Source organism: Colossoma macropomum, unplaced genomic scaffold (assembly GCF_904425465.1).
Source record: "Colossoma macropomum unplaced genomic scaffold, Colossoma_macropomum, whole genome shotgun sequence".
Lineage (NCBI taxonomy): Eukaryota > Metazoa > Chordata > Actinopteri > Characiformes > Serrasalmidae > Colossoma > Colossoma macropomum.
In genome coordinates, this window is record NW_023494788.1 from 31920376 (window position 1) to 32032859 (window position 112484).

Below are 112484 nucleotides of genomic sequence, written 5' to 3' on the forward strand. Positions count from 1 at the left end.
CCTTATTTATGCCCTCCACGAAGCTTTGTTCTCCTTTTAGTGGCTGCGGTGCAAGATAAAGGAGATATTTAGAAAATTCGGCGGTTCGAGGGGTGAGATAAAGGGAGATTTATGCCGCGGCACAGAGTGCAAGAGTAATTGGCAAGGCCTTTGATGCATCTGGGACGCTGGGCGGGAGACTCCTCTCTCATATCCTCTTCTGCCTCTTAACAAGGGCCAGGCCTGATATACTGCACGTCGACCTGTTTTAAGTGGGAAGGGAAATATCAGGTATGAGACGAACAATGAAACGCTGATCCGGACCGTACGCGAGCACATCCTGCTTTATTATACGAGAAGCAGGAAATGTCTTGGAGTTAATGATAAATGGTTGTTATTGACTATTGTTAAATGTTAACTCTAATCAACTCAACAAGATGAGCTTGTAACTCATTCATTGATTAAATGAAGATGTGCTGACATGTAAGGGGCATTTTAAGTGCTCACTGCAAAAAGTAATGCATTAAATTTACTTGATTCATACTTGATTGATACATACACTGTATATCAATTTCACATTAATGAAATATGTTACATTCAAGCAATTTTCACATTCAGTTTACCTACTTTTAGTGATAAATGTGTTGATATACAGTACTGTGTAAAAATCAGAGACCACTCTTCAGATTATTTAATTTTCAATTCAAATGGCCATTAAGTACGTTAATTATTTTTCAGGAGGTTAAATATAATATAATCCACTTGCATAAGGAAAGTGAAAGTAAGGAAAAGAAATTAAGTAAAAAAACAAAACAAAAAAAACAGAGGTTTAGAGAAAATGGGACTCTTAACAACCATGCAAAACCACAAACCGGTCACCATCAGATAAATAGTACTTAATGTTTACATCTTCATAGTTCCTCTAAGACAAGACAACTCAGTGCTATGGATCAGACAGGGTGTGTAGTTGTCAAGAAGCTGTTAAAGAAAATTTGCAAATGAAACAAAGAAACTGCTAGTGATCTCAGAACAATGGACTTGCCACATCAGTGATGCACAGACTTCGACATCATCAAATGGGATTACTTGGACTGAATCGAAATAGGAGATGTGAAAAAATATCCCCACAGTTTTCTTTGAAAAACAGAAAGTGTTAATATTTACATATTTCTGTAAAATATGTTTTCTGTTTTTTCCTGATGCTGAAAAATTAATAACTTGTTTAATGTCCATTTTGACTGGAAATTAAGTAAATGTGGGTGGTCTTTTGCACAGTACTGTACTTATACTTTATTCACATGAAAATCATGTATACATTTGAATCAGTCAGCTCAAAGCATTACTGTTTTCAGTAGCAACATGGCAATGATTTTTATGTCACAAATGGCAATGCAAAACATAAACTCTGGGGCTGGTTTGCACATGAAAGACTGATGGACAGGCACACACATGCACACAAGATGTTAAATCATGTGATTACACAAATTTAGATTCTCTCTGAGATTTCCAAATGAGATTAGACTAAAGTGATGCACACAATGTGATCATTATCTCTACTAAATGACAAGACATTCAAGGCAAAAAGAATGGAGAGATCATGATTGCTAAACCTAATCATTGCCTTAATTCAGTGCGATCAGACACTCAATCCATCAGCGATATCACTGAATTTGTCTCCTGTCCAAAAACACCATCATGCTGAGTGCTCAGCTTTGCCATGATTATGCCTCTCATTGCGACTGTAAGATTATTCCAACCAAAGTAAACACTGATTCTTTTACTTTTCCTCTTCAACATAGCCAGGTTGATCCAGCTGACTTCCACTGGCTTTTTGTAATGATCTATGTAAACAGATTTAATAACACTTGCTGTCGTGGGTAAGCCCGTGCCGCTTTGTTCCCGGTCCGGGCGCGGTGTCATCCGAGAAGCAGCACAAACACTGTCAGCATCAGTGACACTTTAATCCTTCGGCTTAAGGGCTGGTAACTGAGACATGACAGGAGAGGGGCTGGGAGAAGTAAGGTCAGATAGCAGCGCTCAGCCTCACTCTCAGGCCTAATCAGAGCCACTTGCCTTCAGAGCAGCCATGACCTCCGGCCAGGGAGCCTCACATTTTTCACCAGCCTCATGACAGAGAAATTCTAACAACTCCTTCCCCTTTACATTCGTCCATCAAGCACATGATCCAGGAGTTACACACTCTAAACATCTCCGTTTGGATATCCGGTTCCAAGAAAAAACTTTAATTGGTATAGAAACTTCACATTACTTCAATCTTAAAAAAGTCGCATATCTGATTCACAAAAGTTTCCTCAAAGATCAATTTCAGGGAATCACAATTTTTGCATTTAAATAACTCTTTTTGGCACGTTAATTCTTAAGAGTATAGAAGCTAAAATGGGATGAAAATATGTAAATAAGAAAATATTGAGGCTTGATATAACCTTTAGATTCCAGACAGCTTTGCTTTCAGCCAGCAGATGTATCTGTAGATAGTCATTATTAATTCAGCAGATAAGTGTTACTTCAAACACAGTACATCCTTGCCACTGCTGGAAGAAGAATCTTCATTGGTTTTATTCAGATTCATGAGATTAGTATCAAGAGTACCTAAAGATACAGGCCTTTAAGAGTTCATGGTTCAAAGTACTAGTCTGCAGAAGTTAAAGTGCAAAGAGGATTGGCTCAAAATCAAATTTACACTTGTCCCAAATGTAGTCCATCTAGCCATACTCTTAAAAATAAATGGTTCTTTGTGCAATGCCATAGAAGAACCACATCTGTTTCCCTAAAGAACCTTTCAATGCATGATTCATTACAGAACCATTTTTGTAAATTAGATGTGTGAGTGTGAAGAACGTCTTATTTACAAAAATGTTTTTTTTAGGAAACCAAAAGTGGTTATTATACGGCAGCGGTTCCCAAACTTTTTCAAGCCAGGACCTACATGTAGAGGTACCGTTTGCCCTGCACCCCACCAAATATACTGTCAAGTGCTAAACTTTTATTCAACATTCTGTCTTTTCAGTCAACAAACACAGAGAATGAAACATGCATGAGCCAGTTGTAAGATAGAAACTTATTTGTTCTGTATTTAGATATAATGCACTGAGCTCTAACCTTTATTATAAACACATTAATATTTCCATCAATATTTAGTTGGACATTGCATGTCTTATTTAAGTTTGCTCTGATTCATGGTGTCAGCTAGTTTAGAAGGCGAGTCAGCTGTACTCTGATCACCATTGATTAGGCTAAAGCAAACTTGTTTTAGATATGGCATGACAGCAAAGCGGATTGAATTTAGAGTATTTTTGTATATTTTTCAGGTAGCTCACTGCTAGCAGACAAAAAAAAGTACTCAAAGCTTTGTGTGCAGCGACCTTGGGCATCCCTACCTTTGTCATTTATGTGACACTCCATAACTACTCTTCAAATGTGCATGACCATCAGTTAAAGGCCACACTGTTAACACAGGAACGCTTTCAGAGTGCCAGCAGTTAAAAACAGCATGCTTCAGAGCTAAAATACGCTTCATTAACTCAGCTCACAAAGAAAAATTATATAATTTTATGTATCATTTTCTCAGATGGCTGAGACTTTGCACAACATTATATTTTACAATATTATTGTTTATAATAAAAAGTGATTACAGACTTAAACTGTATGTGATACTAAATAGTCTACCTGATACCCATCAATGAAGTATGATAGTGCCATAATCGGCTCATTCACTTAAACACTCCAGTGTAAATAATGATCAATTGCATATGATAATTTAAATACCTTGACACGTGAATGTAAAGCTTAGTGATACCTTTAATTCAGATTGTAACAGTATTTTTGTGTATGTATGATGCAGTGTCTGTGTTCCATGTGTACTCTGTAATACCTCTAAAATCAGTTGCAAGATGAATAGACTAGGAAGCCGAATCTGGTCCATTTTTGTAAGCAAAAGCCTGTCTGGCTAAGCTAGCTCGCCAGCAAGTACTACTACACATCTCTAATTTAATAACGTTTATTGCACGTATACCGTGTATGTGCTTTAAGAAGACCAATCATGTGCAGAAGGGGGGGAGGTTTTTGTAAGTGATGTGGCTGCTTGGTGCTCTAGTTTAGTTCATCTTTTGCGCTACTGGTCTGGATGCTGGATGGTCCAACAGACAGGTACTCCCGATGGGCAGTCCGCCATCATGGGCCCAATAAAAAAAAATTGGAGGCTGGTTGCCACAGGTGTCCTTGCACCGCGGGCTCCGGCGCGACTGCTCACCCTGCCCCCCTCTAGTTATGCCACTGGGTAATATTATAAATACAAAAGGTTTGCATTTTCCGATTTTGTCCTAAAGTACTCCTGCACTATATATTTTATTGTTTTCCCTACTCATATGCACCATTTCTTTGCTCATATCAAACCCTTGAAAAGTCCTCAGATTAGGCTATTCAGCTAGCTAGCGAGATAGCTATTGTTATGATGTAAAGCTTGTAACAACAGAAGAACCCTTTTTGGTGCTATGTAGAACCCTTTTCAAAAAGGTTGTATATAGAACCATATACAACACATTCTCAATTAATCTGAAGAATCATTTCACCATGCAAAGAAACGTTTAATCATGCAAATGCTTTTGAAATGTTCATGGTTCTATATAGAACCATTGTCTTTACTAAAGAACCCTTGAAGAACCAATTTTTTTTTTTTTATGTAGGCATAAGAAGAAAACTAGTGAGCACTCTAGACTACATAAACAACTAGCTACACAAAATGAACTAGTTAGCCTACTACCAGACATTTAGGTGTAGGCACTAGTTGCAAGGAGAGACTATAGTCAATTCAGGGTTTTTGCATATATTTTCCATATTTTTTTCACACATGCAGGTATCCTTTAAAGTATGTTTTCTTCACAGACAGTCCACGCATCTTTTTCTCACACCTATAACTTAATAACGGTATGTTTTCCATGTACACCATTAGAAAAATGGGACCTTTCAGAGTACAAACTGTCATTGGGGTGGTACCTTCACAGACATGCCTACAGTACCTTTGGTTAGGGGACATAATTGTAGCATATCCCACTGCAATGATATTTTTAACTTAAATTGATCCATGCTCCAAATCTTGAGTACAGGCGTTTTTAGTCATGAAAAGGTATAGATATGAACTTTTCCGGAGAGAAGGTGAATATAGTGAACCTATAAAATTCTTACTTTGGGAAAATAAAATTTATCAGCTTTATCCCTTTTTTTCTGACAGTGTAGCTACTGAATAAGCTATAGAATGTGAACACACAAAGAAGCTTAAAGGGTTGAAAGTCTGGGTCATGTCTGCCCATTTGTAATGCTGAGGTTTCTAGTGAACTAAAAACTTCACTCACAGATAATACAGCTTAAATAAATAGCATAATTCTGTTTGAGTCATTGCAAACATATATGCAATGTAAGCATTAAAAACATTCTCACGAAGAAAATAGAGTTCTTTATTCATACTGAGGGGAGGAACCCAATTAAGCCTGAGAACCCAGTGCACCATTATAGGATTTTATTCAGTTCTGCTGCTCAGTGGGAGACACTTCCTGATTGTGGAAATGTCACTGTCTGGCTTTGGAAGCCTCTTTGTATGGCGCACGCAGAGGAATGCAAGGGTAAATTAGTGTATAAAATTAACGCCGCAATCTGTGCCAAACGCAGCGTGGTGGCATTCTCCACTAGATAAAAAGTATGATATAGGTGATAGCAGGCAGGACAGGGAGTCATTAGGACAACAGTGTGCCCATCATGTGATCATGTGAACCGGTAGCTATGCAAATAATACATTTTCCATTTTGAGCTAGAAATCAAACTTCTCTGAGCTGTCAGGTTGAATTTTTTCACAGCAAAGCTCATACCATCTGCATGCGTTAGACGCTGCATGATTATCGTCTTTGTCTGTCAAAGATGTGTGATTTTTAAAAGGGCTTCATAAAACAAAGGATTACATTGAACGTGGAGGGGCCTTGTGAAAGCAAATGAGGCAAGGCATGCTAAAGAAAGCAGTCACAAAGAATGCTGGGAGGTCCTCAGCCCTTCTCTATGAGAGGGGGAAAGAAATCTCAGAATGCAGGAGTAGAGCCATTTAGCTCTATGAGAACAGCAGGTTTGAAAACCTCTGGACCACTGAAGCAAGTGGTAATGGGATCCGGCATTATATTAAACGTTGGCTCTTCCGTGATAAACAACTTAACAGAACACAACCAGGCGCTCAACCGTTTTAGTGTGCCTTGCCACTTGAAACAATATTTACCAAGCTGAGCCTTGCAAATGAGTCACAATATGTCAGTGTAATGGTGTGACAATGGTCCATTCCTCAGTGTGAATTCAGTCATTGCCATTTAATGTGGGCATATGAATTTATCTCTCCCACATCCTAACCTCTGTGTGACGAAAAGCAGAAAAGGACAATAAAAAGGGCATTTAAAAACAACTCTCCCAGTGAAAACACCCAGAGGAAGCAAGTCATGAATCAGATGCTCTGGCCCAATTATATTACGAGACACATCTCTAATTTGAAGCCACCACGAAAGCCCACAAAAACCCAGCGGGGACGTGGTGAGGAACAAACAGGGGAGCGGAGGAGCCACATCAGAGTGCTTGGGGCGTCTCTTTCTCCTTCCATCCAGAAAGCCTTTCACGGGCAGCTTTGAAGTCTCCATTCACATCTTTTGTCTCTTCCAGCGAACGGCTGCAGACATCTAAAAGAAAAGAAAAAAAGTGTGGGGGGGTGCTCACATCTCTTCCCATCATTACGCCCCGGCTGGGGCAGAGCACTTATGCTGAAGTGTATATTTCATTAGCATTCACACAGAGAGAGCCACAGAGCCGATGAGAAAGGAGACACTTCTGCAGGTCCTGTCAATCACACATGAAACGAGCGCGCCTTAATTAAACTGGATTAAGCCACCGGCTTTTGTCATCGCCTAATCCCCTTTCTTTGGCCCGTTCTTTTTTACCCCGCACGGAGGAGGCTGGGCCCACTGCCCGCACAATCAGCCATTTTCGCTTGCCATCTCAAAGCAGTGTTTGACCTAATGTTTGACAGACAAGTTGCTCAGAAGAATGGGCACGGCTAACATATGCTTGTAATTCCATTAATATGGGCAGAAATCCTTATGCCCAGCACCCGACTAGGATACTCGTTCCATCTAACCGCATCAGACGAGTAAACAAGCTGAGCAGAATTTGCGTAAGCCTGAGCATACTTCACATGACTCAGTGTAAGTGATGGATCATCTGTGAGATGTTGCGATTTTCTCCCTGTTCAGTCTTTTATTTCATTTCAGAGCCTACTGGTAAGAACTAGAAGGAGGAAATGCAAAGAAGGATCATGTTAATATCTGAGCCCTCTCTTTTCATGTCGAGCAATGTAATTATAGTGATCACTGTTTCCTGTGGAGACAAATGCCACCCTCTGTGTGACTGTGGCCTACGTTAATGTAGAACATGTGAACGAGAATGGAGACATAGTGATTGATATACAAGAAGATAATGAGACACAAAGCAGTTTCATCTTCATACCAGCGCCTGGTATGATATTTAGAGGGAAATGGGGGTTGGGTTGTGTTGGATGGACTTTTTCCGTCAGGAAAATGTCCTGCAGCCCTCATGAATCAGGCCATGGCAGAGGAAGCGGTCTGGACAATAATGAAGCCAATTAAGCATGAGAATTTCAGCAAGCCCTTTTCGTCATTTTGTTGAGCTGTTTTTAAGGAACCTCCAGTCACCCAAGAACAGAGTTCTTTGCTTCTGCATTGAACACCATAACACTGCTTTTCAAATCAAGTGAAGGCCAACTGACCTTGTTCTTCAGCCAAAGGGTATCTCCTGTTTACACTGGCATTGTTTTCCAAACAGTTAATGAGTGAGAGACATTGATTCCTTTTAGAGTTACACATTACATATCTTTCACCCATGGGCTAATCCTCTTCTGTAGATAAGGCCGCCTAGGACCACTTGACCTCTGGAGTGTCTGACTGGTAACCAAGCATACCTTAGCTCAACTACTTTTCATCAACTCATAATGCAATTATTCTCATTAGGCAGAGCCCTTTCAGCAATAAAGTGTCTCATTGGACTGGTTTATGTCATTCTTTCCACCTACTTACCCATGTACAGTACTGAGCAAAAGTATGAGGCTACTCTTTCATTTGTGTAATTCAAGTCAGAATTATTTTGTTATTCAGTTTTCAGCATCATTTGACAGAAAATTACACAGAAGCCTCAATAACTAAATATCAAATTGTTCAGAATTTAGTGTGTCCACCCCTTGCCAAAGAAATCTGCAGGGATATTTTTCCACACCTCCACAGTTCAGTCTTAGAAGTTGGTTGCATTTTCTGAATGACCTAGTATTTTTTCAGATCTGAAGCGAGCGGGGAGCTTGATGCTGTAATGTAGAGTCAGTCTTATGCTAAGCTTCTGTCTGTAGCATGCATGCAGGTGATTTAAATGAACTGCCTTGTCTGGCAGAGTGTTTTCTTGCAAAGTGAATGGCTTTAGAAGTCAAAGTGCCACCATGACCTTTTGTAAAGCAAGGACTTCCATCTCAAGGACAGGGTTGCAGAGCACTATTAATAGATTTTTGAGTAGTGGTCTGCATTTAACTCACCAGAGATAATGGTTAGGACTGTACATTCATTAGACACAGTGTAGAATCATGGGCTGCTTTGCCTAGTTCTTCAGCAGGATCAGAAAGAAATCCCATTAAATTCTCTGTGAAATAAATAAAATGTAGAGCTGTTTAGCTGAAAACTTCATCCAAAATATTCATCTTAAACATGGCTAAAGATGAATGAAAATTAATCAAAACACTTAAAACAATCTCATTTATGTGAAGCTATTTAGCTTGTGCCAGATTTTAGTCATTATTAGCATTGTTGAGTGAAGCATTTCTAGAAACTACTTGCCATTATATGTCATATTTGTATAAGCTATAAGGTAGAAGACTGTGGTTTCAGGTTACTTTGTAGCCTATGACCTTTGATGCATTGCTTATACCAAATTAGGTACCCACCTAAGCCATAGAACAAACTGAATCCTGTGGCGTAATGAAAACTATTGTAATATACTTGAATGGTAGCATTTTCAGTTAAACATCAAATGATGATGAGGAGCTATGAGGAGTCCTCTTAAAAGAAGTTATTCTATGCAGAGATCACCAGTTTGACTGTTTTTAATCCCCTGGCTCCAAAGTGCTAAATTACAAAATATAAAATTGTAGCAGACATTAATAATTCAAGAAATGTATGTAAAAATGTTAAATCTAAATTTGTTGTGGTTAAACAGAATGCATCTTTTTATGCCTACACTGTAGCCCCATCCCTACTAGGGGAGTTGACAGTCCCCCACTGATTAGAACTGCTAATTGTGTCTGAGATATGCAGTGCTGTCTTTAAAGTGTAATTGTGTAAGTGTAAAGCTGTTTCATGAAATGTTTATAAATACATTGACTGATTCATACAACATTGCTTTGCAATAGTTTTGAAATAACATTTTGGCCTAAAATGCATTCATACCAGTCATGATAGAAAGGGACATGTAGGTTGACATAAGGTAAAACAGTCCCCAAAGAAAAACTTATTTTGTTCAGATTTACTATTATCAATATTACATATATGTTTGCATATAAATGTGATCATGTTTGTTGATTTTCTAGTAAAAAAAATCCTCTACAGGGAACAAACTTAAATATGCACAATAGCACACAATTTTGGTTATTTGCTGAGTCTAACATATTGGGAAAAATAAAAACATATAATGTAAAATGTGCCATAACTTTTGCACAGACCTAATTTCAAGTTTTATGTTTTCCCAGTATGTTAAACTGCATAAATAGTAATTGTACATTAAAATGTGCAGATGTGTTTTCTCTGTGTTCTTTTTTCAGTTAGAAAGGGGACACACAAACTTTTGCATATGACTGTAAAACTGAAGACACTTGTCGTTTCTGTGATGGTTTTAAAATAAAATAGAAATTTTAAATGTTTAGGTCCACAATTGTGAAGAGTCGATAAGTTTTTCTACAGCGCACGATTTCACAACAACTACTCTGATTTACTGTTTACCATCTAAACGAATGGCTGCTTGCATTTCAACGATTGAATTATGCAGGAGTTTTTCTAATCAGCAAAATTTCCCTTTAAGTGTAGACCTGGATGCAAAACAAACTTGTGGAGGTGAACCTTTCTGTAATGTGTAGCAAATCATGCCTAGCTTTTAAAATTCATATGCTCCTGAAGACCTTGACTAGCAGGATCAGCTATGTTAAATGAGGGTTGAAACCAAACTCTACAAGAAGGTAGATTTATTTTTAAAGAGCAGGGTTGACTCTAGATTGCACATTGAGCATCTACAGTGAAGACTCTCCCAAAGGTTGGAAGCCTTGGCTATTTGTGACAGGCATGTTCAATATTTACTGTGTGGCAAGGAATAGGAGTAACTTGTAAGAGGGTTTAAAAGACAAAGATTCAACACCAAAGGTGACATTTTCAAAATTGATTTCAGAAAGTTTCAGTCAAGGAATTCTTATGTTTTTATAGCACAGTGCGTGTTCAAAAAAAAAAGTGACTTGCTCCATCATGCATGAAAGTAATTCTTTGATTCAGGAGATTGAGCAGAAGATGGTACTGTTTAAGCTCATTGATTGTGTCAGTAAAGTCTGAGCAAACTCATGAATTTCTAAACCCGGCGTTTGAAGCAAACATATTTGCCGATTCACCTATGCAAAATTAACCTCTTGCAACTTCGAAGATGTTTGCGCTAAATTGCAAATGTGCCCGTGAGGGAAAGATGGCGGAAAACAGCTAATATTTGAATATGCTAATGCAGTGTTGCAATCTCCCCCTCAGTCATGGTTCTGTGCATTGATCTCAGCAACACCTCATATGCGAGAGGTGTGTTGCAAGGGAAAGGTGCCAGCTTCTTGTGCTGACACAGCAATGTTAGAGTCATCTCTGCACACCATATCTAGCTATAACCCCCGCCCCCATCTCCTATCACTTTCCATACGAATTACGTGTGTGCTAAATCAATCTGCCCCAGAGGATCTCTGCTGACTGGAAGGATACTTGAGGATCATTCTGCCCACTGGGATTAGCCAAAAACATTTATTCAGATATCTGCTCTGCACAGAGACAGGGGCCACCAGATTGCACTCTTCAAAAGTGTAGATGTAATGCACCTTATTTATGTGTCATGAGCTGTTGGGAGAGATGGGGAGGACCGCGTTAAGTGTTTTGGCAGCTTCGCTGCAGCATCTTTGACAAACTCAGTGCGATATGTCATGTGAAGTGCCCTTAGTTGTCTGCCGAGGCGGCTCCTCCAGGGGCGTTCTCGGAGAGACAGTAGTGATTCCTGTTCTATCACAGGGCGCATTGGCCCGGTAGGAGCAGAGCAGCTGTGAAACTAATCAGGGACTATGAGCCTCCTTCTGGCCCGCGGCGGATCAGGTATCGCTGTCACTGGTCTGCGGGGACACTGGCAACCCTCACTGCAGGCAATGTTTGTGGTCGCCATGGCAACGCCGCATGCTCCCCCGTTGTGAGGGGCCTGTTGATGCGGATTCTTGGCACTTGAAGCACTCAGTCATCTGTTGCCATTCTGACAATACCGAGCCTACAAAGGCCCAACCAGGAAAGCGCCTCAACAACAGCGTACTATGCCCTTCCCCGCTCATAAATCAACTAATTACAGCAAAGAATAACAATGTTATATATTGTTGTTATCTATAGTTATAATAATGTTATATAATGTTGGACAGAAAAAATGGTAAATCTGTTTCTAGCAAGAAGCTACAAAAGACTTAACCAAGCTGACCCTTACCATCTGCTCAAGTACATCTATGGCCTAATCCCATTTGGTGTAATGTTTGCACCTGAATGACTACAGACTTTTTAGTGTTAACAACAACATGTTTCATCCATCAGATGTCACTGGGACACAGTTACAGAGATACAGTCTCGTATTTGTCCATCTGATACTTTTTACAATATTTAAAGCCAACCAAAAATGACAAATGGTAAGTTTTAATGCCATCTTTTAGCCAGAACTAACAGACATTTTAAGGTGTTTATGACTGGCCTATTTATTTTGAAAGAAGTTTATATAGGTTTTGGAGTGGTCAGGGAAATGATAAGGGCACTGACTTCTTTGAGTGTTGTTCATCACTTTATACCCTTAGACCCTAAACTGAAAAAGAAAATTTAGTACTGTTTTATTGCTGTCACATTTAAGTAATAAATGACATAACAATTTAAGTGATGTGTTCTCTGTAGAGCATGTCTACTTATTTTCAGTTAGAAAATCAACAAAACTTGTTGACAAGGGGCGCCCAAACTTTTGCATATGACTGTAAAACTGAAGACCTGTGTAGTTTCAAATAAAAAAAGTAGAAATTTAAATATTTGGGTCATAGGCATTGTGCCTCTTGGATGCTATCACCACCACTATGAAGAAATTGGAGTCAATAAGTTTTTCTACTGTGCAGCATTTCACAATAACCACTCTGAATGACTGTTTGCATCTAAAAGAATGACTGTTTGCATCTGAATGATTGAATTATGCTGAATTTTTTTCAGTGGAATTTCCCTTGTGCAGACCAGGATGCAAAACAAACCTGTGGAGGTGAACTTTTCTGTAATGTTTAGCAAATAATGCCTAGCTTTTGAAAGTCATAGAAGCCTTGGTTATTTGTGATTCGTGTTCAGTATTTCCTATGTGGTGAGGAATAGGAGGAAATAGGTTTAGAGGTTGGAAGACAAAGAACATCAATTTTCATTTTCAAAAGTGCCATCAGAAAGTTTCAGTTGTCAATCGTTAAGGAATTCTTCTGCTTTTATAACACAGTGCGTGTTCAAAAAATGCTTTGAAACTGACTCGCTCCATCATGCATGAAAGTAATTCTTTGATTCAATAGATTGAGCAGAAGATGGTACTGTTAAGTAATGTTAATTTCTGTTACATTTATTTCTGATTTATTTTTATTAATGGTTATTTCTGATTTTTTTTGTTAGTACACGGTAATTAAATTTTGCTCTTTGATTTTAAAGGCCTGCAAGATTTATTTGAATAATGCAATGCATCAGTACAAAAAAGATTAATTCAATCTTAAAAAACATTCATCAACATGTAGTGATTTCAGAGGGTATCACATGATTATATATTTAATGCGTAAAAAAAACAAACAAAAAAAAAATCAAAAAACAAAACACAAACAAAAAAAACTTAGTTCATGTCCACAATCAAACTGCATTTCTGAAAGTTAGCAACTTTGGCCAACACTTTGCATAACCATGTCATGTCATATCTCACTGAAAAGCTAATTACCTGTAGAAATTAACTTGAAAGTCCAAATACATGTTTTCCTTTTGTACTAATGACAACTTTCACACAAACTGTGCATGTTCTGAGTTCTCACTCTCTATTGAAGTTTTGAGGCCCTCTCTAAAGCTTCTAGGATCCCTGCATGGATTAAGTACTACAAAACAACCTGATTTGTTTTCTTGATTGAACCATATATCAATGAGAGTCCAGCAATCTGTAAACAGCTCTTTGGAGTGTGCCTTCACAGTTAAAAAAACAATTCTAACATCATCCAAAAACTACATTTTTGTTGTTGAAAATATGTGAATGTATGCATTTTTTATTAGGGGACATCTCATTTGCATACCTATGTTTTGGGGGGGAGCTATAAACACAAAAAAAGAATATCAGTAATCATCTGGCAAAGATTCATTGTCATATCTACTGCTTAAAAAAGACTCTATTCAGCTGTACTGTCTTGCCTTAAATGCAGTGCACTGAACACAGGACACCAATGTCAGTACCTGCATGTTCATTTATCATGTTTTAGACCATGGAGTTTGCAGAATTTGCTAGATAAAGCAATGTTGTGTGATAATATGGATAAAATGCTGTCCTAATCTACATTTAAGCAACAGTCTGTCGCTATAGTTCAACTATTAATCATGTGCTGGGTAGACTGCATTGTTCTTTGGACAATGATAATCAATTACGCAATAAACTCTAGGGGGCGACATAACACATCAACTACAAGAAAGAGTCCAGAGTTAGTACTATGAGAGAATGCTTGTTATACATCTCATCACCTCAACAACTCAAACCCCACCACCAAATATGCTGATTTTCAGTTCATATAAACTGAGTTGCCAATTTACTGTGTGTCTACACATACTGGCCATTTTATCAGATAAATCATGTATTTTGTAGGCAGTGTTGGGTAGTAACAGACTTTGTCATCTGGATTACAAACATGTAATCTGATCAAGTACTTGTGATCAGAGTAGGTTACCTAAAAGAGGTGTAATCAGATTACAGTTACTTTTTATTGATTACTTTTTTAAGGATTATATTTTTGATTAGGCAATGTCAATAAATCAAGTGTCAATAAAAAGTGAATTAATTCTTGGTTTACTGAGTGTGCCCATAAACTACACAGTATTACTATGTCACTATGAATGACAACAGTAGTAATATGTGGTTTTGGTAGAAAAAAGAAGGGGGAGGGTATTTTAGGACTGTATAAATATGAAACCAAATAAAGCAGTAACATTAGATTGCACTTTGTTAGTAATCCATAAGATGACATTGTACGTCGTGAAATTTGTAATTGGTACCAGATGACATTTCTTGCCCAAAAAAACAGTTATTGATTGTAACTCACTAACATGCCAGTACCATATTTGTCATTGCTTGCTGAGAATGTTCTGCTACCCAAATAATATATGGTCAGTGGTAATCCTATGGTGGTCCATTTTCACTGATAAATGGGATAGAGGGTTACTAACAATTAGTGCATTGTACATATTATGGGTTTGTGCTAATTAACAATCTTAAACTAGCATTTTAAGTTGCCTGTTGACAAAAGGCTTGTAGACTGGATCTTGCATGTAATTACTGTATTTTGTAAAACTTGCACATGAAACAGATGCAAAATATGTTTAAACCTTTACACTAACCTTGAAGATACACTATGACTTGTACAGTTAAATTTAATGAGAAGATCATCAATAGTTGTAAACATTAAGCAAAAGGCTTTTTGACATTCTAATCTACATTGTAAAACATTAGGCTATGATGATTGAGTTGTGTCAAACACTTATAGACAAAAAGCTTATTTTCAGCACTATTGAAATCCTTTGCAAGACTTGAGCTATCTGCAAGATTTCAAAGTTTCATTTAAGCCAAATGATCACTATATGATGTCCATAAATCATTTGCAAGCATTAAATGAACATCATTAATCTATATGTATCACTGTAGCTCATCTAGTTGCTTCTGAATCAGCTTCTCAGAAGCTCCGCTTGCAGGTAAAAAGTCATTAGAAACTGAAAAAATGTGTTTCTTTATAATATAAAAACGAAAGAAAAGAAATGAGAAAAAGCACAGAGTTAGCATGTGTTCCACAACAGATAGCGTGTTTACTTAATCTTACACCAGTGCATCCCAACTTTAGTTCTACAAGCCCCGCCTGCCCTGTATGCTTTCATGCTTTCGCTGCATATCATCACCTGGAGCTGGGTGCTATTAATAAAATGTTAAAATCCTGAGTACCAGTACTTCATACTAAAAGAATGTCTTACAAACCTGACTTAGCTTGTTTGGACTAGACAATTTTGTTTTGTTCTGCTTCTCTTCTCTTAAAATTACTCTAAATGGAACATTACTCAATATAAAGGATCAAGAAAGCAAACTTACATACATTGTAATTAACTAAGTTTTAATTAACTTTAATTAAGGGTAATTATACCATTTTTTCAAAATTTCATAATTATTTGGATAGTATGTGAACAGCCATTCTGAGTTGTTTTAATATAATTTAATATATTATTTAATATAAAGGTTTGACTTAATATGTAATTTAAATGCCATTCATGGTGGACAGGTACATGCAGAGTGTTACAGGGAAAAAGTCCACAAAGGAAATGTTTGTTTTCCTTATTCTAGGTTTATGACTGTCTTACCGTTATTGATGTTATACATAAAAACTCAGAAGACATGTGTATGTTCATTGGTCATTTTGAATAGTAAATAAAATGCCTATATTTGCTACCAATGGTTCCTAACCCCACAATCATAAGAAGATCTGAGTCTGTAAGTTTCTTTACAATGCACAATTTCATATCATACCACTAAAAATCACCTTTAAACAGCTAAAGCTGTTGTTGTTTTGTTCTGTGACACCAAAACTAATAAGGTCATATTCACTTCTTACCTATCTTGTCAAAATCTACTAGTTTATCTTGTTAAAAACTTTGTTTCTTTGTGCAGTCAATAAATAAAATAAAGTAAAATAAAATAAACAAACAATTTAAACCAATAAATCCTGTCTTATCTTGTATCCCCAATACTGTCAATACTGTACAATTCTGTAAATTCCCACTACTTATGTGTGCTTTTTTTGTTTGTTCACATTTGTTCATACTGCCAGATCACCACAGGGCAAAAAACAGACGTTGTGTCCGGTTCCTATAAAAATCCTTTGCTTTGTAGGACTGTTGGAATAGTTCAGTTCTTACCCTGCTCTTTAATACAGGAGTGCGCTACTCCAGGCTTTGGGGACCCCAGTCAGTGTTGCACAATTTAGTGCTTTTCCCAGCTCTAACACACCTGATTCAACTCATCACCTAAACTGTCAAGGCCTCTACAATGCATGTCAGGGTGCCAGGATCAGATGACTCCCCTGCTGTATAGATCTTGGTCAGAATAACTGACCTTAAGCCAGCCCTTCTTCTCTGAGGTGATTTGTGTGTAGGGTTGCTGGTGTTTATTGAACCCACACAATTATACAGTGCAGTGGACACCCCTTACTGTTCTATGGACAGAATATGCATAATGCTAAATGCTTTACACTAGAAGAGAGCACACTTGAAGAGGCTCTGCATAGACTCTAGAAAAAGTTCTTCTTTTCAATGTATAAAATAGGTTACTAAATCTATTTTATTTAAATATTTGTATTCGTTTAACTAACTTTTGAGATATATTTGTTATATTTTTGCTTTATAAAAATATGACAATATTTACCTTATAAATGTTATAAAATATTTTTTCTACGCTGTGGCAAGTCAATTCTGGATCTACCGGTGGCTCGTCTGTATGTACTCAACGTGTTCGCAGCGCGAGGAGAACGCCGATGCTGTCCTGGCCTTTGATTGGCTGGAGTGAACTGAGGGGCGGGGCCACGCCGCTGGAGTGTCAGATTACTGTAGCAATTGTGTGCGGGGACTGGTGCAATCTGCCAGATCCCATCCCAGTAAACGCGAAGCTGACTGGGAACGCTAGCACCGCGGCTACGAAGGCGAGCCGTGTCGCCGCTACTCATTTTTTCGTCCCCTCCACCCCCTGCATTGCAAATGGAAGTTGCAGGCGTCCTCTCGTCAGCCTCTGAGTAAACGAACCTGCGGTTGCTGGCCGTTGTCAACACTCTGGAACCAGAGTTTTTCGAGCGGACCCTCACGCGTTGGTGTCAAGGGGGAGATGACCGTGAGGAAGCCGTACTACTGACAAAAACAAACATTTTTCTCCTGGAATTGGATTGCTGCGAGACGACAAGAGGAGAACGCCCCCCACCTTGATGAAGTACTTCGAGTTGCAGTACGTAAAATGAGTTGTTGCGGGGAGTTATTTGGACGGACGGACGAACGAGGCATCTGCCGTGCTCTGCAGCGACGGCTTGAAATCCCGTTTCTCTGACAAGGATTGTTTTAGTCTTTCTGTTGTTAGACCTGCAGTACCTGTTCCAAAACTAGCTGTCGAAAATTCGCCACAGGGCGAATTAAAAGGCGAAGTCGGAGAAACGTATTCAAATCTGAAGCTACAGGTCTGCTGAAATAAACACGGGCTGCGCTGTCGTTGGCTCGTTGTGGAACAAAACGCTAGGCTTCTGACATCGCACTCCTTTTTGAGGTTCAACCAAGGACACGTTCTTGAAAACAGGCTGTGAAAGTAGCTGCTATGTATCATACACGGGGCTGCTCATGCTCCTCTTTGGCGAAGCATCCACTTCTAAACTGAAATTGCTCGTTTGTCAAGCGCAGAATCCCTCAAGCTGATCATCGACTCGAACAGAAATGGCTACAGACGGCTGCTGGAGATACTACGTATGGATTTGTGTGGTCTTATGCAAGTTCACGCTGCCGTTAGCCAAGTCCCTGGACACCATCATTTGGAACTCCCAAAATCCCAAGTAGGTTAAGTAACTCTTCCTGGCCATGCTGCGGCTAGTGCAAGTTTTGACACGAGGTAGACTTGTAGATATGCTTTGCTCCAACATTGTGCAATCCCACTTCCAAACTGGGCATGTGTAGTAGACCTCAGGTGCAAAGATACAAAGGCACCTCAGCCTTATGTTCATGCACTCGTTTGATAAGTTGAAAAACTTTTTTTCCCTCATGTTAGTGGCGTGAAGGCACCGGTTTTCTTTACTGAAACAGTAATTCACGAAAGAAGTAGATTAATAGAATGGTTATAAGGCCTAGGCCCAGCTGACCTCGTCAGCTCGCATCCTGCCGTTTTATAATAGGCCTGTGCGAGACACTGCCTACGAGTTGGTACATGGGATACTTGGTGCGTAAGAAAGGCAGACATTATCTGCGTTTGGAGAAAATCCTAAAAGTAGAAAAGTATACTTAAACAGGAAAAAAATGCATTTATTAAGAATGTTGTTTTTATATCCCTCAAAGTATAGGCCAAAACCACGAAGAACAGGTGTGTTTTTGCCTACATAGCAATATAATGGAAGTTATAGTGAAGCTGGGTCAGTTTTATTTTATGTAGTGTTAACCACATTTTTGCTTCAATAGAGCATTTTTTGTTGTGTTCATTTTGCTTAATTTTACTGGTTTAAACTCATGAGGAATTTTACTCTATTAGTTTATCACTTCTATTCAAACATGTATTTGTAGCACTAGTCAGTGGTTCTACAACTTAATGTACAACTGTACAACTTAATGTAACAATGAAAACACCTATTAGTTTCATATAATTATTTTATCTATATATTTTACTTTATAAATATATTTTTTATGTACAAACCTAAATTCATATAGTGAGGTAAATCTGTGCAGTGTGTTTCTGCATTACAGCCACTTCATGGTTTTTGCATAGTCATAGCTGCTTTATTACTCAAACTAAATTAGTCAAAGCCGACATTTTTCAAGAGGTTTGCGGTTGTCGCTAAAAGCTCCCTAATGTGACTGCAAGCAAATGGGCCACTTGTGATTACTCACTGAGGTCAACAAAGTGCCTGTTGCCCAGCATTTTTTTATTTGTCAACTTGTTTGTCTCTTGTGGTTGTGTTACTCCACTTCAGAGCTTCCTTCTGTATGTTTTTCACAAGCTCTGTATTATGTATTGGAGTTTCATTTAAATCATATGCTCGCCTGCTCACTCTATGGGCGGAATAACTCAAGCAGCCCGTGAAATGTATTAACAATTGTGTGATGTGAATTGGGACATTGCCTAGTGTGCACAGCTTCTTGTGCTTCATTGTTGGCCTATATTATTTTCAGTAGGTGGAGAGGTGACTGAGCACGGCTATCTCAGAGTTCTCCAGGAACACTTACGGTTTTCCGATTGCCTGACCACATTGCTCTTTCATTTTGATGTAAGGCTTAGCCTGTGTGAACTAGTTCCAATTGATCCAAGACGAGCAAAGCAGAAGTATGAAAATATTTAAATAAATTTTAGATGGGAGGCCTGAGGTTAGGCTCATTGTTTGTAGAGAGGACTGTAACTAAAACACATGCAAGATACCGGGGCCATTAAGACGTACAGTGTATGATATGAAAAGCAACAAAGACTGGTAAATTAGTACTATTCTGATTTCTTGTAGCATTTAGGGTCAATTTATGTATGTTTGATTTTTATTACATCTATAGAATGCTATTGTTTGTCTCAGGGCTGAGTAATGTAGCACAGCTGCAAGCCCTTTCACAAGTACAGTGGTGATCTGTGGAGAAAAGCTGGCACACGCAAACAAAAGCTTAAGGATTCACAAATACGCCTGTTCCAAAACTACACAGCTGTCGGTGATATATCCTTTAAGATCTTGCACATATGAGACATTAGCTTGCCAGTACTCTTTTATATTAAATTGTTTTTTAATAATGTTTGATCAGTCCATCTCCTAGTCTAGACAGTGCCTACAAGCTTCTGTCATCATTTGATATTAGGTGTCTAGAACAATGTGTTGTTTGAAAAATAAAATGGAAGATATCGTTTTGTTTGATCTTTTAGACAGTGTACATGTTACCATGGTATCATATTCGTAGATAATATTCGTAGCCTGTAACCTTTGTTGAAATGATTGTCTGCGCCTACAAATTCATAAAAGAATTTTGGGGTTTCAGTTGATTTTATTCAAGATTATTTAGAGATGAGTGCTGTCATATCACGGATGGGAGGGAACGGTCGGGAACTGAAAAAAAATAGTCCTTGTAGCGCTTTTTTAAACAGAGTCATTAAATGTTAAAGTAATTAAAGAAATATCTAGATAAATAATAAAAATAAATTGCAATAGTAGAATGTTACACATGGCTGGGATCAGCAGTCAGATCATCTTTTTATCATTTGTATCGCTTTCTTTTATCATTTTTATCAAATGTTTGTCTAAAAAAAAAAACATGTTGAAAGACATGTTTTTAACAGTTTTCAGGCCTGACCCATTACTTATCTTCAAAACGTTCTGCAACATGATAAAAATGAATTTCATTTACAAATTACTGAACCTTTTGGACCCTAGCTTTGAAGTTCAATCTTTCAGGCACTGAGTTGCCCTTTGTGGCAGGAGGCTGATCCGTGGTCTTACTTTGGACAAAACTACACCAGAAACAAATAAATTCGCATGTGATGGGCCAGATTCTTACAAAGATGTTCCAAGTTTCAGTTTGTCATTTTTCAGAGTGCTGGCTTGTCTACTTTAACCAGTACTATAAACATTTTCTATGCCTCAATTATTAGTTTTCATGAAATACAGGCTAGCAGTTGTTCTGGTTGCACATGGACTGCCACCAGATATTTGATTAATTTATTATTGCTTTGCTATTCATTTTATATTGTAAGTCTCAGTTGAAAGTATTGCATTGAGAAAGAAACATAAATCAATTAATATGAATTTCCCTTTTCACTTATGTGCCAATGTGCCAATAAGTACAAGTATTCCATTACAGCCCACTAACTCATTAAAAATGCACGTAATGTATTCAGCCATGGTTCACACAGGCTCTTGAAGTAAATCAGCCAGCGCCACTGTTCAAGTTAAAGTTTGAGTATATTGAGAATATAGTCTCCATAAAGAATTCATTGTTTTTCTTCAGTTAGTTTTGGTGACAGTCATACTCACAGAGCTGCTGAGTATCTCCAGATAACATAAAGAAAAGTATCTGATGTCTTGTCTAGATTTACAGCGTGTTGGATCCTGTTGCCTACTTTGGAGACCACTGCTGCTCTAGCTAATAAATTAATCCTGCCATCCCCTTCCTTGCTGGGAACAATAACAATACAATCTTACACAGCACTCCCAAATAGGCTATGAATTATGAGTATGAGCATAGCGAGTAGGCTCAGACCAGTTGGGTTCCCCTGCGCTTGCAGTTTGTCTTTATGGATTTTTATTCAGATATCTCCCCGCCTCTCTATTCCCAAAAGCAGCAGTTCACTCAATTAATTTTAACCCTGCACTTTGAAATAAATGGAGATATTTCAAGGTCTCTGAATTGACAAGGGAGGGCAGAACTTTAAAATTAGCAAATGTTGAATCAACTGGCAAGCTGTAGATTTCTTATGATTTCTTCACAATCATTTTCATATAACATATAATCAATACTTTAAATAATAATATTTCTTTTGATATTTTACATGTAATGCCAGTTTAATTCATAGCCTGCTAATGTGCAACTCAACTTGGGAGTTGTAGTGTTTTCAATTTGGAATCGCTTTATGAGTTAAATCTGAAATCTGAGTTTTTGGTTCTTTTTTTTGGCTAACCCAAGACCATAAGTACCGGTTGTTGTTTATCCCTCATGACAAGAAGAGCAAGGAAAGGAAAAATACAAGACAGGCAGCACTTTCAGAATTGCAACTCTGAGCCTTCTTTTTGGAGCGCACATCACATCTGCAGCATGTTTGAGGACAGCTTGGCTTCCATGTATTTATCCAAGCAGAGCTGTAAACAACCCCAGCAAACAGAAGTAAAACAAGAACCCAGGGCACATGCTTCTTGCCATTTTTTAATTGCATGGCAGCAGCTGCTTCAGTTCTTGGGACCCTCATTTTTCTCTGCTCCCGAGGTGTCCCCATTAAGTTCACTTACTTTCTCTTGGTTTGGTTTCAGTGTCATGTGTGATTAGACGTGAGTTACTGAGTGGTCTGTAGTTAACATATTAAAGTCAGTCAGCGAGGGGAAGTCCTAACATTACCCGAGATGTTCCTGTGATCACAAGTGACAGGCTAGGGATGAGCTGGCTCAGCTCCAATCATTATAGCTTCCCGGGAAGCTGAGGGTTTACACTTTGCAGTGCGAAGTGTCTCAGAAACTGTTTTTTGTTCTGCTCTGGCCCGTCGCCCTCTGCCCCCTCTCCCCCTGTCCTAGGCTCTGATCACGTTTCCCACTGATACGGATCTCATTACAAAGAGCAGAGACTTAGAGCCTTCTCAGGACTACTTGAGCCAGGGAAAAATGCCCAAGTGAAACCAACCATTGTGTGAGCACCAGGCAAACTGCTACTCCACTTATAGGAAGCAACTGGTCCGCCTGGCTTTAAAGAGAGCCCCTGTCTGGGGCTATCTCAGACAGCTGCATCTGTTCTTGTGATAACGGCCGTTCATCTCAGGCACCTTGACACGCAGGAGTTGTCGTTAAGAGTGGAGGAACGTTCTCAAGGCAATGCAATTTCCATACATTTTCCTCAATGTCCTTATGTCCACTTGAAATCCCATTATTTCATGAGCCTTAAAAAAATAAATGTTCTTTAGGGCTGTTTGTCTGGTAACATCATTACCTGCCAATGTGGTGAAACTGCTTTTGTTACTGCTACTTGCGGTGTGAGCGGCCACAGCCTGAAACAAAATGGTTTTGAAAATAGACACTGAACACTACAGTTGTGAGGGCAAGCGTTACCATGTGTTGAGGCCAGCATTTCAAAGCAGAAGATGACTGTACTCCAGTTCACCTCGGCAAATAATTCCCATGCAGCATAGAAGTGGCAGCAGCATTAACTAGAGGCCTCAGATGTGCTTGGAGTGCCTTTTTGTTGTCCGGAACACAGTTTTTTTTTTTTTTTCCCTTGCAGCATTGGTTCCAAAAACCTCTGAGACAGTGGCAGCAATTTAAATGAGGCTAGCCCTGAGGCCATTTCCAAAAAAAAGACGAAGAAAAAGAAAGTTTGCTTGCAGGAAACAGCCTTCAACACTGAACGTGCAAATTAGAGGCTTGGTGGAGAGTAGAGCTGGTGTCAACGCTGAGCTGGGCCAGGGCTTTGGATAACGCAGCCCATCAGCTCACCCCTCCGCTCGCAGGCCAGAGATTATTTCCATGTGTTAGACGCAGGGGGAGAAAAGGAGAGCAAAAGAAGAAAGGGAGCAAGAGGAACAGCAGAGGAAAGAGGAAGTTTGTGTGTGCGATTTAAAAAGAGGGAGAGGGACCAGCATCATGAGATCATTGCACTGTGCCACGGCTCAGAGTGGAAAGGACCGTGGAACGGATGGATGTGACAGGCATTTCAAAACCCATTAGAACCCACTTCTGGGTGCAGATCTAATTGAATAGATGATACCGTTCCTGCTGGGCGGACTCCTCAGTAAGTGTGTCACTGCACCAGATGGACTCTCGCTTACAATCTTCAATATTAATTATAAAACAGTCCTAATCTATCCACGGGATAAAGACAGAAGAAATGGAAACCATTAGGCATGCTTGGAAATAACAGCACATGATCCTTGGATTTTATCACTGTTAGTGGTCCTGGGCAGATAGGAAAAACTACTCATTTTTCCATTAATCTGTTTTTAGGAATTTATCCTGTTAGACCCATATGTCAGATGGGAGCTGTAAGTTTGATTTACTGGAGAATTCTTGTCTCATCCTTTGCCCCCCTCCACTGCCCTCGTATCTGTGCTTCTCAGGCCAGACATCCAAAACCTAGTGTGTTTCGGTGCGTCTCTCAGACAAGGGGGAGGTTGGGGGTGGAGGTTTCTTTTGCCCCCTTTAACCCATTCTGCCAGGACTTGAAGGCTCCTGTTCAGTCATTTCAATGCAGACTTCTAGCATGAAATGGTGCTCAGGCCACAGCGGCGAGTTAAGAAAGGCCTGGATGAAAAGTCATGCTGTTAACGTCCCTGCTCAGCTCCCAGGATCAGCGGGCCCTCCAACTCCAAGCTGTGTGGCAGCTGTGACTGCCTGGTTCAATCGCTTCACTGTAGGAGGCCACAACTGATCCCTGCATATTTTCCCCTTCTTTCACACTAAAGATATCTGAAAAGCAAGTTATATCCAGAAAAGCTCACCCGCCCATCCCCCTTTGAATCCGATCACTGATATATGGGCATTTACATATATTTACACAGTTTTTGAGAAGCATACTTTGACAGTGTATTCTCCAAGTTCACTTCTCATATAATCTCACTTGCATTTCTGAACAACTTGGAATGCAATCAACTTTTTGAGTTGTGTCCTAAAAATGTTTTTTTGTTTGCAAAGCAGCATACATACTATGCGCAACTGCAATATATGCAAAGTAGACTTTATCATTATGTTCTATATATTGTCTTTCAATCTAATTTGTTGTTAAGTTGAGGGCCAGAGGTCCTAGGCCAGGGGGATTTGAGGCACCATAATTGAATAATTTTGATTGTTGCCTTGATTGATGGAGTCAAATGCTTGCAAATTTCCCAGCTTTTCTTCCCAATAGAGACACATCTATCAACACACAAATCGTACAATGGGGGCTTCCTATCAATCAAAAAATTGCACCCCAGACAGTGCACGTTTGTTTGGAAAATGTGCAAGCCCCAGGGTTAAACAGTAGTAGGCGTCATTGAATCCAAGTCTGACAATGGTGTCAGATATTAAAACCACTCCCAAGTTTAAGCTTTTTTAAATGCTGCATTAAACCCAGTGTAAATCCATTTTTTCATGTTGGCAACCCTTGAGCCCTGTCAGCGATGAATGATTCAAGCGAATTGTATGAAGATGTCACTGTCATGGGTTGGCTTAGAGCACACAGAGAGGTAGATGTTCCAGTGAGTCCATTTTGGCAATACATGCCTGCCCCCCTCCCTTCATCCATTTGAAATGGTCGGGGATCTGCTTTTCCCTAGTCTCCCTCAGTATCTTATTATAGTATATATGCGGCGGAGGCATTTTTAGTCATGGGGAGGAAGCTGTTTCATCTTTACTTCATATGTTTTCGGTTACCTCCCATGTTTATTTTTTATGTGTTTAGCTATCAAATCCTTATGTTACCATGATAACCAGCATAAGAAGGAAGATATGGGCTTGTAAAAAAGAGGAGTTTAAGATTTATTTTTTAAAGCACCTGAATGAACAAATCACTTACTGCCAAGCTGTTGGCTGTTGGAGAAAGGCATGGTTGAAGGGGTAATAAGGAGACAGGGAGACCGTGCCTTCCATCAAGAGTTTATTTCGCATCATCAGTAATCCATCTGCCACCCTTTTGAGACGCATCACACCGGCCACATCAAAGTTAAAGTGAAAAGGCTGTTGGAGCATGTGAGGATGGCATCCTCAGTGTGCATCTTGGCTGGCTGGCATGTTTGGGTTTTCCCCTGGCCTCACCCACTGTGCCTTGCTCTCAGGCTCTGAGCTTAATCTGCTCACTGGCAATCGCCATTGCTGTCACTCATGATTCTCTTCCACAAGCCCAATTGTGATTTTTCTCCAAATAGCCTCTGTGACTCAGGAAAATCAGACATTTCTTATAGCACTCTTGCCAAAATGTCTCCTGCTCCAAAACTTTGATTGTTTTGGATTCCTCCTCCCCTGATTTAGTTCTTGGTGCGTTGCTGGCCCAGACGTGTGCTCCTCCCCAATTTCTTTAGGCGTGCATTTTTCCTTTTTCGCACCTTTGCTTCTGCAATTGCAGTTATAAATATTTTATTGTACAATCTCCTGTGCATCTTGAGACATACAGCGTGCTCCTGAGTAGGAACTGTCTAATACATATTAAAAAGAAGGGACACCTGCTGCAAGTGCTTGATCCAAAACTCCTTTTGAAAAATGCCTCTGCAAGATGGACTCAATGGCGGTGTTGGCTTGGATTATACTACCAAATGCCATGTGCGTATTACTTTGCAATTCTCAGTGCTGTGGGAAGAGAAAAAAGGTGGAGAATTCATTTCCTCTAGCTGCAGAGGTCCACTTTACACACTTTCTGGCTGTTCAGAAACAATCAGCTGCCTTTAGATGCCCCCTGTATGAGAGATGAGGTGTGTGATGTGTATTTGAAGGTGCCAAATATAATGGCATTGGAACAGGGGTTCATGTCTCTCTGCTATGCTCTGGTCAGGTGGCTTAGAATAACGCACGTCCGGGTTCACATTGCGTGACATGAGCCCAGCTGCTTCTGCAAATGGGAAGGTAGAACGGCAAAGGTGTCAGCTCGGCCCAGCTCTACTAAAAATTAAAGCCAAGTGCATGTTACAGATGGCTTCAATGATAATGATACACCTTCTCTGATACCCTAACTCTCCTTGTTTTTTCGAAAGCCCCTCACACAGCTTCCTTAAAGCAGCAGTGGGATATAAGGCATCACTGGGCCCTTGTTGGGAAAAGGTGTTTGAGATTAAAAAAAGGAAAGAAAAAAGAAAACATGATAATGTATCAGAGGTTTGTGTAAATAATGCTGTTTGTTTTTTCACTTGTTTGCACCAACTTCGCAGTATGTTTTAAACGCAGTGGTTATGCATGATAATTCTATTTACACATCTTAAAAATCTCAGAGTAGATGCAAAGCCAACATATATTTTTAAATTCATAATTTAAAAATAATGGTGGCTTTAAGCTATTAGAGTCACAAAACATGTTTTCAGGTTGCTGATTGTTTGTTCTTGTGTATAGAAATCAATGTATGAATTTGCACTTTCAGTGCACTTTTGGTCAGTTTCTTAATCTTTGAAGCAAATCACTGTGTAGAAGCTAGGGATTTGCATGCATACTCAGTTAACCGTTCCATTCAGTTAATTGTTTCAGTGCCAGCATTCGAATACTGAAAACATTATTAGGGTACTTGTTGCATTTTATCACAGGAAGATGGAGAAAGTATACAGGCCAGCATTTCAGTCAAATGCTGATTTTATGGTTTAACAGAACTGCAAAACGTGAACGTTTTGCCAATATTTGTGAGTAAGTATGTTATGTTATAAAACAGAAGTGCCTTAATGTGGGTACATTGCCAAGGAGACATTGTTAGGGAGGTGACTGAGAAGGCAGCGATAGGTTAGGCTGATGTTAGACTGGTCCAGAACCAGTTAAAATGTATTCTTCTGAAACATCATCCAGTGAAGAGGAAAAAACACCTGTGGAAGATGACTAGTCTCTATCAGCATCCAGTTTTGTAGCAGTTAGCTGCAGTTTGAGCTCATTAGCTCATCTGAGGCAGTCTCCGTTATGGTACTCCGTTATGGTACTCTGTTATCTCCCTCAGCTATTGATGAATGACAAAACATATTTTTTAAAAATGTATTTCCCTGAGTGTTGCCAAGGTGATGCCAAATTTTGCAATTTGTACATCTGAGCTCTACATTAATGTCAACCCAAATCTGTGTTTTCTTTTTTGCCATTTTTTCTTTCTCTGCAGTTAACTGAATATCTGTTCATGAACTCTCATGGATACTGAAACATCAAAATGAGTTGGCATGCACATCCCATGTAGGGGCAACTTTTTGCTGTTATAAAAGCAAATACTGTACTTCTAGACATTGCCTCCACTAGTGTCACATGGCAGGTACCTATGTGCGCTGATATTCAATTGTTGTACTCTGGATGAATGTATCTTGAATAACACATATTGCTCTTTCCAAGAACTTAATTTGGGAAAGCTCCCTCTGAAACATTAGTACAGTCATGACACTGCAGCAGTCAGGCACGTCACTTGGATCCCTCTTCTGCCAAACACATTTACTGGCCCAGCTGAAACTTTCCTGCACTCTCCATGGTCATGTTAACTTGGGAAAGTTTATTTGTGGCACATTTGCTTAAATGCATGTCTTTGGGTTCCATGGCCATGCATCATTCTGTCTTTATCTTTCCTCTGAGGATTAATTGGAAATCTTTTGCTTTTTCGGGCTTTGGAGACATTTAGCATTCAGTGATAATAACTGAGGCACTCATTAAATACCCATTATCTGAGACTTATGACAAAGAGGAAGAACAAATTGGTTCATAGAGAATTTATGTTTTTGCTGAAAGTTCTCATTGATAAAAGCTATTTCTGTCAGTCAGTGCTGGGGAAAAGTGAGCGATCAGAAACCAGCACAGGTACTGAAAAAAGAAACAAGTTTGGGCCGAGCATTCAAAATACCTTTGTTGAGTAATAGAAACCTCAGGCCAAAATACATCTGGGATATGTTGATGCTTTGACTCGCTAGATTTACTCGTATATCAGCCTATCTGTCAAGAATGTTAAAAAGCAATGTAATTCTTGGAAATAAAATGACTTTAGTACAAAGGGGAATGCAAAGCACAGACTGTGACATGACAGGATTTGTACATTGTACAAGGCGTGAGAGGTAAATCCTTTCCCTGACAATCTGGATTCCCTTGCAATCCATTTTTCTACCCCTATTATAACCGTGGTTGTGGCCATAGCAGCAGGGGTCTTCAGGCGTATAGAGATGTCTTTATACATGGCAGGCAGCCACACCACTCATTGTCCCTGCCTAATTTTGCAGCTTCTCGAGTGCTGTCACATTTGGGGGCTCACAACAAATAAACTACTCAGCATAGAAGATTGATGTAATCATATAGCTGTCTCTTGAAAGATCACATCCAGTCAAATTGATGTGAGGTGATGTTTTACTAAAATAAACATATATTAATCTTCGTGATTGATGCTCATTGCTGCAAGCCTGTCAAGTCACTGAAATACTTGATATTTATTGCCAGTTTTGCCTCATTTATATTTTCAAGCAGCATCATCTGAACATGCTTATAAAGAGGGCCGCTTAAAGGAGAATATAACAGATGGCCTTGCATATAATTTATCCCTGTCATTTACCCAGTGAAATTGAGTTTGTCACCGGTTTTACTGGTAATCTGCTTAATTAATTAATTATTTGACTGAGTATTCCTCAGAGAGCTGCACAGTTGTCTGTTCTGTGCGCTTTATGCTGGTGCTGAGTTGGAAATGAAGGGGGGACCTGCTGAAACATGCTCAGCACCAGGTGTTGGACTGGGAGCTGCAGGGTTGTAGGGAAATATGAGCTCTCTCAGAAAAGCTGGAAGACTCATTAACCTCGTATCAGCCTAATCTCCGCGCTAATTCATTTTGTCCTCTGAGCTTGTGTATTAATATCCTCGCCATTCTTTCCTTTTGGGATATTGCATGGTATCCATGGCAATGATTGCGTGTCATTATTTTCTAGTCAGGCAAATGATATCCCGGAGGAGAGCACTGGCTGTTTCTTGGCTGTCCGGACTTGTTGAGGGTATGATTAGAATTGCAAATTTGCCCGTTTTTTTTTTCTTTCTTTTATTGTGTGTGCAACATTGCAGACAATCAGGCAAATCAAAGCCCACCATTAGAGAGATGAGCCTTCACAGTTGGCCTCTCAAGCTTCTCAAATTGTGGGGCTGTACATCATAAATGCCCCATATATTTGTGGCCCTTTGTCTCGGTTTGCCTGTGCTCATTGTCTGCGGAGGTGCAGCTTTGCCATTGGAGAAGAGTGCAGCTCAGTGCAGGAGACAGCTGGATCACTCACTAAATTTAGAGCACCCTCAATCATCTCAAGTATTCACTGTAGAATAATGTGGCTGAACAATATTAAACATGCTTCATCATAATGAAAGGCTAGACCAGGCACGCGTGAGACAGAGGATATACGAGATTTACCACACGTTGTAAAAATGTCAAGCATTCTCACTCATTTCTGTACAGTTCAAGATTTACATGGATGAGTTTTTCTTTCAGGTTTATTCTAATTTCGATAAAATCCTTAAGATGCCAATCTAAAATTCTTATCTTTAGGCTGCTAAGAAGGGCTCTTGTGGTAAACCACTGACATTTCACTTTGGAAAAGTTGCCATTAGCAGAGAAAATGCCCTAATTCCCATGTTATCTGCAGCGTGTGAAGAAAGTAGTTGACACTTTACACATCCCACCTTCATGTGGCCAGTAGTTCCAATGTGGTTAAAGACATACATGTGCGAAGTTTGAGTGACAACACACAAAACCAACTACTGACACAAAAGACAAGCTTAAAACAAACAGAACTCTGCAAGAGTATCAGTCGTTCCTCATTTTACTAAAACCATCAATGTCGGACTTGTCTTGTTTTGTTTCTGCGTAACAGCGTTCGTGCTTCTCCACATGGGAATTTCCCTAAGGTCATTTGTGTTCCCAAGAAATACTTTATTGCTAGCTAGAACATACTTGTGGGAACTGGTGGTGATTGAAAAAGGGAAGAAAAAAGTATGGCACCAGCGGATCTGTTTTATCATGTTCCAGAGCCAAACATCAGGTTTGAGAAAGTGGGATGTTGCTAAAATGAGCTTAGCATAGGAGCCTGCCATTTTGGACAATGTTAAATATTCATTAGTTGCTGATTTAAAAATGTCTTGGACTGGTTTTCATCTCAGAAGTCAAAAAATGTAAATTTGTGTAAGGATGCAACAGCTTAACGTGCAGGCTTTGGTGTCCCCTTGCTTTTATCAGGAACATGTGCTTTAATTACTGTTTGCCAGTAATTTCTCATGACAGTCACTAGATTCACTTTAATGACTTTGCTTAACTTCCCAAACTCTTGTTTATTGGGAAAGCCAACCCTGTGGCCTTTTAGGGATGGAAGGAAATGTGCTGAATTGTACCACTGTATGGGCCTTAATTGATGTGAATTAGAACGGAGCAACTTAGTCAGCTATTTTGTAGTTGTACGGGAAGCGCCACCATGGACAATGCTCAGACACAACACAATAGGTGGAGATAACAGAAACTTGTTTGCTTTTTCTTGTTTTTTTTTCTGCTGTTGCTTCAGAAATGCAAGGCGGAGAAGTGTATGAACGACTTTGCTTTGCTTGTCATGTGGCGTTATCATGGACTGGACGCCCTCCACCATCCATTTTAGCCTTCCCCTCACAATGCTGGGAGTATAATAAATGTTGTGAGTCATTTGACAAAAGGAATACATGATAAATATTGGGGCTCATAGTCTCTCACCCTCACTCTCCAAAGGTTTTGTCTCCTGCTTTGACACATGAACAATGGTAGTGATCTGAACTTTCGAGCATGCTATCTTTTGCTTTGTCTTCGCAGAAGATTCAATTCAAAGTGTCAAAGCTGAGGTTTTACCCCAAAAGATTAATTGCCCCCCTACCCACCCCTCATTTTCCTTTCTTTTGTTCTCAGACATTTTTGGTATGACTCCAGTATGCAGGTTTTTATAGAAAGCGGTATTATGTTAGCACCTGCTAAAAAAATCCATTGTATATGTTGCGCACACATCCATGAAAAATTGTTTTAACTTTGCTTTGAATGTTCAGCGTTCCCTCCAGCTGGTAACTGGAGATGTCTCACCCAGGTGGCTTGAAGGTGATGGGTGGCTTTCCGTAGATGAAACAGGACATACTGAAACATCAGCTGGTTGTGATCAGCGATGGGAGTATGCACTTTCGTCCACGGCTTTGGTTTTGACAGAGAAACCGTTTCTTCATTTTTTCCAGCGACCTTAGTTTTTTTACACAGTAGCCCCTCCCTGACATTTTTCTTTTTGAAACTTTATGTCAGGCGGCAGCAAAAAGAATAGGGCTTGTTGTCATCCGCCGGGCCAAAGAGCAATTCTTCTTTCTCCCTGCTTCCTCCTCGGCGCGATATTGCTCTTATTAGAATGTACATTACCGTCCAATTCTGGGGGCCAGGGGAATCCAGTCAAGGACCATCATCCCCGAGAGCTCTCTGGCATCCGACGGCTTTTTGACGCCGAGTGGTTTTTGGCTCGCGGTGGCCCAGCTTGGCTGCCGTGAGCGCCTCGCCTGCAGCGGGGATCTTTACAGACCATGAAGAGTCCATCTGTGGCTGCGTTTTCTTCCATGATGGAAGGCAGCTGGCCTGGTCGTGGCCACTTGGGCTGGAGGAGCAAGGGGAGTAAGAAAGAGTCCTCTGTGTCTCTGGTTCATGAGCCGGCTTGAGTATGCTTCTAAAAAATCCCGCCTAAAAGTGACCCACATTCAACTCCAAGCTATAATTTCTCACTCCTTACAACACTTGGCAAATAAGTGGGAAAACTTAAGCAGACTTAAGGCGAGGTTAAAGTTCCTTGTTGTGCCAGCTGATACCAGGGTATGCAGCACAATCATCATCATCGCAGGCACTGGGGCTTATTTTTTTCCTTTTCCGAGAGCACAGTGGCGACCACATCTGCTGCAACTCAATCTGCCATTTGTCTTCTGGTGGTAGAGGCAACTTAGGGATTTTCATGTGATAGTGATTGAGGAAATGTGTGGAGCTGTCAGTTTGTGACTGTTCAGATTGGTCACGCTGAATCAGAATTGCTCTGCATTCCTCCCTCTTCTACTGATCGAACAGATCGTCTGTTTGTGAAGGGTGCGACAGTTCACACTCACAAAGCCACACAAAGCTGTGAATAATGTGTAGGGGGAATATTCATTCTGTCTGCTTGTCGCTGACATCTTCATTCCTCGCCGATATCTCGCACAGTTTGGACAGGAGGTCAGTCAAGCTTCTGTTAGTTGTTTCACGTCCATTACCCAATCACCCCAGTACTTTCATAGACTTACACATGCAAATAGTGTGTTGCTTCGTTCATGTCAACTTGCGTTTTGTGAAAAATGATTGAATGACTTAACAAATTTTGTTCTGCATTGCCATCAAAGAAGACATTGAACCGGCTTGCTTGTAATGTATATAGCAGTAGGAAGATCCTTTTTTTGAGAATAGTGTTAGAGTGGTCACTAACTACCACAATTTAAATGTGACCATGCCCTGGTGGTTTGATAATTGCTTCTTAAAACAGTCAGTGAAATTTTGTTAACCTTAGTAATCAATAGGTCAAAAATCCACCAGTGATCTGCAGGGTAAAACATATCAGTGGATCATTATGGAAGTCTTTTTTTCCTGGACCTAAAATAAGTGATTCAGGATCTGGTACCTAACTGCGAGAGAATGAAATAAAAATATCTCTTGAATATTTTGAAGATACTGTTACAAACTCCACTAAAGACTGTGTCATGAGTAAGCTGACATTACAAGAATAAAGTTTATACGACATAGTCTGCTTAGCTTATTCGTACACATCCTCACTTCTTTTCTTTGCAATATCAGCTTTTTAGTATGAAAGCTAAAGCTTTCAGAGCGCAAAAGCGCAGCTTTCAACGTGTGCTCAGAAATACAGCAAGGCGTTTTTTTTTTTCCCAACAAAGCTAGAAAAGGGGCCGGTAAGTAGGGAGAGATGAAGCTGCGAGGCAATAACTGCATCATCCATAATCTGCTTTAAAGCAGTTGCAAATGTAGATCCACGACGCCTAATACTCTCGCCATGACACGCCAAGTACCTTAGTAATCCGAAGGGGCATAGAACGGGCGTTTTCAAACAGAGTCTGCTTTTGCTCCCAAAGCACACACTCTCCCAGCATCTGAGATCCTTCGAACTCTTGAATGCTGGCCTGTATTTTTGCTTTGTTTAGATTTGAGCACACTGCACTGATTGACAAAAACGTGAACATGCTGTTCTCATCTACATTCTCATATGCAGTGAAGAAAACTCAGCACAGAGTTGAACTGTGTTGAGGTATTTCTGTATTGTAAAATGTATTTTGGCCCTGGAAAACAGTGCTGATAAGTGCTCATTGCAGGCTCTAAGTATAAAACTACAATGGCACATATTCAGAACTGGCTAATCTAAATAACTGGGTAACTCAAACGTATTCTGTATTAGCAATTGTACATAAAGAAGGCACTTATGTATGGAAACAAATCAATACTTTTTTGCTTTTGTTAAAAAGCAAACAAATGCTCAGCTTTTAGGCTGTTGAATGAATACATATGAACAAAATGTTAATGTGCATAAAACACATTGCACTAATTGCTTCACTGAAAGGAGGAAAAATATGGCAAGTACCTGAGAAACAATGAATTTTAATAGATATGTGTTCTGTTCAGGTTGCTTTTGTGTCAGAGAAATCAATTTAGCACAGTCTACCTCGTATAAACTTTCTCATTCAGCAGTCCAGAGGGATTTGCTAGTGGTTCTGTAGACTCCTAAAACAGGATTTGGATCTTGCCTTACCTCATTGCCAGCGAGGGGCTTGCACAGGGAGATATGAATGGCGACGGTTGAGGGGCAGGGGCAGGCCTAGTCTGGCTCTCTTGCCTGCTCCAGCACCCCGCCGTTCTTTTGTAGCATAGGGGTGTTTGGGGCTATGCTGGAGTGGAGGGGGGCACCAAATCATGTGCCTATATTCTTTTTTGGAATGTCTGAAGGGGAGGTGTGGAGAGCTAGAGCACGGGGGTTCTCACAGAGATTTTTTTTTTCTTTTCTGGTGCCTTGACAAGAGACAAAAAATGACAATTACATTTGCAATGCATATTTGCACAGATACTTCTGTTCAAGACTTAAAGTTGCTTTAAAGCGAGTATAATTATTCAATTCCAAAATGTATTAGTTAGTTGCTTACATCACATTAGTCACATTCTGCATCGACAAGTTCTTTTTCTGTATCTGTATCGACTGTGTTTCAATGTCATCAAGCAACAAAAACAAAACAAAAATATAAAAATGCTAAAGGACTTTCTTTGCCATTTAAATAAAACTACAAGTGAGAAATATTTAATTTTAATTAATTAAACACATTATCATACATTTCTCTTTCAGGAGCGATTTTTTAAAAAGATTTCTAACTTTACTTTTACTCCGACAATGTTTTAAGTTGTTCTCTCCTACTCATAGACCAATTATTTGAAGAAGAATCCAAAGCCCCTGTCATCCCCTGTTACAGCAGTAATCATTACTTCATTTGTCAGTTGGACATTAACAGACTTTTGATAAGTGATTAACTAGAAGGCAATCTTTAACTTTATACAGCTTTCCTACAACAGATGTGCTGCATTAGCTCCCTTACACCCTGTATGCTGAATGTCACCCAGCTAAAAACATACAGCTGTAAACTCTCCAAAAAGTTATGGAAATAGTAGGAAAGAGCGTGGCACGCTCTCTGCAGTTAACTTTAGCTTCCTATTTTGGACGCTAACTGAAATTACTGTTGCCAAGTGGAAGGCTTTTAAAATGGGGTAAACACTAATTGCTGCCCCATTTCTTTTATACCGGTTAGCTCACATCTGCGACGGCGCTTCCAGCCTTCAAGCCAAGCCAAAACCTCATTATGTTTAACACTTAACAAAGGCCTGGGAAACAGGAGCAGCAAACTCACAGAGACAGTCAGATGCAAAGAGATTATTTATTAGAAAAATTAATCAAATGGTGGCTTATTCCCTCAGTTTTGTAGACCACTTCTGCTAAATGTGCAATTGTTTGTGCCTGTTTTGCCAAACTCTTCTGTAAATCTGATTTTAAGTGCATTTAGACAAGTCGAACCCCAGTAACTATGCCCCATTCTTCCTAATAAGGGTACTTAAGAAGTTCAATCTGTCTTCATTCTCTTTTATGTTCAGCTCAGTTACTGAGTGTGAAAAAGCTTAACTCGTGTGTTGTGAAATTTAAAGACTGCATTTGTGCCATAGGAAATAAGAGTAAGAGAGAGAGAGAGAGAGAGAGAGAGGGAGAGAGAGATGGGGATGGGGGAGTGGGTGGGGTGGTCACCAACAAAGTCCAATGTTGCTATGGTAACTTGTTTATGCCTCACTGGTGCATCTTGTAAATCCAATTAGAAGAAGATTGAGGCCTTGTCTTCTTGGGCATAAATGGGCTCACAAGTGAAAACTAGGCAAATAGCTGGAGAGGTTAGGACAAAGGATGCCTAGTTCCTCTTATCTCTTTGAATTAATGGCCCCCTAAGCACCAGACAATAGATGTGAACCAACGGTTCTCCATTTGCGGCCAGTTATTCTTGCCTGATGGGATATTGCTCATATCTGTCACTTTTTTACCACATAATTTGCAGTGGGATTTTTTTTCTACAAAAGCCCAATTCCAGTTCGAAGGGATAAGAACTATGATTGCCAAAAGGCCTAATCCGTTAATGGTAATTTTCATGGAGTGTTCATTAAAATCCTGACACTTTTACGTCTTGATTTCACAAGAGAGCGCATGACAATGCAGTGTCCGAGGTGGTAGCATATTGTACATAGTCAGCTGATAATGCCACATTTGTGTTAGCCAGTATTAATCTGGGTCAATTTGAGAAAATCCTGACTGCACGCAACATCCTCACATCAGCTGGGCAAATGCAAAATGATGAGAGCACAGATTGTGCAGGCCAAACTAGGGCTGAGTGATTTGGTGAAAAATATCTAATTGTAATATTTTTTTCTGATAAGTATTGTGATTTAACTGCATGCTTTAAGCTTTAATGTAGAGTGGGTGCCAGTTCAGGGGATCTGTGTTATTAAGTTACATTTCCCCACTTGGAATTTTTAATAATGTGGGATATACGGTGTGTGTGTATATATATATATATATATATATATATATATATATATATATATATATATATGTATATAAAACTTTACATAATGTGGGATATAGGGATGGGCGATACATATTACATAACGATACAAGATCTTCACGCTATATGATATAATGCTTTATAGTATATAGTTTTTCTGAGATTTAATAAGTTGAAACAGACAAAACAGAACTCTAATAATAATAATGAGAAGAAACCTACAACTACAGTGATTTTATTCAAGGTTTACAAACTGTACTGCGCTGCATCCAATTGAACAGGTCTCATTACGCTCACTTTGTAATGAAACATTAGTCGGTGTTGTTTAAGTACTGACGATACCTACAATATCCTCAGAAAAGCACATTGTGATATAATTTATCATGATAAATTGATTTATATGATTTATCATATCGTTTATCATGATAATGATAAAATATTGTTATATATCATTATATATGTAAAATATATATTGTCCACCCCTAGTGGTATATAATTGAAATGGCAGCTCTTGAGATTTGTAAATTGGACACTTTCAAATTGCGATTTCAATATTAAGAACAATTAATCTTTTAGGGCCCCATTCCAGCTTTCTCTCACTTTCTCTCTCTCCATATATATATATATATATATATATATGTATGTATAAAAGTAAGGTTTACACTAAAACCTTCATTTCAAGAGCTTCCAAACTGTGTTGCTAATTCTTTTCCCTTATGTTTTTAACTTCCTTTCTTCTATAGCAGTGTTAACACTATTGACAATTAACTTGCACTGTTATTCCATTCCTGTGTTTTAAAAAAATCTGATTGCGTTTGTTCAGCATTTTCTTTTATTTTGTGATTAGAATACATACAAAGTAAACTGCACTGATGTCCATGCTTTAAGCCTGTCTGGGTTAATCGCTCGGGTAACTAGGACAGCGATGCTGAACCCTCTTGACATTTTAAGCTCACCAGAAGTCTACAACAATGATTCTCCATGTCTGTACCAAATCAAAACAGCTCACATCAGCTATTTTATATCAGACCGGGCTTTTGCTCTCTGTCAGATGAACAGTGCAGTTTCAAAGCACGCCCTCCCCCCTTCCTGCCCCAAATAAACCAACAAATGAGAAGCACTCTATTATTTACTCATTCGATGTTGTCAGAAATGTAAAAGGAAAGGCAAAAGGGATTAGCAAAAAGCCTAGTATATAACATTGCAAAAATAAATCCCTGAACAGAAAAGTTCTCGGTCCTCAGGTTTAAGCAAAACAGAAATAACATACTCATAACCTGGAGCTGACTGTGTTATAACAGAGAAAATTTCTGAAACATAGAAAGTGAATATGTGCTATGTTGAGTGGAATAAGTCCCTTAATACCACTACCCTGCTCACTAAAACTACAAGTTAGATGCATTAATCTACATGGCTCTTCCCTGAAAGCCTTTCCATCAAACACGAATAGATTTTTTTTTCCGATGGCATTTATGTTTCTTTCTACTCAATTCTTGCAGCAGTTTGTAACTTTATTATTTGTAAAAGTTCATTGTTGCATAAATGAGTTGCTTCTTGAAAAAGAGCTCCAACTGACACGTTGGGATTCAAAATGTCTTTTATTTTCTTTTCCAGGTTCCAAAGTGGTAAAGGTCTGGTGATATATCCTGATATCGGAGACAAGATGGATATTATCTGTCCTAAGGCAGATGCCAGCCAGCTGTATGAGTATTACAAGCTGTACCTGGTAAAGAAAGAGCAGGCGGAGTCGTGCAGCACCGTCTTGGACCCGTACGTGCTGGTTACCTGCAATAAACCTGAGAAAGACATCAAATTCACCATCAAGTTCCAGGAATTCAGCCCCAACTACATGGGACTAGAGTTTAAAAAGAACAAAGACTACTACATCACATGTAAGCCAAAGCATGAATTATTTTTTCATCACTGCATCTGTTTCGCACCTGGGAGTTTATCTCCTCATTTCTAGAGAGCCCCACATGCGGGCCGTGTCACGCTGCAATGCCGAGGTTTCTATAAGTGAAACGTTAATGTATTTTTTGAGGGGACGGGGGGATAGAATAACGCTGTACTTTGACATTTCCGTCATATATTTTTGCTCTCGGCTGCCGTGCGTTGATGAAAAATACTTTGATGCTGAAGTTGCGCATTCAGTGGGACTGGGTTTATTTTTACCCACATTGCACAGATAGTGACACACATCATCTATCTTTTACATAATGGATGTGCTTGTGCATTCATGTAAGCACAACCACGGCCTTAATGAGCTTTGGGAAGAGGGTACATAGGAAGCAGAGGCATTTTCCTAACCTATTTGTTATGAGCTCCTCTTGGAAAAAGTGGAGCATGCTGGGGGTAGAAATGCTTGTTATGTAAAGACCCACATTTCAGCTGTCTATTTCACACAGGAATCAAGGCAAAAGTCCAATTTACTAGCTTTATGACAATGCTATTTTCTTTTTCTGAGTAGTTCTAAGTTTGTTCTTAGTTTGCATTCTCTCTCTTTCCCTCTCTCTCTCTCTCTCTCTCTCTCTCTCTCTCTCTCTCTCTCTCCCATCTCTGTTTCTTTGAGCATGTGGGAAAAGTGCCACTGTCCTCCTGAATGTCATTTCCCTCTGCTTTCTCCACTTAGGGGGCAAAAAAAAAACAAAAAAGCAAATGGTGTGAGTGTGTTCAGGTTCAGGTCTCATGTACCTCTCCTCCCTCTCCTGCCCAGTATCTCTAGCAGCCTGGCACCAAAGCCCTGTATCTAAGGGGTCCATCTGCCTGTACTCTCTGCTTACTCAGGGACTCCAGGGGTCAATAGGTCCTAGTGGGGGGCTGGGCAGTGATAACCTCCTGATCTAAATTCAAGCTCTGCTGCCATTTGGTGGCGGGGAGATCAACAGCCCGGCAGCTTGGACAACAAAGGCCTGCCTGATGGCCTGAGCAGGCACCAAGGCCTGCTAAAGTCATTAAACTTATTAAAAGGCTATAATTGCTCCTTTCCTCCCCTGCTTGTTTAGGTTAGTGTTAAGGCTGGTCTCTGTCTTATGTCTCTAGACCCGTTTCATGGGAGCATTTTATGAGGGTGTGCATGTTCACTAAGGGTGTATGGTATGATGATATATAATTATTACAAAAAGTATACCATTATCACAATAAACTAAGTCACAGTATGCTTTCTTGGGCATATTGTAGAAATTATCAGAACTTTAAGAACACTGACCAACTGCATGTTTAATTAAAAAGAGATTTAGAAGAGGTGCCGTATCAAAAGATTGATTGCAACAGTAGTGTCACATTAAAAAAAATCTATCAGAAAATATAAGTATGATAATTTTATTCAAGGGTGGCACGGTGGCGCAGTGGGTAGCGCTGTCGCATCACAGCAAGAAGGGCCTGGGTTCGATTCCTGGCCGGGCGACCAGGGTCATTTCTGTGTGGAGTTTGCATGTTCTCCCTGTGTCTGCGTGGGTTTCCTCTGGGTACTCTGGTTTCCTCCCACAGTCCAAAGACATGCAGTCAGGCCAATTGGAAATGCTGAATTGCCCCTAGGTGTGAATGTGTGTGTGATTGTATATGTAGGTCTGTCTGTCTGCCCTGCGATGGACTGGTGACCTGTCCAGGGTGTATCCTGCCTTCCGCCCAATGACAGCTGGGATAGGCTTCAGCACCCCACCGCGACCCAGAAGGATAAGCAGTTTAGATGATGTATGTATGTATGTATGTATGTAATTTTATTCAACATTTTACATACTCAGTTAAACAGGACTAATTCTGCTCTCTAACATGTAACGTACAGTTGGTCAGTGTGCTTTAAGCACTGTCTATGTTCACATAAGCACAGAAAACCATATTCTGATATAGTACAATAAAATAGTATCATGTTGCCCACTCCTAATTTATAGTTTGTCTTACCCATTTTTAAAATGTGGCACAACTGTTGTGCTGTCACAGTGTGTCTATTCTAACTTCTCAAAGCGCATAGAAATTAAATATTGTGACATACAGTCGTATGCAAAAGTTTGGCCTTGGTCAGATTATGTTTTGTTGTCTTTCTAGGTATAAATAAGTAAACATCCTCTAGAGGGAGCACACTTTTGCACATGTTAATGCACAATTACCGTTTATTAGCTAAAGTTAAAATATTGGAAATAAAAATATACATTTTAAATGTAAAAACATTTAATTTTGCCTGTGCAAGAGACATGGCACATTCAATATTTCAAGTTTTATTTTTTCATTATATTGAACTAATTTTCACTTTTCCACCCCTAGTGTTAACATGAAGGCTTTTTAATCACGACATCCTCTGAGCAGACTCTCAGGCCTGGTTGTGCTGTCATCAGTTGGTCATTGATTTGCTGTAGCAGTGTGGGCAGATAACCATGATGCGCAGTGACAGCTGCCACTCCTGCTCCACCACCGGAGTACAGCCTGGCGCATTCATTTTTTTTTCATCCTCCTGTATGAAGCGTCCTCTCTTAACCAAAGGCCGCTGCTTCCTTTCCGCTAATGCATTGCGTGGGAAAAGGTTGGAGGCGAATTCTCCAAAAGAGAATCAGATAGGAGCGACAGCCTGCAAGGTCAAGGTTAAAAGCGTTGCCAGAATGGCAGATGAGAGGATCTAATGCGGTCCCAAATGAGAATGTACCTGAAGATGTGTGGATGAGAGACAGAGAGACAACAGAGCTGGTTTTGTTCCACTCAGGTGAGAGTGTGGCCTATTTGCTATAGCCTACATGCTCCTCTATTTGAGAGAAGCTAGGAATGGAGAGATATTATATGCATTTTCTCCATCAGAAGGCCAGCATTGTGTTTATCATGCTTTCTCCTTTTCTAGTGAAGATTTAATTTGCGGTGGCCGCCTGCAAAATATTTGCCTCCACAAAAACAGAGCGGGCCCTGAATTCGTTGTAATTTCTTCATTCTTCCCTGTTGCTTTTTCACCAGTCCATCCCTAAATGGCCCAGAGTGGCTTGCTCAGGAGCATGAGAGGAACCCTCACACAGATTTCATCTGGCATTCATTTACGTTGTGTCAATTAATCCCGTCTGGATATTTGAGAAGCAGCCACTCATGCCCGTCTTAGCCTTCACGCTTGTCTTATTAAAGTGCTTTGCCCAGGCACGGTCCCCTTCGTTCCCGTTAGCGTATGCTGATGACTGTCGCACCCTGAGCCTGGCTGAAGCAGAGTAATCAGCGTCATCATCCGCTCCATTCACTAGCTTTCCACATTAGTGAGCGTGCATCCTCTCTCAGCTTCATTATGGCAAGTCAAATGGCGTTGTCCCATGCATTTGTCACTTTGAGATAGCACAAAATAGACTGGAATCTAATTTTTTTTTTCTCAGACAATGACGACCATTTGTTTGCAACCTTCTTCCTTTGAGGTAGGCTGATATATATTGTACAGCATTATTTAGTGCCTTGTCATGCTGGATATGGGTAACAGAGGCTGACCGTGGCGGGCAGGATCCGGCTTTCCGCTGATTGGAGAGGACACGGAGTGGCAGGGGAAGGCCGCTGGGATATCTTCCTCTTCTGCTGTCTCTGGCTGGTGGGCTCCTCCCGTATGCCATCCAATATGCCAAGAGACATTTTAGACGCCTTTCATCAGCAGCCAAACCCTTAAGTCCAATCACAGCTTGAAACCCTCTCCAATTTGGTTGTTGCAGTGTGACAAACAGTGCTTTGTCCTTGCCATGGTTTGACTTTTCCAGGGATGCATTCTGCAGAACGCTGGCCAAAACAACAAAAAAACAACAAAGCGACCTTTAACCAAACACATAAAGGAAAAAATTTGTTCTGATTGGTGTTCTGAAGTGGACTATCTGTAAGCATTGTCCATAATTTACCGTTTTTCCTATGGGTGGAAAAAAGGTGGTCATGATCCGAACCGAAAGAGGAAAATCTCGCCATGTTGGCGTGAAGATGGGTGCTGGACGTTGGGACGTCAATTCAGATGATGATAGGGAATTTTTCTAGCGGTTAAGCTCTCAGGCCTTTGATTAAACAGCAGACGTATGAAGTAATGAAAAAACAAACATGAATCTCGGGGCTGTGATGGAAATAATTGTGGTTGTCCAACATATAAATAAGGGTATAAATACTCGGCTGTTGGCAAAAACCAAATGCGTTTCTGTGAATTCAGCTGAAATGCGAAATGGCCCGTGTTCCATTCCAGCCCAACCACAAACAGCCTTCTTCACATACGAGGCTTCTCATTTTTCAGCTTGCGTAATGGAGGCTAGGGAACGTGGATTGTTAATGCCCCTATACCAGAGACACAATTAGACTAAGGCGGCCTCAGTCAACATCATTGTGTGAGTGACTTGGTGTAAAATGATTGATGACACAAGACAAAACAGACTGTGCCTGAAGCTAGCATCTCCTGCAATCTCTGCTGCTTTGATGGCGACACTGTGACATGTCAGTATGGCTCTTCTCTACAGAAGCTGAATTGCCCTCTCTAATTTGTCTTTTCTTCATTTATGATTTCGCTGTTTTTTCCCACAAAATATAATTGTCCTCTTTTCCCTTTTGCTTTGGAAATCATGTGCTTTTTCCCTTAGCACACTGCAGTACTGCTTAAGGAGTGAAGGCTATCCATCTGCTCTGTATCTTTTTGATCCATTATTTTCATACTAAGTGAGAACGTAACATATTTAAGACTATTAGACTATAGTATGACCATTACATTGGTTATTATTTTTATTATGTTTCATGTACAGCTCACTAATACATTTTTTTCATATGTAATCTGACTGAAATGCTGGTTGTGGCAATCTTTTCGAATAATTTATTGGAACTCTTATTGGTTTTGATGGAGTGCATGTTGTCTGGCTGTAATTGAGGCTTTCTCAGTGTAGCAGTTCTCACCATATTTTCTTCCACCTTTTGGGTTTGTCTTAACAGCAGAATACTGCGGTTTTGTCTCTCCCGAGCCTCATTTGCGACCCTTTTGCTTTTGGCTAGCTAATTAGACTGAGCTAGCAAGATCAGCTTTTCCTCCAAATCATTCTGTTTAGCTAATGTTTTAACTGTTAACTGCAGCCACAGCAGTAGGATGGACAACAGTGCATACCCAGTTGTTGGTTGTAAATTAACTTTTGAACATCACACCTGATACATGATACAAAACATTCTCCTTAGTAAATGACTTATATGTAAATACATGTTATTAAAGATCACCATTCAAGTCTGCTTTGACAACAAAGGATGATTTATTAAGCTAACAGAACGTTCATAATTCAAAACAAGTTCATAATTTTTTTGTTGAAGTGTTGCAAGTCCCTGACTATAATATTTATGTAAACAACTAAGCAATTAATCAGTGGAGCTTGCAGAACACTAATGCCAATAAATGTCACATTCTAGCTGCCAGTGGCATCATCAGAAAACACTAGATCAGTGCAGTAATCGTATAATAATTGAAAAAAAAGTAATGAAATGATCAAGCATTTGAGTATAGTTATTCTATTCAGTACATTGTACCATAGAGGGGATGTGACTCCTGCTAACCAATGTAATGACAAGAACATTATATGTACCAAGTTTGCACTGAGACCCATTTTTGACACCCTTCAAATCTCAGAGCATCATAGTGGTACATCATTATATCATTTATCTGAGCATTGTTGCTCAGGTTTATACCAGCACACATGCTCTGCTAGAGCACAGTATATGAGGAAAGATCTGAGGAGGGTCATGACACCTTGGATTTGTCTGGACTTGTCACTTTTTTTCAGTAATATTGAGCTAAATGTGTTCTCAATTTCAATGCCAGACGAATGAGCACATTTACTGGAAGAAGACGGACTTTTCCCCTTCCGACTCACTCTCCTGCCCTCTGTCTCTCTCTCTCTCTCTCTCTCTCTCTCTCTCTCTCTCTCTCACACACACACACACACACACACTCTCTCTCTCTCTCTCTCTCTCTCTCTCACACACACTCTCTCTACATCCTCAGACTTGCATACCTTATTACACTGAAGATTCAATCAACAGGAAAGTAGGTGTTGTCTTTGAGCCATTTGACAAAACAGTAAAAATTTCCACAGACTCGTACACACAGGCTTGGCAAAACGAAGCACTTCTGTGGGCATTTCAGTCGAACAGCCAATATAATGTTAAGCCTTGGCAAGATGAGTCAACTTTTCTTGAAATTGCTGAAGTGCAGCCGAAAGTCTGTTGACACACCCGAGTCAGTGTGAATGGAGGTGCTGAGCGCTAAAGGCTATAGGTGGCTACTCCTTTATATGTTACAGCCATGATTTTCTCGCACATACTTGTCTGGCTCAGAGAACACTCTTTCGAGCCACGTTTTAGTTTTCACAGTACATTATTTTTTGCCCCCTCTGCTTTGTCCCATTGAACTGAAAGCGTAGGGCTAGTAGCTTCGGCTGGTATTGTTTGGAATAACTTTCTCAAGGCTTCATGTGTCTATTTTAATACCCTGACATTTGACTGTGATCTCAGCTCCTTCCATCTGTATATCATAACCTCTCCATGCAGCCAGGAGATTTGCATCACACACACCACATGGTTCTGATTGCTTACCCATACACTCATACGGTTGATGCAGTTTGGCTATGGCTTGCAGAGCTGTTACGGATTTGCAGAATAAATGGGCAAACCTGACCAAAAAGAGAACTTAAAATATATATATATTAGGATCATATTTACCATGGCGAAGGAGGAGGGAGTCCTAAAAAAAAAGTCCTCTTTTTGTTTGACGATTACAAGTTTGAATCCCAGCACCTTCTTTTTGAGCGTCATCAGGGCCTGGCCTCAGATCTATTCCTTCTGTAACTGATTGCAGGGAAAGCTTAATGTTTGCAAGGATGTAATCAGCAACATCCATTTTGAGGTCCATATATGATCCCTGCCTGGGGTTTGGGTGAGCGACAAGCAGAGGGAGAATTATGTTTCCCTCCCTCTCTCTCTCTTTCATGTTTCTTTTTTCTGCTGCTGCATAGCTTGTGTTTGTGCGATTCCCACTCTTACTCACTTGCTTTTTCTCTCTCTGTTGCCACCTCTTTCTCTCTCACTTTCGCCGTTGTTCACTGTCTCTTGCTCATGTTGAAAGAGAAAATAATCATCTAGCTTGGGTCAGAGAGAGCCCAGTGGAGAGAAAGTGGCCTGTGAGAGCAGCCAGAAATGATGGTCATCTCCATCCACCCCACATTCATTCATCAGCAACCCCTCTGTCGGATTTACACTGCCTTGCCCACCCCCCACTCCCGCCTCCACTAAGCAATTTCCCCAGCCATTTTTCAAACTCGCTTCTCAATAGTGGACCCACCTCACGTCTATCAGGAATTTTGACCCTCTCTGGTACAGCTGCATGCGCCCATTCAGGCACTAGACACCGGTCACACGTCAAATTTGGTTGACATTCAGTTAAACCTTTCGATTAATTTCAGCCAGACTGGAATTTCTTGCCAGTTGGCAGAGCTCAGCCCCCAAATTCCTTTAGATGATATTGCAATGCACAGAACTTGCATGCAATTTTTGCACTCTGCGGCCGATTGAGGACAGGCAGACATGAGTGTGCTGCCGTGGTACCTCTGCGTGTGTGTGTGTGCGCATATTGTGAGGGCTCAGCAGTGACCAGTTCATCTACACAGTGTGTTCACAGGGCCGCAGTGAGCTCCTGCAGGGGACTTTGACATGCTCGAGCTGGCTTGCTATAGACAGGTGGGGGTAATAAGCCCTCTCTCTCTCTCTCTCTCTCTCTCTCTCTCTCGCTCTCTCTCTCTCTCGCTCTCTCTCTCTCTCTCTCTCCCCCTCACTGTGCACAATGAGTCTCCGTGGAGGACAGATGGTCTCCTCGAGTCCTCTGGAACTCGTGGGCTGCTCGGCCTGACAGGGTGTGGATTTAATGAAATGTGACTGCCCTAATCAAAGTGCGAGATTGAAAAAAACAGGCCACTGCACTAAATAGATCAGTGGTTCACATGTATGGCCAGTGTACGGATGGGCAATGTGGCAAAAATAAAAATGTAAAATCTGTCATCATGATACTGTACATGATATGTGTCGTGAAAAAAGTTTAAATAGACAAAATGCATCAGCAAAACAGTAGTGCCACAAAAAATGGCATGAAAAATCATGAATACGGTGTTTTTTTAAATGGAGTGTTTTCAAAAATAAACAGTTTAGGGAGGAACTAGATGACAATCACATTCAAAGAGTTAGTAAAAATAAATAAAATTTAGGTTTACAGACTTTATAAGTGGTCTAAACTTGTTTTAATATGTGCACTTCTAGTATTCACTGTTCTCGAAGTACTGACGATGCCCATCACATACTCAGAAAAGCGTGTTGTAGTGTCATTTATCACAATAATGATAACATACCATCATATTGCCCACCCCCAGGCTGGAACTTTCCACACAATATGCGAAAAGCATGACAATCTGGTATGCACTAGTCAAAGAAGGAAGGAGTAATTACACTTGTGTAATTTATTTTTTTTGCGAATCAGCTTGAGCTTAGTGGGAATCCCCAGACTAGCGCAGTTTTATTTGAAGGTTAATGTTCACATTTTGTGGCACAATTTTTTTATTGTTGACTCATGGATGGCTGCAGTCATCAGACTGGAAGGCTGCTTTTGTAAAGGTCACTGCAGATGCGCTCAAGATTCACAGTGGAGGAAATCGCAGTCCCCAGCACAAACATACACAGAATGGGATAGACATACCACACACATAGAAAACGTATCCAGCACAGCTACTCGCATTAATACACATATGAATTTGAGTATCTGAATTTAAGAATTTAAGTCTGTGCCTAAGGCTCTCCGCTGCATATTCCAGCTGAATTTTCATCTACATTTTCCTCTCACAAGCACTGTACCTATATTTTTTTTTCCTCTGCCTCCCAAACTTATGGATCCATAAGGCCATTTGCATTGCAAATGTTTTAAACATGCATAACATATAATGTGAAACTGAAAGCCATATAATTACAGGGGTTAAAACACATCTGGGTATTTCACACTTAACAGTCAGACTTCTGTTCGGTCACTGTTTATGGTCTGTGGGGCTAAGTTCTTAAAGTGTTTAAGCGTGTTTCAGAAAAAAAGGGAAAAAGCCCTGCTGGCGAGAGGTACTAAGCGACTTTGTTTGCAAAGTTCTTGCTGAATGTTAAGGTCCTCTTTGTCTTTATTACGTGCAAAAGACCGGCAGCATAGTAATTGACTGTTCTACACCTTGCCGTGAGTGCCTCTTCAGGAGGCTTAAACGGAGTGCTTTGTGAATCAGTCATCCCATCAGACATCGTTTAGCATTAATAAACCTGAGTGAAAAAGCTCCCCAGGCCTTCATTCAACAACAAATGTATGATAATTTTCAGTTCTCAGATTTTGTCTTTGCTTTAAAACATTCCTTGTGCCATGTCTGACAGTTCTTACACACTGGGGATAAGGCATCAGGAAAATCAACAGAATTTAAATTGCAGCAGCACTGGCAGATAAATAACTTTTAAGTTAACTATGCAGGTCTTGGTTTGTTTGTCCAGCACTTCTTTCTTTAACTGCAGTGCACACTGTTTTTTCCACTTAGGTCATAGTACATTAACTACACGTTCATGAGATGATGAGGTGAAAAAAAACTTTGGATATTCTAAAAACAAGGAAAAATACAATCAAATGGTTTACATGAGTTCATTTCTTCAAATTCTAGGCTTAATACATCCCAAGGCATTCAGGAACTACATGGACTATAGTGCAAACTAGTTGAGGTATTCTTAAGTTTATGTTTTAAAAGTCAACGTATACTGTACATGTAGGTGTACCTATGGAGTTATGCAATCCAAATCAATGCAATAACTAGTTTGGAGAGGATGACTTTTTCATGGGGAGGTTCAGTAATATAATGTAATGTATATATCTCTCTAATTTTAGAATGCATCATATCAGTAACTTTTTGCTGACTGCACATTTACATAATTGCCTATTATATATTGCACTGTTAGAAATAACCCCAGGTTATAACAATCTTGTTCAGCTCATTCTTGTTGGTAAATATTACATCATATCCCATAAGGGTTTTCTGAGCTTGATGAAACATTTACAGTTTGAATTAAGCCAATAAGTATTGGCATACCTCAAGTGTACAGCACCGAATATGAAAACTTGTAATATAATACCCTGTGCACTCTTAAAAATAAAGGTGGCAAAAAATTCAAGTAAGTTCAAGGAACCTCCACATAATAACAGGTTCTGTACAAAGGGTCTCTAACTCCAGCTGTCTAGCTTCATATGACCCATCACATATTTACAAATTATGCTTTAATCCGGTCCACAAATCTTTGTTCTTTTTTCCATTTTTTGCAGTTAAAACTTTACATCTGACAGGTAGATTTGCTTCACCCACCAGACACTTTGGCTGTTTACCTAACATAAGCTATGTAAAATAGGCTTAGGCTGAGGCTTATGTTGCATTAAACAAAAATAAAGAGCTGCATGTAAGATAACCATTTAAACAAAATAAAAAATATTAGGAAGTACAAAAGTTATGGTTTATGGTGACAGAAGAGTTGCTAATAAACCTTGACTAAGATGCACTTAAATTAAAATACACGTTATTTTAAAATATAATATACATACTGGAAAAAAGATGGCGCTTTTTCCCATGTTTTAGTTCACAATGTTAGGTAAACTAAAAAAACTTTATGTAGTTAAAATTTATACTGTGTGGCAGGTGGCCCAGTTTCATAAGTTCTATAAGCTTTTTGTTTGTTTAAGAACTGAATGTTCAAGCCAAAAACCAGGAACCTTTTGTGTTTCATGTTGTGATTTAGATGGCCGGTTGTAAACTCACTGGCTAATTACCATGCTAATGACACATTGCACTCACTAAAGCCAGCGAACTAGGAAGATGATTAGGATAATTTCCAATAAACGAGAGCAGTGGAAGCTATTACGCTTGGAACTATTTTCAGTGTGTTGAGAAGGCGTAAATTGAGTAGACACTCCCATGTATGTATACAAAGATCTCTTATCCCATGCAACTCACTCATAACCATTGCAAATGTCCTCTGGCTACATTACCTCATGGACAAATGTTCTGAAAACCTGTCCCATGAGAATGGTGCCATAGGTGATAAAATACAAATAAATAATTGTGTCCAAACTCTGTTAGACACGTTTCTTGTTGCCATGATTTGTCTTCTGTTTGGCATCTGGGATCAGTTTGGTATCAGTTTAGCATGATGATGACTTTTAAATTCTTTGTGACTCTGTAGATCCTTTTGCCCTTTTAGTATGAAGGAAAACACAGAAACTAATTGCCCATCTCCATTTGTAAGCATTGATTTAGTGCCCAAAATGTCTTCCCTGAGGACTAGGATGGGTTGTCGAGACAGAGCACTTTGCAGGGCGCAAGTTAGCGTTATGTCATTGATCTGGGTTGATATGGAGTCAACTAATGTGAACAACGTCCAAGTAATGTGCCGTTGTTGTATTGTTTTGCATGCCATGCACACATTTTGGATGTGAGTAATTAATAGTCAAACCCACCATGACTAGTATTTTTCAACCAATTCCGTTTTTTTTCTCCATGCTGTCATTTTGACATTCTTCAGTAATTTGATTTGGACTAAGCCTTTGCCAAATAATCTCCATTTTGTAAGTGTAAGGCTCTCCTAGTCAAAGGAATATAAAAATATTCTGTATGAATATTTAAGACTACACAATTTCAGATGGAAAGAAATGCTAATATTATCTCATGCTTGGAACTCATGTTGTGGGGAAGTGATAAGGAAACAGTGCTGCTAAATCCAGGTCGAAGGCTTACAAAATGGAATATAATGTCGTGAAATTGCTTTGCTAAGCAGTTATTTTAAATGCGCCTAACCTTAAAACATGCATTGCTAATCCAGGAGCTTTGCAGTTTCGAAATGGAAGTATTTGAGGACAGTTACAGCTTTGTTGGGGTACTGGATGCTAACCGCATTCTCACTGGTGTTGAATGTAACATTTGTGTTTGTTTAGGTATTAAATATAATATCAAGAGTGAGATACTTATTTTGAGGTACACTAGAGTCAGTAAAAAAGATGCACATTGTGTACTCTTTCACTGATTAGTGGGTCTGTGAGATACTGCACCGTTAACAAGCCATGACCAAATGGAAGAAAAGGGTCAAAAGCAAAAAAAAAAATAACAACTTGCGCCTGCAGGCTACCATACTTCATGCTGTGTTAACAGGACTGTGTAGTGACTCTGTTAACACTAGGGGTGCGGGAAAAAATTGATTCTTAGATGCATCGCGATGCGGACGTGAACGATTCTGAATTGATTCACAAATGTCAAAAATCGATTTTCTAAATATTTAATTTATAATATAATGTTGACGGAACGCAAAAGGCAGAACTTGGAAGTGGGTAAGTGCGGCGCCCGGACAGTCTGTGACGGCACACAACAAAAACACACATGGATGAGTGAGAAATCCGACCGGCTCCCTCTGCATTAAAGCCAGGTTAGATCAGGTTAGATTTACTGACACAGCGATCCCCCCGTCTCTACAACGAGACCAAAACCGAAGTTATAAAATCACTAAAGAAAACGGGTAGAATAGCTGTAACGCGCTGCGTGGACATCCATCACCACTGGATCTTATTTCACCGTAACTGCGCATCGCAGATGAGTGGCAGCAGCGTCTCGTGCTCCTAACAAGAGCACTGAATGAGAGCCTTCTAGTTCACTTGCCACATCACTTCCATTTGTTTTATTAAAAAAATGTTGGAAGTAAATTCATTATGGATCATTACAAATACTTTGCTTTAAAAGTTCCAAGTCACTTTAAATAACAGCACAGAGTCACTTAGTCACTTTAAAATGTATATTGTCTCTATATTTTTTTTTGTCTCTATATTTATTTAATATATTTCAGTTGGTTTTTCTTGTATTTTTATTTTTACTTATTTACTTTCTGTAGAGTGATTAGCTGAGCCTCACCACAAGCATTTCAATGCATAAATGTCCTGACGTTGTGCAAATGACAAATAAACTTGAACTCGAAACTTGAGCTCACACAATGAGAAAACATAAATGCTATATAGAAGAAGAAGATGCATCGAGATGCATCGATAATCGTTTTATAATCGCATCGCAGCCCTCTGAATCGTAATCGAATCGAATCGTGAGGTGCCTAGAGATTCCCTCTCCTAGTTAACACAGTTAAAAAAACAGGCTTGTACAGAGATATTGGACACATTGAATTCTCTGTTCACATTGCTAAATGATAGCCAGACTACACAATTTCAGATGGAAAGATGGCTAAACTTTGATACACTTTGTTTAAAAGTTGGAATCAATGTTTCAACAGTATTAAAGTCATTTGGTTTCAGATAAGTGTATACAGCTAATTTGTTATGCTAGTCCTGTGCAATTGTGTAGCTTTCGAATAATTAGTAGGAAGCTGAGAAGCTGTAAATAAATAAAGAAATGTTAGATGTATCCAGAATGATCGGCAGAGCTGTGGATGATTCTAAAATTACTGAAAAGCTGCAACATAGAGAATGAAGTTATAATTTTAACACCCAGAATACCTCATATTTGAGTTGTTCTCACAAACATGACAAATACTGTTACCCAAACTAAAGAAACTAAAACTTAATCTTTTCTCCTTTTTGGATATACAAACAATGATGCCTGGTTGCATAATTAAACATATACCTGAATGATTTTATTTATTTTGAATTCATTTTTAGTAACATGACTAAATTCTCATTACGGCAACAAAGTAAGATTTGTTTTGCTTTTTTTATTTCATTACCCCAACACATTGACAGCCACTGAGGTTCTTCTCTTTACTTGTGTCACAAAAGATTTTCATTACAAGAAAAAAAATAGAAGAGATTCACCACAGAGAAAAAAAGTATAGAGAGAAAAATGTAAAGAGATTCAGCAGTTAGAAGTAATACAAAGTCATTTTTCTAATAAAATAAGTGAAATAATCATAAATAAATGTAACGAGAAACATCTGTGGACATTGTGAACTCTTTGCTGTGACACACAGAGTTCCAATTGACCTAGTAAATTATATGAATGTTTTTTATTTGCATGATGCTTATGACACTAATGTACCTATGGACATGTTTTAAGGTGGTTTTGTGAGAATGACTCCTTTTGGTCTCTAGTGTAAAGATTTAAATGTACCCTATGTATGTTATTATTGTATATAAAAGAACAAAAATTATTAATACAACAAGTGATTCCAAACTTTGGAATGGTAATGAAATCCTGTAGAGCGATGTCTAATTTCTCCTCTAATGCACTTCCCTTGTTATCATTGGCATGCTTGTTCCCCTTCACAGAAATGTTAGAAAGGGCATTAAAACATCACTGCACTGGTGAAATCACATTCATAAAATCATTGTCTCTCAATGATGTATCAGTCACGACTGATGAACAGCTCCCTGTGGTTAAAAGTGGATCACGTGAAAACCCACTGATTCATTGGATTCCCTTACATAACAGCAGGCAGGAGGATCTCTGTGTGGTTAGTGCCAGTGTGTGTGAGGCTCGCGCTGATTTATCTGCAGAAATTAGGGAAGTCCATAAGTTCACTTGAGCCTCCTGCCAGGAAACCAGTCTCTCCACCACTCCCCCATGTGTTTGCTATCAAAGCCAATTAAGCCCCAATTGAAGTCCAAATATTAAGCGCACCACAGTAGCCAAGATAACACAGATGTCTCCAAAAGCAACACTCACTTGGCCCGCCTGGGACCCTGTCATCCGTCTTTAAGGGGATAGCCCTCCACTGGCAACGTTGTCCACCTTTTATTGTTTTGTTTCACACTGGTTGTTTTTGAGCAATGTTGACCAAAAAGAGGTGAAGTGGCTTCTTTTTTTCCACAAAACATCTGGTGCCAGGCTTGCTTTCAGTTCCGTGGCCTGCTAAATCAGGGTGAAGGAATAGATTAATTGAAAGGTTAAAGCTGCCTCTTTAAACTTTGGTGATGTTTTTATGAACTATTCCCCCTGTTGAGAAAATTGCATGACCAAAGACTTATTCGGTCCGCTGGCTTGGGCGGAACATCAGTTTATTTCTTTCATTTCATTGTGATGTGGAATAATTACTGAGTGTGAAATGAAAAATATGCTCAAGGGGAGAGCTCACCCCATTGTCATTGGGTATTCACTTCAGTGCAATGGAATGAAATATTTTTTTAATTCGTTTTTTTACTGGGACCGTGTTCATGTTAAGGGGAGACGTGTATGATGAAATTTTCTAGTACTGTGTTGAAGGTCATGAGATCTGAGAAGTGCAAGTAAGTCCCCCCCCTTTTGTAGGATGAGGGCAAAAAGAAAATCTGATATGGTTTGAGACAGATGAATAGTTGCGCTCCCCAAGGTCTGCATGTTATTCCACATCCTTCATTTTGCCCAGATTTGGTTGCATGCCGGAGTGCCTTGTTTACCTTCCCTTGCATCACAGCTAAGCTCTAAAAGGTCTAGAAATGAACGGAACATTTTAAGAAGATTCAAACAATTTTCAATGCCAAGATTTTGCTCTGAAAGAGGAGAGATTAGTGATAAAAAAACACTGCAATCTGCATCCAAATAGAGCACATAGCTCAAAATGAGTCAGCCAGAGGGAGTTTAGCTGAAGAGTCTAAGAGAGACTCTCATGGGGGTTAAAAGCTGTCCTCCCAACTTCTCATCACTCGTGGCTCACAATGAGGCCGTTGAGTGACTGGGCGTCTCTTCTGCATGGCTTCTCAGAGTCTCTCTGCCTCTAATGAAGGGCCTCACTCACGCTCAGAAGCCGCCACCCACGACTCCTCCTCAACCTAACATCTTTGCTGTAACTGTGCTGGTAGCCTGTAGTAACTCAGCAATAGAGCGTCTTGCATTAAATCTAGCAGGCCTAGGGAGAATTTTTTCTGCCATCTAGGAACTTATTAGCTACTTTTTTTGTTTTGACATTTGCAGACATGTTGGTACAATAATTACATGTTTTAAAAAATTCCAGTACTGATTTTTTTTTTGCAGATGTGATTTAATAAGCATAGTACATTGACATGAATTATCTTTATATTTATCGATTCAGTTTGGTCAGAGGAAGTTTCCTCTATATTCAGGGCTATGCTGCTTAAGCCATAAGAACTACATGGCCAGAAAAATACTGCTCACTTGTTTCTAAATACTTGTCCTGATGCAGAGACTTCATTTTCCAGTGGTGTTTTTTCAATGCTTGTTTCTTACCTCTTGAGGATTCTCATCCACAAGACAACATTTGCCAACTGAGGAGAGCCTTTATGAGTTTTAGAAAGCATTCGGGGCTTGTGTGTAGTCAAGGGGAATTAATTTTGTGCAAATGGAATGTGCTCTTTCCCTCTGTCCAGCAATGTCAAACTGCAGCAGCTCAGATGTACTGCTGGTATTTTATATGTATGTGAGTACACAGGAAACAACGTCTTTTTGTGTGTACAAATAGATTATTGAAGAAAAAGATGTTTGAAGAATGTCTAATACCTTAAAAAGGATATAGTGTGAAAAGTAGAGGTACAAAATGGGCAGCATATTACATGCATATGTCTCTAGGACTGACCAGGTATCAAATTCATTTACTAAGATTCCATTACTGATCTGTTACTAGATATTTGCTAATAAGCAACACCAGTCAGTTTTCTCATATGCCACATTTACATAATGTAATACCAGTGCTGAATGTTGAATTATGAGGCCTTACTAAACCAGCCTTTTAAGTATATGTATATAATGCCCTTTCTCCATTTTCTCTGGCACCACATTATGTCATCAAACAAATTGGGCTCCCGTCTTTCAAATTATTCAACCCCTACATTTTGTTTCATTACCTGATTCAAATGACTTGGTTGGAGGGGAGAATGGAAAGCCCCCACTGGGAATGAATGGGAGATATTGAAGAAAGGGCCCTACCAGCGAGCCAGCCTCGTTTCTATATTTACCCTGTTGTCTGGGAAAATTAGGTCACTCAGGTGACCCCTCAGAATAAATTCACTGTCTTCACCATGAATCATTTGCTGTTTATTATGCGTCTCCAGTGCCGAACGGGACATTAATAATCCATGAGCTATGTGTGGGTGAGCCTAGGTTTCAGACTACCACCTCCAGCTCTTTAAGGCCTTTTGTCCTAGTTGACATATTTCTCAAGTCATATCCACCCTCTCCCATTTTGGCACCTGATCCCCACTGTTGCTACTGCCATTGTACATCCCAAGCATTAACCTCATTCCTTAATAACACTCAACACTTGTTGGGCGCTCCTGACAGCACAAAAGCCTTTGTCAACATCTGACGGTTGACTTGATGTAACAGATTGGAGACAGAGCCATCTCATTTTTCTACCACAGAGCTGAAGAACATTTCAAAGGATCTGAGTTCCAATTTGGAATTGAAAAGTAAACCCATGTACTGCCACCCACACTTAAAAAAACTTGAACTCTGCTGCCAGATTGAATCCCGGTCTTTGTGAGAAGACCTGAGTCAGTGCAGGTAGCGCCCAAAGCTTCCTCCTTCCATCTCGGCCGGTCCCATGAGCTCTTGTCCCTATTGTAAATAGAGGAAATTCTAAATCCCTGGCTTCCTGTTTCCAAAACACCACACGTGAATCCCCGCCACGGTGTCCAAAAATGATGGACGTGCATTAGAAGCATAGCGGAGGGGGGGGAAGTGGTCTGGTTACAAATGTATGTTACAGACCAGTGAAGTGCCTCAAAGAGAATTTAAAGGAAAACATTTGGAACTTGACATGGTGCACCAAGAGGGACTATCAAACTTGTATGACCGACTACTGTAAAATCACAGCTCGCACTTGAGGCCCCTTATTTCTTGTAATGTTGGTGTTGAGTTTTAAGTAACAGCTGGGAAGAGGCATGAGGGCAGATTAAATTCCACAGTCAGTATATTAATTATTTTGTTTTTGTTTTAGATCTGAACTTAGGCTCTGTCCAGCAAACCAACTGCAAGCCTTTCCCATGGTATACTGGAGTCAGAAGAACCTTTTAGGTTTTATTGTCTACAAACAAAAGCCAAAGTGAAGTACATTGTTAAGTAAGCTTATTACTTTTTATTTTTGTGGAAGACTAATTTGCTGTGGAGCATTTTCTTAGGATGCAATTAGCTCTCAATGATTGCCAAGTTATGCTAAATGGAAGACATTGTCCATTTAGTTTCGCGCCTCAAAAAAAGTTGAATTTTCATTAGAGCATGCTGGCTTTGCATTGGCAGTGATGGCACATGCTAAGCCTGAGTTGCAGCTGAAGAATATTTAGATGTGACAGCATTAAGGGGCAAAGAGTTAACATCCCTGGTAGGAAACAAAAACTCTGAGCATGACAGTATAAAGGACAGATTAGCCAAGGACATTTAGCTTGATCTTCAAAGCACCCTTTTTGTGTAACCTTGGTCTTGAAAGTTAAAACCTCCAAGGTGGCTGGCAAGGGAAAAAAAATGAGTGAAGTGGAAAGAACGCACCATGAGGTTAACAAGTGTGTGTGATAGCTCCAGCCCTGAGGCTAGGGAGGGAGCTACCTGTCTGAACAGTGCTTCGTTTTCTCACTGGCCACTATTGTTCGGCAGTTGCACAGAGGCTTTCAGTCTCAGGCTGAGATCTAATTAGATGACTGCTGCTCCAAATGGTTACTTATGTCATTTTGAAGCTTGATGAGTAAATGAAGTCGACAAGGCCTTAGCCGACAGTGAATGAGAGGGGGGGGGGCGGGGAAGAGCTGGGGAAGGAAGATGAAAAGAGCTGGGGGGATGGCAGAGGTTGAAGTTCAGAATAGCCAAGGAGCCGGTGTGAAAAGCACAAACTGCGTCATACATCAAAGTGAAAGGAACCCCATGTGCCCCAGCTTTTGCCATGCTGAGGCCTCAGTAATGCACTTTCTCTGCAGGTTATTTCTTTGGCACTGAATAAACCTGCGATGGTGCATACCCACCAGTGCTGGTGACTTCATCCCTGTGAAGTGAGACGTGATGCCATATAAACAGGGTCCATCTCCGCCCCTCTTCCCCCTTCTTTTTAGCTAATGTTAACGTGGAGGACAAGCCCCTGAAGTAAAAGGCTCTGGCCCTAGGCAGCCACCAGCCCCCTAATTACAAGCCATGCAGAAAGGGAAAGCCGAGCTCTCAGGCCCCCAGCTCCTTGCTATAATTCTTCCTGGCACAAAATATTCACAGAGATAAACATTGCCCGGTATTATTTTACATCCTTTTTTTTTTCAAACAGTGACACTAATGAGAGATATAGTTCTGCCCCCAGCACGCAAACAGGCTGGTATATCCCACCTAGGACAGCACTCCATAGTGGGTTCTGCATTAACAGCTGTGGAAAAGCTGACAAAGGTTTAAAAGGCTGCCTCACGCGTAATCCACGCATAGTTATCATGGCCTGACTGCTGTTGATGTTTTGCAGCTGATACCAATTTTAAGGGGCCTAAAATTCCAATAAGCCGTAATACTGGCTAATATAATTTTTATGAAAAAATAAACAGAACCCAATTGTTTATGCTAAACAGTGCTTTACTTACTGATATGATTGTCTGCTGTACATTGGGAGTTGTCAGTTATGAATGTTCTTAACTTGTATAGTATTAAATAAATATAGTAACACAGGGGCCAGAGCATCTCAAAATTCTTTCTATTCTGTTGCAGTTTTGTTTATGTCAGTTAACTATTAGATGCGTTTTACATGGTTTTATTATTTTTGGTTTGAATGAATTGTGGTTTAGAGATGATAAATCACGCTAAATTTGTGGGACCTCACTGTCGGCCAACCAGTATATCAGTCAGGCCCTAGTAGTTATGCCAGGCTTTCAAAATTATATTCAGGGTGTTCCCTTTGTCTTGCTTTCCCTGTTACAGCCACATCCAATGGCTCACTGGAAGGCTTGGAGAATCGAGAAGGAGGCGTCTGCAAGAGCCGCTCCATGAAGGTCATCATGAAGGTTGGACAAGGTAAGTTAACCCCGACACTACGTGGCAGATGTGTAATAATGCTATTAAGATTCACTTTCAGTATGTAAGCCATAGACAGAGCAGACAATTGATTCAGATGGTGTGGTGACAAAAAAGTTTAATTTCAGGTTTTAATTTGTTATACTGTTCCTGTGGAAACATATTCTTCCACATTTTAGCAAACCTGTCAGCTTCCTGCTTTGAGGAATATTTATTATTAAAAGTGTTGTTTGGATAATATCAAATTTAAATATAGTACTTCTGGGCCATTGACTGTTAATGTTATTAGTGTTTCAGTGGCAAATTAAGAAAGATTATAACTTTACTTTGTCACAACACAAATATATGGCTCTTAACAGCCATACTAGAGAGTTCTGGTTCGAATCAAAATCTTCTATTTCATGAAATTTGACAACACACAGTTTACAAAAGGTTTGTGTAGTTCAGGAGGTCTGGAGCTGAAATGACACAGCAGGCAAGGACAAAGAACATCTGCATACCAGCATTTCTTAATTGCGTGTTTGGGAGCTGGCGTGGAAATCTACAAAACAGAAATATGCACCAGAGACGGCATGGCTGAATGGGAGCCAGTCGGGGCCCTCGAAATGGATGAGTGATAATGAAAGTTTTTTAGATGAGTAGCCTGACCTCAGTGTAAGAAAAGGGTTTAACAAGCTCCTGTCTATAAACTCTGTCGCCCCAGGCGCAGGAATTTACAGTCGAACTATAAGACGGCCCCCTGTCCCCACATATGTAAAGCAGTCTTGTGACTTCACTCCCGCAAAAATGTCGGCTTTAAGGCATAAAATGACTATTTATAACCTCTCAATGAAACTTTACTACTTGTTTACAATTAAGCTCTTTAATCATACGGTGTTCTTGACAACGTATAGGTCCTAATGTGCAGATATGATCATGAATAATTCAAAACCCCAGTTTCAGATGCAACTTTTCTCTCTATTCCTAGGTAATTATAGCAAGAGGGGAACCAGTGTGACCACAGCTTCCTTATTGCTCGCTGCCATGCTGGCCATGGCCACAGCTCCTTAAAGCTAGAAACCTAGGCCTGTTCTTGGCTCTTTAGAAACTTTTTTGTTCTGTTGTGTGAGCCCTTGCATTACCCCCATAAAGAGTCAATGTTCTTGCTTGTGCTCAGTCTGTGGGCGCTGCTTGCCAAGGCATGTATCTAAATGGTCCGGGGCATGCAGAACAAGGCCACAGTGGCTGCCCAAACTTGCGGACATTCGCTCACCTTTTTCCACCCAGCAGGACCCATGCCATGACACGCTTGCATGCATCTGACTGTACCCTATCCATGTATTATGGATAGCTGAAAGGACGATGAGTGGCAAAGTCGCTCTCTGCACTCGCTCAAAACCCAAGCGGCAGCCAGGCTATGAATATTTAGGGGAGAGAAAGAGATGAGATGGAAAGAAAGAAAAGAGAGAGAGGGGAAAAAAGAATCAAATGTGTGTTTCCGTCTTTCGGGCCGGGGCCAGATGGAATATGGGAAAAGCAGACACTCCCCGTAATACCCAGCAGGCCCAGGGCCCGTTTTTGGCGTGGGCTGCAGGAAGCGGAGCTGCTAGCTACTAGCGGCTTGCCATGCTCTCGGAGCCTCTTCTTTTTGGCCTGAGCTGTGCTAGGATAGCCCAGAGGAATCAAACCACAATGGAAAGAGCAGAGTAGCCTCTCCTGACCCTCACCCCTCCACATACACACACAACCAACCAGACCCACTAGGGACACAAAGATAAGAGGAGCAAGGAACGAGGAGGGGGAGCAGAGATCTGATAGCTCGCTAAGGGTTCATCAAGCTGGGATAACAATTATCTCTCTGTTTGACTAGCCCCTGACCCCCCGCACACCCCCCACACCTGAACGCACACAGTGGACAGCCGGAAACGTGCACTTCAGTTTAAGGCACTACACACAGGAGCCACCGAGCACAGCTGGTAAAACCAGCATTTTTCCAGCCCACGTCGCCCCTCACATCCCAACATAACCCCACTCTCCTCTGAGAGCACAAGTGTATGAGCTTCTCCAGACAGACTCTGAGCCACTGCAATAAATAAGACATATTATGGGCTTTTAACAGCATGAATAATGAATAACAATAAAAAGTTAATATATAACCATGTTAACCCCATTCTGCCATGCACAAGCGTGTGGCAGTTGCTGCTGCTGGCTGGCGAACGTGCGGCCTTTTCCTCCGTTTCTCCGCACTGAGATTAATTGCCGCGTGTAGAAAGCGCATTCCGCTGACTGTTTGTTCAAGGGGAGGGTCATATTTAGATATGAAATAGCTCTTATGATAGCGCTGTAATTGTGATGCATTTCGCAGACGTGGGCAGCCGTCTTTTAAACAGTCCTGCACGCTTCCCAGGGAGCCGGAGCCAATGGGCTTATTTAAGAGATTGCGCCTGAGGCAGAGAAACTCTCATTAAGGCACTCCAGTATTTGATATTGTGTGCAGTAATGAGGCTACTTAGTCATATGAGCCGTAGTAATTTGAGATAAATCCTGTTATATGTATTAGATTTACTATGTATGGCATACTGCAGTAAATAGTACACACAGTATGTATGGTGTTCATATAGTTAAACATTTTTTCTGCCTTAAAAAGGAGCCTTTTTTTAGGAGCCATGTGCGCATCAGGGAAAAAGGTGCCTCAGAGAAGGAAATATTTAATAATTGCTTTTTGTTGATTTCGCTTGGCACTCTAACAAAGGCGGTAAATGAGATTTTGATAGAAATTTTAATATCTGGCTTTGTTCTCCATCCAAAACGAATGTGTGTGGGATGCATATGTTATTCAGCTTTTGTTTTTCCTCTGTTTATCTCCCTCCCAGACCCCAATGCAGTGGTGCCCGACACAGAGCAAACCGAATCGCCCATGCCTGAACCTGATGCCAGCTCCAACCCTGCTAACCCAGACATGGACGGACCCCTGGAGTCTGGGAACACCGGTATGGCCTTTTTTTCAATATTTAATTATCCCTCTTTCTAAGTTTTTAAGTGCACCCGGAACATTTTGAAGGCGATAGAGACAGAGATAGAGCCATCTTCAGCCATTAAAATCAATCAGCGGGGTTGGACTGAGGTAAAGGGAATTTCTGGCATCTGTACTTTGAATGCATAAAAAACAGATTTTTTCTCTCCTCAGATTTCAGTCACTAGAGCTGCCATTTTTTTATTTGCAAGCCTCTGTCCACCCAGGACGCCAGCCAATGAAAGGATAAAACAAAATCAGATGTGCAAAAAGCCCCCTTCTGCCTCATTCCGAGAGCATCAGGATTGTACCATATTTCAGCGTTTTTTGTGCATGTGCTTTAGCCAAAGACGAATGTGTCTTGGTGGAAGGGTTCATCATAATCCATCACAATGTATTGGATTACTTTTCTCTCTGTTTTCTCATCACTAATCAAGTTACACAGTGCAAGGCATATTTTTGCTGTTGAGACTTGAGCATTTTATGAGTATTTTATTAAGAATAAAATTGAAACACATCAGAATCCAGGTTGAGTGAGGCCCTTCATCATCCAGAATTCACTCGTTAAAGTATTTAACCCTGTTTTCTTACAAGTGATGTTTTGTTTATATAACAAAGTAAGGAATTTTGTGCTCATTAATTTGTACTCAAAAGCAGTAGTTCAGTGACCCAGATTTAGCCAAGGCGTGTTTGATGTCCCAAATTTGCTTATTCTGTCTTGTACTGCAGCTACAAGGCTAATGTCTTTAAGAGGTAATTGAAACTTATACTTACTAATTTGCACTGTGAAAAGTGCATGCCTAAATCAGCACACACTTACCTCAAACTCCATTGAGTTGTTATCAACAAGACCTATGTGGGCTTACATACTGTTACACTTTGCAGAATAAAAAATGTAAAAATCATTACTTGATGTAAGTTTTGTTCCATTAGCCTTGTGGCTACAGTGCAAAAAGTAATGAAGCAAACTTTAGATACCAAAGGATGTGTTGGTTCATCAACTATATTTAGGTGAGTCCACAGTTGTGGTGCCATTTAATCCTTTGTAACTCTTAAGAAAGTTAAAATGTTTAACCATTTAAACCATTAAAATTAATTAAAGCATTAATTAATTAAACCAATTAAACCATTTCAGTATTATATATATATATATATATATATACACACATTTTAAAAGGTTTCTTTGTTGATAATGGCTTAAATAACTAACAGGGTTAAAAGTAGAAGTTATAGTATAAAGTATAAAGTTAGTAAATAAACAAAATGTAGTTAGCTAATTTTTTGTAGTTTTTTATGAATCGTTTATGTTCGGTCTATAATTTGGGGATAATAAATGACTCTTGAACTATGTTTCAAACATGAGATGTTTGGATGTGTTGTATAGATTCACACAAAAATAATATTTTTATATGGTCATATTTCAAGGTAAAATGTAGTTATAATGGGCTGGGACAACCAGAAATACTATAGTGCTGCAAATAGGTATTATTAATATTTGAGTTATTTTTATGAAACATACAATATGTTTTTGGGTAGGGGAAAATTTGTACAAATTAGATTTTTGACATAATATAATTTGACAAAGTAGTGTCCTTGTTTTTTAGACACAATCAACCAGGATAATAAGGACAACAGTGTAGACGGCATCCTGGGCTCTAAGATCGCCGTATTCTCGGCCATCGGTGCTGGCTGTGTCATCTTCCTCATCCTCATCATCTTCTTGGTCATCCTGCTAATCAAGATCCGCAAGCGTTCACGGAAGCCCTCACAACCACGGCCAGCTGCCCTTTCCCTCAGCACTCTGGCCAGTCCCAAGATGACGGGCAGCGCTGGCTCCGAACCCAGCGACATCATCATCCCCTTACGGACAGAGAACAACTACTGCCCGCATTATGAGAAGGTCAGCGGGGACTATGGCCACCCCGTGTACATCGTACAGGAGATGCCTCCACAAAGCCCAGCCAATATCTACTACAAGGTGTGAGACTGAAAAAAGGGGGAAATAAGGAACTGAGGCATTATGCGTCACCCCTTCGTGAGCCGCCATTTTTACTACCTTGACCTCTGACATTGAGAGGCTTCATAAAAGGAGACCAGACCAGAGACGGTCAACGCAGATCCACAGATACTGTGTAAAACAAAACAGTGATTTTGTTCGTTTTGTAGGCTGAAAGCTTGCTGTGGGAGCTTTTCATCCCTTTTCTTCTTTCTCACATTTGTACAAGTTCCATGAAATGCCATTCAGAGCAGCTGGAACACAAGAAGGCAGTTTTGCTTCTGAAAAAAAGCAGCCAGAAACTGCACACTGAAAACGAGAATAAACAACCTATTTTCTAACTTAAATTAAAGCCAATCCTGCTTTTTTCAGGCTGGCCATCTGGTTGAAAATGGAGCCTTTTTAATGCTCAGGTAACAAGGGCACAAGGTGACAAGTAATGGAAATCATATGATGTTTGCCTTACTATTTTTGATGGAAAACATTCTTGCTCCTTCCACAAAGGTATTGATTTGCAATTCTGTTTTTAGGCTTTTTTTTTCAATGTATGCTCTCTAATAAGTGAATATTTCACTTCTATGTCCTTATCACGGCCAATTTTGTGTGTTTAACATGTATAGTAAATGATCATTTGGTCCCAGTTGTCCCTTTACATATAGTCAGTTAACCATATGCTGTGTCATGTATTTATGTACACATGGTATTTGCAATCTGGCTTTTGTGTTCACAAGTAGAGGCAACCCCATGGTCTGGTATTTATGACTAAGCCGCTTGCATTACAGAAGCCGTTCCTGCACGCATGTCGAGGCAGGCCATGGAAATTGTGGCTTCTGATGCTTCCGTAGCCTGTTAGCTGCTCAGTGGAAGAGGAGTAAACTCCGGCTTATGTGGAAGTTTAATGGGTGCTGTTAATTAGCTTTTCAGCAACAGACCAGCATGATGGATGTCAGAATCAACATTTTTGGGGGGAAAAAAAACAGTTTTAAAAAAAGTCATGGACTAACAAATGTTGCTAGAGAGCAATCAAAACGTTAATTAGCTCAGAGGAAGCCAGGCCTCGGCCCTCATGTCAAAATATGAAGCTGGAAGTTGTGTTTAAGTAGAGGAAAAATGCCTGTTAGGTAAGTGCAGTAGGAAGGCTTAGTGAGGTTTTAACCTCAGTAAAAAATACTCAAATTCAATCAAAAAAAAGTGTGGGCCACAGATTAGTTAGCAAAAAGCACCAACAAAATTTAAATAACACAGCCTTAGAGAAATGTGGGTTATATGTGAAACTGATTTATAAATGAAACATTATGAAAACAGATTGTGAGAAGAGATACAGAAATATGGAAAAACTTGAAACTCTCAAAGCTATCAAGCTCTAAGAGTGTGGATGTGCTCTATCTGGTACAATTGTTCTTTAACCCATATAAGTTTCAGAGCAAAGTGCTTGTGACATAAACTATTTGGTGTAATTGTTTTAATTTCGCCTGCGCTTGACAGCTACTGTGATAAAAATCACATTATATTGTTGATTTTTTCCTTGCCAACATTTTTTCCTCTCCTCCCTAGATTTGACCGTCTGGTTTCTAAGTGACTAAACTAACATGTTTTTCTCCCTTTGATAGCTTGAAACATATCACCACCTTTAATGTCTTTCTTTCAGGTAAATCACAATAATCTTGAGTTGTCAAAGGTTACGCTGTTTGTGAAACCAAGAATAAATTCAAATGAAAGTGTAGCTCTGTGTTTGGAAGGGAACATTCAGCCAGTTCTGACGGCTGCTTGAGCTTCAGTGATGGGAGTAAAAAAAAAAAAATCAGGCAGGTCAGTTAAGGACAAGCGTTTGCTTGTAAAAAAGAATAGTGAAGCAAGCCCAGTTTTATTCTGCAGTAAAACTGTTGACTGCCTATCGCCAAGTGTTTACGCCTAGAAACGACAACGGCACAGATAAGTCTGCTTGCACACCTATGAAAGAATTTACAGCAACAGCAACATCTCTGGGAGAATAGAGGTCAACATTTTCAAGTATTTCTTTTCTTTTTTGTGTTTTTTTAATGTTTTATTTTTAGTTCATGTAGTGACGTCAATGTTATTTACAATCTGGCAAAAAAGATAAATAATTAAAACTAAGACCATGTAAATATGTGGATAAAGTTAAAATAACCTAATATTACCTGAGCCCTGTTTAAGAAACAAATACAAAATTACATTTTTGTAATGGTGATTTTGTAAATAGTTGTCTTTTTAAATTGCATTTTGTACAAATTCTTGCATTTTTGTTTCTTTTTTGCTTTTCATAGTTGAACAAAAGCTAAATTTTCAATACTCTTTGAGAGGTTGGTGCACAATAGCCAGGCATGCCCAAAGTGCCAGACATTGTTCAGTGTATCCCATTATTTTCTCTTGTTCACTCGCAACACTGTTCTATATATGTTGGGTTTTTTTTCCACCTTATTATTTGAGATCCCATACATCTTATTATTGAACCCAGACACTGAATCCTTGATGTCAAAGTTGAATCTAAGCCATTCTCATTGTGGAAGTGGAAAATAACTGGAGAAACACATTGCCTCAAAATGGAGTCAAGACCACGAGTGGTGACCGCAGCAGCCATTTATTTGTAACCAGCACTTTTTACCCTTATTAAAATGATAGCATTTCATTACATTTGAGGGTAACCTTAAATCAACTTGTGCATCCATTACTGTATGTCACAGGGCTGTGCCTTTAACTGTGTGCGGGTCAAATTAATCTGGATTTCGGTTGAGTAATTGGATCATACTAAGGTTTGGCACACCATGCCTGATAAATCAGAAGGTGTGTGTGATCTTCATTATCTCATTACCCAGCTCTCTCCCCAGGACGGCTTCTGGGAAAGAGGAACTGCACGATAATAACACCTATATTGCTGAGCCAACCTTGACTTCACTTTTGTAGGCACTACTTTGTTGTTGATACGTGTGCGCTCTCCAAGAGGTCACACTCTAATTGTTTGATGTAGATCAGGCCTAACGCTAAGACCCAGTAATCACTCACTTGCTCACTTTCGTGGCGTCTGCCAACACATCCAAAAGAGCTTAGCAGAGAGAACGAGAGTGAAGGAAAAAGAAAAAGAGTTGGGGAAAAGCTGACTCCCTGGTGTTTTACATATTTCACTTAAACCCTCACTAAAATTGCACAAAATCCATTTGTTCACTCTTGTGTTTTGGTTTGCTGTTAAAACACACTCAGAGTCTGATACACATAGAACGTAGTTTCCTACTTTCAAAAGGATTTTTCCTATTACTTGAAGTACCGAGTTCCTCAAGCTCTGCCTTTTATTTCCTCCTCTTATTTGCAGTTCACAATTCTTCCCATTTTTGAAGCTTGTCTCCATGTTGGTAAAGTATGTTGCAATAGCAACACCCAGTTAGAGTTGTGGTCAGTATTGTGGTATGTGTGGCCCCCACTTCTATCCTTTAAAATAGTTGATGTGGGGGTTGTTTTAATTTTTTTTTGTTTACATTTGTGTCACTTCACCGTGATGACCCCAGTTGATGGTGAATCCCAGCAATCTTAGTACTAAATGCTTTGTTGGATAAACATTGCCTTTACAAAATGACTTCACTTTTTTATGTTCAGGAACAGTTGTGCTATCTGTGCATTTTTTTCCTTTTTTCGATACACAGTATTATGTTGCGTGTACATGCTCACAAAGCCTGATTCCGTGTGTTTGTAATAGTTCCATGCTGATTTTTGCCATGTACACCACAGCTTTTTTTTGGCATAGCTCATCACAACTGATTCAAATGATGGACAATGTTCCATAATACAACTTGAAATCTGATATTGCTTATTCGACAAAATAAATTTCTTTTCCCATGGAAGTTTGCCTGTGTAGTTTTCTCTGATCATTTTTATTTGTTTGTTAAATGGGCTTTAGGGTGTATTTATCGAATTAAAACAGAACTGAAACTGGCACCTGTTTTGGCAAGCTGCTGCCTGTTGTGTAAGAAGAAAAGGCAAGTTTGAGAACAGCCAGAGCATTAACATGTCTCGGCTTTGACCTGGCCCTTGTCCCACATACCAGAAGGCTGAGGCTCCAGGTGGCAACTTTGCTGCTAGTTAAAATACAGCTGAATCCTGCAGCAGTTTTAACATTTTTACCCATCTTTCCCTGCTGCTAATGAACCTGCAGCTAGCCGACAGCAATAAAACGAATGGCTCGCCTTGAATTCCAGATGTCATGGAGGAGCTAAGCATCTCAACTGGCAGGAGACTTCAGCCGAGTACTGCATTTCCTGGCTTTCTACTGCTTTTTTTTTTTTATCCTCCCCCCAGCATACGAGAGAGCATGGTTTGCTCAGAGACACTGATGAACAATAACTGGGTGACTAGGCTCCTTCTGCTGCACGCTGTAAATTAGTCTGCTCGTTTAGCTCCAGCTCTCTGGGAGCCCCCCACTTCTCAGCCTGGGACTTTTAATAGGATGGAGCCTGGGCTTGAGCGACTCTGAGAAGCAGGTGATTAGGCCGAGAGCTCTTGTGTCAGCGGGGCTACGGGTACACGTGCATTCCTCCTCCTCCTCCTCTTGTGGAGACGATGGCAAAACCCAGACAAAGAGCATCCGACCACTTTGTCCAGCAGGGCCTCAGCCAGGGCTAACTAGCCCAGGCTGGTGCCTGCACAGTGCCCATTCAAACCAGGACTATATAAGCAGGCGTTATGGAACACCATGCATTTTTCATTGGTACTAGCCAATTTAATGTCTGTGTAAAAGGATTTCGATCCAGCTAAATCCTTAACCCCTTCAACTTCATGTACACATGCCAAGGCTTATTATTCAGTAGCTCCTTGAAAGACAATGCATAATCACTAACTTATTATTAGGGACGCACACTACATCTGCAGCCAATATATTAGTCACCCATAAATGGAAAAAGCTAATTATTACTTTTAGGCAGATATTGGAATTATAGCCGATAATTACAACTGATAATTTAGCACCCTATTTTAGCATGCAAACATATGCATGAAAATTGTGATCGATACCAATTTTAATTATTCAAATCACCAATAATATCAGACAATACATTTTTTTTCATAGTTATATTTTAGATTTTAATTTATACAGAAATATTTTCAGTTAAATAGTACATTAGCTCAGTCTTAAACAATATAAATTCCATAGCCCTGGGTGTGGAGTGACCCAGAATTCTTTGCAGTTTTGGTTGCTGTTAATTACTTCTTTACTTATTTTACTTAATTACATATTTTCCATTAGTTATATTCTTTTAAAGGGTTTATTTTGTGTGTAACTTATTTTGTGTGTAAATTATTCACATGCTAAAGGTTATGTTTGGATACGTGTGTTCAAATTTACCAATTCAGCCTGTATTGCTATGATGTAGTTAAACTGGGTGATTGATAGCGGGCTCGTCAGTGGCAGGCTGCAACAGTAAAAAGTCGGTAATTGTTGATAATGCCAGTAAAACTATGGGTCATCAATATTATCAAACCAATACATCGGGCTCTGGTAGACACTAGTGCGATACATTTTCATTCATTTTAACTCACTTACATGGGTAGCACAGGAGAACACCACTAACCCTCACATGGATAAATGCTACTGTGCCAAAAACGTCATTGGGACCCTTAACGTTACATTCACACGCCATTGTAAGTGGTTCTGGAAGTCTGCTAAATAATGTAAAATATGTACATAAAATTCTGTCCATTTCTACAAGCTGTGTTGTAGGCACACTGCACTTCTTATGGATTATACTGTAAACAAGTTATTGGTTATTGTTTCAGCCTAGAAATTACATATCGGTATATCATTAGAAAGTTACAGAAATAAGAAATGACTAGAACTGATTTGTAGAAGAACTGATTTCTCTCTTTGTTGTCACAAAATACTGAGCAGCCTCGTCTAAATGTGGTTGGCATGACGAAGGTGAGCGCAGCAGAAACACATGGCTGTAGGCTACAGGCTGCACAGGGATGCAGCCCCAAAATGGAAAGCAGCAATTTCTTGAGATGGCATTCTATCAACTCTGAGCTCTAACTTTGCATATTTTCACTGCTGCGCACTAACTGATGTGCTCTCTGGGGCTGGAAAGGATTGGTTTCACTTAGCGTTTTGTTCGTCCTCTGTTCGCACCCTGTCTTTTGTTAGCAATGAGCTCCTTTATGTGCAATTACACGTAGATGGCCGAGGGATTAGCTCCTTGTACGCATCCTTCAGGTTTGAGGGCTTTAACGTTGCGTGAAATGTTATTAACTTTATTGAGCGTCACTTCTTAGATGGATGCCTCAGCAAATATGTCCCTCTTTATTGCAGGCATTCGATAGCACTTCTAAGGCAAACGGCGCATAAACGGGGACGGACAGCCTGCGGCGATGCTCAGCACCGAACGGATTTCTGAAAACAATATGCAGCACAGTGTGCAAGCCTACAGGCACGAAGGCTCATCAGGGTCTTTTTTCCCTTTTAGCCACCACGAGGCCCCCACCGAGTGGAGCTGTTGTGGGTTTTATTAAAATCTCCCCCCATCCTCGCCACCGGGTGCTTGCATTTGTTCTGAAAACACAAAACTCAATACTACAAACCGCTGATGCAACGTGCTGTATGACAACAGCACTCCAGTACAGGAGGCAGTGAGTTGTGCAGAGGACGAGATTACGGCTCTTGTCAGAAATGGTTTACTCGTGTGCTCACTCACTGCGCCCTACCTAGAACATTCCAGGCAGTTGGATATGTATGGAATTGCACAGTGAGACGATTCAACCTTGCAGACACATGGACTTAATGTTTTACCTGCAAAGTCAATAGGGCCAAAGTCTAAGTCTGCCGTCCCATCTAATTCATAAGGCTGATGATGTGGAGTTTTGGTGCACACATACGACGTAAACAAAAATATTTAAAACATTAACCGTTTCAGACACACAAACAAGGTATTCTAGTGTAAGTAATACACAGTTCAGGTGCCAATATCAGCATGGAAGTGAGCTGAAGTGCCCTCTTGTTGCTTTTTATACACTTGCAGCCCTGCGGCCTCAGTAACATCCAGTACCTGAGACAAGGGTTAGAAAAATGCACTAGCTAGCAAAACAATGGAAGCTGAATATCAGCCTGATTACATTTTGAAAATTAAAAATTAAAACATTTGTATGAATTTGGCATCAACATCTATGTTACTGAATACTAAGCTGAATACTATTTCTTACCCTAAGGAGCACTAGCTTGCTGATACACTAATAATTAAAGATGGAGGCGACCTATCCCTGTTGTAGGGAAGAAAACCTTGTATCTCCAAAATGCTAAGCTGCTTTACTTTTAATATAAGTCAGTGGAACCAGACACAATGTAAAGGGCAACAGGCATTTTCAAATTATGTCAAAAACTGGAAAACAACAAAAATGGAGATACAAGGTTTCTTCCAACAGCAGCAATGTGTGTAGTAATTGCTATCTTATACCATCTGCAGATCACGCGTAAGGTGAGGCTCACATTTGGTAGGACACCTTTGCATTATGTTTCACAGGGAACACTGCTGGCTACTATATCTGGTTTTCCATCCACCAGTTTTTGTGAATTTTGAAAATGCACAAAAAAAACCTCAATGAAAAAGGCTAAAAATAAGGAAAAGCACCCAAAGATTGCAAAAAAGAGTTTTATGCTAGGACGAAGTGGAAAAATTAGAATATAGATAAAGGCGAAATGTGAAAAAGTGTGATGGAAAAGGGTTTTTTTGAATGAACAATGGTGTATCAAGCTGGAGGTCACATGATTCCGTGAATCTTAAATGGTTCTATTGTGGTGCTTAGCTTTTCGAAGGATGCTCTCAACATAAAGAAAAAAAGATGGAAAATGACTGTAAAGATAATTCTACGTGAAGCAAAAACCAAGTTAAATCTTTCCATTTTCCTCGTTTTGATGCACCCCCTAAAGTTTCTTCGCATAACAGTAGTGGATGGAAAGGCGACTTTCCTGATGAAATTTCATAAATGTGCATATTATTTGTGAAACGTTTGAATGGAAACCCAGCCACTGTCTGTATGCTGGACACTGCAGTATTTTTGATCGTGAACTTAATAAAGAGTCAAAGAATGCACACACCCTGCTAGAAAAAAACAGCGTAGACCAGTATGCACATATAAACCAGCATATGTTGTGTTTTGGATGCTGGTATGTTGATCAGAAGCAATGGTAGTTATCAATTTGATCACCAGCAAAAATAACATATTGTAGCATCAGCCACGCATTGTTTTAAAAGGGTAGCCTGAAATCTATTTGCCGAAATTTATTTGCCAAAATTTTTGCCGTGTCTTTGCATTTGAAAGGTAAATGCTCTTCAGCTGAGCAGGCAGCAAAGGGGTCCGCCGCTTCTGACACCTATGTAGAATCAGAGAAGAGCAAGATGCAGGAAACATTGCACTTTAAAAATAAATGCTTTTTAATTAAACAGAAACAAAGAAAGAATTGTCTCTCACAACTAAACCCCCACCTGGGACATCAGGCAGATCACTTCAAGCCATACAGTTCGACTCCATGGTAGAACCCAACTCAACACCAACAACCCTACAGCCTAACAAAGAATAGCACAACAATAACTTACAACAACTGTGACTAACAACAACTTAAACTCTGAAAATTAAAGTTTCTCTTACGAGAGCCGAGAGCCTCTTTGCATGGCCGCTTTGCATGGCCATGCCTCCCGCATTCCTGCTGCAGCACAGCCAGTGGTGAGCCACCACAAAAACTCTATGTTGTGTTTTGAATGCTGGTATGCTTGTCAGCCAGCATGTCCATGCTAAATATATTAGCAGAGACTTGCATGTGGATACATGTGGCTATTAGATCAGGCAAAACCAAGGACAACAGATAGGAAAAGAAGTTTCATTAAACTATTCGGATGGAACTGTTTAAAAAATAGAGGACAGTATAGTGCACTATAAGGCAGCTATTTTGAACACACTGTGCTGTAACGCTTAATTCATTGCAGTGATGAAGTGTGACATTAGCAGAATGCCAGGCTGATTATCACTTCTCAAGACCATCAAATGGGACATCATAAGACACGTTCATCGATTATAGTTATCTTCATGTAGTGAGGGAATAGAGCTCCTCTGTCTTAATGCTTTCCCTATCGACCTGTATAGAGAGCTGCCATATCTCACAATTAAATCAATGTGGCTTTGTCAGTTACCCTAATGCAGTATCTCCATGTCGCACTGAGACGATTGTTTCACTATTTAAAAGCTTGACCGTCAGTTCTGTTTTGAATAATCAAATTACATGACGGCATTTCACGAACCAGGGAGATTAATCAAAACTGTCAAGATTTAAAGACTTACGGAAGGAAAACACGTGGTGAGCAGCACCCTGGCATACGTAATGGCGGCCTCTATATTGATATTGATACAGGCCCAATTTCAATCACCGGAGCAAAACCATGCACATAGTGGAAGGCTTTTATCTGCGGAGGTGGAAGAAATGAAGCGCGAGGCCTGAGCTCTCCTCTTCAGGCCCTGGAATACATGGGAGCCGACCCTCCTTCTCCAGCCAGCCCACATATTGATGGGATTATGGCCAGAGACATGTTCAGCCATGCCCTGGAGATGGCGGAGATCCAAGCGAAGCTGCTGCTCATCAATCAAAATGAAAGTGGAGCCTTTGAATCCGAGGTAGGAAAAAGAGTTTTTCGTATTGGCTGTTCCACAGGTGCAGGGACGAGTTGTGTCTGGGGGGTGAGTGTGTGTGTGTGTGTGTGTGTGTGTGCATTTTACTTTTTGTGCGGACCATCCTCAAGATAATGTAATTGTTCCCCATCAGGCCCCCCTTAAGAAAAAGTAGTTTTAGTTTTATTTGACAAAACTCAAAAGATTTCCCTTTGGTTCCTAAAGTTAAGATACAGTTGGGGTAGATGTAGACACAGCAGTATTTAATATGACTTTTATTAATAACAAACGATTGACATTGCAGATATTTGAACACCATATGTATATTACATTGAGTAGTTTTTAAAAAAATAGAAAATATATGTTAACAAAATTTAACAAAAATTGCACAAAAGCATCAGCAACAAAATATAATATCAACTTTTTCAGTAGTGTATGCGCCCTTTGCCTTTATTACAGCATCCATATTTTTCCATAACATTCCATTCCACAGTTCAGTGTTTGTTGGTTGCATTTTCTGCTTCCCATGATTCAAGGAATCCCAGACACATTCAGTGATGTTGAGGTCTGGGTTGTGGGATGGACAGTCCATTGTTCTGAGAACAGCAGCAGCTTCTTTGTTTGGTATGCCAATTTTCTTCTTTTTGTTCCATTTGCTTTCTCAGTAATGGCTTCTTGACAGCTGCACATCCTTTCAGACCCACAATGTTGAGTTGTTTTCTCAGAGTGGACGCATCTACAGAAACACTGATGGATTTTTTTCATATCCAAAGCAAGAGCGGAGCTTCATTTTCTCCTATCTCTCAAACATAAAAGCTAGCACTGTCAAAAGGTGACAGTTTTTGGGATCTACCAGGAAGCTCCTGTTTTTCCTTTAGACATTCCCATTATTTATGCAAGTTGAAGAAATTTGGTAAAGTTAGGAGAAGAAATATTTCCTGAAAAATGAATAACTTAATGGCTATTTGTATATGTGAAATCCTCTGCTGTCACACTTAGTAGGCCTGCATGTTTGCAAATGGATAATCCTCTACTGTTATGCTCACGCTTATGTAGGCCTACATTTCATGTGTTACTTGACAGGGCTGGACAGTGTTTTGTGCAGCTTTAGCTAGAGTACTACAAACACAAAGTGTGTTTGTGTGTGTGTTTAGTTCTTTATGGATACCAAATGGACATCATGAATGATGGAAAACATGAAAATGTTGCAGTTATGCTTGTCAACATGAGTAAAAATGTCTTTTTGCAGAAATGTCCTTATTCCTTTTGGTTGCTAATTTTAAGGTTGGCTCTAACAGGAGTTTTTAGATAAAATATAATGGAAATTTCAGTGGAAATACCCACAAGGATAAGACTACAACCTTGCCCATTGATACGAGTATGTGTATGTGTGTGCGTGTGGGAACTGTGCCACGTAGATTCCTTGGTTACATTTCCATTTCGCTTTGTGATCAGACGCATCTGACTCCACTCTGATTTATCGCAGTAATGGTTTACACAGAGTCCTTACAGTGAAACGAGCCAATCTTTCTTTGTTTAGATACAGCCATAGCTTCCAATGTTTAATGCAAGCATATAATCTAAGTTCAAACTTAGTTGTGCTAAGTAGAAGGTTCTCTCATGATGCCATTTGCCTTAGGTGCATGTGCGTGGCATTTACACCATAATTCAGTCAGCCATAGTCAGATTGGACAGAAAACAACTATCAGGAGCCTGTCTAGAGGCCAGGTACAGCAAACGATGGCCTGTTTGTCAGTTGCATTTCGTCGGTAGGTCCAGCAATTGAAGAAATAGCTGCCGTGGTGTGTGCTGGTTCTAGGAAATCCAAGCTGCCAGACCCAATGACCATCCATCTGGCGTGTGACCTAAATATGAGGCAACATCTGCAAAAGAAAAAGCTTGCTTATTTCACATACAGTCCAACTGCACAGCACTGTTCCTGTAGCAAGCATCTCTTGTGAACAAAAACACGGCCTGAAACTTCTGAAAACACACAATCTGGCACAAAAAAAAAGAGAAAGTCTTGTAAAGAGCAAAACTGCATGAGTCATTCTCTAGATGAAAACAGGTGATGGACAGAGACTGACATGTTCGGTCAGTTGATAATCACAAGGTAGCTCTTAAAGCAGGGAAGGGGTCAGCTTGCATCTAGTTGACATTTAGAGGTACAATTCAATTTCCTATGATGATTTTACTCTGAATACCATGGACTATTCAAATAAAAAAAGATTTTATTAAATAGGCACCTTCAGATTACGTAAACAGGCTCCATTTGCATTTTCTCTTTATGTTCTTCCCATTAAAATTCAAGTTGGAATTACTTGTAATAATAATATGCAATTAGGGTTATTATTTTTACTCATAAGCAACATTATTTCTTTTTTATGACTATTGTTGCTGTCATGACAGTCCCCTCAGGCAAAATAACATTATTTTGGGAGTGTAGAAAAACGCTTGCAAACACAGTTCTGCTGTTTTGGCCTAATTATCTCAAGACTGTGCTTTTGAGCTTAAGAATGCTGTCAAAAATGAGTAGCAATAGGAGATCTTAATTTATTTATTTATTTATTTATTTATTTATTTTTGCAAGAGCATAGGCACATAATATTATCAGAGGAAACTGGAACTGTGCTCGGTTCAAGATACCAAGCTCATCAAATAATGCAAAGTACATTGTTAGTGGCAGGGTGATACAGTCATATGCAAACGTTTGAACACCCCTGGTCAAACAAACATTTTATGTTGATTTTCTACATGAAAACAAGTTACACAACCTCTACATGGAATAACCTTAAACATTGCATTTTTCTGCAAATTTCATTGCAAAGTGTCTTTTTATTTGCTTTAAAATATTGTAAAAAAATATAAAATGTGTCATACCTTTTGCACAGGCCACCTTTTTTTTCAGTATGTTAAATTTGGCAAATAAAAAGTAATTGTAAATTAAAATATGCATGGATTTATTTTCACTTAGAAAATCAGCAAAACATTTAATTACCCAGGGAAACCAAAAATTTTGCATATATCTGTATATGTTACAAATATATAATGCTCACACATAGCACGCCTACATATTAGAGATGCTCAATATTTTGTTATCATTAACGTGTTACTGACCTGAAATATTTTCTCAGAAGGCTCAAATGCAAATGTGCTGTCTAATAAGTTTTTTTTTTATCTTTAATCATGTCATCAGAGGTTCATCACTATTGTAATATATTTCAGGGCATATTGCATTTTCAGAATGGAGCAAAATAATTAGACAAAGAATGCAAGAAAAACTACACATAGATAATGAATTATCATTTCATAACTTCTTCCCAAAGTTCCCAAAACCGTGAAATATTGAATAACACATTTTAAAATACCTTCCAATATCTAGCTTATAGTATTTCAACTTACATTGTATTTGTTAATATTATTATCATTATTATTATTATTATTATTATTATTATTGAATAAAATAACAGCAATTATTAATATGACAAGTGACACAAAATCTTATGAAAGATGCACTGCAAACCTACTTGCACTTTTATTGTGAAATATTTGTCAAAGAAAACACTGTCAGTGGTTTTAGTTAAAAAAAAACTTTGTGTGGCTGCCTGGTTTTAAGTATGAAAATACTTTGAAAGAAATATTGCAAAGCAAAATTTTGGTTTAGGTGAACAAGTGTTGTATTTTACATCAATTAAAACCTCAAAAGCAGCTTCTGCCACTTTTTTTTTACAGAGTTCTGAGTTAGCAGTCATTTGACCAATAGCAGTCTGGACAGTTTGGGCTATAAAGTGAAAATATTGAAAAAACTTCTTGTGGTTTCAAAATACAAAATGTATCGACTTGTTTCCAATATAGAAAACCAATAAAATTTCTGAATTTATAATTTTATGTTTAGAATTACACAAAATACTGTAAGTCTCACTTGACTCTGGGACCCCATTTGTATTGCATTTGTCAATAGGTTTTGAATAATGGCCTGACATCTATGCAGCAAGGACACAGCTTTGGTCAGGTGAAAAGGAATAACAGAGATTATCTTCTCTCTGATTTGCTGTTCACAATGTCAAATCAAAACATGACAGAATGTGAAATATGATTCACTATGCTGTTAACTGATTTACAGCACTTTTTAACCCTTTAATGTCCTCACCAAGAAAAAAAACGATGGAATTTCATTTTTTGGATTTTTTATTTGTTTGGGCAATAATAAAAACAATTGGTGTTCATTTTTTTGACCCCACAATTTTTAAAATATTCACGTCTACCAAACGGTTGAGATGGCACTTTGTGGCATGTATAGTGACTCAAAATGTGCTCTACCGAATGGTTGAGCATGACTGGCTACAATTTGTACACTAAAGCCTCGCACTTACATTTGAAGTTCATCGGTCAAGTTTATTCCACCTTCTGAGAATCTTCTTTACACATTTTGAAGTGTACCCACATTGAGGGAAGATTTTTAGGACTTTTCTTTACATGTTGCATCTGCTTTGCTCTTCAGTACCCAGTGCGCCACTGATACATGTGAACAACACGTTCAGTTCTTCAGTAAAATAGAAAGATGATCATGACTCACATGAATTAAAAGATATGTCATTAAAAATGGAAAATTCCATGTGAAAAATATGTTTCGGGTGGGCTTATTAGGGGCTTTCTCCTCATATCAAAGTTAAACAGACAACTGAGTTGAACTACTGCCTTATATTACTAGGTCATTAATTATCTCCATTTGGGAATAAATATTGCATTAATTAAAAAAGAAAATTATTTCAGATTTTTTCCCTGTGTTGCGTCACAAGTGACATGCACAAATGTTTGCAAATGTATTTCTAGTTTTACTGATACTTCGTAGGCCTACATATCACTTTGTTTCTTGACAGGCCCAGGCAGTGTTTTGTGCAGCTGTAGGACTGCTTGCTGTAGCTCTTCTTATTTGTCTGCTGTCATTGTCTGTGCAAATTGCCTCGAGGAGGCACTTTTGCTTCAGTCCGGCGTTCCTGTTCTGTTAGCGCAAGGCAGCCGTCGCCGGCTGTCTGAAGGAGCAGGGGGATCTCTTCATACGAGCATGAGATCATTCCCCCTCGTATAGTCCCGGCACTTTAGCTCCGCCACTTTAGGTTAGTGCAGTTGCCATGGTTACAGCTTTCTCCCAGGCAAAGCTAGCAAACGTTATTCAGCAGGCAGCATGGCTCATGATAGACTATGTAAATATTCATGTTGGAAAGAGGAGGAACTTGTTCTGACTCAAAAAAACGGCTGCTTATTTAACATGTCACTAACTCAATTTACATTGCGGGCTGTGTTAGAGAGGAGGGAAAAAATATATATAGTATAATGGCCCCTACTGAGTTATATGTGTGTAAATCTATAGCTGAATTGTATAGAATATCTTGTGAATTTCAACAAAAATTATTGTGGTTTTCTTTATTGGAAATAAATGGACCAAAATGTCTTTATCTTTCATGTCACATTTTACATGGCAGATCAAATGATGCATAGAAAGAGCAAGAACATGTGAATGCTCATTAACCTACTGGAAATTTATTATTGTGCTGTTGTATGAAAGTATTAGATGCAGTCTAGTAAACTAACCAGTAGATTAAGAAAAATCAATAGAACAGCCACATTCAACACTTATTATTTAACATTTTCTCCAAACAATTTCTGGAAAGCATTTTTGTTATATTAATAGTGACAAAGTTTCCAAGGTCACTGGAAACAAATGGCAAAGGGCAGCACTGAGTTTAGTTTTTTCAGTGCACTATGCCTTTAAGGGCACACAGTATACACAATTATTGGAGGATTTATTATGATAAGGGTTGAAGACAGATATCCCAGCTTTTGGGCAGATATTTGAAATATTCCATTTCCGCTTCAATCTTCAGGATCACCGCTGACCTTCACGAGCAAATAGCTTTTCCATAAAGTTTACAGTTTCTCACCGATCATGTGTTTTTGCTTAAGATTGGCCCAACTCAGCGAGGGGAAGAAAAAAAAAACAAAACATAGCTCTTCCCACACCACCCCATCATGGAGAAAGTAAAATACAGTGGTGATATACCAGGCATAAATATGCAGTGTGACCAGATGGTATGATTTGTATTAGCTGTGCTTTGCTTTCAATTCGATACAGGACGCTTTCATGGTCAACAAGCGCTTCTCACCAAATCCGTCTTTCAAAAAGCCATTCAGTGTTTACAAAACGTCTGCATGGGGCAAAGTGGGGACATCAGGGGCCGACACATCTGGCCTGCGCTGTTAACTATATATCCAAACAATCCTGCGGCCCAGTCTAAACACGAAACCCCATGGCCCGGTCTCATATAAAAGAGCCTTTACTGAAAAGCGTCTGGCGTTGGTGTCAGGCTCAGACTAACTTTTTCAGTCATTAAAGTCACTTTTCAGCATATGGTTAATTGAAAACTTTTAATTGGTGTCAAACTCTCCAGTCAGTGTGGAGTTATGGGGCCGCCTGACCCGCCAGAGGTCGGCGGCGTGGTAACAGGCTGTGCATGGGGAGTAGCACCTGTCCCATTACCAGGTACATGGCTGGAGGAAGCCATATGGGCCTTCTGAAAGACCAAACTGTCCTACAGCCATTTTAACACTGCACATAAAAACGAAAGCATGTATACAGGGAATATAATGGAGAATATATATGAAATCCTTTACGCTTTTTAAACCATTTATGTGTGCAATGCTTTGCATTTTACATAATTTTTTACTTTAGTAAAACAAATACACATAATTTCTATTCTCAAGAATCACTAAAAAGTGTCTTTTTAGAAAACTGACCTGATCTTTGCAAAACTGTGCAGTTCTCTAGATATAAAACACAAATGGTGTTTCAACATTCTTTACAAGCCCAAAAAATGGAATGACAGTAGTCTTGCTGCCTTTAAGGCTTAGTCATCATCTTTTTGCAAACACACTAAAATTAAATGAGGGTGCTTTCCGAAAGTCAGCAAGATGGGAGGTTCAGTCAGACCAAACAAGACACCTACTGGTCCTTCGGCCTAAATATAACCACATCACCACTCTAAATTCACGGGTCAATGGCTAAAATAATTCCCACGCCATTTCCCAGGCTGGCTAAGAGCCCTAATTGTTATGGTCTGATTTGGAGTTAATATTTCTTCAGATTCGTCAATTTGGCTGGTGTTGTCAGTCTGCTGAGGGGGGAAGCGACGGGTTTGTCCTGCTTGACTACGTTTTTGTCCATCCATTGAAATGGACTCCGAAGGACACTGCGTGCAATAAGCTAAGACACAGTTGGTATTTGCTGCACTAGCCGCCGAGGCGCCATGTGAGGCCAGGCACCGCGCTGCTCTGTCAGCAGCACCACTGGACCATGAACACTGACAGAAAGCAGTGGAATGCCGACCGGGCCGGCCACACACTCCCCGCCATCGGAAACCCAATACAATGACACTAGGCCTCTCTATCTCTCTCTCTTTCTCTGTGTACCTTTATCTCTCAGTCTCTTTTTCTCAATTCCTATACAGATAACTAGTAAGTAAATACTAGTAAAACAAATTATAGCAATACTTTTTTTGTAATAAGAGTCTTTCTGTCTGTCTTTCTCTCAAACTTCATACAAAAAGTGAATGTACTGAAAACATATTACAGTATGTGCTGTTTGCATTTTAATATGTACCTACAAAAATATAAAAATAAATGTATTTTTTAGATGAGTTTTTCTTTCTCTCTCTCAGTCTCTGTACATGAAGCTAACATACTGAAAATATGTTTATATTTTGGACCATATTGATAATAAAAAACAATATATTTATTTTTTAAAGTCTCTCTGATTCTTTCTCTCCCTCTGGCTTGCTGTCCCTCTGCCTTAATCTTCGTAGGAAAAAAGTTAATACAAAGAAAATATGTGCAATATATGCTCTATATTTTGAAATACACCAACTAATACATATATACATTTCTAAATAAACAATATATTTTTTATTTCCTTTTAATGGGTTCTCCCTCTCTCTCTCTCTCTCTCTCTCTCTCTCTCTCTCTCTGTCTATCTTTTTGTCTCTCTCACTGCACAGTTAACTGACTTATCTCCTATCCTCTCTGCTCTCTGCTCCCTTTTCTCCAGGCCACATTCTTTGGGGTATTTAGCCGAGACCTTTCACTTTGTCTGGCCCTTTCAAAGAGCTGCTCTTTTTCCTCCCTCAGTGCTTTCTCTCTCTCTCTCTCTCTCTCTCTCTCTCTCTCTATATATATATATATATATATATATATATCCCCATTTTTTCTGACTGTGTGTTTGTGTGTATGTTGTTTGTTATTATCACCTGTGCTCTGGCTCTAAGCTCTAAGAGTGAGTGGGATATAGATGCAGAGAAGGAAAGTGGTGAGTGCAGCACAGCCACACACAAGCTACGTTGCCGGATCACCCTTTTGATGGGCTAACACGGGGAGATCGCATTCAGTCATCTGAAGTGCTGAAGCCACGCACTCCACCGTTCTTGCAAAGTAATAAAGGCCAGTTGTGTTCACAGCCTGAACGCGAAAACTTCTGCGAGGACAGATTTAAATCATAACAAAAATGTGGGATTCTCAATTTAACCTGAAATGTCCCATTACTTTTCGCATCGGGCATGCCAAAACGGTCAAGACATTTAAAGGCAGTGTGTTTGCAATGCAAAGCTAATTTTATTCTGTTTGGCTTACTGGAGCCAAATACAAGCCAAAACCCATTCCATCACTAGAGCTACAAACAGCCTGAGGCACAGCGAACGATGTTAAAACAAAGCAGTGCATATGGAATGCAAACAGGGGTGGACTAAAATGAGGAGATTGGACATGGACATTAAAAAGACAATAGATAATTCATAATTGGAGCTTTTAATTAAATCTGCTGTGCAGACATGCCCTTGGTTAATGTGTTGGGCTGTATGTATAAAATCAAATATTGCTCTTCACAGTCAGGCTGTAGCCTACTTAAAGGAAAACAGAAGTGAACACTGTAGAAATTGGGCTTTTGGGATAGTTGAGAATTTAAAACGATATTGTTTCAGAAAATGTTGTTTTAATTCTTCTGGAATGTGCTTCGCCTGCCTCAACAAACAGATATTATTGATATTGGACAGAAATGATAGAAGCTATCAAAAACATTTTCACACGGTCATCCGTGTACCTCTATAAGGCCTGTAGCTGGGCCAGAGAGGAAATGCTTAGATTAGAGCAAAAGAAGCACAACTTCAAAATTTTTTACTTAATTCCTTAATTATTCTTAATACATAGGCAAATGTGTGGGTGGACTTTGTTAAATTACAAGTTTTGTTGATTTTCTAAGTGAAAATAACATACATACACATTTACATCCTCTCTACAGCTGGGGGGCAAACTACATTTTGATGGTTTACTTGCTCAAACACATTCAACTCAGCAGCTCATTGCCAGGTTTAGTAGTTGTGTTAACAGCAGGAAAATTATCAAAGTGTGCTGGACAACTGCCCTCCAGGGCCAGGGTTCCCCAACCCGGCTCTACAGGAAACACACTTCTGCACACTTTATTGCACAATTACTGTTTATCTGCTGAAATCAACATAGGTCCACAGTAGTCGGAAAAAATAAAACATAAAATTTAATAAAACAAAATGTATCCTGCCTTCCGCCCAGTGACAGCTGGGATAGGCTCCAGCACCCCACCGCTACCCAGAAGGATAAGCGGTTTAGATGATGTATGTATGCATGTATGTAAAAAAAAATATGTTAAATTCTGCAAATAGATAAAATTGTGCACTTAAATTTGCAGAACAAATGCCATATTATGTTTGTTCCCTGTAAAGGATGTGTTAATTTATTTTCATTAAAAAAATGTCAGTTAACCAGGGGTGTTCAAACTTATGAATATGACTGCAGATAGTAAAAGTTAGCTGTTAGCAATTTTTAAAAATGGAAGTTCAGTTTCAGTAAAGTTTTCTGACATCCATGGCAATATCCATGAACCACGATCCATTACAAAACATGTCATTTGACCATTTTGCATACAGGTATATATATGTATTATGCCTGTATGTGCTTTATTTATTGGTTGTGCCATGGACAACAAAGCCAACATATCTGTAAATACATAAATACATGAGTACATCATCACTTGACCAGCATATGACATGAACAGCATATGAGTTTTGAACTGATATTCTAAAAATTAACCTGACAAGCATTAAGTCATGTGCAGCTTAGCTTGATAAGAAAGGAATATTGAACACTTTCGAGACTATGGAGATTGGAAAAATGTAATTAATGCCATAGAGGTGGGAATCAGAGATGAATATATCAATATTTTCTACTATCCAATGAATAATGGTATCAAGATGTACTTAGCAGTACTTATATTCATTAAAATAGTTTTTATTTTGACCTGTCCAGGGTGTTTCCTGCCTTCCGCCCAGTGAGTGCTGGGATAGGCTCCAGCAAAACCTGCGACCCAGGAGGATTCAGCGGTTTAGAAAATAATTTAATTTTTATCATTTAATTTTTATAAGCAATTTAATATCAGAATTCCATTTTAGCCTTATAAAACCAAACACAGCAGTCAGCAACTGTCTTTTTTCTTTCTTTTTATATCTATTTTGTCTGAAAGAGTGCAATAAAATAGTTAAAAAAAAACAGGCCATTTCCTCATTGCTTTTGTTTTTCTAAGTCCTTAGTGAAAAAGGTAGCAGGACTGTTTTGTATATGCTTCTAGGGGCAAGAAACAGGATTCCTTTGTGTGAGCATCCACTCACCACTACCTGCCATGCATGGCCTGTGTAAAAGGCTATACTAATTAATGTACAAGTGTATTGCAAGCTGTGCAGTAGTGGTGGTGTTATGCTTCCAGTTGAAACTGTTGACTGTTAAACTATTATTTAAGCTGTTCAAGCTCATGTTCTATATTGCTGTTGTCAGAACAAAACCTCATATCTCCATTTTTCAGTTTTTGACATAATTTGAAAATGCATGTTTCCTTTATATGGGGAAATGTTAGACTAAGGAGCTCCGACTACTGTAGACCTATAACAAATGTAACAGGTCTTACACCTGCTTTACGCTTCAGTAGCAGACCTGTAGACTTTCTCTAAAGATATAACATCAAAACTCTGTTGATGAGCCGTGATGTTATTCGTGATAACACACAACCTTAAGTGTTCTTTCTTTTATACAACAGATTTGACAAAATAAAGAAACAAAATAAATCAAAGAAACGAGTTGTTGCTATGCAGCGGTTATAATACCCCTAGTCCAGAGGTCAGCAATGTGGCTCATTTACTGCCCTGTTGTCTTAAAAATGGTCTTAAACGCTGGAGTTAATGCATTACTGGTAATTCACTCTTTAACCCTGAAGATTGGCACTAAGACTGCTGACACAGCAACGCAGACAACAGTCACCTAGCTAGCTAGTAGCTAACCAAAGGGCAAAGAGAAAGACTTAAGACAAGCATTGATAATATGGAGACAAATGGACTTATTTACATTTATAAGCACTCAGCTGGTTTCCTGAAATGTTTGATCTGCAACAAGAAACTGTCAAACACTAAAAAGTGAAGCTACAGTCAGGTTCTCATTCAAATTTTCCTGTTCCACTAAATGGTGCAGCAGTTAGCTACATTCTCGCGTCTCAGGCGCTATTTAAGGTGTAACAGGAAAATTCAAAACAAGCTGGCGAATGAGAAGCTGACTTCAGCCTCATAAAAAGTCGAACGCTGAGACATTTTACAAGAAACCGTTTCCTACCACAGATGTGAAAAAAGCAGCTACAGCTAAGATAAAAATAAAAGCAGCACAAAGTAAATCTCTTTTTCACATTATATTTTTAGCTTATACTAGGACATTAGCATGTACTGAGACATATTTACAGCCAAGATGGTAAAATGGACATAAAATGTTGGCTCAGCTCAGCTCAGCTCAGCCTTTTCAATTGTTGCCAAATTAACCTGAATGTCATTTTGTAACAGCCAGTCTGTAAAGCACTTTGTAGCCCATCTTGTTTGCTAAATTGTATTCTGTTTGTTTCTAGCCAATTCCAGCATGTTCAGTTCTGCCATCACTGTGCTCGACCTAACAGTTTTTATGGTAATGGCAGATTCTGAATGTTACCCTAGTTTTGCTTTGGAGAAAGCCATTGACCCAGTGACCCCCACAGTCAGTAACTTTGTATGGCACACATACAGTCACATGCAACTTTTGGGCACTTCTGGTTAAATTACATGTTTTGCAGACTGATTTTGTAAGTGAAAAGCATTTCTATGCACTTAACTGTTAATATTTATAGTTATATATGAGAATATACAGATATGCTTATTCTCATTCATGGCAATAAATAAGTAAAGCACATACAGGCATGATAATTATGTGGATATATGAGCACTTTGAGCAAGCAGCATTTGTCACTGGAAAACATACACACATGTAAACATACACAACTGAAACTCAAAGAGATCAGGCATAAATGGCTAACTAAAAGAGCTAAACTGTTCTGACTCCTCGTCAGACTGGGCTGAGAGGCAGGAGCTGCCGTGGCTGAGTAATGGAGCTTTTCAGCTGGAAGGAGAATAGATTGTTCAGTTCCCCTGCTGCCTCCGTCGTCTCAGGTGTCCTACTGGACATGAAGTCACCTTGTCATTTAATATTGCCCAAATTTGAACAGCTGTAGGTCAGCCATCAGCTCCAAGAAAAAGGCAACGGCGGGCTTTAATTATGCAAGTATATCTTTCGCTCGCTTCATTTCCCTCACAAACGAGGGCCTGCGTTCCCTTAAATGCACGAAATCCCCAAAAAGCCATTGGTGGAATTCTTTCTTCTCGATTTCATGTGTGTAAAAAAAAACGTAGGGGCTTAAATAAATTGCACATGCTGGGAAATGTGTGCGCATGGAGGTCAAAAAGGCTTCCTAAGCATGTACCATTTAGGGCCAATTTACTAATGTTGGACACCAAGTGCTGCCTGATTCACATCTCACTGAAATTTCCTGTTCTCATTTCGAAAATGCTTTATTGTAAACAGTATTTAAACCTTTTGGACTGGCGGAGGAAAAACAAACGCCCAAAAACACGAGCCACAGTTCAGAGTTTAGCTACTGGGAGTCCTGCATTGATAGAATGCTGTACTGAAGCCTAGCCAGCATTTCTATATTTTACCAAAGTACCCAAGCACTAAGCTGCCAGAATTGAGGTTATGTCTGTTTGTTTTTTTCTAATTTACCTCTCGTCATCCTCCCTGGTGTTAATCTACCTCAAAGCTATTGTTCTCCTTGCTGATTGAATTTTATTTTGTAATACAATAAAATGGCTAAGATGAAAGAACACAACAGGCCTGTTGTCTTCAATTAAAAGCCAATTCAGCAAGACAGCTGGTTTCACTTATGTTTAATTTGAGATAAATTATCTTGGCTGGACTTGTTAAATAAACACTCGGCCATCCAGGGAGTTATAACCAATGATTTTATTACTAGTAGAGGATGATTATTAGCTATAATCTGAAAGCAATTTTAGCATACCTATTATCTGTGTTTATGTTCCTCATACTAATTAGTGAACTTGTCAAGAAGATTGAATGGTACACACATGCTGACTTGGCCTGGTATGATGAGGTATAACTAGTACCCATGGCAAAATACCAAATGTACTTCCTCATCAATGGATATAAAGAACTGACTTGGGTTTATAACCCTTTTCCAGTGGAGGCCAAGTTGATAGGTGTACCAGTTATGAGCTCAGTATCTTTTAAGGGTTTAATAACGAAGGCCGTTCAAACAACCATCAGACCAAAAGGATAACTCTAGAGCTCTAACGATTCACAAAATTCCTTATTCAATTTAATACATTTATTGTTATAGTAAAAATAAGAAGTGGCTGACATTGCACCTTACAGTAATACATTAGTTTTATCAATTTTTAGTGTATTTTATAAAAGTAGAATATTTTAAACAAAAGTTGTGCTTTACAGTGTCTTGATTTAAGGCTCTAGCTACAAGCTACCATGCTAGTTACGATACAATGATACAATACTAAACAGTGCAATACATTACAATGCATTCAATGCATTTAAGACAATACAGTATGTTGTCAAGTCAGTCTAACTCATGGAGCTAAAGAGCTTACCTCCGTATACATTTTAAGCCAACTGAAATACAGTTTTCTGGTGCTTGTCACACATATCAAAATCACTTACTGATTGTATGCGCTTGCAAGACACATATAAAACCATATATAAACTCTTTGCTAAAATGCAGAGCCCATAATTGAAAAGATTTTGTCCCTTGTCGTGAAAGCTGCAAGTCATCTCCAAACCACACAGAAAAGGCCAGGGGTCAGAGTCCGGCTGTGTTTCTGTGTGCCAGGCCGCTGAGAAATTTGGTTTGTTAAAAGAGGAGGCTATGAAATCGTTACCTCATCTTGCCACAGACACACACCATCAATTGTTTGTTTTTATTAGAGCCATTGCTCAGTGATCTCATGCTTTTTTCATGCTGGCCTGTTCTCGTCTCAGCCAGCTGAAGTTTATGACTGAAATAATGATGTGGGAGGTTAGGCCGGGGTGCAGGAAACGGCCTTCTTTGCATAGTTAATCATTGCAGGGTTCCCTACCTGCTGAAATTAAAACATTTCATGTATCTGCGTCCAGCTCTTGGCCTGCATTAATATGCAGATCAAAAAGGAGGATTCATTTTCTCTGGCAAACAGTAAGGTGCCGCATTCAAAATTAACATAGAACCCATTTACATGAAATGACTTTAAATGACACCGTCATTAGAGATTATTGAGTTAACCCTATGACATTCACTTTGCTTGATTACATTGTACAAATAACATTCAGATACTAACCAGACAGTGTCAGCATGCCTACAATATTTGTGACTGCTCTTTCGATTAGATGTTGATATTTATCCTGGCAAAAAGATGCTTTAAAATTTACAGGCCAAATGGCCAACTAAGATAAAAATGTAGCTATTTTATAAGGGTGTATATATTGACTGTATCTGTGTATTAACCTGAATTAAGTGCCTATTAAAGTGTTTGTCTGATTTTTGGGAAAAACACTGAATGGTTTGATAAAGGAGTAATTTGTAGGAACAACAGGCCGCGTTCACAAATATCTTGCTATGTTTTTTCTTAAATTTGTTCTTAAGAAAGGTCCTAAGAAAAAGTCTTCTTCACATTCATGGTGTTCTTAAACCACAGAATTGTTTGCACCTTTACACTGTTGATTATGCATAAATACTGTTCTTACCTAAGAACAAATCTCAAATAAGAAAACACTGTTAAATGTCGGAATCTTCGTGATAGCTGCGTACGTGAGAACAATTCGTGAATGAGGCCCAATATTTCCAAAATATCTCCTCCTTGCATTCAATCACTTTGCCTATTTGTTTGTTTGTTTGTTTGTTTGTTCATTCGTGTAGGTTTTCAGTCTGGTCCTTGGGGACCTCCAGCCAGTCCACATTTTTATGCAGTTCCCAGTCCAAACACATCACAGCCAGGTAATCGAGGGCTAGAAACTGGAGAATGCTGATTATCTGGATCAGGTGTTTTAATAAATGGAACACAACAAAACTGTGGACCAGCTGAGGGTCCCTGAGGACTGAAATGGAACCCCCCTGCTGTAGAATATGCAGGCACTTGCTTGAGTGATGAGTGCAGGAGAATTATTATCTCCATATTGTATTTTTCTCCACTCCCCCTAAGGGTATGATGACCATAACTTGATCCCCTTGACTAAATGGTGGCGTTTGCTGACTTAGGCTCTCACGTTGCAGGGGTCGGAGTCAGACATATCGTTTCCCTCCTTTTCACCAGCTTTCTTTGCACAATGGTGATCGTGTCTGCACGTCCATACCCGCACCCTTCACATCGTTTAATTACTGGGATTAGCAAACTCCAGCAGCATTCAGAGGGGAAGGAAGCAGCTGCTGCTATGGTAATTACAATGAAACAGGGCTGTATGAACAGCTGTCTGACACATTTTTGGAAGTGTGAGCCACAAATAACAGTCGCAAAAAGAGAAAAAAACTGTGCCACCAGTCATTAACAATGGGCTTCATTAACAGTGTTGTTCTGCAGCGCGCTTGGGCTTGGCAGATAATGTTTCACTTTATATCAACAAATGTGTACGAGCACGGTGGGTGAGCTAATGGGGAAAGCATGTGCAGAGATGTTATCTTTCTTGTTGCCTTCTGCTCTGCGGCATTGTCCCAGCTAATGTGAGAATGAGCAGGCTTACACTACATAGATGATATCTGAATGAGTCAGGTGGTACTAGTAATTCCTGGTGCTTTCTGATGTCGTCAGCTAGACACCTTGGTTAATACGAGCTTAGGCGAAAGGCTCATAGATTATCCTAACCTAACCTTGCACTCTGAGAATGAAGTCTCTGGAAAAGCAACAGTGTGGGCCAAGGTCAGGGGGGTTAAGACAAAGAATACCCAAAGTAATTAAAGCTAAACAGCAATTTGATGATATTATAGGGCTCATTTTAAAGTTATAAGACTGCAAACACATTGGGTTTCTCCCTGCTGTTTTCAGTAGGAGAAGATAAAAACACAAGAGTACAATTATTTCCTTTTTCGAAGTCCCCGATTCCCCCAGTTTTCCCTCAGGCTCCGCACCACCTACTGCGAGAAGGTGAAATATTACCGCTGGCTGGCATACGGGCTGCAGCAGAGGGGCGACTCTCTAAATTAGCGAAGCCGCCGCTTCTGTAATTCTGCTTTAATTACCTAGAAGCCCTGCATTCAGGTGGAGAGACATTCTCGTCGCAATTTAAATTCTACCGTGACACTCCTGAGGGTTTCTGTTGCATTATCCAAGCAGAGGCATTTGAATTCAGCATTCCTCACCACTGGCCATCTCAACGCAGCCCTTCTCCATCATATGATGTTTTCCATTCATTCCTTTCTATGTTCTTGTGCTTGATCTGTGAAAAGATCATACAGGTTTTGTGGTGCACAAAAACTGTAGCCAATTCAGGGAATGCTACCGCCCTTGCAAAAAGTACACAGCGGATGAAAACACAGCTGTCAGTACATATTCTGGAGGGAGAGGAACCGTGTCAGATTGGTATTATGATCCTTGCCTTACCGGCATTATGTGGATATTACTGCGGACAACTATAAAGTTTAATTGTGCTGCCTGGGTCGGCCTTGTGAGGTTGCTGGTGTTGTCGTACAAGGCCAGGCCAAACGTGGTGAATCTCACACACCATCTCATTATGTCTTGGACCTCGGTCCAGCTGTTCACATTAGGCTTTTATTACATCGGCCCTGGTCACAGCTGTGTTGGCATGCAGTTATATAGGATGCTTACCGCAAGAACAAGGGAGGCAGTCATCCAAATTGCATTAGCACACTTGGAGCGGGCAGCAAAAGCAAGGGTGAGTGAGAATCACAAAACAGAAGATTAAATTTACCACTCAAATGATTTGGTAACTTGAGAGCAACTTGGTTTCAAGTCGTCTATACCCCCCCACCAAACCCTCCAGCTCTCCCCCCAACCCTGTCAATTCCCCCCTCCCTGGACCCACGGTTGTACCTTCTCCAATAAAGTTCACACTGTATGAGATACATTTGCTCGCTGTCCCCAGTGCTGATGGTTGATTACAACCAGATCTCTGTTTGAGGGAAGAAGCAAAGGGGTTGCCATTTCCTCAGAGGCAAAAAACATCCCTTGGAAAAACTTACTGTCCCTCATTTCCATCACCTTTTGTATGCATGTTATGTGATTATATATATATATATATATATATATATATACATATATATATATATATATATATATATATACATATATAAGACTGGCGACCTGTCCAGGGTGTATCCTGCCTTCCGCCCGATGACAGCTGGGATAGGCTCCAGCACCCCACCGCGACCCAGAAGGATAAGCGGTTTAGATGATGTGTGTGTGTGTGTGTGTGTGTGTGTGTGTGTGTGTGTGTGTGTGTGTGTCTGTGTCTGTGTGTATATGATGAAATCATATTGTTTTTTAAGAATTGTGAAAAAAATATTGTGATATAAATTTGAGTTTATATCACTCTTCCCCACTTGGGTGTTCTCCGAGTCAAATTAACAAAATATAGGCAAATATAGGATCCTTGATTAGCCTCCTCACCCCAGCTGTTTGACTCCATCATCCCTCTTGAACTGTTTTACAATTCGACTTCTCATTAGAACAGATAATCTAAGTCAGGAAGAAGATTTTGTCTCCAGCAAGAACTTTTTTATTTCTCCACACTTTTTAATCTTGGTTACTGGGGTCGGTCCTACAGTCACACTACACACCTCCATGAATTGCATTTTTAATTGTCGCATCAAATTAAGTGAATCTTTGATCATTTTACAGTCCTCCCCTAGGTTGACAGTGCATAATAAATCTCCTGACTCGGTCATGGAAGGGGCAGTCGACCCTATCTCCGCTAAATGCTTCATTTTTCCTCTTAATTAATTAGTCTCTCCAAGGCCAAAAACAGCACAAGTGGTTCTCATGAGCGGTACTGACTTTCGCAGTTGTGTATATTTGTTCCCTTGGCACGGATCTGCACACTCTTGAGGTGCTTGTGGACGGATTAATGCGACTGTCAATCAAATCAGAGGTGCCGTGTTGTGAGCCAGATACGTCTCAGTCTTCTCCGGAGTGTCCAGGCAGCAGTGATGTCAAGGTTAATGAGAGCAAATGAGCTTCTGCTCTAGCTTGTGGACCAAAGAGTATTTATGCATTCTTCAGGCATCTTGCCACTGCTTTAAAGCAACAGCCAGTCAAAAGAACATCTTCAGCACAATGACTACATATGTGAGCAAAATAGTTATTTATTATTATTTTTGGTACATCTAACATTTCCTCGGTAGTAACAATTTTTTTAGGCTTGTGCTTAATCTTAATTTATTCACTTATCACTGAGAAGGCTTATTTTGGATGTTAGGTCAAGGCTGTCCCCAGATGATCCCAAAGCCTTTAGAGGCCCTCCTGGGTATGCCAAATCAAATAGGCTATTGGAAGGCAATAGTCTTGATGAGCCCATGCATCATGTGTTCTGCAGTGATGTCTGAATTCCACACAATTTCACTCTGATATTAAATCCGCTGTGTGCATCCTGCGCAAAAGAAAAATCCTGTCCTGTCATATTTCTGATTTTCAATTTTTTGTGAAAATTGAATTGCTTCCATTTGAAACACATCACCCTTTTGACCGCATTGCAATGGAGTCAGCTGAAATTCGAGACTTGGAAGCCACTTATGTTGCTCAACTGCTTTATATGAAGCGTAAACGATACATTCCCTGCAAATAAAGACTGATTATCAACTTTTCTCAATTCATAAGGTAAACAATTACCAAGCAATTGCTTTTGGTTTCTGCCCATCTCCACGATGTAGGCGATATCCGTCTTTGCAGACGGCAGGAATGTATTAAGCAGAATTGCTTGAATGGGAAGAATATTGCTGTGGTCTGCCCACAGGGATCAGTGTTGCTTTGGCACTCTGTCCACATCCATTCTTTCCTAAATCTCGTGTTGGATGCACTTGGGTGTTGGGGTGGCCAGGTTTGCATGTGGGAGTGGCGTTTTCTCTCCCTGGCCGCAGAAACCTGACTCGACGGCCTCTTTTTCCCGATGTCACCGCAGTGTGATAGCATGATTAACATGAGCCAGATGTTCAATTGCACACAGGCCGCCTAATAAACGCGGCCAAACTTCACATGGCGAATAAGCTGCAGAGCCAATGTTGTTAAATGATTCTGGAGGGCGATCTCATCTGTCTTCCCCCGAACTCTCCACCCGCGGGCGTACCCTGGGGCCCCTGGCGTCCAGTGATGAAATGCACACAGGGATGCCTATGGATCTCTGGCTGCATGTGTTAATCTTGGATGCAGCCTATTGATTTTCTATTAGCTGTGCCATTGCTTGTTTAGCAAAACGTGTCTTACCATGGATTATGATTAGTGCCCAGGACGGGCATCCATAGGCGTGGTTTCAGGAAGGTTTTTAGATACACCGTGGTGTGAATGCAGGGCCGAATTAGTTGGGGGTTTGAGTTAGCCGAGTTTGCTTCTGTAATGTATTTACCACTGTCAGTAGTGCTCATTTTCATACAGTCAGGCGATGGATGACCACCCCACAGTGGACGGGCAGCAGAGGAGAGATGAAACCCAGCTGGGTGAGATCAATGAGCCACACCTGGGGCTAATTAAGATGGCCCCCAGGCCCTGGGAGGACTCCGCTCACTTTCTTTGCCCGAGTGGCTATGAAGGAGGAAGTGCAGTGCAGATACTTCTTCACACACTCCCTTTCTTTCTCACACACACATACACACACCACTATTTATAGCCCCCCACCACCTCCTGCGCTGAAACCAAGGCCAGATATTTCATCTGACATGGTCCTTCACAGCAGGGCTCATTAGCACAATGGTCTGCTTATGTCCTTCTGTACATTATCTTTTATTGTCTTTGCTTCTTGACATCTTTCTCTCTGCCTGACGTTTTCACAACAGCACTTGATTATTTTACCAAGGCTTGTACTTCATCATAGCCCTGCAAATCAGAGATTTTTTGGATGTTAAGTCAAGTCTCCCCAAATGATACCAAAAACCTTTGGAGACCCTCTTAGTTTTGCCAACTCAAATACTCTAGTTTGTATCAGCCGGTCTGCACTCAGCTAGAACCCAGTTCCGGCTGTTATGATATCATGACAAAATATTATTTCCCAGGATGGGCTAGGTTGCCTCTTTTTTGCTGCAGTAGCAAAGAGCTGGCCTGAGAAAAAATGCAACGCAATCAATCAGCATCGGCCTACAAACAGCCTAACACAGACGATGACCTTGCTTTTAGAGGCGTCAATGTTTTCAAGAGCGTTTATTTGTTCATATAAAGTGGAATTGATACTGGCGTCTGGTACAGTTCAATTACAGCAAAAGCATCAGTGTCCTGGTTTAGAGAGAGGGAGCAGGGGGGTCAAGGACATATTCAGAGTCTTTCCTGGTTTGCAAGTCTAAATGCATGCTTATGAAAGCCCCTGATGAGGGGAATTCTACTTCGAATTTTATCCACATGGAGTGGACTGCTCAATGATATATTTATATGTCGTACTGTAAATATTGTCTTAAACATCCCTGTTTTCCATCTGTTTCAAAGTTGACATGCTGTAGCGAAGTAGTGGCACCACCCAGGAAAGCCATCAGTTACGCTTGTGTTTTCATGTTCACAATTAGTTTCTGATTATAGTCTAACTGCCAAATGTTAGCCAACAGAGACATATGCTTCATGCGTTCTGTCTGCCACCCCCATCAGCTGCCTCCACTGAGCACTATTTTGTTTGACATCTGTCCTGAAGCGGAGCTCCAAATGGGCCATCGAACTGTTTAAAATCAAGCTCTATGCTTGCTGAGATCTCTGACTGGCTTGTGTTTCAACAGTATCATCCCTGCACCGTTGAGCCAAAAGCTAAACAGCTGTGACCCCAGATAAGTGAATTTTCGAGGGCTGATGTTTTTCGGGTTCCAAACAAACAGGGGGCGGCAGATTAACTAGCAGAAGTCAGTTACATCGAGTTTAGGGGAACTGCAGGTACTTAGCCTGATGGTTTGTTTTATCTTTGAGTTGGTGGGGCATGGTGAGCTAAGTCAATAGCTTCCCTCCTTGCAAGCACTTACAAGAGAAGCTCTTCTGGCTGCAGAGTTTATCAGCCTTTGATAAGAAAGCATGCCCCAGATAAGCAGAAAGGCTCGACAGGAAGGCTGAGAGATCTAGACAACAGCAGATAGTGTGTATTTACTGTATGGAGGTACGGGTGTGGGATGTCTCAGCAGTTGTGGCTCAGAGTCATCCGTCATCGAGCTAAAAAAAATAACACTGATTCAGCAGTGTTTCCATGCCACATTGAATAATTAAGTGAATTGCTTATTGACATCTCAGGAAGAGTTCATTAGACACGCTTTAAAAGAGGAGTTGCCATCTGTAATCCTATCTGTTCTCTCTATGCCATTGCAAAACGCTGAATAAGGATCTGGTTTATGTAGCATCGATCAGCAACAAAAGTTAACATCAAATAATCCTCACTGCGCAGTGAGCAATCATCTATAGAAGATTTATCTACCTTTCTTATGAACCCTCTTATCTGGAGAAGAACAATGCTGAGGAACATGGGCTCTCAGCTTGAAATATTGATTCAGCCCTCCATGACGAGGCTCAGTGCCTCAGAGCTGGATGCATTAGAGTGCCTGTGTGAACTAATGCCCGCATTTTCAGTAACACCACTGCTACTGTCTCAGTATGAGGCAGAATTATTCGCCCTAGTCTCTGCCAACAACGGTAGGTGACGGGGACGGGGGGAGGTGGAAGAGAACCTCAGTCCATTAGTACAAGCTGAGCCACAGAGGCCTAATCACGCATAGGTTGTCTACAGCGTGACAATGCAGCTCACTTTAACAAGCAAGATAGTAGGCCGTGCTCAGACACCCAACATAAATCTCGCTGATCCCAAATCTGCCGGGGAAAATGAGCAGAGAAAACCTGACATCCGGCTGTATTATGGACTAGGTGATGTAAGACTTAGGGCAGCGAGCACTTGTATTACATTCTGCACGATCTGCCATGCCAGTATGGGGAAGTAGGGGAGCAGACAGCCGCTGTGGGTTCTCAGGGCCTAGTGACAAGGCTGTTTAAATTCAGCTTTGACTTTCCCAGGATTTGCCACCATGCCACTGCAAATGATTGCTCAGCTCACCTTCAAAACAATAGGGAACTCCGTAAAAGGACTCCCTCCATGGAGCTTGAATATGCAATCATTGGCCTGGTGACACTGCATGATGAGGAATTTGCATACAAATGCACCATGGACATCACAATGCCAACGTGTGGCCACACCAATTATGCCGCGGTGTGGCATGCAAAGGAGGCCAAATGCAGAATGCTTTGGTTTGGCGCAAGCTCCTCTATTCGAAGTATCAAGCCTTTCTATGATGAAAGGGTGGAGGAGCTGGTAAAGGAGGGATGTTGCACTTCCTGTCAAAATAGACTCTTTGAAAGATGCATTACAGTATTGATTTGTGGCGAAGGTCTGCTTTTTTTCTGGCCTGCTTTTATCTTCAGCGTGAGAATAGGCGCTCTCTTTTAACAAGCCCCAGGGATGTGCTCTTGTAATATTTTAATAACCCTTTATGACGGGGATTATTTACTGTCTGGATGTAATATTATATCGTGCCATCATCAGCCGCATCTCTGGAGCACTTATGAAAATGGTCGTCTGGAGGAGCGCCAGAGATGACATTTTTCTGTTGGACATTTTTCACTGCACTTGTGAAAATTCGAGTACCCCCCTGATGATTTCAGTTCAAAGGTATGAATCTCCGTCAGTCCCGAGGAACAGCATTTCCCTTTGCTGGTGGCTGGCCAAGCTCATGTTTTAATATAGTTTTTAAATGCTCCACACTCTCAGCTTCCTTTGAACATGCCAGGGGTGGCAAGTCGGACTTTAAAGACGAATTTTGTTCCTTTTTCACACATAAAAGTGAGCTTCAGATGGAGGGGCCATGTGTTTAAACGGGTGAAACTAAGCATTGAGATACTCTAGGCGACGTTTAGGGAGCTCTAGCATTTCTGTTTCAAATTGCCAGCAGGTATATGTGCTAGTGCAGTGGATCCCTTGGGTGCACTGTTGCCCTGACATAATTACAATGTGCTGAAAAAGGTATGTGTAGTTTTAGGAGTAATAGAATATAAAGCTGGTACATTGCATTACAAAATGCTGCAGACACTGAAAAATACCAACTTGATCACTTAGAATATAGTAAATGGGTTTTAAATTGGTGCAATCAATTTAATTGTACTATAATCAATGGAATCTCAATCACCAAAGCATTCTCACAAAACTAGTAGAAGATAGCAGAAGAAACCCTACTTAAGAGCAATATTCTTTTTCTGTGAAATTTAAAATTAGTTCATTAATTAAAAAAATAATAATTAATTAATTTAAAATTAGTATATACAAGATGATGGTTGAACACAGTTATGGGAAATAGATTGAAAGAACAGCTAATTTTTATATTATAGTATAAAAACAGAATCCTTTAGCATATTTTGCTTGACTTTGGCGGAGTTCAAGAGAGTTGGCCTGCTCTCTCTGGGTAAGTGGGATGGCATTGCCTCTCCCCCTATCACTCAGCACAGTGCTAGCTATCTGTTAGCTGACATTACAGAGTTAGCAGTTAACATTCTCCTTCAAGAGCACTGAGCTGTCCTATGACTTTGTGTTCATGTGATTCAAAGGAAGCACATCCTTTCCTTTACCTGGGGAAAGAAGCCCTCTGGCAAGTCTTGCATCATTTTTTTCATCTAAATTTTACATAATATATAATTTCTCCAATCATTTCTAGTCTTTAATTAATTTTAAAATGTTAATGATTCCACTTTATTTTAATATTATTGTTTTGAAGGTTATTAATAGGTAGTTTGTCCTCCAGTTGCAGTAACAACCCTTCTGTGAAGGCTTTACACTAAATATTGGAACATTGTTGTGAGGATTTGATTGCATTCAGTCACAAGAGCATTAGTGAAGTTAGGCTGTTGAGTGATGAGTTCTGGATCACAAATGCCACTCCAACTCATCCCAGAGTTTTTGGATGGTGCTCTACCACTTAATATAAGTGCATACATCACTGATATCTAATGACATAAAATTGTTTTGAAATGTTCAAATGTTTTTGAATGTTTTAAAAATTGTGTTCATATGAGGTTTGTCACCATTATTGCATCAGAAGAAAAATTTAGAAGGGCACCATCTTAATCTAGGGGTGCTTTTTCCACCTATGGTCCCTATGTTTTCCTAAGGTTCCTTATCATAAATGTACATGACTATGACTATACTTGACTGACTTTAGGTAAAAAGTTTGGAAGCATCACTAACTTTGTAAAAATAGACATGATTGTTTTTTGTAGACAAGTACATCACTGCAAACAAATGGAATATTCTGGAGACATTTCTTAGTTTAAACTGGAGGTCACTGAATGTGTTGTTGGTTGCTGGCAAATTGACATAAAGCACTTTTCCACCTGACAGTGTGGTATGACACAGTAACATTACTAATCCAAATCCAGAACTGTATGTACCCTTCTTGAGTCATTATGTCTATTTCCCATCATATTATGGTACCTGTGAATATAGAAGGGAATCCCCCCAAGCTTTATTTATTTATTTATTTATTTATTTATTTTGGCAGTCTGACGTGAGTGTCTTGGTTCTGTGACAACTGAAGCAGTTGACCAGATAGTGGTCTGCACCGGATATGGGAACTCAAATCAGCGTCGCATGTTGAGTGACTCGCAACTCAACTAGGACTCCCACTTAACTGACTCACCACTGAACTTAAGACTTCTGAAATTTCAGCCTGACAAAAAAAATACAAACAAAGCTGCCAATCCTAATGCAGCAAATGAATAAAACATTTGGTTTGCAACTTTATGTGTGTGATTTTGTCTGTAAGTTGCTAATCATGAGCAGTGCTTACTGCAATGCTGTTCCCTCATAGCTTGCAGTGGCATCAGGTTTGATACAGATTCAAACAACCAACCTTTAATTACAGAATATCCTTTAGTCTGATGGATAGAATGAAGCACTACATGAAGTAAATGCAGTGTTTAAAAGCATGAGGCAAAACAACTGGCAAGCAAGCAGTTGGGATGTCAAGTATGCTAGCTGTTGCAATAGCTAATTTAGTTGAAGTTGTTGGCTAATGTAGCTGAAGATTTACACATCACATTCTAAAACTTTAGTTGGGTTAATTAAAGGTTTTTTGAATCCCTGTTAGACCGAACAGGTTTCTAGCAGGTGTTTGTCTTTGTAGAATGCATTGCCTGCAGCTATTAATGAGACGAATTAAACTAAAATTCTCTACTAAAGACTCAAGGCACAACTCAGTTTCCTCCCAGAGATTCAACTTGGACTTATTTGAATTGACTTGTGAACATCTCTGGTCTGCACCAGTATGTTCCTCTTCAGTGCCCTCGGTTCCCTGACAAGAAGGGTAACACAATTTAGCATGGGTACTTGATTACAGTGTGGGTCATTTGGCAATCCAAAATTAATACCAAAACATGCAGATATGGATTTTTCACTGTAAGGGCAGTGCCGTACCACACTGTCTGGCAGAAAAATACTAACAATTGTAACATTTTTTAAAACCATTGCCTGCTAACACACTTTTGGCCTGTTGTGTGTCGGCCAACTAGCAAACCCCGTTGTCCCTGTGGCGTCTTATGCTCTTCATGCTGATTGCATCGTCATCTGTAGGTCAAACTCACTGTCCTGCATTTGTCCTCATCTACTATAAAAGCCTGACTCCAGATATATGCTGCAGCCTTGAAATATCCAACTTTCATAAACTGCTTAGTGCTAAATTTCTTGTTGCGGGGTATTGCATGACTTTGAGAGCGAGGAGAAAATTGCAATCAGCACAATGCAGAAACCAGAGCTGCGTCCTGCCAGATGTGTTTATTTAAGAATTGCGGGGCTAAATGATGACAATTGTCTCATTTGATTGGGCTCCATCCGCATTCCAGAACATAATTACGCAAAGGGCTAATTAAAAACGAAGCAAAGAGTAAAATCTGTCTCCCTTTGTTTATTTCTGCATTCATTCATCCATACTCACGCATCTGAGATGAAATTAGAAAGATGCTAGTAGTCTGAAAATGAACCTTAGCAACTCTGGAGAATCAAGGATGATGTAAACATTTCTAAGTCATTAGAAGTTTTAATATGTCAGCACAGTTGCAGACTGTTAGAATGTATGTCTTTGTTTATCCTATTCAAGGAAATCCATTTTGGAATAGTTACAGTTGAGCAGGTCCGCATTAATCGTTACTTCCCCCTCCGTTTCTCAGCTCTCCTCTTTTTGAAAAGGAGAATGAAAGAATTATGAGGCATGTACGGATGAAAGAATAACAGTAGAAATAGGAACAAATGTTCCCCCGTGGACGGGCTTTTTCAACAGCTGTATTAACAGCCTTGTTTAATTTGAACGTCCTCGGAGAAACCATTAGCCAAGAGTGCTGCGTGGTATGTTTGTGAAATTTCAAAAGTTGTGTATTCTGGCAGTAGGACATAGAATACATTTGACCAAATGTTTGAGAGCTCTGAAGGTCGAGAGGTGTCGTTACATGGTTCTTCTCAAGCTGAGTGCAACTTCATCAGGACCCGGAGTCAAGAATCCATCATCGCGCCATTGCGAAAACACACATTTACATACTGTCGTCTATGGGAAACAGGGCATAAAGAGATGCGAGGGGACTGAGTGAAATGTTGATTTCAGGACTCTTCATCTTCTGGCAAACATTCATGTGTGGACAAAAAAGATCCATTGCTGTTTTTTTGCTTTGCTTGTCACTTGACAAGATTAATTTGAGTTATCTAAAAGCAACAAAGGACCCCATTCATAAGGCTCAGCACTGTACCCTGTGTTGTTCATATCTACAGAGAGTTTTAATGTTACTGCGTAGTGAAAGCCTAACAAACAAGAGGGTCCTCTTTAAGAGCTTATAAAGACATAACTGTCTCTCACGCTTGGGTTTACTATGACCACATAATTTTATGACAACAATAAAAATGTGTCCGTCTTGATTCTCAGCGCAGGTGAACGGTAGTCTCACAGGAAGTGGAACAAAATGTCAGGTCCTCATTGTGAGGCCTGCGAATTCAATTTTTAAAGTTCATGCCCTATTTCACTTTGTTCGACAGGACTGGAGGAAATTTGCTGATTATGCTCTTCCACCAAAGTTAAAAAGGTCATTATGGACAAAAAAACCCTTCCACCATATATGTCAGCGATTTGTTCCTTGGCATATCTCTTAAAATAGCAGTATTCGATTGTATTTTGAGATGCCAGTATCGTGTTTGATTTACTGTGGAGGAAGGCCAATTGTTATATTGCAGATCCATTAATAATTCAGTAATTTGACCCATGACACACTTTCCCGTAAAACAATCTCATCCTCTGAGAGCTGTCAAAGATAAATTATATCAAACAAGCTGTCCTATGACCTCACTTGGCTAGGCCACGGGCCCGAGTGAGCCAAGTTATTTTCAATAGCTGTTAAAGTTCCCGGGTTTGTAATTAATTTAAGAGTGGCTACTTTAAGCGACACTGTTTCACCACATTCACCCTCATTTAGTGAGATACATCACAGCTTTCTTTTAGCTTCAGTGCGTCACTCTCTTCTAGCTGGGACCTGTCTGCATTCATACATATATCCACCCCACACAATGAACTTGTTTTTTATACAATGTCAAAGTGTAGGGACAAATATATCTACCTATTCATCATAAAATGTTCTAATTGTAACCATACGCTTTACAACAGTACCAAAGAAATGGTTTTGCTGTATCAGAAATGAAGCTTTAAAAAAAAAAAATACACTTTACAAAGTCAGAATTTTTTTTCTTGGTCCTGATGTTGTTGTTTCTCTGTTTTTCTCAGGTTTTCATACAAAGTCAGGCCATTTCTGTTCTGAAAATGTACGTTCACGCAAGCGCGCACACACCAGCAGTGAGGCGAAAGTTCAGAATCTCCCTTCCTCTCATGGGAACTGCCTGCTGACCAAGGACAATATCCTTCTTTCTTGCTCAAGAAGGCTTGGCTGTGAGCCACAGCACTGCTGTGAATTTCCTCCTCCATCTTAAAAAGACGAGGAGGAAAAGGCTAACAATAAAAAGAAGGGAGAAAAAAAATCATATGAGGACTCAGCTCACAAATCAGGACACCTCCCCCCTTTCCATAGGACAGCGGGACAGTATGTCAGTAGATAACCATGGGTCGTGTGGGTCATCTCCTAGCGCCCCACCTGAACCCTTGTCCATGGACTATCTCTCCCACACAGGCCCATAACGAGGAAATGAAATGATGAAATGCAGCATGGCATGTCCTGAGTGACAAAGCACTGCTGAGACACACACACACACAGCCCACACAGTAAAAGGACACCCTACATGCACAAAATAATGGGGCCAAAAAGGAGACCATAAAAGAGGCACTTTTGTTTCTCTTAAAGGAATAGTTTGGTGAAAAAATCTCATGTATACAATTTTCCACTTAGCCTAGATGCAGTTGATCAGCCAAGACATGTTTGGTGTCCTAAAGTTTCTTTGGTTTAGAGCTGGAGATACAAAGCTAATGCTGCTAACAAACACTATAAGTCTAAGGACACCCAAATGATTTTTGTTAGTGCATCCCCAGAATTTTTCCTAACTCAGTCAAACCACATTGAGATCTTTATTAAGGATGTGCAGATCTCAAAATCTACAAAACTTCATTGCACAGCTAAACATGGGGTGCAGCCATTTTAGACAAGGTTTTGTGACAGTGTTCTAAAGATGTCTTGGCTCGACTACATCTGGGGTAAGTGGATAACTGTGTAAATTAGATTTTTTGCCAAACCATTCCTGTAAAAACCTTTCTGTGGATGTTTTTTTAAAGAACATTTTTGCATGGGAGATATGTGAGTTTAAAGATTTTGTCTTGTTGACGCGTCCATCTTCTCCCTAGATTCTTCTCCCCAGTTTCTTGGCCGATGAGATTAAATTCTCCTGTAATATGTTATGGTTCATCACTTCATTCATATTTCCTTTGACGATGTGTAATGTACCATTTGCAGAGAAGCAATATAGTATATAGTTATACTTCCACCACTATACTTCATCACACACTTTTTAACTTTTCTTTCTCTAAACATTATGAGCTATTGCCAAACAGTTCTGTTTTTGTTTTGTCTGATCAGAGTAAATTCTTCCAAAAGATTTCTAATTTGTCTAAATACTTGTGTGCAATTTTTAAATGTGCATCTCTGTTTCTTTTAAACAGAGGAGTTTTGCATGGAGTGTAGATACATAAATGACTGTGGTTCAGTTTATTGCTTATTGTTCTCTGTGTAATTGTTGATACTGCTGCTTTCAGGTCATCCTGTATCCCTTTTTGAGCGAATGCTGGATTCTCCCTTACTTTCCTTATCATTAGTCTGAGAGCATATTGTGAAATCTTGCATGGTGCACCATGATGGACCTGCACCTTGCATGGTGGTTCCATGAACTTTCCACATGCATGTTAATAAACAATTTGTGCTGAAATTGATGTTTAAGGTCTTCACTGTGGCTCTGTAACTTTTTCCATTGAAGCACTGCTCAATAATGTTGCTCCTGAGAACTTTAGAAAGGTCCTTCACTTTCACCATGATTGCTATTTGTGGCGTGAAATCTTCCCAACCAATGGCAAGTCTTTTATAACATCATGTGCAATTTGCATGAGAACATTTTGAACATTTTTTTTATCAGTAATATCTAGAATGTATTTTTATAAAAAAATCTTCTACCTTTACACTTACAACTTTACAATTTTTTGTTTATATTTGTAATCAGAAAGTCAAAAGCCATTATGTCAGAAATTGAAGTGGATATATGTGATGAAAGTATATTAAATGACAAAAACAAAAGTGCCTGAATACTTGTTTACCCTCACTCTATATGAACTTTTATGTTATGCCTTGAATATTTTTCCTTTCTTGACTCAGACTGCTGTAAAGGCCTTCCCCAAACATTTTATCTTTTTAGTATTTCTTTAGGAGATGTTGATATCAAAACAAGAGGTGCTTTGGAAATGAAATGCAACACCATTATTGTTATTGACTGCACACAAATAGCACACTACCTGCTACTGAGCATATGATTTAGTGTCCTCTTCCTCTAAGCCTTTGTCAAAAATAAACCTCTGCAGCTATTTGACAGCAGACATATTACGCTTCATCAACATCAGATTCATGTTCCGTGGGACTCTGCCAAAAACAGTGCACATCTCGTCAGTGTCTCTTTAACACATTAAAATTTGTTCACAGAGTAGTTTTATTGCATGCAAGCCCATGTTAGGCATGATAAAATGTATCAGCATGTGGAATTTGAGCTTTCTCTGTGTGTGTATTGTGTTTTCTATCACTGTATAAAAGAAGCATGATGCTGCCTTTATTGTTGGATCCACTGATGGTTTCTAAATGCATGGACATTAAGACCACTAAGGCTTTATCATTAATTTGTATTAATTTATAATAATAAAAAGCTCAAAAAATGTTCAGTTTTGTTAGATAATGTTCGTTATAAAAATAACTGACTACAGCCCTGAGAAATCACATTCAAAAAAGGAGAAGAGTGGATTAAAATACAGAATGAGTACTTTTTTGCCGCAACTTTACTGCGGTAAGCAGTAAAGGGGGAAAGTGGCCTTTTTGATAGCGAAAAGCTTTTTAAAAAACAGCATGTAGTATCACATTGAATTTGGGGATGGAGCAAAGGGGTGAGTTAACTCAGGGGATAATTAACTTGTGAAGCAGCTTTAATGCAGTTCCTGTTCTGGGCAGAGGTCCACCATAGGATCAACAGATGAGTGCAAGATTTCACAGGAGCACACAGTGCGCTGATAATAGTTTGTTATAGCATCGTGATTGTGAAATTGCATGTGAGTAATTAGACCATAATTGGAATGCAATGGCAAGCTTTTAGTGTCCGCAGAGTGACTGAAGAGTGACTGAAATCTTATGGAGCAACAAGGATTTGCTTTTGTTCCAGATGAATGAAAGAGTCAGACGTGTAGCATTTAAACTAAATAGTCTATGATGAGGCTCATGGCAGCCATGGTTGGCTTTGGGCTGAGTTGTTCATGTAGTTATCTGTTTGCGGTTGCTCTATCAGCGTTTGTAGCCAGGCAGACAGGAAGCAGAAGAAAGCTCTGTGTGGACAGTGTTTGTTTCGCTGCCAGCAGCTTTGAAAGTGAAGGTCAGCATTTGACCTCAGTGTCATCAATGGGCCGCTGTCTGTGTAGTTTGCAAACACAACAACGAAGTCAACACTAAAGCGGGTGAGAAGCAACCCTTCTGTCTCCATCTGTCTCTATCTTCTCCTTTGACTGTGGGCAGCTTTCTGGAGACAAATCAAGCCTGTGTCCAGAAAAAGGCCAAATAATAAAAATGGACCTAGCAATAACAAATTACATGTAGTCTTTTAAAGATTCCAAAATACTTTACTGGAAAAAATATAAATTTGGAAGCATTAACTAAGACCACATTAAAAAATAAAAACACTGTGTGGCAAAAGATGCATATTAACATCTTGCAATTAGTGGTAGCTATAAGCAGTCGCTTAGGGCCCCCGAGTCACCAGGGGGCTTCACAAGTATGTAGTGTGCCCAGTGAGTTGATGTTTGGGAACTATTAGGCTAAAATTCAATTGAAAAAGCTAGTGTTATTTACTAGCTAGAATCTTGCATAAGAGGCGTTTGAGTTAAGTTGCACTAAGTTGCTAGCTGTGTGGTTTACATCCATTTATGAAATCAGTAGTTTAATGATTGTGTCACATGACAGTACTGTGCAGAGACCACACTTTCATTTAGTTATTTTACAGTCAAAAACACACCAAGTTATTCATTTTGCTCAGAAGACTCAACAACTAAATGATATATAAAATTCTTGCACCGTTTAATGTGTCCACCTTTTCTGTTTATTAAACTTCCATTTTTTCCAGTGAGACTTGCTTTCAGTTTTTCAAAGAAATCTGCAGGGATCCTTTTTTTTTATCCTTCTTGTAAACACATCCAAATTCCAGTTTTAGAAGTTGGTTCCATTTTTTGCTTTTCACAATACAAGTAGTCCCAATTACAAATTTACACTCATCAGTCCATAAAACTTTCTCCGTGTCTGGTTTCAGTGTTGTAGTGCAGATGTTACTCTTTTTTGTCTATTTGTTTTTGTCAGTAACTGCTTCTTGACAGCTACACATCCTTTCAGACCCATAGTGTTGAGTCGTCTTCTCACAGTGGAAGGACAGACAGAAACACCTGAATTTTCTCAGATCTGAAGGAACAGTGCAGCTTCTGTCAAAGATGAAAGCTTTAAGTGCTGTTCATCTGGTGATGCCAGTATGGTCTACCAGGTCTTGCATGGCTTTTAGGAGTCCCATTTTCTTTATTTTATAATACTTTTTTTAATTCTAGTTTTGTTGTTTTTTTTTCCTTACCCTTTCCTTATGCAAGAAAATTATATCTAATGTCTTCAGAAATATCTCCTAAAAATGAATAATTTGTACTGAATGGCTATATTGACAGGAAATTAAAGGATGGGTGATCTCTGACTGTTGCTCAGTAAAAGAAAACCTGCATGATTACAGTCAATGTGCCATTTTGTCCATAAAATATTTTTGAATTTGGAAAGTCATGTTTGTTTGTTTTTTTCCACTTATTCTCCTTTGACCTTCCCCTTCCTTATGCAAGAAGATTATCATATGTTAAATTTCCTCAGAAACATCTCTTAGCCATTTTAGATAAAAGAGAAAGAAATTTGCATGGTGTGTTTGGGTAGTTGCTTGTGTGAATATTAGTGTCTCATTGAAGGGGAACACAATGTCAGTGACCCCTTTGGGAAGCTTTTGTTGAGAGGACACAGCTGTAACTCACTGGTTTTAAGATTGGAAGGATGGAAGAGTTAGAGAGGTCAGAAGAGTGCAAAAAAGTAAAGAGTGGACAAATTAAATACTGATAGATTTGATAATACACTTGTTGGCTTTTGTGTAATATCCTGATAAATATCTGTTTTTTGCGTTTGTTTCTGACACTGATAAATGAATAACTTCTACTTCTAACCGTTTTCATTGGAAATTGAATAAACTAAACGGTGCACACTTTTTTGGCACAGTACTATACAACAAACACCTCTTCAGTTTAATAAACACTTAAACATACTGAATCACTTTCTGAATTTTAAAAGTTGTGCTTAGACATTCTTTTATACAAAGTAATATGAATGAGGTTGGTTGGCGGCCCCAAGAATGATGTTGCTGAGGGCCCCCAAATGTTTATATAAGTGTGTCCTTCAGGTTCTGCTTTTTTTGCTGTAAGTGAATCCAGTAGAATATAAAATATGCATTGTCATCATTCAAATTGTCAACTACTGACTGCCAATTTATTAATTTTTTTATTTGAGTAATCAAATTTAATCAAGTAATTGTGACAGCCCTAGTCTAATCACAGACTAAAAACAAAAGTATGCCCATTTTCAATGGAAAATTCCCAATGACCACCTAATGTAGCTCTGTCCAGGGCAAAAGTTTTGTACAGAAAATGGAAACCTTCATTTTTTTGGAAATAGCAAACAAAAACCTTTATAAAATATGTATACAGATGCATAGCAGCATCCACTGCCATTAAGGGCAGCACTTATTTGTATGCGGAGAAAAGCCTAAGCAGCATATCCGATCAACACGTCGTGGATGATTCAGGCTCACGCAAAAAAAAAGTTCAATGGGTTTTGAAAGGTCAGGTTTGTTTCTCTGGTACGTGGCACTAATAGACCTGTCTCATAAATATAAACATGCACGCATACATTAAAATGCTCCATTGTTGAATGCATATTAATGTGGAGTCAGAAATGAATGTATTATGCACTGCTCATGTTTATATGTATTTAATATCAATGGGAAGTGAAGGGAAGAGAGCATGGCGTTTGGGGAAATTAAAGGCAACACAGTTCTTTCTCTGACTTTCTCTGATAGTGCAGCCCTGAATTCAGCACAGAAGTTTGGTCCATGGCTACCCCCAGTGGAGGAAGTCAGACACAGCTACTCCACTGTTGCCATGTTTTTTGTGCCTTTTACAGTATTGAAATTCCAGTTGTTAATGGAAACTGTAAAATCTAAGCGAAAAAAGGGGTCATTTTTAAACCACTTATTGGCTCCACACCATATTGTACTGTGTTACATACAGAGTCGAGGCATTCATAAACATTCACTGAAAGCAGAATTAAGCACTGATGCATGAGCTGTACCACAGATGTGAACTATAGCACATTCGTCTTTTCTTTCCTTCACCCCTCCCTCTACCACCAATTAAAAGATTTGGAGGTACTGAAAGAGGGCCTCTGCTGAAAAACCATTGCTTTCATTTCTCCCTTACCATAATACTTTAGAGTGGGACAAAAAAGCAACAACACACAAAAAAAGGAGCACAGACATAAATACTCAGAAGAGGTGCTGGTGGTGGTAGTGGGGAGAAAAGAGGATGATAAATGAAAGTGAGGACAAATGCGCGCATTCTGGAGAGCGCCTACATAATGGAGGGCTTTTTTGGCTGGGAATGCCCCCGCGCGCTGCTCCTATCTCTACCGGCTCTTTTTGCGGCCAGCCAGGCCCAAGCAGCTGGAGGGAGCTGATGCAGCTATCAGGTTGCATTACCACTTCCAACCCATTACAGTACAGCTCTTTATGTTCTCCTTAAAAGCAGATCATGTTGAAATACTTTGGTGGGGTGGGGCGATGGGGGTGAGGGGGGTAAAACACAAGGAGATGAGGGCCTGTCTGATAAAATATTAATAAGGAGTTAATTGCTTGTTCACGGACTCGTGCTTAGATAATAGTACTTCCATTAGTCGTTCTTTGCTGCTCTTTCAACGACAAGCCAGAGATAATAGTTCTTCTTTTTTTTTGGTTCTTTTTTCTTGTGAGATTGGCATTGCATAGAGTAAGCTTTGAAAGGTGCCACGCTTTGGGTGGTTTGGTAGGTATAATGGGTTTAATTGGATTCTAGAAGCTTGAAAGTATTATTGTGCACTGTACTCTGTTACTGACTCACTTTGTGAACCACCTACCAGAGCCACCACATTAAATAAATGGTTAGGTGAAATAGAAATAGTTTTAATCATGATGGAAGTAAATGGACAAAGTAAAGACAAAAAGCGAGTACATAAAAATCCACAGTAGGCCTACTGTGCAAAAGCCTCATTAACTAAATATAATAATAATTTTCAGTATTTCGTGTATCCACTCTTTGCCTTTATAATATTTCCTTTCTGTCTGGGAGATTTGCCTACATTTTTTATAAGAAATCTGCAGGGATGTTTCTCCCCCTCCAATGTTCAATCTTAGAAGTTGGTTGCATATTCTGGTTCTTTTTTGTGATCAACTTTTTACTGCATTTTTCTTTGCGTTTTACAACAAAAGTGGGGAAAGGTAAGGGGTAGGGGAAGGCAGGATGGTGACATACATTTTTAGGAATACACACAAATAAAAAATAAAACAAAGACAATACTTAAACAACTACACAATTAAACAATATTACATAATTTAATTGGAAACTAATTTTTTTTAATAGTCATATAAATTCCCCCAGTTTCGTATTGTTGACTTGTTAAGCTTTGCTGTAAGATATTCCATCCAAACTATGTTTTGAAAACTAGATATCCAGAATTTCATAGCTGAAAGCTGAGGGGTGATCCAAAGTTGCAAGACAGTTTTCTTGGTAGCTGTAAAACTTGCCATCAGCATCCTTCACTGAATCGAAGAAAACTGAAGGGCTGAGTCATCATTTAAAAGACATAAGTGTGGTGACAGTGGAATACTGAGATCAAGTACTTCAGATAATATATCTACTGTAGAAGTCCATGTATCTGCTACTTTAGAACATTCCCAGAACATATGCATATATGTACCAGGTGCAGAGTTACAAATATTACGGGTATAATTAGAAATACGTTTCATTTGATATCTCCTGTAAGGTGTTGCACATGCTTTGAGAATTACTTTATAATGGATAAACTGTTCCAATCCAAGGAAGGACCAATACAGGAAAGCTCTCGTTCCCACAGTTCTTCGACTGCCAACTGCTTTAAATGATGGTCTACCAAAGTTTTGTAAACAAACAATACTCTGCCACATAGATTGTCCAAAGGCTTTATCCAGTCTAGCAAGGGGTGAGAGTTGAGAGTGCTGCCCCAGGGAACTCCATGGGCTCAAAGTGCAGAACGGCATTTTCTGCTTACCACAATCCAAGTAATCCCAAACACATTAATTCTGAGGTCTGTACTCTTTAATTGTTCTGAAGACATTAAGTTTTTAAATTTCCTTTTCTTGACAGCTACACATCATTTCAGACCCATAGTGTTTAGTAGTCTTCTCAAAGTGGAAGGATGAACAGAAACCCCTGTGGATTTTTTCAGACCAGAAGCTAGAGAAAAGCAGTTTTCTCTAATCTGTTTTATGGGGATAGTTCTGGTGGTCTACCAGGTCTCGCTTTGACTTGCCCCCTTTTTCTGCAAGTGGATTATCTTGTATGTAATGTTCATTTTGACTAGAAATGTAATAAATGAAGGGCAGTGACTTCTGCTACTTTTGCATGCGAGACTTTGGTACTGTATGAGAAACCTGCACAATAACATTCTATAAAGAAAAACGTTTAAGGCTTTTGATACAATCCAACTGCTTTTGCAGTATGCAATATTGATGTGGAAATGGCTTTGGTAAATACACAAGCAAAAGCGACAGAATTGTCTTCAAATGTGTACTTTGGCAAATCCATTTTTTATTAGCTCAATTCTATGTAACTTTTTGCTTTTAAAGCAGACCACATGTGCTGGAATGATGAAAAGAACAGATTTCAAAATAAGCTCTTTTTTCAGTCTGCTCTCAACCTCTTTCTGCTGTTAAATTTATGAAGACAAAACTGTTGCTGAGAGACAGTGTTCGGTGATCCGCGCTCCACTGTCGCACAATCTGAATTTTATACAGATGGCTTTTTACAGTTGCCGTTTGCAGCCAATGATCAAAAATAGAATGCTTTTAGAAGGAAGGTTTCTGAAATGTTATACAGCAGACCCAGAATAGTGAACAGTGACTTTGTTGAAAAGTCTTTGAAAACTTTAACATACGTATCAAATAAATAATACACATATACTCTATTTCGTCAGAGTTGAAGTATAAAACTGCAAGAGTGAAGAAAAAATATCAAGAGGATGTATGAATAATTGGGCCTGTAGAAGCAGAGTCACACAAGTGAAGCATTTACAGGCTATTCCTGGATGACTCAATCCATCCATATAAACCGTGACACAGGTTTAAAAGGGGGTCGAGGAAAAGGTCGGATCTACCAAGGGGAAAGCACTGTGGCAGAAAATTGTATGGAATGGTATGACAGTGACATATACAAGTGTGCCTGACAGATAATAAATGCAAACAACAGAGTAACAGGAAGAAAAATAGGAAAATGCATTAACATGTGAAACATCACATCTTTAATGAAATGTAATATACTTGTGTGATGCACAAACACATGCTGTATACATCTGTATGGAGGTTATGCTGTCTCCACTGTAACCACTAGAGGGGTCTAAAGCCTACAATCATGTATGATGGTGTCAGTGCTGTATGTAATTGTCCTCTACAGACAATTTTTGACATTTACAAAGTGAAACTGATCACATAATGAAAGGATACACTAAATTCACATATAAGTATATAAACTGTATGGTGTATTTCTCATTCACTTTGATAGGAGTTATGCCAGTCATAGAAGTACTTTGGCCTGATAGGAAACAAACTGCAATAGGAACCACAAAAAATTAATAAAAACTCTCTTGAACAAACATTCAATAAGTCTGGAAATAATCCTTCATAATTCCAAATGCGCATACATTATTTATACTTATTAATTCATTCCTTTTGTTTTTTTTCTATTTATTTAAACTCTCTATTATTTTCTGTTCAATTCCACCCCTGCCATGTTGGGGGGTAGCACAACATTAAACAGCCTCTCGTTAGCAAGGCCTGCAAACAGTTCACAATAATAAGCCCTAATCTAATAAAACAAAATACAAAACATAGTGTGGGAGGTGTGAGTGGGCCATAACTTTTCATGAAACAAATCCTTATAAATAATGAGTTCTGGTCCCCCGCATTAGTAAAAAGTCTATTTTCTCACCCCTATGATTTTATTTATAGTAGGGGAGGTGAGTCAGCAAGCCTCTCAGGCCTTAATGCCCTTCTTCGCACAATTTATGGCTGTGCTGACTTTTTTTTTATTCACTGGTTGTCGTCTGTCTAAAGTGCAAACAGAATGAAATACAACAACAGCAATTACAAGTAAAAACAGCATTCTTATACAGTCTCTTGTGCAGCTCTTTTGAAGTCTCTAGCTTTTTACATTACCAATAAAATGCAAACTGAAAAAAAAAACATCAAAATAAGAGTGTTGCAGAACCAAAAAGAAGTCTAAATAATACATGACAAACTTTGCTGTGTGCATATGTT

The 112484-nt window shown here is 39.6% G+C and overlaps 1 protein-coding gene across 1 annotated transcript; it reads left to right on the forward strand.

Annotated features, from left to right (window-relative positions):
- The first annotated feature begins 17240 nt into the window (after positions 1-17240).
- On the forward strand, positions 17241-67612 carry LOC118807251 (ephrin-B1-like). Its single transcript, XM_036569208.1, has 5 exons — positions 17241-18208; positions 38450-38727; positions 58681-58773; positions 61626-61742; positions 63370-67612. Exons 1-5 carry the CDS (start codon positions 18093-18095, stop codon positions 63747-63749), a joined length of 984 nt encoding a protein of 327 aa, XP_036425101.1. The 5' UTR covers positions 17241-18092; the 3' UTR covers positions 63750-67612.
- The last annotated feature ends 44872 nt before the right edge of the window (positions 67613-112484 follow it).

What these genes read in the sequence shown, in the direction of transcription:
- LOC118807251 (XM_036569208.1), top strand. Translation starts at nt 18,093, where the DNA reads ATGGCTACAGACGGCTGCTGGAGATACTACGTATGGATTTGTGTGGTC. An exon ending in CAAAGACTACTACATCACAT is followed by an intron (nt 38,728 to 58,680) that starts GTAAGCCAAAGC and finishes TCCCTGTTACAG; the next exon opens with CCACATCCAATGGCTCACTG. An exon ending in CATCATGAAGGTTGGACAAG is followed by an intron (nt 58,774 to 61,625) that starts GTAAGTTAACCC and finishes TCTCCCTCCCAG; the next exon opens with ACCCCAATGCAGTGGTGCCC.